General features: G+C 37.7%; 3 protein-coding genes and 1 long non-coding RNA gene across 5 annotated transcripts in view; all 4 read right to left on the minus strand.

Annotated features, from left to right (window-relative positions):
* Positions 1-17,935: 17,935 nt before the first annotated feature.
* On the minus strand, positions 17,936-37,349 carry LOC134472433 (zinc finger protein 431-like). Its single transcript, XM_063233795.1, has 4 exons — positions 37,118-37,349; positions 26,558-26,684; positions 26,297-26,357; positions 17,936-24,751 (listed from the first exon to the last, which is right to left on the minus strand). The coding sequence occupies exons 1-4, from the start codon at positions 37,118-37,120 to the stop codon at positions 23,212-23,214; spliced, it is 1,731 nt and encodes a 576-aa protein (XP_063089865.1). The 5' UTR covers positions 37,121-37,349; the 3' UTR covers positions 17,936-23,211.
* A 20,977-nt stretch (positions 37,350-58,326) lies between these two features.
* Positions 58,327-74,811, minus strand: LOC106026830 (zinc finger protein 431-like). The gene is made up of 4 exons (XM_063233796.1): positions 74,652-74,811; positions 64,853-64,979; positions 64,594-64,654; positions 58,327-63,080 (listed from the first exon to the last, which is right to left on the minus strand). Exons 1-4 carry the CDS (start codon positions 74,652-74,654, stop codon positions 61,511-61,513), a joined length of 1,761 nt encoding a protein of 586 aa, XP_063089866.1. The 5' UTR covers positions 74,655-74,811; the 3' UTR covers positions 58,327-61,510.
* A 17,825-nt stretch (positions 74,812-92,636) lies between these two features.
* On the minus strand, positions 92,637-109,157 carry LOC134472434 (zinc finger protein OZF-like). Of its 2 annotated transcripts, none has more exons than XM_063233799.1 (4): positions 108,998-109,157; positions 99,187-99,313; positions 98,931-98,991; positions 92,637-97,402 (listed from the first exon to the last, which is right to left on the minus strand). In XM_063233799.1, the coding sequence occupies exons 1-4, from the start codon at positions 108,998-109,000 to the stop codon at positions 95,914-95,916; spliced, it is 1,680 nt and encodes a 559-aa protein (XP_063089869.1). In that variant the 5' UTR covers positions 109,001-109,157; the 3' UTR covers positions 92,637-95,913. The 2 variants fall into 2 exon arrangements, with proteins under 2 accessions (XP_063089869.1, XP_063089870.1); XM_063233800.1 differs by having other exon boundaries at positions 108,936-109,144.
* Positions 109,158-137,370: 28,213 nt separating this feature from the next.
* The window catches only part of LOC134472317 (uncharacterized), a 7,366-nt gene continuing 557 nt past the window's right edge, over positions 137,371-144,179 (minus strand). The window contains exon 2 of the long non-coding RNA XR_010042154.1: positions 137,371-139,266. This is a non-coding gene — a long non-coding RNA (uncharacterized LOC134472317). The remainder of the gene's footprint in view (positions 139,267-144,179) is intronic.

Here is a 144,179-nt window from a genome sequence, read left to right on the forward strand (position 1 = left end):
GGAACCTCAAAAAGTAAATGTAAAAAACTAAATACAACAGTTGCTGCTAGAGGCACAGCTGAAGAAAGTCAGACCTGAAGGTGAAGATGCAGTGACCATGTCTACATGCTCCTGAAGAGAAAAGGAACAGATTGAAATGCACTACAGTTACCACCACCATCTCCACAAGTCCAGATAGGCATCAATTACCATACTCAATGACCAGAACAACTGGACTATTGTTCCCACAAAATGCCTTGGCTCTTTCCACATACCTTTTCTGGATAACTTGTTCCCCTGCTGAATAATATTAGTTAAGCAGCTATAAGCTTATAGGTTGATTGCAGTTTGAGACCCACACTGTACCCACAAGGTGACTTTGCTGTATAAATTACCCCTGAAAATAGGTCTGTGGCCAAAACACTGAAGACCCCTCATGAAAATCCAGGACTATTATTTTCTCTTTATTTCCAAGAAAATTTTTGAACTTCTTTTGGTTTGTGACTTCATTCCTCAATGTTGTGAGCCAACTAACTTGGTGCATTTGACATCAAACAGAGCAGGATTATATTCCTCTTGTTTCAATTTGAATATGAAATGTCTGCTAAAAACCATGTTCCAAAGCTTGGAGGTCAAGCTGCTTGTTTGATGTGAGTTTAACACTTCCATGAGCTTTTGGAGTTCCTCAGTGTCTTGTAAATTGCAGATATACCACAGGAAGGAGGTCACTGTTGTGCTGTAGCACAATAGGTGCCTTTCATAACTCTGTACTTCTTATTGCCCTCTGGATTCCACTACATGCCCAGCTTTCCTCTCCAACATCATCCCATAATTCCAATTTTAGATAAGTGCAAATTAACTCTACTCTATTATTTTGGCTTTCCTTTAACCGTCTTTCTCTATCCCTTGGTTTTTGAATTTTTTGATTTAAAAAAATTTTTAAAACATAGTCTCTCTTTGCAAATTGGCTGGGCTTGCACTCACTATGTACGTTAGGTTGTCCTTGAATATATGGCCATTCTCCTGTCTCAGCCTCTTTAATTCTGGGGAAAAGAGGTGGGCATCATAACACATGGTATTTGCCTTTTTTCTTCCATCATTTTCACTATTTCCTTCAGTGGCACTGGCATTCAATCCAAGTGCTTGGTTGTGTCAGAAAGCTCTCTGCAGCTTGAGGTGAGTTTATGAACAACAGTATAGGAATCCAAGCAGTCAAACTGAGAAATTTGGAATTTAAATAACTGATCTCAGAACGACTTGTTTACAGAAACCTTTCCTCAGTTTCAGAATCCAAACAAGTGGCGCTGAACTGGAATGTTCCAGAGGTTTTAAAAGAGAGAATCAGAAAAGACATCCTGTTGGAAACATACCTAGAATCTTACATTAATTTTTTTTTTTATTTAAGAGGAAAAAGAGAAAAACACAAAACAAACCAAAGCGGTGTAAGGGTACACGTAATACAGAACTACAAAAAAACCAAAACAAAACAAAAAAAACAAAGCAAACAAACAAACAAAAAATAACAGTAAGAAATCACCTGTTAGTATATTACATATTATCATCTTGAAAATAGTTCCTCAAATCACAGTATCAAAGAATACAAGGTGGACATTCAAACAGGTAGACTGCAAACAGCTGTGTTCAATGATCCACAAACATTGATACAGTCAGCTATTTAACACCCCTAAACACACTTGCTGTTATATCCGTTAGAGCTCTTTTTCTTTTTTTTTTTTCCCTCTCTTTTTTACAACAAAATTCACACACTTTGGATTTCATTACTCCTTAGTGCGTATTACTTTGGGGGGGGGGAAGAATACAGTCAAATATGGCAAAACAAAGCTGTCAGTCAATACCAAGGATAGACATAGTACATGGTGTAGAACAGAGTACAAGTTTATCAACAATGGTTATCAACGTTGTCCCTTGTTTCCTTAAAAAGAATTGTCTATCTCATTAGATATTATAAAGTTGGACAAAACAGTAGAGAACAAGACCAATAAAACTTAGGCATTGTAAACATTACAGGACTTCCAAAGAAGACAATAGTCAAACCAGAATGGGTATCTTAGTGAATCTTATTGTCTTCAAAGTAGTTGCCTATGTCTTCAAACTTGATACTACCATATAGAATGGAACAGAGTCTAATCAGTCAAAACAAGATCGTGGGAGTACTACAGGACTTCTAAACAAGTTAATAGGAAATCAAAAAGAGTTACTATTTATATATCCTAATTTTTTGAATTTTTTCTTTAAGACAAACATAAGAAATGACTAAATAATTTTTTTAAAACAATAAGGGGGAGATTGAGATAAAACAGGACATAACAATATAACAATAGAGGTCACAGCATGACTGTTTCAACAACCTAGTACTTCACCACCATATAACCTGACTTAATAGTAGTTACCATAATGTCTTTTTCCTTGAAATATTTGGATAAAACTTCATATACTCTAGCTTCAAATATTTTCAAATCAAGAAGCCCAGAATAAAGCCTTTCTAATTAATGAGTGAAAACTTTATAAGGCTCCAAGGCCACCTAATGGGGAATCATGATTACCACATATTTTTATATATTTGAATCATTACTTACATTAGGGAAACTATTCGGTATTCACACATGCGAGATTGATTTATTTCACTTATGAGTATGGTCTCAAGCTGCGCCCATTTATTGATAAATATCTCAATGTGATCATTCTTTATAGCTGAATAATACTCCATTGTATAGAAATACCACGACTTTTTTATCCATTCCTCAGTTGATGGACACTTGGGTTGTTTCCAAGATCTGGCGATTACAAATTGTGCGGCTATAAACATAGGTGCACATATATCACTGTGGTATGATGCTTTCAGTTCTTCTGGGAATATGCCTAGAAGTGGAATAGCTGGAATAAATGGGATTTCCAGTCCCAACTTTTTGAGAAATCTCCAGACAGATCTCCACAAAGGCTGTACCAGTCTACACTCCCACCAACAGTGCAGGAGAGTTCCTTTTTCCCCACAGCCTCTCCAGCATTTGTTGTCGGTTTTCTTGATCCTGGCCATTCCTTCAGGAGTGAGATGGTATCTCAGTGTGGTTTTAATTTGCATTTCTCTAATGACCAATGATGATGAGCATTTTTTCATGTATTTATTTGCCATTTGCATTTCTTCATCTGAGAATTGCGTATTCATCTCAGATGCCCATTTTTGGATTGGATCTTTGAATTTTGGAGGTCTGAGTTTCTTCAATTCTTTATATGTTTTAGACAAGAGGCCCTTGTCTGAGAGAGAGTTCACTAAAATCTTTTCCCAGTTTGTGGGTTTTCTTTTCACTATGCTGCAGATTTCTTTTGACATGCAGAAACTTTTTAATAAGAAGTGGTCCCAGTTATTGATTCTGGGAAGTATTTCCCGTGCGGTTTGAGTCCTGTTCATGAATTCTTTACCTACTCCTATGTCTCCAAGGTTTCTACCTAATTTGTCTTCCAATAGATTTAGTGTTTCTGTTTTAATATTCAGATCTTTGACCCATTTAGATTTTAATTTAGTACATGGTGATAGACATGGGTCTAGCTTTAGTTTTCGGCAAATGGAGAGCCAGTTTTTCCAGCACCATTTATTAAAGAGACTGTCGTTCTTCCAGTGAACCTGCTTGGCTCCTTTATCAAAGATAAGGTGGTTGAGTGTGTTCGTAGTTGTGGTTGTATCTTCTAATCTATTCCACTGATCTTCGGCTCTGTTTTGATTCCAATACCATGTTGATTTTACCACTGTTGCTTTGTAGTATAACTTCAAGTCAGGGATTGTGATGCCTCCTGCTTTGTCTTTGCTGCTTAGAATTGCCTTTGCGATTCTATGTCTCTTCTGGTTCCAGATGAAATTTAGGAGTGATTTCTCTAGATCTATAAGGTATGTTGATGGAATTTCTATTGGGATTGCATTGAATCTGTATAACAGTTTTGGGAGAATGGCCATTTTCACAATGTTTGTTCTTCCTATCCATGAGCAAGGGATGTCTTTCCATTTTCTGAGATCATCTTCAATTTCCTTTTTCAGTGTATTATAATTTTCACTGTATAAGTCTTTCACTTCTTTCGTAAGAGTAATTCCTAAATATTTCATTTATTTGCTTGCTAATGTGAATAGTCCAGTTTCTCTTATTTCCCTCTCTGTAATTTTGTTGTTCGTGTATCGGAATGCTATTGATTTCTGAGTATTGATTTTGTATCCAGCCACATTACTGAATTTATTTATTGTATCTAAGAGTCTTTCAATGGAGTTTAGGGGGTCTTCTATGTAGAGTATCATGTCATCTGCAAACAATGATAATTTAACTTCTTCTTTTCCTATCTTTACCCCTTTTATTTCTCTTTCTTGCCTAATTGCTCTGGCTAGTACTTCCAGTACTATATTAAATAGGAGTGGTGATAAAGGACATCCATGTCTTGTGCCCGATTTTAAAGTAAAGGCTTTCAATTTTTGGCCATTTAGTATGATGCTGGCTGTTGGTTTGTCATAAATGGCCTTTATTATATTGATGTAAAGACCATTTATTCCAATTTTCTGTAAAGTTCTTATCATGAATAAGTGTTGGACCTTATCGAAGGCTTTTTCTGCATCTATAGAAATGATCATGTGATTCTTATTTTTGGCTTTATTGATATGGTGGATTACATTTATTGATTTGCGTATGTTGAACCATCCTTGCATTCCTGGGATGAATCCCACTTGGTCATGGTGTATAATCTTCTTGATGATTTGCTGCATCCTATTTGCCAATATTTTATTGAGGATTTTTGCATCTGTGTTCATTAGGGAGATCGGTCTATAGTTCTCTTTTATAGTTGGGTCTTTCTCAGGTTTTGGTACTAGAGTAATATTTGCTTCCAGGAATGACTTAGGAAGGATTGCTTCCCTTTCAATTTCATTGAATAGTTTGAGGAGTGTCGGCATTAGGTGTTCTTTATATTTGTTGTAGAATTCTGCAGTGAATCCATCTGGGCCTGGGCTCTTCTTGGTGGGTAAGGCCTTAATTACATTTTCAAGTTCATTAGCAGAGATTGGGTTATTCAACAGTTTTATATCCTCTTGATCTAGCTTTGGTACTTCATATGCTTCTAAGAATCTGTCTATTTCTTCTGTGTTATCAAACTTTTGAGAGTAGAGGTTTTCAAAATAGGTGTTGATGATCCTCTGTATTTCTATTGGGTCTGTAGTGATTTCTCCTTTTTCATTTCTTATTGCATGAATTTGAGCTTTTTCCTCCCTTTTTAAAATAAGGTTGGCTAGGGGCTTATCGATTTTATTTATTCTTTCAAAGAACCAACTCTTTGATTCGTTGATTCTTTGGATTGTTTTCTTAGTCTCTATTGCATTGATTTCTGCTCTGATTTTTATAATTTCCTCTCTTCTTTTGGCTTTGGGCTTGACTTGCTCTTCTTTTTCTAGCTGTTTGAGGTGTAGCATCAAGTTATTTATTTGTATTCGTTCTGTTTTCCTGATGTGGGAACTCAGTGCAATAAATTTTCCTCTCAGAACAGCTTTCATTGCATCCCACAGATTCTGGTAAGTTGTATCTGCATTTTCATTTTCTTTTAGGTATTGTTTAATTTCTTCTTTAATTTCTTCTGTGACCCACTGATTACTCAAGAGTGTGTTATTTAGTTTCCATGTGTTTGTGGAATTTTTGCAGTATCTTTTGTCATTAATTTCTAATTTCAGAGCGCTATGATCCGATAATATGCAAGGGATGATTTCAACTTTTTTGCATTTGCTTACATATGTTCTGTGAGCTAATATATGGTCTATTTTAGAAAATGATCCATGTACTGCTGAGAAGAATGTGTATTCTGATGTTGTTGGGTGGAACATTCTGTATATGTCTATCAAACCCATTTGTTCACAGGTGTGATTCAGTTCTGTTATTTGTTTGCTCATTTTCTGTCTGGTTGATCTGTCCCTTGGTGTCAATGGCGTATTAAGGTCTCCTGTTACAATTGTGTTACTGATAATTTGAGTTTTCATTTCTGTTAATAATTGTTTTATATAACTGGGTGCTCTGGAGTTTGGTGCATATATATTTAAGATAGTTATCTCTTCCTCTTGGAGTTTTCCCCTTATGAGTAGGTAGTGACCTTCTTTGTCCTTTATGGTCATTGTTGGTTTAAAGTTCACGTTGTCTGCAAACAGAATGGCTACTCATGCCTTTTTTTGGATTCCTGCTGCATGGAGAATTGTTTTCCATCCTTTGACTTTCAGTCTGTGAGTATCCTTCTGGGTTAGATGGGTTTCCTGTAAACAGCATATGGTTGGATTTTGTTTCTTGATCCATTCTCCTAGTCTGTTTCTTTTGATTGGTGCATTGAGACCATTTACATTAATGGTTATTACTGTTAAATGCTGGTTAATTGTAGGAATGTTATCTCTCTGCTCTTGCATCTTTATCTTTCTGTTCTGTTTAATTATTTGCTTTGCTTAGTGGTTTTTTCCTTTGTGTATCTAAACTGTCTTTCAATATTTTTTGCAGGGTTGGTTTGGTGTTCATGAAGTTCTTCAGCTGTTCTTTGTCATGGAAGTATCGTATTGCACCATCTATTTTGAATGATAGTTTTGCAGGATATATCAGTCTAGGTTGGAAATCATTTTGCTTTAGGATCTGGAATACTTCACTCCATGCTCTTCTTGACTTTATCGTTTGTGCTGAGAAGTCTGCTGTGATTCTGATAGGTTTTCCTTTATAAGTGATCTGTCTTTTCTCTCTGACAGCTTTTAATAATCTATTCTTGTGTGGGATTTCTGGGATGGTGATTATTATATGTCTGGGTGTAGTTTTATTTTGGTTATGACTGTTTGGAGTTCTATATGCTTCACTGATCCTGATGTCAGTTTCTGTTCTCATGCTTGGGAAATTTTCAGCTATTACTTCTCTAAATATCCTCCTGACATCCTTCATGTTGTCTCCCTCTCTTTCATTAATCCATATCATTCTTATGTTATTCTTCTTTGCATCATCTTGCAGTTGTTGAATTGTTGTTTCCTGATTCCTTGTTATTTTCAAAAGATCTTTCCTTTCCTGTTCACTAGCTGCAATCCTGTCTTCAAGGTCTGAAATTCTATCTTCACTTTCATTAAGGCGGTTTTTACAACTTTCAGTGGAGTTTTTTATTTCCTGTATATCTCTGTGCATCTGCATTATGTATTCTGTTTGTTTCTTATATTGCTCGTCTAGGGATTCTATCTTTTTGTTTAGTTCCTCCAATTTTTTATCTGTGTTTTCTTTAGATATATTTAGAATCTCTTTCATTTCTTCTTTTATCTGGGAGATTATTTCGAGTTTGAATTTCTTTAAAGCTTCCTGGAGTTGCTTGTCAATTTCAGTGGCTATTGTGTCCGATATATGAGGTGGATGGGATATATTTTCTTCTATATACATCGCTCCTAGGGTTTCTTGAGATGGGCTGGAGGTTTCAGGTTGTAATTTAGTCTTTTGTTTTGTCATTTTCCTATATTTCTGTGTTTCAAGTGTTATTTGAAAGCTTCCTCAGGATCTGTTGAAAATCCCCTTCTATGTTTGGAGCTACTGAGACTCTGGCACTGCGCTACCCCAAGCCATTGGGCCTACAGAACCAGTGGCCCTCCTCTGCCTGCTCAGAACTCCACAGTTCCAGACAAGCTGGGCCTCAGGGACACTGTGCGCCCACCTGCCCCTTGGAAGCTCCACAGTTCTTCAATCGCAGCTGGGTTAGGGTACTCACCACAGGCCGTAGTGCTTCAGGAACCTGTGGACCCTCCCTGGTTGCAGAGATATCCAGAGTCCTCCCGGAAACATCTCTTAAAAACATCTCTTAAAAGAAGGAGCCAGGAAATAAGTTAATGGCATCATTCTTGATAGCTTAGAGTTCCTTTATTCAGGCGCGCACCAGCCTCCCCAGGTCTCCCCTTACATTAATTTTTGGTTGCCACCTGCATCCTTCTTCTTTTGTTGAACAGGTTAATTTTTTTCTTTGGATATATCTCATTTTGCTTTTATCACTGAACTTATAACCTGAGTGATTTCCATTTTCCTGGATCAAATACAGGATATTAGTTAAATGCAGGGCTCAAGATGGCATCAGTTACACCAAGCTACAACAGAGTTAAACTACAGTGCTAGACTTTAATAGTTTCTATGGTAAAAAAAAACACATGATATTTGAATATTTCACTATTTGAGATGTTCAGTCTTTTTAAAAATCTTTTTATTGACTCTAGGGATCGAACTCACGACCACCTGCTTGCAATGCAGGTGCTTATGCCGCTGAGCTAATTCCCCAGGCCCTATGTTCAGTCTTTTAATAAAGTATTATCTAGAGTCATGACAGGCTAACCTCACCAGATCTCTCATTGTCTTCCAGTGGGTTTTTTCCTCATCATCCATAAATACTCTGAGTTCATAAAATTGATGCTCAGATTTGACACATATTCCTAGCTGTGACATCTCTTGTTTCTGTAGTAGTCTACCTAGCATCCCCAGCCTATAAGAGATAGAAACACATCTTCTGATTCACTTCACTTCAATGGTATTATGTTTTAATGTGGACATACTTCCTTTAAGGAAATGCCAGTTAATGAATATATGTGTATCTCAGGACTGTTTCCTTATCTTTTAAATAACATCTGTAATCCCAGGATATGGAAGGCTGAGGTATGATAATCTGTGTGAATTTCCTGGACTAAGAAGTGAATCAACAGTCAGCCTGAACTGCATAGGGAAACCCTGTCTCAAACAAACAGAAAAAAATATCATATTATTAGTGATACCCTTGGGAAGAAGAACTCAATAGTTTGAAACTCTTAGGATCATACCTATTAGGATGCATCTGGTAAGTATAAGAAACCAGTAAGACTACATTCAAAGATATGGAGAAAACCCCCAAAAATCTTATTGCAAACTGTAACATAGATTTAATGCAATGCTCATCAAAATACTACTAGGGTAGCTTACAAATTTAGAGAAAACAATTCTAAAATTCATTTGGAAACTGAAAAGATCTAGGATACCAAAGGCATTCCTGGGCAAGAAAGGCAAGTCAGGAAGCATCAAAATTCTTGACTTGCTGTAATAGTAGAAAGCTACTCTCACAAAATCAGCAGAACACTGGCAGAAAAATAGACCTGAGAATCAATCAAAGAGACCAGAAGGTGCAGACACAACTACAAATACACTCTGCTACCTCTTCTTTGACAAAGGAGCCAAATATGTTCATTGGAAAAGAGACAGCCTCCTCCATAAATGGTGTTGAAGAAGATGACTTTCTCCATACTGAACACTTAACCTGATGCCATGACTATCTCCATGAAATAAACCAAAGTCAAACTACAACAAAGATCTAAATATTAAAACAGAAACACTAATGAGGCTTCACGAGAAAAACACATATTTTGAAATACCAGTTTCAAAAAAATCAACCAACCACTGGGACCTCATCTTATTAAAAAATATTTGTACATCAAAAGAAATCACTAAGAGTGAAAAGACAACCCACAGAATGGGCAAGGGATATTTTTCCATTTTCTGATAATCTCTTCAATATCATTTTCCAAAGTACTGTACTTTCAGTATGTAAGTCCTTTTCTTTCTTTGTTAGGTTCATTCCAAGTATTTCATTTTCTTGGAGGTTATTGTAAAGGGTGTGGTTTTTGTAACTTCTCTCTTACTGAGTTTGATGATTGTGCATAGGAATGCTACTGATTTTTAAGTGTCGACTTTGTCTTCAACTACATTATTGAATTTGGTTATTAAGTCTAGGAGTCTTTTGGTGGAGTTACTGGCATCCTTTATATAGAATATCATGTCATCTGTGAATAATAATTTAACTACTTGCTGTCATATCCTTATTCTTATTTCTCTCTTGTGTCTACTTGTTCTGCCTAATGTTTCCAGAACTATATTGAATAGAAGGGGTGATAGTAGACATCCATGTCTTGTTCTTAATTGTAGAGTGAAAGTTCTTCTCCATTTGAGATGATGCTGGATGATTGTTTGTCTTTGCTTGTTTTACCAGATTGAGGTAAAGGCCCTCTATTCTTGTTTACTGTAGGATTTTACCACAAATGAGTGCTGGACTTTATCAAAAGCTTATTGTGCATTGAGATGATCACCATGTGATTTTTGTCTTTACCTGTGTTGATGTTAAAATTTGTTGATTTGCATGCACTGTTGTCATTGTTTTTCTTTTTTTTTTTTAATGTGTTTGTGAGACAGGCTCTCCTTACATAGTTGAGTGGCCTTGAGCTCACTTTGTAGCCCTTGTTAGTTTCAAACTCATAACAATCCTCCTACCTCAGTCTCCCAAGTTCTAGCATTACAGGCATGTACCACCATGCCCAGCTGCTGACAAATTTTTAATTAGATCTTCTGCCTCATTAACTGATACTGTATTATCTAGAATTTTTGTATCTTCTTGGGTCAGCTTTGGCAGTTCATATGTATTTAGGAATCTATCCATTTCCATATTATCCGTCCTATGAAAGCATAAGTTTTTAAAGTAAATACTGGTGGTCTTCTGAATTTTCACAGGATCTTTAGTTATTTTACTGTTTTCATTCCTCAATGCATGGTTTTGGGTGTCTTTTTTCCTCTTTTGATATGGTTGGCTAAGGGTTTATCAATTTTGTTTATTATTTAAATGAACTCTTTGATTCATTAATTCTTTGTATTGTTTTCTTTCAATTGCATTCAATTGTTCCTTTCTCCATTGCATTAATTTCTTCTCTGATCTTTATAATTTTCTCCCTTGTATGGGCCTTATGTTTGTCTTGCCAATCTTCTTCTGGAAGTGTGAGGTGCAACATTCGGTTATTTGTTTGTGCTCTTCCTATTTCCTGATGTTAGATTTGACTACTATAAATTTCTCTCTTTGGACTGCTTTCACTGAATCCCATAAGGTACAGGATTTTGCATCTATATACTTGTTGGGTTGTAGATAATTTTAAGTTTCTTCCTTTATTTCAGCTGTGACACATTGGTTGTTTTGGAGAGTGTTATTTAATTTTCATATATTTATGAAATTTTTGAAACTTCTTTTACCATTATTTCAAAATTTTATCACATTATGGTCAGGCAAAATGAATGGGGTAATTTTGTTTCCTTCACATTTACTTCAGCATGTTCTGTGGGCTAGTATATATGACCTGTTTTAGAGAACTTTCCATGCACAGCTGAGAAGAATGTGTATTCTGACTATGTTGGGTCACATACTTGGTAAATATCTATTCAGTGCATTTGTGCAGGGATTTGGTTCAGCTTTCATATTACTTTGCTGATTTTTTATGTAGTTCACATACCTTTTTGTGGCAGTGGGGTACTGAAGTCTCATATATCAATTGTGTTATTGCTTATTTGATTTTTTCTAGTCTATTAATAATTGCCTTATATAGTTGGGTGCTCCTCTACTAGATGCATACGTATTTATGATTGTTATCTTATCCTATTGAAATTTTTCCCTTACCAAATATGTAGTAAGGTTTTTAAAAATATTTTTTGGTCATTCTTGGTTTGAAGTTTTGTATTGTCTGCAAAGAGAATAGATACTCAAGCCTTTTTCTCGGCCCCTGTTGCATGGAAGATAGTTTTCTGTGTTTTGAGTTTAAGTCTCTGAATTTCTTTTTGACTTAAACATGTTTTCTGTATGCAGCATATTTTTTGGAGCTTGTATCTTGATCTATTCTACCCATCTATTTCTTTTGATTGGTGAGTTGAGGCCTTTTACAATGATATGTATTGGTTTGTGTTTGTCATAATATTGTTCTGCTGTTGGTTCTCTGCTTTTCCCTTCTGTTTAATTAATTGTACTGCCTGGTGGTTTCTGTGTTGTTCTTGGAATTGTATACTATAGTATAGGTTTCATTACTTTTTCTAGAGTCAGTTTTGCAATCCTAAATTTCTTCAGTTCTTTATCATGGAAGTATCTTATGTTTCCATTAATTTTGAAAGTTTCATGGGATACATTAATCTGGATTGGAAGTTTCTTTCTTTCTGGGCTGTGCTTCTGTCAAAACTTATACACTTGGATATTTGCATTGAGAAGACTGAGATAGTCTGATGAACATAAATATAAGAATTCAACCTACCAAATTGATAAATTTAACATTTAATTTCCTGAGCTTAGAACCACTTATATATGGGCCCTGCCCATTTCAGAGTCCAAACAAGTGGTCCTGAACTGGAAACTTGCAAAGTTTTTAAATGGAGAACCACAAAATGACATCCTATTGAAATCAATTGAGCTAGAATCTTACATTAATTTTTGGTTGACACCTGTATCCTGCTTCTTTTCTTGAGCAGGTTAATTTTTGTCCTGTACTTGCAGCTCATTCTGCTTTTCTCATAGAACTTGTACTCTGAGTAATTTTCCATTCTCCTGGGTCAAATACAGGGTGGCAGTTAAATGCAGGGGCCAAGATGGTGTCAGTTATGCTGAACTACAACAAAGACTGCCGTGATTCTGATTTCAGTCATAGGTGATGTGTGACTTTTCCCTAACAGCTTTTAATATTGTGATCTTGTGCTGGAATCTGGAATCTTGAATATTATATATCTTGTTGTAGTTTTGTTTTGGTAATGTCTCTTTGGAGTTCTATATGCTTCAGGTGTAATTCAGATGTCTTCAGTTTTATTGAATTGTGAATTTATACAATGGCATGTCTCTCTATGTATAAGGACCACTGTCTGATGTTTTTGGTGTGTGCTGATTATCTTTAAACACATCCACTGAGCTATGAGTCCCAGTGGGTTTCTTGTGGTGTGTGGTTTTCACTTCCATTTTAACATTCAAGTAATTTATAAAGTGTTTAATGTAGTGTTGTTTAATACAAAATCTACTTAGGTTCCCATGGAATTATGTTAAAAACTGTGGTGTCTGAAAATACAAGTGAGCACTGCATTAAATACCCCTAATCCAGTGAAGATAGCTTGCCCTAGTCTCAATTATGCTTGGACTCATAAATTACTCACCTATTGTGAAATCCCCTCTAAAACTATGTTTATTTTGTATCTGGAGTATCTGATATACTTCACGAAGTAAAAGACACTGTAAAGTGAAAAACATGAATAAATGAAAAAAGTTTTAAGGAAGAAGAGTGTGTGGCATGTTTACCAAGATTCGTTGGAGCAGAGGTCATGAGAGTTGACAGCATCACAGGGAAAAGAGTGAGGCATGGCAGCACAATGTAAACCAGTGGAAATAAAAGCTTTAGCTTCAGAAAGTGGAATGTGAAAAAATTTATGCAAGAAACAAACATATTGATGAAAAAAACGCAGTTCTTTTTTAAATGTTATCTCAAAGAGGGTAGAATACAAAATGAGCCGAAGGCCAGCCTGAACTGCATAGAGAGAACCTGCCTCACAAAGATGCTACCCAAAAAAAAGAGGGTAGTGAATTTGCCATACTTGATCAGAAATAGCATTATCTTATAAAAAACCAGGTAGGGGTTCATGACTACATATAACTAAAAGAAAAAGAGGGGCATGCAGAGGGCAAGGAGTAGGCTGTAGATGTAAAAATGAGACACTAATTGTGAATATATTGCCATAGGAGAGATAGCAACAGAAGATTAGTGTAGGATAACACTATGTACATATAGAATCAGTAACTATGTTAAGGACTTCGGATCATAAAACTTCCAAAGCAAGAACAGGAGACAGCTCACTACATTGACAGGAGGTTGGTGGTAGTGAATACAGGTGTTTCCAAGTATTATAAACAAAATATGTCACAGATTCATGATGGGGGGTCCATCACTGAAGATAATGAGGGCACTCTTTAAAGGGTACAAATCAAAAAAACTGAAGAGAAAAGGGAAGTAGGGTAAATTGAGAGAAATAAGGATTATGGGGCATATGGAAAGAAATGGAACCAATTTACTCAGCCAAAGTGACCTGCAGAGGCTTTCCTTTTTTTTTTTTTTTGTACCAGGGTACTAACTCATGACTGAAAGCTTCAAGGCAGGCAGGTAATTATGCAGGTTAAGCTAAATATCCAACCCTGCATTTTGCAGAGGACAGTAAAAAGGAAAAGTTAGCCTTGGTAAGTGGTAAGTCAATATCAATTAAATCAATTCCAAGGAATGTAAGTGTTTGAGTGCATCCTCAAAAGATGAGAGGAAATAGCACTGACAATGGGAAATAAAGTATTTCCAGGTGAGTGGAATAAAACATAGTCATCAGCTTCAGTGTGTAGCAAACCTCAAAAGGAAAGATTGTCAATAGTTAAAGAGAGGCTTGGGCATGCATCTCCCCAGGAAATAGCAGTAGCCACCACAGTGCAGCCAAATCCTTGATTTCCAAGAGTAACATCACAAGTTTTTGAGGAGACATAATGCAAGACAATTAGTTGGGCTACAGACTCAGAAACATTTAGTTGGATGGGTAAGCGATATCACAATTGAATTGACAATATGCCAGTATAATCAGCATCAGTGACACCAGGAATCACAAAAGTGACTCTTTTTTGATGCATGTGAACAGGAAAGAACTAGGCCAGCTGTCCCAGGAGGTAAAGGATCATGAAAAGTAGCAGGAACCATCTAAAACATACCAGGGAATCCCAAAGCAGTGTCAGGATTCATAGAAACATCTTTTAAAGCATTTTTGTAGTCTTGGTTTGCATTTTCATATGTTAATTGCTTTACCAAGATAGAGGCTGCTGCCATGTTTTTCAACTGACATTCAATAGCCTAACTTAATCTTTCTATAAAGTCATTAAAAGATTCAGTGGCCTTCTGTTTAATAGTACTAAAGGAACCTTGTGTGTCCACTGCTTCAGGGAGTCTTTTTCATGGTTTTAAAGCAATTTGAGCCATTTGAGGATAATAGCCTGTGGGTGGCAATGAACTTATTGGCAAATATCTGAAAAACCTGTCTCAGCATAATTCAGTAGCTCCTATAGGAATATTGCAATCTAAATTATTTATAGCTTGTGCGTCCACAGCAGCAGTATATTCTTAGAGCCACACTTGATGGTGGGTTGGAATAACAATAGTACGCACTAAGATTATTCATGAATTTGTATACTGACAGCACTTATATTGTATCCTCTGTGACCCTGCTAGAAACAGCTGGCCAAATCAAAACAGCCTCCAGCCCTGCAGAACTGTTTAGGCAAATACAGTTGCTTATTATAAAAAGAACTTGCCCTGTTTTTATCAGACATCTACATGCTCACCCTGGGTTACCAGGATCTCTGGCCAATGGTAATCATGCAGCAGCCCTGGCCACTTGACCACAAACTCTCCTTTGTACTTTAGCGAATGTTAGCTCCAGTGATCATGGTAACAATGTTACTTCAGCACAAAAGAGTCATCAATTACACCATCTCAATGCCCAAACCCTCCGTCTTATGCACAAGATCACTAGAGAACAAGCCAGAAAGATAGTAAAAAAATTGCCCCCTCTTGTACCATGCACGTACCAGTTCACACTTTGGGGTTAATCCTAGAGGACTTATCCCCAATGCATTATGGCAAATGGATGTCACCCATATTCCCGAGTTCAGCAATCTTAAATATGTTCATGTAACTATAGATATCTTTAGTGGTTTCATTTATGCCTCTCCCCAAACTGGTGAAGCTACCAAACATGTTATTAGCCATATGTTAACTACCTTATCAGTTTTGCGATGCCCACATCAGTTAAAGACTGATAATGGTCCAGGCTATGCTAGTTCTGCCTTTGCCCATTCTGTCAACATCTTAATATTCATCATATAAAGACATACCTTATAACCCTCAAGGTCAACGCATCATTGAAAGGGCACATCTCTGCCTAAAACTCACTGTTGATAAAATAAAAAAGGGGCAATGGTACCCCACAAGGGGGACACCTAAAAATATTCTATCTCATGCCTTATTCAGCCTTAATTTTAAAATCTGGATGCTACTGGACAATCAGCAGCCACCTGTTTTTGGCATACTGAAATACAAAAGCAATTTGCTTCTGTACTATAGAGAGACCCCTTGACTAACTCATGGCATGGTCCAGACCCAGTCCTTATCTGGATATGAGGATCAGTACGCATTTACTCTAAAGAGATGAAATCTGTGAGATGGCTGCCACAACGATTGGTTAAACAAATACATCAAATAGAGGATAATGTTACAGATTACTCCAGGGGAAAAAATTATCCCTGAGAGATTTTTTTGCAGCTTTATTTTTTCAGATGATGGAACTGACAGCCTGAATCCTGTCTCTTGGGATTCTGAGAATAAGTTGATGGCTTTTGTCAAACAACAGGTGGATGCCATAAAAATGCAACCTGTTCAGGTCCATTACCACAGGTTTAGAATGGCTGATAGAGAAAATGATGTGGAGTCTGCAAAACTGTATTATGATAATGCTTTGTTAAAGTATGCTGCCCACTCCATCTATCTTGCTTGGGTGTAAAATCCTGGATAGCCAGAGACAGGTAACTGGGCCTCATGTGGGATGCCAACATTAAGCTAAGACAGGAATTGAGCCTCTCACTGCCCTGCCTTCCAATGATGGGTAAGGCTAGGTTGGCCCCCACTGTGGAAGTGACCTGACCCAAGACAGGTACAGTCTCCACAAGGATGCAGTCTCTTATATTTTAAAGGGGGACCTGGAGGAAGCCCTGTAATTGGCTGCCAGCTTATATCTGCAGGCTGCACCACCTTAACTCCCACTAGGAGTTAAGTTTGGTAGTTAAGCAGCATTTTGCCTAACTAGTTTGTTTAGCTCATTAAGGGATTATGCTAATCAGCCGACCTTATGAGACTCTGTGTGGGAAATTTGAATTGACCTATACCCCTCAGTCTTGCCACTGTTGCTAAGTTACCTGCTAACATCTCAGAACCCAAATCCTTCCCCCTCAATACCCTATATATTTGATACTCCTTCCTTGAATAAACAAGACTTGATCAGACTTCTTCATCTGGTCTCCGTCCTTGTGTCTCATGTTCCTTTTGAACCCAACTCACCCTCTAGGGTCTCCGTGGAATTACCCACAGGCCAGGACAAATATACCAAATCAAACCAGGCCTGAAGGTACATGCACGTAACCCCAGTACTTGAGAGGCTTACACAGAAGAATTTTTTGAGATCACTCAGGGTTACAAAGTGATCTGAAAGCCAGCCTGAACTTCATGGCAACATGCTGCCTCAAAAAGACAAATAGATCAAATCTAATGAATGTAATAGTACAATAGTGATGGCCTTGCTACATTACCATGATTATCATGTGTATTTTTACCTGTAGTCTACTAGGAAAACCTAACTTAGAGCCCATTTCATTAAAAAAATCACATCATGTACTAAATGGATTACACTGATGCGTATTAATTGTTCATCATTGGTATTTGGTGGCTGACAGAACAGTGCTTGCTGCTGCTCTCCACAGAAAAAGTGACTATTGCTGCAGTAAACAGGAATCTGCATGAATCAATGTAATATATCCTTAACTCTTTGGGGCAGAGACCCATGAAAGGAAGCACTGCACTGAATGGACTTACTACATTTAGTCTTTTGAATACTTTGAACACTGATTTCAGTAGTGGTTGAACTAATTACTTACATTTCCACCAAAAAGGATAAATATTTCCTTTTCTCCTGCAGTCTCAAGAACATTCTTTTGATCTTGTGGTGATTTGTTCTCTCTGCAATGAGATAGTGTCCCTATTTGCATTTCTCTATTGAGCAAAAATGTTCACTATTTCTTCAGGTATTTCTTGGCAATTTGTACCTATTCTGAAAAGTGTGTATTAATTTCACTTTCCCAGTGGTTTTACATGCTAGCTGTCAGGGAGTAACAGGCAAAATTTCTTTCATTCTGTAGGTTATTTCTTCATTCCTTTTTGTTTGACTATTTTTTCAGGCTTCTGTGTTTGTGCAAGAGTATTAAAATCTTATATAATCCTTTTTGCTTGTTTTGTCACTGTATCTTAATTTCTACACAAAACACCAGCAAAGCATTAAGAAAAAGTTTGTTTTAATCCCTCTACATTTAGAACATGGAATGCCTGGCTCATTCATCTCTCACTATGCTTTACTCTAATACAAGCATATTTGAGACTCATGCACAAATTACCATGATAAGTACATTTCCTGAGGAAAAAAATCATGATTTGCACTAATAAATTTTTTATCCTATTCTACACTCATATACTTGACCTCAACTTACTTATTTCTCAAACTTCAAATGCAGGTATAAAAACATCTGCCACACACTCTGCTAAATCATCTAGCAGTTGCCTACCACAGTCAGCTTCAAAGCCATGATCATACCATCTCATCCTCTCCTGATGCTGGGACTAAAGAAATCACATTTAGCCTGATCTTTGTAGGTAACTCCTTACCAATGCAACTATTTACATACAAGATGATCAAAAATTGCATACTTTTTGTTAGTTTTTTTTTTATTAGTACTGGGGATTGAACTCATGACTGCCTGCTTGCAAGGCAGGTGCTTATAGCACTGAGCTAAATCCTGAGCTCCACATTTTGTTAGTTTTTATAAAACAACAAAGAATATAAAAATTACAATTCTACTGTATTCAATACAAGAATGAATGGGTTAAATTGACAACTGTCCCAGTGATGCTCAGGATGGTCACTGCATAAATAAATCTGCTTCCCAAGTGATGCTCGGGGATCACTGCTAGGTGGCCAAGTGATAAAAGACAACTACTGATGTGTAATTGTGAGTATTAAAAATGTTACACCTGGGAGGAAAGGAATACTGAAGCATTAAACTATATCTGGAGAACTTGAAGATATGTTTTGAGACAGGGTCACACTAAGTTGTGTAGGCTGGACTCAACATTCTCTTCCACTAATTTAAGCCCTCTGAGGTGCTAGGATTACAAGCAGGCATCAACAGTACCACCAAGATTTATTTTCATTGTAAAATGAAAAAGTGCATGTACTCAGGATATATGTCTTATAGATTCAGCATTCTATTATTAGCTGGAATAGAAATACAAACTCCAAATTTTCTTGTTGATGATAAGCAGAAATGTGCTGCAGGGAATCTGGCCACATGCTGTAGTGCACAGAGGCGAACAATGTACTTTACAGTGCTTTTTACTTTGTGAAGTATATCAGGTAATTCAGGTACAAAATAGATATAGTTTTAGTGGTGATTACACAACAGGTGAGTAACAGTGTTTTAGGGGAAAGCAGTAATAATTACAAAATATATAATGTGTTCACAGCAACAAGTAATAAAATAAAGGTATTTCCATCATACATTAAGTAACAACCATTTTCCCAAAACAACTCCACAAGAAAAATTCCTTTCAAAGTATGGTTCCTCATAAATCCTACCACATTTTATAATTTCTTCAAATATTAATATATTTTGTGATTTGCTTTTGGAGACAAGTTATGGTTCTGTCAGTCTGGGGCAATCAGAAATTCACAGTGGTATGGTTTACTTTTGATACATGTGGGGAAAACTTAATAGCAAAATAAAGATGTAATATAAACATAACAGGTAAAATTCTGATCCTTAGGAAAACAAAGGCTTACTTAAAAGACAAATATTGGCTCCAGTGAGAAAGAAAATCAGGTAATGTAATGTACATGGTATGATATCTAGTGATGTTAGGAAATCTGCAGGTATGTCATCACAACATGAAAAACATAACATTCATTAATGTACAAGTTATGTGAAAAGAACACAGCTTTGTCAAAAAGACATGCTCTAAGGCTCTAAAATGTATATTATAATGCCAAATATTTCATCAACTTCAGAAACACCATTTATGAAAGAGAAAATGAAGCATGTGCATCAAAAGATTAAAGGAAATGCAGTGTTTAAATTACAACTCACCAAAAAAATAAGAGAATAGACTATTATCACTCTGAACAGTGAATATTGGTATTGCTCGATTTTATATCATAATGCTACAGAATTAGCATTGGGTTTCTTAGTGTCTCTTCTTCAGAGTATCTGTTCATTACATCATGTATTATATAATTTGTTCCATAAATAGTTTAGAACTTTTTCCCATGCATGAATTTTGACATGTATATCTATTTTTTTCTGTATTATGGGCAAAAACAGATCAACACAAGACAACAAAACAAATTCCTAGAAAAACATGATATGAAAAAGACATATAAGATGACAATATAAGGTGATGTACAGTAGTTACTATGTTTTTTCTTATTTTCAAAAGAATTGTCCACATCATCAGGCCTTATATTATTAAGCATAGCATTGCATTGCTATTTTTATAAAAACACAACTTTGAAGACATTGTAGGACTTGAAAGCAGTTAATAATCAAAACTGGAATGGATATCTTTACATTGTTACATCAGAGTAGTTGCCTCTACACTTAAACTTGATATATCAAATGTGAATAAAATCAGTCAAGGCAAAATAGCATTCAGACAAACCAGCTTGAAATAAGATCAGTCATAGTAAGACAATTTAAGTAATACAGGCTTTCAGTTTAAGTTAATAGGAAATTAAGGATAGTTACCATGGTATAACCTGCTATTTTGGGGTTATCTGTCTGTGCTCTCAAATCTAATATGAGTAGACAGACCAAAACAAAATATAATCAAACTAAACAGAGCAGTAAGACTACTGTAGCATTTAAATCTACACTTTTAACAATGTACCCTGCCTTCTTTTTTTAGGCAATTCCTCACCTTTCTCCTTCTCAGGAAACTATTATTCACTGTTCATAGTGATATTAGTGTAGTCTCTTATGTTCAGTTTCAGCATACATAGAGATAAAGACAGCTACTACAAAGTGAATGAAAAACAGTATGGTAGTCATTGTTGATTTCCCCAATATCAGGTCTTGAAGACCGAAAAAGCCTTCATCATCCAGTATTTACTTGATTAGTTCTATAATGTTCAGTATATATTCAAGGTGTGTGATGCTCAGAACAACTATTTGGAAGGATAGACAGTGAACATCTCCAGTGGCCTTGCTTTGAAATCTGTGTTTCCTTAACTTGTTTTATTATGAACTGTTCTGTTCTGTTTTGTCATGTTTAATCTTACCTCTTTAAGATTAAAAAAAACAAATGTGTAGGACAGATAAGCATATTACTAAGTTTTTGTTGGACCATTGAGGTGAAATGTACATAGTGTCACTATTTGAATGTCACTTGGTATGCTTTAATTTTGTAACTTGAACAACTATTTCTAAGATGACAATATGTAACTTATCATCTAGTGACTTCTTACTATTTATTTTTCTGAAATTCTGTATTATTTCTACCCATTTTTCCATTTTTTGCTTTAAATAAAAAACATTACAATTCACCAAAAAAATAAAAATTAAGTTTTAAAGACAAGCATTAAGTACATAGACACTATCCATGCTTGAAAGTGAAAAGCACATTTCAGTTCACCATATTTAATTACAAGATGCCATGTTGAAGCACAAAGACACTACAAAATCTAGAGAGGTACAAGTGATTAACTGAAAACTGTACAACATGTGTACTTGAGAGCTCCACATCATATTTGTCATTTCTAGATAATTTGTGAAGGAATATTGACATCAAAATTCTCTATTGATTATTTCTTCAGGTCTCCTTGGGATTTTTAAAGTAAACATAGATCTAAAGAGTCTGATGAGTGATGCCTTTTCTATGTATTTAAAAACAACTATGGGGGGCTGGGGATTTAGCTCAGCGGCATAAGCACCTGCCTTGCAAAAACAGTCGCGAGTTCGATCCCCAGTACTAATAAAAATGAAAAAGGAAAAAAAAAAAAAAAACACAAACAAAAAACCAACTATGGACTACTGTATTGCTAGCATTGTTAATCCACATAGGATTTCTGCCCAGTGAGCTCTTTTAGATATGTAACAATCATCCAGTGTGCTGACAGTATTCCCATAAAACATTGGATTTATCTGCAGTGTGTTTCTTCATGTATTTCACTTTCACTCAGGCTGCTGAAAGTGTCTCCACTTGCTTACATAGCCAGTGGTTCTTCCCAGTATGAATTCTTTGATGTGTTTTGCGATGACTATATGTGGTAAGAGCTATGCCAGATTATTTACATAACAGGATTTCTCACCAATGTGAAGTCATTGATGTATTCTACAATATCCATGTGTGGTGAAAGCTCTTCCACATTCCTTACATGCATAGAGTTTCTCAACCATGTGAATTTTTTCATGTATTGGACAATGAATGTTTCTGGTGAAACCTTTCCCACGTTCCTTACATATCTAAGTGTTCTGACCCGTTTGAAGTTTTTCATGCATTATGCAATATGTTAGAGTGCTGAAACCATTTTCAGAATGTTTGTATACGCTGGGTTTATCTTCAGTGTGAACTTTCATGTTGCTTACAATGTCCTGTTGGGTAAAAACTTCCCCACATTGCTTACATACAGAGGGTTTCTCTCCATTGTGAATTATTTCATGTTTCTTACACTGCCAATGTGTGGTAAAAGCTTTTGCACTTGCTTACATACCTAAGGTTTCTATCAAGTGTGAATTCTTTCATGTCTCTTACATTGTCCACATGTGGTAAAAGTTGGCCCACATTGTTTATATACATAGTTTCTCTCCAGTGTGAATTCTTTCATGCTGCTTACAATGTTCACGTTGGTAAAAGCTTTCTCACATTGCTTCCATACAAGGGGTTTCTATCCAGTGTGAATACTTTCATGTCTCTGACATTGTGCACATGTGGTAAAAGCTCTCCCACATTGTTTACATACTTAGGGTTTTTTAGTGTGAATTCTTTCATGTTACTTACGATTTCCAGATAGGGTGAAACCTTTTCAACACTGTTGACATACACAGGATCTCTCTCGTATGTGACTTATTTCATGTTGCTTACACTGTCTACATGTGGTAAAAGCTTTCCCATATTCCTTACATATAGGTTTTCTCTTCAGTGTGAATTCTTTCATGTGGCTTACAATTTCCAGGTTGGGTGAAATCTTTTCCAAATTGCTTACATACATAGGGTTTGTCTCCTGTGTGAATTTCTTCATATTATTTACAATGTCCAGATTGGGTGAAGCCTTTTCCACATTGCTAACATACATAGGGTTTCTCTCCTGTGTGACTTATTTCATGTTGCTTACAATATCCATGTGTTGTAAAACCTTTCCCACATTGCTTACATACATAGGGTTTCTCTCCAGTGTGAATTTTTTCACATTCCTTACAATCTCCATGTGTGATAAAAGCTTTCCCACATTGCTTACATACATAGAGTTTCTCTCCAGTGTGAATTCTTTAATGTTGCTTACACTTTCAAGATATGGTAAAAGCTTTCTTGCATTCCTTAAATACATAGAGTTTCTCTCCAGTGTGAATTCTTTCATGTTTCTTACAATTTCCAGGTTCAGTGAAACCTTTTCCACATTGCTTACATACATAGGGTTTCTCTCCAGTGTGAATTCTTTCATGATTCTTACAATCTCCATGTGTTGCAAAAGCTTTCCCACAATGCCTACATACATAGGGTTTCTCTCCAGTGTGAATTCTTTCATGTTTCTTACAACCTCCATGTGTAGTAAAAGGTTTCCCACAATGCCTACATACATAGGGCTTCTCTCCACTGTGAATTCTTTCATGGTTCTTACAACCTCCAGGTGTAGTAAAAGCTTTCCCACATTGCTTACATATATAGGGTTTCTCTCCAGTGTGAATTCTTTCATGTACCTTACATTCTTCATGTCTGGTAAAAACTTTCCCACATTGCTTACATACATAGGGTTTCTCTCCAGTGTGAATTCTTTCATGCTTCTTACAATATCCATGTGTTGTAAAAGCTTTCCCACATTGCTTACATACATAGGGTTTCTCTCCAGTGTGAATTCTTTCATGATCCTTACAAGATTCACATGTGGTAAAAGCTTTCCCACATAGCTTACATACATAGGGTTTCTCTCCAGTGTGAATTCTTTCATGTTTCTTACAACTTCCATGTGTGGTAAAAGCTTTCCCACATTGTTTACATACATAGGGTTTCTCTCCACTGTGAATTCTTTCATGTTTCTTACACTGTCCATGTGTGGTAAAAGCTTTCCCACATTGCTTACATACATAGGGTTTCTCTCCACTGTGAATTCTTTCATGGTTCTTACAGTCTCCATGTGTTGTAAAAGCTTTCCCACATTGCTTACATACATAGGGTTTCTCTCCAGTGTGAATTCTTTCATGTTTCTTACAACTTCCATGTGTGGTAAAACCTTTCCCACATTCCTTACATACATAGGGTTTCCCTCCAGTGTGAATTCTTTCATGTTTCTCACAATTTCCTCGTTGGGTGAAACCTTTTCCACATTGCTTACATACATAGGCTTTCATTCCAGCGTGAATATTTCCATGTATTTGACAATTAATGTTATTGCTGAAAGCATTCCCATGTTTGCTATATATATATGATTTCTGCCCAGTTTGAAGTTTTTCATGAATTACACAATAAGTATGTGTGCTGAAAGCTTTCTCACAGTGCTTACTTTTATTATGTTTTTCTCCAGAGTGAAAATTTTCATGTTCTTGACAATATGTACATGTTGTAAAAGCTTTCCCATGTTGGTTACATATGTAAGGTCTCTCTACTCTGTGAATTCTTTCATGTTTCTTACATATTCCATGTGTGGTAAAACCTTTCCCACACTGCTTACATAAATTGGGTTTCCCACCATTGCAATATTTTTCATGGATCTGAACATTGTGGTGTGTTTCTGTTTCTTTCACACCCACATTACCTTCTGCAATAAAACAGAATTCTTCTTTACAGTGATTCCAAGATGTATGTCCATAAGATTTCCCTAGCTTGTCATTTCTGTAAAGAAAAAAATCACATATATGGTTGATAACCATATTAATAACATTTTGTTGGAGAGTTGAACAAAACTGTTTGCAGTCTTGCTGTTTGAATCCCCACTTCATATGTTTCACTTTTGTAACTTGATTATCTCTTTGTATGAGCTCCATATGTAATCACCATCTTGTGATTTTTTACTGTTTATTTTCACTTTGAAAACAGTATTATTTCTACTTATTTTGTTTTGTTTAGTCTTTCCTTACATAAAATTAAAAAAAGAAAAAAATCACATTGGAATGGGTCTCTGTATAAATGACTGCATTAATGTCAAGTTCTGTTTTTAATGCCTGCTAAGAAATTCTGACAATGAAGCAACGGAATGCCTTGTAAGATATGTTAAAAACAACCATTCCCAAAACCGTGGTATACATTTGGGAATCTTAAAAGTTGGTACCTTTTGAAATGCAGAATATTTAGCTTCACTTTGGGCATGGGTACATGTGTGTAGCACATACTGATCATTCTGATATGTTTCCCCATTCTATTCTCCCTTCTGTCCTTAACCTGTAATTCCCTTCTCCAAATTGTCAGGCTTACCTTTCTCTATCAACTCTCTTTCATTTCATTCCACTATTTATATTTTGGTTTCTCATCTAAAAGAAACACTGTGACCTTTTGGGTTTTATAGCTGAGCTATTTCACTGAATTGACGGGAGAAATACTCACATATTTCTTATGGCAAATGACATTATATTATTTGTTTTTTGATATTATATAACACATTTTTTTCTTTTCCATGCTGGTAATGAACAACAGGTATTAGAATAAAATCTCTAGCTTTTTTATTTATTTTAAGACATTTTCACTGATCATTAAGGTGTTAAGTTGAACTTGAATTTGGCATTCTGAAAAATCTGATTCCTAGGGTGCTGTGTTTACAAGAATGCACAATCACACAGAGTCTATTAAAATTTTCCTTCTCCACAAATCCAGTGATACATAACTAAGTTTCTTCAAGGCCTGATCTGTTATTACTTGATCTGCTTTGTATATGAGTAAGCATGTAACTGTATTTTATGCAGATTTTGCATTTTAAAATTATATCAAGGAGAAGTATGAGGGATCAACTTCTAGAGACAACTGCATACTGATGTTCAGAATGAATGCACTTAACATTCCACCAGCCTACTAAGAATTTTAATCAGAGTGGCTGATTCCCTGCAGCATTGCTTGGAAACATGAGCACTCAGTTTTACTTCAAATTCTACAGCAATCTTAGCAATGTTTAGATAATGAATGTGTTGTATTCACATGTATATATGGGTAGGTAAACTGAAGGCAGGATATCATCATAACTCAAAGTGTATGCCTTTCATTCACATCTATATGCAATATCATATATTTTCATGACTTAGTTGCCTCATTATACATGCCCCAGCTTATACATCTTTTGAGAATATTACTGACATTAAATTGAATGGTGCCTCATTTCTTTGGCAGTCATTTTTCTGCTTACTCACTAATTACTCAGGAACATTCCTTTTCCTTGTGAGTGTGAATTACCTTAAGTATCTCCAGTAAATTTTGCATTCATTTTCAGCTTCCTGGACATCCCCAAGTCCTCCTGAATTGTAGACATAGAAAGACCAGGACTCATTAGAGTAATACATACAAATTAATAGATTTTGATTAGATTTATGATATAATGTGACCAGATATGATCTATTTTTCAAAAATATTTTCACATTCTTTTTAATGAAACAGCACTGATGAGGAACAAACAATATTCTGATAGTATGAGTGACAAAAAGATGTCATCCTTACCTATAGCCGCCATGTTCCTAAACGTTTCACCCATCACATCTCTGTAGAGCTTCTTTTGGGATGGACTCAGCAAAGTCCACTCCTCATTGCTGAAGTTCACAGCCACATCTTCAAAGGTCACCACCTCCTAAAGGTTCATACATGTATTTCTCAAAGGAAGGTTGAGACCCCAGGTCTGGGATATCTTAAATTCCCTCAAAAAACTTAATCAAAGCAAAGTGTGATGGTGCATAGCTATAATCCCAGCACTCAAAAGGCTAAGATAGGATGGGTTCAGTGAAGTCAGGTCAATTCTAGGCTCTATAGGGTGTTCAAATCCAGCTGATATACATACAGAAAGCTTGTCTCAATAAAACAAAACAAAACTAAACAAATAAAACCAAACAAAACAGCTGAATGGAGACTGATTTCTTCAAATCTTAAATCCATATCTTGGTCATTAATTTTGTGTATATACACATTTTTGGAGACAGCAAATTTGATGCTAGATTGCAACTCAATCTTAATTTTAAAAGCCAAATAGGAGCACTGATTCTTGTGCTGAGTCACTGCAAGATTCACTGTGTACTGTCTCTAAAGCAGAGCTCACAGTGAGAAGCCTGCAGGACCAGCATCTACAAAGCACAGCGGCAGATAAATATCTCATCAATAGACTAGGAAGCCAAGGAAGCACATCCCTCCCTGGTAAGCAGTGGCAGTGTGACACATGCAGCCCTTCCAGGGGGAGAACCAGCAGCAGCTCCTGAGATCTGCACCATGTTGGAACTTAGGACATTGTGAAACCAAACAACCGGCCTGCCTCCCTGATAAGCAATAGTGAACCTACTGATGCACGGCCTAGAATCAAACATCCCACTTCCCCTAGCCCTCTTCTCTGATACCCCCATTTGCAAATGGTATCCAGAAATCTGAGTGTCTCCTGGGAAGTTGACCATAGCAAAAGGGGAACTTCCTTCTACTATCTCTGTGAAGGCAAATACTTTTATTACTGTTTTGCTCTATTCTTATTAATGGTACTGCTCTATTCAATATTCTGTTTTGATAAGTTCTATAATGTTCTGTATTTCATCTCACTTTGATATATGTGGTAAAAAGAACCACTATTATAAACATAATAAAATATACTGTGATACCTATTACATTTATCCTAGTAACCTGCTGTGAAGTTCTGTACCAATTTCACTGTACGATCTTAGTTGGCCTTATTCTGTCTTGTTCTGTTGTATTTTACCACTTTCAAAATTAAAAAACAAGAAAAAATATCTCATCAACCCTTTCAATAGACTACAGATGATGTCTCTTGAAATCTGATTTAGGCCACTGAGTTCTTTGTTCTGAATATACTTAAGCAGCACTTTGATATTTGAATTTGGTTTCATAGGACAAAACATAAATAACATCAAATATGGTACATAAATAATAACTCAAATGTTAGTGGAAAACAGCTGTATTTAAAAAAAATGTGTATAAAATGAAACGAGGACCAAGCTGTAAATTATACCTTAGTGTGAAAAAGTGATCAATTTCCATTCAGATATAAGAAATATATCTTGGGAGGCTGGTGAAGGAGTTCTTCCTTAAATTTGGGCTATCCTAAGTTATAGGGCTTTCTAAAATAGAGAAAACCTGACTGATACACCCTACAGAAAAAGTGAAACTTGAAAAGAGATTGCATAATTCAACTTTGGTTTGTTTTAAAAAATTATAGCCATACAATAGAGAAAAATTCCAACAATATTCAACACTTTCTAAGGAACAATGTGGATATTTTCCATACTATACAGAAAACACTTTCAGAGCTGGGTATTTATCTCAGTGGCATGAAAGACTGCCTGGCAAGCCTAGGTCATGAGTTCGATGCATGTTTAAAAAAAATTCAAATTTCACCTTCATGACAATGGGGCATAATTAGAGATAATCAAAATTAGATCTCAAGTATGGAACACAAAATTCATGGGTTCACAGGGATGTGGAATACTGATTTTTGCCAGAGCTGGTGTTATTTACCCCAAGAAAGAAATCATAAGCCAACTTTAACCTCATACCTGCTCTAAGAACTCCCTGACTTTTAGTGAAGACCCTCTTGGTTGTATGGAATGTTGCTGACACCCTGCAGCATACCAATCACTTCCACATCCTTTCTACACTCCTCTTTTCCATCCTAAGCAGAAAACCCTTCATGCCTAACTATTGATATCCCTGCAAATTTTCTATTTAGGTCTTCTCCTTTACACAACTTAGTAAAGTCTGTTGCAGAGCATTTCCATATTTAAGCTGTCTATGATCAAACAAGCTATTAAATCAGCTGTTAATTCAGAGATGACACCCATATTCCTTTCCATTCAGAAGGATATCACGTGTATATGTCCATGCAAATGCCTAAATTTAGGCATTTTTCAATGAAGATTTAACAGGTAGCCATTTCTAGAATTTGTCCTTCGCAAATTTTTACCCTGTGCTTGATAACACATTCGTATTTGCTTCATTTTTCTCAGACTTCAAAACTCTATAGCTGTTCTCACAAACTTGGTCTCTGTGCAGGTGTGCCACGTAAATAATTATGTTCAGAAATTATTTTGCACTGTTCTGTATAATACACAGGATTTCACCAGGTATTTGGGAAGCCTTTCTCCATTGAGGCACATTATTACACATCTCTCAATTCTCAGGACTTTGCCACTACCTGTCATGAGGATGGGAATATGAGGACATACTACAAATTAAGGTGATCACTATAAATACTAAAAAGCCTAAGTTTAAGTTGAGCCATTGGGGCTATGAGGCCCTTCATTATAGACATTAATAAACTTTGGACCTTAGAGATCTGCTGCTCACATGAATGAGAGCAGAGACCTAGCTCATTAGTGCTCTACAAGCTATAAAAAGCATCAGAGTCAGGGTCTTCCCAAGCTCCTTCCAATGCCTAAGATGCTGGAGTTTCCAGGCCAGCAGTGAATTTCAAAGATGATACTTGAGTTTGCTGCTGTCATAGTAAAGCCAGGGTTCTGGGGACAACAAATCACCCTTGCTAACAGCAAGAGGCCAAAGGGACAGTAAATGACCACGAACAATGTTGGAGAATGTCAGGAGCTGAAGCTAACTAAATACCTGAGTCTCCAGACACTGGAACTACTCCTAAACACTTGTAACTGGATTCGCCCAATCCACATTATTTCTGGGCTCCCATCCAAAACCTCACCATTCCATGGCTCCAGGGTCTCTCAGGTTCTTTGCTAATCAGGCCATAGGACTTTGAAAGTACTAAATGACATCCAGCAAGCATTTTGCTACCAGTATTGTACTCAGAACAGGTAAATCATGCTGAAACATCAGAAGAGACAGAAGTCACAGCCAGCAATGGCCCGCCTGATTGGACAGTTCATATAACCTACCCCTTCATCACTGATTAATTACTGCTTTACTGCCCTCCTTCTGACTCAAGAATAAACAGGGAAAGGATCCCCTCCCTGCAAGAGAGGATCCCAAATGATAGACTGCAGTGCAGAGACTTCTAGAGCTGCCATTCTTCTATAGTAGTGAACTCAGCTCAACAGAGGAGTGTTGTACTGAAGATCTTTACCTCATGCTTTTAATTTCCAAATCCATTGTATTTCAAGGAAAAAAGGACAAATCAACTAAAAATAAATTTCAAAACATGTCAATCAGGGGGCAACACTGGTATATACATTGCATATTGTCATCCCCAGATCATTCACCTGGAGAATAAAACATCTGTAATCAATTTTCCAAACAATACTGTTACAGGCAGCCGAGTTATTTAAATATTATTGGCAATGAGACAGGGCTAGGTTCTCCAAGGAGCCCATGCAGGTGGCCAGTTAAATTGCAACTATGGGGAAGTTAGATATATCATGCTATAGTCCTAGGCTCAAGACAAATGATAGGCAAATTCATCCATATTCTAAGGATTGACAGTCTAAATAGTTCCATAGCACTCTGAGGAAGTCAGAAGTCATCATTGAAAGAAATGTATCCTTATCCTAAAGCCTGATATTCTAAATAATTCTATCATCCTGATGAACTCAGGACTCACCCTCCCAAACCCCTAAGGGCACATTCACAGCTGCCTAAGAATACCAGCTTTCTATGTGACTCCCTTGCCCTTTGTTCCCAATTTAATCAACTTTACCTGAACTTATAATCTTATTGGCTACCATAGCTCTGTCCCATCTTATGCCCCTCTGTATTGTGAGTTCCTAGTTTTCCTCACCTTAAACTCATATCACCACATGATTTTAGCCTATTAAGGTCCCTAGAAATGACAGTGTTTGGCAACCTGTTCAGGGCCCCTTCTCTCTCTCTCAGGCTGCTTTCTTTTTCTCAATAAGTATGTTCTTTTCTTAATCTCTGTTGTTCCTAAAATTCATTCTTTGACTTTAGAGAACACAAACTCATATCAGACATGGTAGACTGGAAGATTCATTCCCCTATAGCAATATCAGTATAAAATTTTCTCTTTCTTGAAGTCAGAGAAATCAGTAGTAGTTTGTATTCTATAATATTGATCTCACCTTTCCAGGGATACTTGCATTGAAGGGCTTTATCCCTGCCTTTAAGTGATGCTTCTGTTTTCTGGAAGTGAACTGATCTGTAATTTTGGTTATGGTATCTAAAATGCATTAATGAAATGACAAAATATTTCTTATGATTGGTTTACCACCAGCCATGGAGGAAGACTGATAGCAAAAATTCTTTGTTTTGATTTCTTCATTCAAACCAAATGGTGTACTTGAGTTTTGCCCTAGAAACAATTACAAGACCTCATGGTGGTAGTTCAAGGTGCAAGAAGGTGAAATCAGGGATTCTTACCCATATGCCAATTCCAGGTTTTTCCTTGATTACAACTTCCTCTTTCTTTCCCAGGGCATAAAGAAAATTCCCATCACCCTCTTGCATTACATCAATGTCCCCTCCAAGCACTACAATCCAGTCAAAATTCACATATACCCCATAACCCCACAGTCAGTCAGAAAAAAAAAAAAGCCAAAGCCTTGGTGGCTATGGGCTCCTCTCCACATTCTTTAAATAAAAGGCCACTGTTACATTTCTTATCTTATGCTTCTCTATTGTGCTAATTTACCTCCTCAGTAACTTCAGTAATATAACCCACTTTAAACATATCTCACATGATTTTACTCTATAGAGTCCTTAGAAAATACAGAGTCCTTTGCTACTGGCTCAGAATCCCTCCTGTTTGTTTCAGACAGAACCTTTCTGATAGGATTTTTGATAGAGTAAAGAAGAGAATATAAAATAAAAATTACCATTATTCTAAGACCTTGGAGAGAATCCCATTACCACTGGGAGTCTGGCATTTTCCTCTGGAAATGTGTGGGGGGCATACATATAGTTTTTGAGTTGGGTTGTGCTTAAAGGTGGCATTCCTGATATGCAAGTAGCTGATTGAGACTCTTTTCCGGCCACAGGTAAGTTGCATAGGGGAGGGAAAGAGACCTCAAGATAAAAGGCCCCTGGTTCCACATCCCACTGCCAAAATATCCTATTTAGGGCAAAATACTTTCACTTTCTTTGTCTCAATATCTCAATAAATATATTCTGCTCTTCACTTCTGTTGTTCCTAAAATTTATTCTTCCATTTTAGAGAACACAAACTCATACCAGACATAGAAGTTCAGGAATTTCATTCCACTATATCACAGTATGGCTTCCTGTATTTCAAACTAACTCAGCTGCCTGTAACTTTAAGAATTGTTTATCAATTTCACTTGGAATAATTGCAGCAAATACAATGTTCTTAATGGATATAGAGAAATATATCATTAAATTGAAAAAATGATTATCACAGATTTTCTACTGAGCATCAGTCAACATTTTCAATTTTTTTTTTTTTTACCGGTACCGGGGATCAAATTCATGACCGCCTGCTTGCAAGGCAGGTGCTCATGCCACTGAGCTAAATCCCCAGCCCCTCATCTTTCAAGTATGTGGGAAAACAAAAAATAAACACAACTCTGAAAATAGCAATCCTATAGGGGACAATATATCATTCACTGTAATTGCCATGTTATCTGTAGATATTTTGTAGACCACAAAAGAAACATTGAGTCTAATAATTAACAAGTATCTATTTCAATAAATGTCCTCATAGTACTGCGTCACTGACAACTGTGAATTTTTTTTTTTTTTTGTATAAGGGATTGATCTCATGACCTTGTGTTTTCAGGGAGCTGCTTTTACCACTGAGCTAAATCCCAGCCCCCAAAACTTCAGATACTAAGTATGACTATTAACAATGTTTAATTTGCCAATGACATATTTAGTTATAAATTTTGTAAATCTACACTTTCACAAATGAAATTATTTTCTTTACTTGAAGTTTAAGTTACTTTTTTTTAGGTACCAGGGATCAAAGTTACAACCTAGCACTTTCCAAGCAGGCATTTCTGCCTGATAAGCTAAATCCCTGGCCTCTATTAATGAATATTTTTGATTGTATAAACACCACTTTATCCATTCAAATAGTATTGTGATTTCAGTAAAGGATGTCAACGTAGACAGAAATTGATATACAATCAAGAGGAACTGGAACCTCAAAGAGTCAATGCAAAAAACTAAATACAGCAATCACTTCTACAGGCACAGCTGAAGAAAGCCAGACCTGAAGGTGAAGATGCAGTGACAATGTCTACATGCTCCTGAAGACAAAAGAAACAGCTTGAAATGTACTACAGTTACCACCTCCTCCAGGAAGGCCTGATAGGCATCAATTACCATACTCAATGACCAGAGCAACTAGACTATTGTTCCCACAAAATGCCTTGGCTCTTTCCACATACCTTTTAGGGGTGACTTGTTCCCCTGCTGAATATTATTAGTTAAGCAGTGATAAGCTTATAGGTTGATTGTAGTTTGAGACCCACACTGTACCCACATTGTGACTTTGCTGTATAAATGACCCCTGACAATAGGTCTGTGGCCAAAACACTGAAGACCCCTCATGAAAATTCAGGGCTATTCTCTTTTTCTATGAAAAATTTTGAACTTCTTTTGGTTTGTGACTTCATTCCTCAACGTGAGGCAAGCAAAAACATAAAACAGGGCAGGATTATATTTCTCCTATTTCAATTTGAATATGAAATGTCTGCTAAAGGCCAAGTTTCAAAGCCTGGATTTCAAGCAGCTTGTTTGCCATGAGTTTAACATTTCCATGAGCTTTTAGAAGTCCTCAGTCTAGTGAATTGCAGATGTCTTGGAGGAAGGAGGTCACTGTTGTGCTTTAGCACAAAAGGTGCCATTCCTAAGTCTGTTTTTGTCACTGCCTCCTGGATGCCACTACACGGCCTTCTTTCCTCTGCAGCATCATTCAATAAATCCCATTTCAGATAAGTCAAAACTTTCACTCAGCTCTATTATTGTTTTTGTTTTTTAATAGTCTTTCTCTCTCATTGGTGGTTTATTTATTTATTTTTTTCATTTTATTTTTATGATTCAAAGACTTAGGCTCACTTTGGAGTTCTGGCCAGCCTTGCACTCACTGTGTAGTTTAGGCTGTCCTTGAGTATATGGCCATTCTCCTGTTTCAGCTTCTTCATTGCTGGGGAAAGAGGTGGGCATTATAACACATGGTGTTTTGTCTTTTTTCTCCTCTCCTTTTCACTATTATTCTTTCATTTCAGTGGCACTGGCATTTTATCCTGGTGTTTGCTTGTGTCAGTAAAGGTTTCTACAGCTTGAGTTGAGTTTGTGAACAACAATATAGGAATCCAAGCAACCCTATGGAGAAATGTGGAAATTCATTAGCTGGTCTCAGGACCACTTGTATACAGAACCCCAACCCCCATTTCAGGATCTAAACGAGAGGCTCTGAACTGAAAAGTTACAGATGTTTTATAAGATACAATCACAAAAACATCCTGTTGGAAATCATTTAGTTAGATTCTTATAATTTTTGAATGACAGCTGTATTCTGCTCATTTTGTTGAGCAGGTTAATTTTTTTCTTTGGGTACAGCTCATTTTGCTTTTCTCCTGGGACTTCAACCCAGAGTGATTTTCCATTTTTCTGGGTGAAATACAGGGCACTAGTTAAATGCAAAGCTCAAAATGGCATCTATTATGCCAAGCTACAGTACAGCTAAGTTACAGTGCCAAGCCTCAATATTTTGTAGGCTTAAAAAACACATATCTATAATCCCAGCACTCAAGAGGCTGAGACAGGAGGGATGCTGTGAAGTCAGGGCAATTGTAGGCTCCATAGGGGTTCAAAACCAGCTGATATACATAAAGAAAGGCTGTCTCAATAAAACTAAACTAAATGAATTCAAAACAGATGAATGGAGACTGAATTCTTCAAATTTTAAATCCATGTCTTAGTCATTAATTTTGTGTATATACACATTTTTGGAGACAGCAATTTTGATGCTATATTGCAACTCACTGCTAATGTAACAGACAAACAGGAGCACTGATTCTTGTACTGAGTCACTGCAAGAATCCATGTGCACTGTCTCTAAAGCAGCACTCACAGTGGGAGCCTGCAGGACCAGCATCCACAAAGCACAGAGGCAGACAAATATCTCATCAATCACTCTGATAGACTACAGATAATATCCCTTCAAATCTCATTTAGGCCATTGAGTCCTTTGTTCTTAATATACTTAAGCAGCATTTTGATATTTGAATTTGGTCTCATGGAACAAAACATAAATAACATCAAATATGGTATATAAATAATGACTCAAATGTTAATGAAAAACAATTTTATGTAAAAATGTATAAACAATGAAACCAGGCCCAAGCTGCAAATTATAGCTCAGGGCCACGAAGTGATCATTTTCCATTCAGATATAAGAAATATATCTTGGGAGGCTGATGCAGGCGAACTGCCTCGAGTTTGGGGCTAGCTTAAGTTACAGAGCTGTCTGAAATACTGAAACCCTGACTGAGACACCCCTCAGACAAAGTGAAATTGAAAAGTGACTGCATAAGACACCTTTGGTTTGTTTTAAAAAATTATAGGCATACAATATAGAAAAATTCCAACAATATTCAACACTTTCCAAGGAACAATGTTACTATCTTCCATAGTATACAGAAAACACTTTCAGTGCTGGGTATTTAGCTCAGCGGCATGAATGCCTGCCTGGCAAGCACGAGGTCATGAGTTTGATCCCAGGTACAAATAAAATTCCAATTTCACCTTAATGACACTGGGACATAATTAGAGATAATCAAAATTAGTATAGAACACAGAATTCATGGTTGGACAACGATGAGGAACACAGACTGTTGCCAGAGCTAGCATTCATCTCATGGAACTAATCAGAGTACAACTTTATCTTTATACCTACTCTAAGAACTGCCTGACTTTCAGTGAAGACCCTCTCTGTTCTATGTCCAGCTACTGGCACCCTGCATCACACCAATCACTTCCACATCTTTTCCATGCTCCTCTGATCAATGCTAAGCAGAAAACCCTTCGTGCCTAACTATTGATATCCCTGCACAATTTCTAATTAGTTCTTCTCATTTACACAATTTAGTAAAGTTCACTGCAGAGAATTTCCATATTTAAACAATGTCTATGATCAAACAAGCTATTAAAGCATGTCTATTCAGAGATGACACCCACATTCCTTGCAATTCAGGATGATATCAGATGTATATTTCCATGCAAATGCCTAAGTTTAGACGTTTTTCAATGAGGATGTAACAGTCAGGCATTTCTTGAGTTTGTCCTTAGCAAGCACACTTTACCCTGCCCTTGCTAGCACTTTCACATCTGCTTCATTTTTCTCAGAATTCAAAACTCTCTGGCTGTTCTCATAAACACAGTCTATGAGCAGGAGTGTCTCCTAAATAATTAAGTGTGTTCAGAAAGTTTTTTGAATGGTTTTGTATGATAAAAGGAGTTCACCATGTGTTTGGAAACCTCCCTCCACTGAGGCACATCACTACACATCTTTGAATTTGCCACCACCTGTCATGAGGATGTAAATCCGAGAACATACTATACATTTAGAGATCAGTATAAATACAAAAAAGCACAAGTTTAAGGAGAGCAGATCAGATAGATCAGATACATCTTTGATCTACTCTGATCTTAGTTTAATACACGTTGAAAGATACGGGTCCAGTTTTAATGTTGTGGCTATGAGGTCCTGCATCACAGACATTTATAACCTTCTGCCTTCCAGATCTGTTGCTGAGAGAAATGAGAGCAGAGACCCAGCTTAATAAGCTGTAATACAGCTGCACCCAGCTCGAAACCACAATGGAGTCAGGGTCTCCCCACGCCCCTCCCTGAGCCCAGACTGTTGGAGGGGTAAGGGCAGCAGGCGATTTCAAAAATGGCACTGTGGCCTGGTGGTGTCACAGTGGCGACAGCGTTCTAGGGATCCAGAGCTGTTCTGGCTCCAAGGAGAGGTAAAAGTGACAGAGGATTCACTGTTAGCCTTAGAGGACCTCAGGGTCTGAAGCTAAGCAAGCAGGCTCTAGACAGCACAGCTCCTTCTCACCACTTCTAACTGGTCTCAACCTGCTTCCACCCCATTTCACTGCTGCCATCCCATAACGTCACCATTGCAGAGCTCGGAGGTCTCCCAGGTTCTTTCTAAGCAGTACACAGCAAATTAAAGCCACGAAACGCAGTCTAGCAAGAATCTAGCTCTCCGCGTTTTGCTCAGGACAAGCAACAGATGCCATGACACCGGAAGAGACCGCGTACCTTGGCCTGCCTGATTGGACAGTTCATACAGCCCGCCTCTTCAGCACTGATTGGCTCTTGCTCTCCTGCCCGCCTTCCCCACCAAGAATAATTACAGGAAAAAAAAAAAAAAAAAAACCCAGCCTGTAACTGTGGTTCCCCAATGAAAGATTGTGGAACTTCTGAATCTGGCTATCTTCTGCAGTGTTGATGTCAGCTCCTCCGATGGGTATTTGCACTAAAGGACTTTACCTCAGCCCTTGTTTTTTTCCCCCAAAAAGATTTTATTTCAAAGATAAAAAGTAAAAAATGTGATCCAGGGTTTTAGCTCAGCAGCATAACCCCCTGCCTGGGAAGCTAGAAGTCATGCATTCCATCCAAGATCTGGCTACTGCAAACTGTGCTGCTATAAACATGGGTGCACATATATCACTGTGATATGATGTTTTTAAATCTTTGCGCCGATACCCAGAGGGGAATAGCTGATTTGAGTGGGACCTGTAGACCTAGTTTGTGTGGAATCTCCACAATGATTTCCACAGTGGTTGCATTACCACCAACAAAGGGGAAGGGATCCTTTTCCTTCCACTAACCCTCCAGAATTCGTTATTGATTGATTTCTTGACAGTAGGAATTTTTTTTGGGGGGGAAGGTGAAATCTCAGTGTTGTTTTAATTTGCATGTGTTGAATGACCAGTGAAGTAGAACATTTTATCACATATTTATTTGCTGTTTCTATTTCTTCATCTGAGAACTGTGTATTTCTTCTCAGATGCACATTTTTAGATTGGGTCTTTAAATCTGAGAAGACTGAATTTTTTGAGTTTTCCTATGCTCTCAATAGTAGTCCTTTGTCTGAGGAACAGCTGACAAACATTTTCTCCCCCGTTGTAGATTGTCTCTTCACTCTGCCAGTGGTTTCTCTTGCTGTTAAAAAGCTTTTCAGTAGGGTGAGATCTCAGTTAATTCTGGATGATTGTTCCTGTTTAATCCATGTTTTCTTCATACAGTCTTTACTTACATCAATGTCTTCTAGAGTTTTACTTACTCTATCTTCCAGCAGACTTAATGTTTCTGTTGTACTATAAAATCTTTAACCTATTCTGATATTACTTAATACACGTTGAAAAATATGGGTCCAGTATTAATGTTCAGCATGTGTAAATCCAGTTTTTCCAGCAACATTTATTAAACAGTCTGTCTTTTTTCCAGTGAAAGTGTTTGGTACCTTTGTCAAAGATAAGATGGTTTAGTGTGTCTGGGGTTGTTTCTCCATCTTCTAATCTATTCTTTGATCTTTGTGTCTGGTTTTGTTTTGTTTTGTTTATTGTCAGTACCACAGCTTTTTTAAAAATCACAGTAGCTTTATAGTATAACTCCAAGTCTGGGATTGTGATGAACCCTGTCTTTTCTTTGTTGCCTATGAGCACTTTTGCTATTCTAGGTCTCTTCTGTTTCCAGATGATTTTTAGGATTTATTTTGTGTATTTCTGTGAGATATGCTATTGGGGTTTTGACTGGAATTGCACTGAACCTGTACCATAGTTTTGGAAGTATGGTCATTTTCACTATATTGAATTTTCCTACCCAAGTGTATGAGATATCTCTCCATTTTATAATATCTTCTTCAATCTCCATTTTGAGAGTACTGTAGTTTTCATTGTACAAGATTGATTCCTAAATATTTCATTTTTTTTTGCATGTCATTGTTTAAGGTATTGTTTCCTTGATTTCTCTTTCCGGGAGTTTGCTATTTCTGTACAAGAAGACTATTGATTGTTGAGTGTTGACTTTGTAAAAAGCTATATTATTGAATTTGCTAATTAAACTAGAAGTCTTTGGTTGGAATTTTTAGGTTCTTCTAAGTAGAGTATGGTGTCTTGGGCAAATAATGACAGTTTAATATTTTCCTTTCTTAGCTTTATTTCTTTTATTTCTTTCTCTTGTCTAATTGCTCCAGCTAGTTTCCAGGACTATATTAAATAAGAGTGGAGACAGTGGATATTCTTGTTTTATTCCTGATTTTAGAATGAAAGCTTTCAGTTTTTGTTCATTAGTATGAGGCTGACTGTTGGTTTGTCATAAAAGGCTTTTGTCAGATTGAGATAAATATCATCTCTCCAAATTTTTGTATGGTTTTTATTATGAATAGGTGCTGGACATTGTCAAAACCTTTTTTCTGCATCTATTGAAATGATCAAATGATTTTTGACTTTGGATTTGTCAATACGGTGTATTATATGTATGGATTTATGTATATTGAACCACCCCTGCATTCCAGGGAAGAATTCCACTTAATCATGGAGTTTAATCTTCTTGATATTGTGCAGTCTGTTTGCCAGTATCTTATTGAGCATTTTTGCTTCAATGTTCATTAGGCAGATTGGCTTGAAATTCTCTTTCTTATTTGGATACTTCTCCGGTTTTGGAATAAGGGTAATTCTTGCTTCCCGGAATGAATTTTGAAGTAGCACTTCCCATTCAATTTCATTAAAATTTTGAGAAGTAGTGGTGTTAGGTTTTCTCTAAATGTTATGTTTATTCTTGCCTTTTCATGGCTACATCTGCTTTCATTCAGGACTTAGTGCACTATTTCCATAATGAGCTGCAAATGTTTTCAGGATTCAGGTTCTACCCTTCAGGGATGAATAAATGCCCTGATGTCAGAAAACATTCTGTGCCCAGGCCACAGTGGCACACAACAGAATAGAGAGTGGGAAGGTTGTATGAGATGCAACAGACTACATTTTCAAGATTTTCAATATTATCTGTATTTATTTTCCACCTAGAATCCCAGTATGTGAACACAAAATGAGCAGTTACTGTGTAAAGACATTATATTTAAATGATACTAATAGTTCACAAGAGAGTAAACATGAAAGAAATGCAAACATCAATTCTCCAAGACAAGCTTGCTACTCATTCAGACTCATAAAAATTCTGAATTCTGAAATTGATCATATTGCCAAGCATGGGGGGCACAATTATTGCTGAAATGGAACCAAGTTCCTAATCCAATTAAACATTTCCTTCTGATGGGGCAGGGAAACCTGAGAACGTCAAACACTGAGTTCCCCTTGCCCTATAGTTCTCTTGTCACACATTATCACTCTGCGCTTCAGGATTTTAATATTCCTAGAGGGCATATATTACCTAAAGCCATGTGATCCATTTGTTAACAACTTGTTTGGCATCAGAGATGTGTAGGAGATTTGTATAATCACTCCTATATGTATATATTGCAGCCACGTCATTTGGAACCCATGAATCAAATCTGGTCCCTGGATCCTTCCTCTCTGGCTCCTTCACTCTTCTCTGGCTCCTTGACCTTGTTAAAAAAAGTTACCTTTTTCTTTTCACTCCTATTTTCAAAGATATTTCTGTATTGGAAACAGTCAAAACCAAACTTCCCTCAAAACAATGACATAAACGAATATATTGTTATTAAATTTTGTAGGTCAGATATTTTGTACCTGAGTAAAAGTAAAGAAATAATTATCTAATCTAATTCAGCTCGGTGTATGTCCTAAATAATCTTCCAAATAGATCAACTCATTCAAGTAATTATGTAAATGAGTTTTTAATCTATGAATACCCTGACAGGTTTTTAGCATGTACCTATTTCAGTTTGACTCCAGCAATTCTTTGCAGATGAAAACCACTAATTTCCTGTGCAACCCATTCTCTGCCTGCTAAGCAGGCAGAACAGGCCTCTGATGATGCACTCATGGTTGAAACAAATCAGCTGCTAGAAACACCTACACTCATGTTACATAGTACTTAAAAAATTGAAGGTTGCCTACTTTATCATCTACCAATTTCACTTGTAATTACTGACTTAGAAAAATTCATGAAGAATACTCACAATGATGTGAACAGTTCTATGATCATGAATACTCCTCAATATGTTAATAAGAGAATATATGTTGATACGGTAGCAATATGTGGATAAGGTAGCAATATATTTTGTTGATAGGTAGCAAAACACTTCCATCTACAGGTACAGAAAATTTTACATGAAGTAATCTTTTCAGGAAACTTACAGCTATCCTATCTGAAAGTTAATTTTCTGTTGGGGCCTATGCCTAAATCTTGAGTACCCAAAAAAGTGCACAGCAAAGGACCAAAGGAATAAGACAAGTGGCATTCTCTTGAGGGTAGCAGGAAGAGTGAAATCCTCTTCAGAGCTCATAACGCTGCTAGCTGGCCAGCCAACTATCACTAGGTAGCATGTATTTAATCAGAACTAGCAAGGAATTGAGTGGACAATGGAGGAAACCTGAACGGGCTCCTGGGAGATGATCCAGGAACCCTCAGAACAACAGATGATGCTAATTAAGGAAAACTATGTAGGAAGTCTCCAGGTAGTGTCAGCAGTGGCCTATCTTATTCCTTGAGATGTCTCCTCATTCTCAATTCAAGCAGGCCCAGGCCACACCACAGCTCTGCACATGTATTCAGCTTCAACCCTTTCCAACATCTCTCTCTTTATTTGTTTTGTTGTCTCCCAGGATGGGTGGCCAGCTCAAGGTGGGGAAGCTTTGAGGAAAACTCCAATTTAAACTGATCTTCGTTGATCAGTTCATAATAGTGTTTTTACCAACATAGACAGCAATTGTCAGAGGATGTTAGTGATCTGAGATTCTCCCACAGCCAACATTTTACATTGCACTGTATCTCCAAAGGCCAGCCTTTTCTGCAAGAGGTTCAAGACCAAGCTAACATGAGACCTGCATTAACTACAATCAGTTTCTTAGTTCCTATAAAGGTCACGTAGTTCTTCTCAGGAGTTATCTTAGAACTGTGGATAGCATCTCATGGCTCTTCTGTCAGTGTCAGCCACCCAAAAGTGTCACAGCCATTGCTTGACCAAGTTGCTCTCTGTGAAAGCTTGGAAGATTTTTCTCCTGGTCACTCTCCATAGGCACACCTTGCACTTAAGATGACTTTCCTCTGTGGTCTCATCATCTTCTTAATGATACAACCAGGGACACAGGGAGTATCCTAGGCTGATCCAATCAGAGGTTATTTTATATCCTGGGTCTACAGCAACCTTGAAGTGCTAGGGCCAAAATATTGGCTATCCATTTAGGCCATCTTTCTCTCTAAGGTTTGGCTTCTAAACCCTAGCTGTTGAACATCCAGAAGTTTTTGGTAACAATAGAGTATATTAGAGGCAGTAAGCTTAACATTACTCTTTTATTTAAACATGAAACAACTTCAAACATTAAATGAACCCTATTTCCTTCTATCCATGGACATTTTAGGATTTGAATACTTACAGTGTTAAAGTTGCATATTTTACATAGTATATCAGGAATCAGAACCATACATAGTATTGCATCATGACAAGCATGAGATTCTTGCAATAATCTAAATTCCTGTTTTGACATAAAATATTTCTTTAGTCAATCACCCTTATCTAATACACAAGAATTTTTTGTGTATTATTGACCAACTTATTAATCTTTAGCTGAATGTGAACCTCACAAGTCTTTGGTATCAGCAGAGGTGTGCACGTAACACAAAAATGTGTTACCACAAGTAATCCCCATTTTACAATCATGGAGTCTTATGCATAGAGAAATATAAACATATGGAATTCATCATCAAGTTGATTACAGTCAACTGACATAACCATGAGAAACTACAGGCATCTTCAAAACAAAAATATGTATTACTTCTTTTCATAATGACCAATGTGAACATTTAGGAATACACATCATAAATTTATTTGAGGTGTCTCCTATAATGCTCTGGAGATCATTGAGGTCTCTAATCAATAAAGAAGTACTGGTTAAAAATGTTACCAGGCAGCTCTTTTCTTATTTATCAATCAGAGCTTGGTCCAACAATCTCATTGCCAAGGGAGTTTGTTTATTTATTTATCTTTTTAATTTATTTTTATTTAAAGAAAGACAAAACAAAACAGAAAACAGATAGAAATAGTACATACTTTCAAAGAAAATATTAAACAGTAATAAATCACTCATTTGTGTTTACATATTGTCCTCTTACAAGTAATTGTTCAAGATACAAAAGTGGAACATATAAATTGGAATTCAAACAGGGAGAGTGCACATACTTCTGTTCAACTATCTAATAAAAACTAAGTAATGTGGCTATCAATCCTACATACTTAAACATGTCCGCATTTATCCATATCTTCATTTATGTTGAGTTTAACAAACCAAGCAGATTAAAATCACTCTGATTGAAGATTAACAGTATTGCTGGATTTCACATCATGACACTATGGAATCTGCACTGGATACTGTAGTGCCTTTTTTCCCTTCAAAGTATTTGTTCATTTCGTCATGTGTCATAAGGTCAGTTCTTGTAAACTGTTGATAGGTTTTATATAACCATGTGTCTTAATATGTATTTCTATCTTTTCTATATTAGAGGGAGAAACAGAACAAAGCAGGACAGAGCAAACATAATCCTAGAAATACATAAAACTAAAAAGACATATAAAAGTGCTGTACAAGGAGTTGTACCATGGTTACTGTGTTGTCTCTTGTTATCATCAATAGAAACGGCTATATCATCAGATAAAATATAATTTATACCAGTGCATAACAATATTAATAGAAATACAACTTTGTAAATAGTGTAGAGCTACAAACATAGCTATTAATCAAATCAAAATGGGTATTGTAGTGAATCCCTGTTATTTTCAGTATACTTGTCTATACTCTGACGATACAATCAACCTAACAGTTTTGAATAAAATCTATCAATAACAAGAAGCAATCAAACAAATCAGAGTTAAGTAATATCAGTCATAATATAACAGTATAAGTTTTAGAGGGATCTGGTTTAAGTTAACAGGAAATTAAAGATGATTACTGTGCTATCTCATGATATTTTTGGGATATCTCTCTGTGCCCTCAGATCTAATGCTTATATAAAAACTGGATGGAATAACTTCTATCTAACCAGATTGGTGCAAATAATATGCATTTTAATTCTTGATAAACTAATAGCAATATCTTCTCTTGTCTTTTTAAAGACTATTCTTCCGCTTTCAATGCCCCACAAGTACTGTGTATTTTTGGGTCTCCCCAACACCCTTGGTTTTATATTGCGGGGTCAGCCTGCTATTTATCTAATTGTTTCTCAACTTTCTCACTCCTGGACTTGATCTCTAGTTGTATTTCTTTAAAGCCTGTCTTTTGAACCTATCCATAAATACTGGTCCAAATGTCCCTATTACTCTCTCATCTGCTATCACATTGAGTTCTATTTTTTCATATTTGATTTTGGTCCAAATAACTTCTTTAGGTCTATTATAGTTCCTATAAAGAACATCTCGGTGGGCCCTACTCTTTGATCGACACTGCATGTGATTATCTCTTTTTTTTTCTTAATTTAGTGTATATAGGCCATCTATATTAGAAATTATATCTAACCCTCTCTGCCTCATTTCTGTTGTGCTCTTTTTCTGTCATTAGTTGTCTGCTTGTGTTCTTCATTTCACTTTTTGCTCCATTCATTGTGGCCTCTCTTGCAGTGTTCCTGTAATCTTGGTGCTTTTCTCTCTCTTTAGAATGTCCTGTAGTACTCTCTATAGGGTTGGATTGGTGAATGTGAGTTCCCCCAGTTCCTCTTTATCTTGGAAGCATCTTGTTTCTCCATTAATTTCTAGGGAAATTTTTCAGTGTACATCAATCTGGGTTGGACATGATTTTCTTTCAGGACTTGGAATGATTTGCTCCATTCTCTTCTTGATCTGATGGTTTGTGCTGAGAAGTCTGATATACTTCTGATGGAATTTCCCTTTCAAACAATCTGTTTCTTGTCTCTGACAGCTACTAATATTCTGTTCTTATATTGGGTTTCTGGGATCTTGATTATTATATGCCTATATGTAGTTCTGTTCTGGTTTAGGCAGTTGTAGTTCTGTGTGCCTCATACACCTGAGAATCTTTTCCTTTTCCTATGCTTGGGAAGTTTTCCTTAATTATTTTTGTGAATAGCCTTTGCAGTTCCTTTGTTTGTAGACCTTCTTCTTCATTCATTTTTGTTATTCTTAAGTTATACATTCTATTGTCATCTTCTGGCCTTTGTATTTTTACTGCTTGTTATGTTCTTATTTTAAAGAAATTTTTCCTTTCATGACCCCACAGTGCAAACCAGTCCTCTGGTTTGGATACCCTATCCTTAGGTCCTTTCAAGCAGTTTTGCCAACTTTCAATGGAATTTTAAAATTCCTTTTTGAACCAGCTTCCTTTATTCTATCTTTTCTCTATTTTCCTCATGAAAAAATTCTCCCCTTTGTTGTGTTGTTCTCTTCTTCCATGTTTTTTCTTGAGGTGCTTAGCATTTTTTAAATATTCTTTTTATATCTTGCTTTACTTTAATACTTCAGCTTTGAAATTTTCTATGAGTTCCTGAAGATATTGCTTTATATCTACTGGTGCCATGTCTGATATTGCACATTTGCTGTCCTCATTGTCCTTTGTTACCTTTCCTGGTTCAATGTTCTCAGGATTGGGGCATGGGAACCGTTTCTTTTTGCTTCCTCTTTTCATATTTTTGTTCCTTCCATACAGGTGTATATAGGAGTCCCATTCTTTCTTTGTTGGTTACAGTTTGTCTGAAGTGCTGACTACATGTTCTTGCCCAGTGCAGTGCACTATGGAGATACAGAGCAGGGCAGCCTACGCTGGGCCTGTCCCTCTGGGTTAGTCAAACTGTTGAAGGCTTCACTGCATTAGGGTGCACTTACAGGCATCGGGACTGGTATGGGGTAGCCTATTGGTCTCAGTCTGAGGTGTCAGGTCAGTTGCTCTCCACCAATCCCACTTGAGAAGGGAGAAACTGACAGAAGTCACTGCAGCCCCTTGTTCTGGTCAATTTGCCTGGTCCCAGAATGTCATCTGTTGGAGCTCCTTTTTCTCTATGGAAGGGTTTGAATTCCCGTCACTCACTGCAGGACGATGCAGGGTTCCCTGCCAGCTTAGCTCTCAGTTCAGATCACCGACTCCCATCCTCAGTGCGAATGCATCTCCAGTGAGTTGAAAGTGGTGAGCTTTGGTGTAGTTCCATAAATACTGGTGCATGAGATCAAGTGTAGCAGTGGCAGCACGTTCTTATGGCAGCACTGAGACTGTAGCTTTTCCAATTGTAGCACTGAGCCTGTTTTTTTAATGGTTTTTCTCAGCGTAGGTTGTTCCAGGGTTGGGAGGGTCTATCTCCCTTTGTTCGGGACTCATTATGCTATATTATTTTTGGAATTTAAGTTCACTGTCTCAGAGAGACCCTGTAGCCTGTTGTTATCTATCCACCACCATCTTTTCTCCCCTGGGACTTTGTTATTCATCCTAATAATATAATTTCTAAATAATGAGACTGTAAACTCAATGATGAGTAACAACATATTACATTTATATACCCAGTCTTTGTGACATTTTGAGCAGCTGTCAACCAATGTGAAACCATGAATTGTAAATTCACAACCCAAACACATCTTTGTTCAAACAATGCAAACATGGAAATAGAGAAAAGTTACTAAGCTTAAAATGAAAGGAACAGCTGCTCCCAGAGTGGACAAATGGACAGACAGATGATCTGTGTGGATTCAAACAAACACAGAAATCATCACACAACTTGTCACGGGTCTGTGAAAACATTTAAGTTCCCCAAGGTCATTGATGTAGTTGTACCATGACCCTTTGTTAAACTAGCTGCCCTTTTATACCCCTAGCTCACAGTGCTGGGACACCTCTTCATTTCAAGCCCTCCATACCTTAGGGTGTTTCCCAGATGTTCTGTGCCACTTGATCACTCCTGTGTGGCCATTTTTGCTTTCTGCTTTACAGGTATGAACAATCTCTAGCCCAGCAACTCCCAGCAACTGCTTAAAAACAGACCGGACAAAGAGGTAACTGATATATGAATAGACTGACACACATCTTACAAAATCAGAGTGCATATCAAGCATATTCTTAATCAAGCCAAATTACAGTACCTTCTTACAAATTTAGAATCTATAACTATAAATCAAACAGTTGGGTTTGTTTTAGACCAACTAGCAGAGATCTTGCATAAAAGGATCCAAGACTTGATTCTGGGATAGGTGAAATGTTGGAATTACTTTGTTTAGCCAGTGATACCAACTCATTCCATGCAGGGCAAACACAATGAGCAGGAATCCACTCAAGGCCTTAGCAAAAACACAGAGGATCCCCCTTCCACAGATGAGCAGAGGCATCAGTCCCAGCCCACATGCGTCTTGGGCAGTTTTGTATAATAGAAAAGGGTTTGTCAGAGGTATATACTAGTGAGAATGTATTTGTATCAGGGAAAAAGACAGCCTCATTGGGACAGACAACTGACTTAAAGTACATAGTACCATAAAGAGAATAGTAAAAACCTGTGCAGGAAGCACATTTTTCTTTAATTGTTTAAAGAGAAGAGATATTATTTTCTTATTTTTAAATTAAAATGGACTAAACAAAACAGAAAACAGGTAGAAAAGATATATGCTTTCAAAGAAAAACTAAACTGTTAGAAATCACTGGTTGATGTTTACATATTGTCCTCTTACAAATAAGTGTTCAAGATAGAAGAATGGATTTTATGAAGTGGGGATTCAAAGAGCAATGGATCAAAATTATGACTATGCATTTATAACGCAGGCATTCATGCCACTGAGCTAAGTCCACAGCACTATGTTTGCAGAGGGAACAGCAAAGGACACCAAAAAGGAAAAATCAGCCTTGGTAAGTGGTAAGACAGTAATGATTCAATCAATTCTAAGGAGTATAGGTGTTCCAGTACATCTCAAGAGATGAGAGGGCTTAGCATTGACAATGGCAAATAAAGTATCGCCATGTGAGTGAAGTAAAAGAGAAACTTCACCTCGAGTGTGTAGCAAACCTGAAAAGGAAAGGTTGTCAATAGTAAAAGAGAGGCTTTGGCATGCATCTCCTAGGGGAATAGCAGTAGACACCACAGTGCAGCCAAATCGTTGATTTCCACAATAACATGACAAGTTTTAGAGGAGACATAAGGCAAGACAATTAGTAGAGCTACAGATTCAGAAACATTTAGTTGAATGGGTAAGAGAGATCACAACTGAATCAACAATATGCCTGTTTATTCAGGATCAATGACACCAGGAATCCCAAAAGTGCCTGTTTTTGATGCATGTGAACAGGAAAGTACTAGGCCAGCTGTCCCAGGACGTAAAGAATCATCAAAAGTAGTAGGGACCTTATAAAACTTACCAGGGATTTCCAAGGTAATTTCAGGTTTCATAGAAACATCTTTTAAAGCATTTTTGTAGTCTACAGTACTGTAGCATGGTTTGCATTTTTGTATATTAATTGCTTTAACAAGATAGACACTGCTGCCCTGTTGTCCACATGGCATTCACTAGCTTAATTTATCATTCTATATCGGTAAGGCATGGTTCAGTGGCTTCCTTTTTATTTTATTTTATTTTTTTGTCTTTTTCTTTTTTAACGATACCGGGGATCGAAGTAACGACTGCCTGTTTCCAAGGCAGGTGCTTATGCCGCTGAGCTAAATCCCCAGCCCCGTGGCTTCCCTTTTAATAGTGCTAAAGGAACCCTGTGTGTGCACTGCTTCATGGATTCTTTTTCAAGCTTTTAAAGCAATTTAATCCATTTGAGGGTAATAGCCTGAGGGTGGCAATGAATTTGTTGGCAGATTTCTGAAAAAGGTCTCTCTCCTCATAATTCAGTAGCTCCTGTAACAGTATTGCAATCTAACTTATTTATAGCTTTCTTGTCCACAGCATCAGTATATTCTTAGAGCCACTCTTGATGTTGGGTTTCAGTGACAATAGTATGCACTAAGGCTTTCCAATCCAAAGGGGTCATTTCATAACATTGACTCACACCCTCTACAATGCCAATTAGAAAAGTACTTCTAAGTCCATATTCATGGACAGCCTTTTTATTTTATTTATTTGTTTCTTTGACATCCTTTTTAAAATGATATATCTTTTTTTTTGTTTTTGGAATCCCCTCTTTTGGAAGAGGGGATTGAATTTATAATCTTGTAGTTGACAAGCAGGTGTTTATGCCACTGGTCTTAATCCCCATCCCCTTTTAAGTCTATAAACAGTTACTGGAAACCTTCAAAGTGTGGCTCTTTTCACTGTTGCAAAATAAGACAAGCAGTTAATTCCCCATGTTGTTTAGCTTCTTGAGCCACATTTTGCATGGGAGTTATAACAGGTAAAGGTTTGCCCAGAGGTTTTTCAAGGTTTGCATTTTGTGGAGACACTGGCAAGAGGAGGTGGTGAAGCACCAGAAGTGGTCAACCCATGAAAACTGGAAATCCAACCATGGAATGTTCCATGTGCCTGCCTGCCAAATGTCACCTCAGCAAAGATATCATTTGCGCAAGACACAGACTGTAGTTCGAGGCTCCTCAATGCAGCAGTTTACCTACTTTTTCCCAGTCTCTCGCAGTGACCACATCCAACTCAAGGGCAATGATCATGAGTTTCCCGCAAGAGCTGCCCCAAAATATCATTGGAGGTAACAGGGCTCACCTTCCTAAAGAAAATAAATTCTGTGTTATTTTTCTGTTGCATTTGAGATATAGGATTCATCATGACTTTACTGATGATGGGATTTTTTTTTCTTTTTTCTTTTTTTCTTTTTACCAGTACCGGGATCTAACTCATGACCCCCTGCTTACAAGCCAGGTCCTTATGCCGCCGAGCTTAATCCCCAGCCCCGAGGGATTTTTTTTTTAATAAACTGAAGAGATTTTCCAAACAAAATGAAATAGACGTGCTTTAGGGGCTATTTTCTATCCCAGGAACACAGCAAAGGAAAGTCAGTATTCACAGCAGCCATCTTCACTTTAGATTTTCTGTATAGGTATTAAGCTGTTGGGATGCATGCCTAGATCTCCAACACCTCAAGTAGGTGCAAGGTGAAGCCCCAAAAGAATGAAACATGTGACACAATCTTTAGGGATGCAGGAGGATTAAATCCTTGGCAGAGGTTATAACTCTTCTAGCCAAATGCCTGAATGATGCTGAGCAGCCCATACTTAATCAGAACAAGCAAAGAGTTGAGTGGACAATGGAGTAAACCTGAGCAGGCTCTTGGGGGGATTTCAAGGAACCTGCAGAGCAACAAACGACTCAAATTAAGGAAAATTATCCAGAAAGTCTCCGGGTGGCCTCAGCTATGACCTATCATGCACACTGAGTGTCTCCTCATTCTCAGATCAGTCGTGCTCAGCCTATGCCAGAGCCCTGCATGTGTACTCAGCTTGAATGGCTCCAACAAGTTTCCAAATAACAGTAATGAATCACAAGTGCACACCACTCAAGTCTCATTCAAACACTGTCACTTTGTCTCAATCCCAGAAACAGCCTTTCTATTTTACTGAGTAGTTATAGACATTTGCCCTGTCTCATCATATTCATGCTTAGTTACCATGCTCAATGGTAGAGAATATATCAGTGTCAGCCATGAAATGCTGAAGCCACAGTAAAACTTTGTTTTTGGCCAGTAATCTTTCTCAGCATGCATAATATTTTGACACCAAATGAGTATGAAACTCACCATGGTGATAACAACTAAAAATTAAAAGTACAAGATGATGTAAGACAATGAGAAAAGGCAATGTGAAACTCTTTAGCTTAACTGAAGAGATGACATTTTACCTAGAGTTGTTTGAATAACATAAGGCGGTTATTCCCACAATGCTAAAATTGCACTGATGGAAGAAGTAGTAGTTTGAAGCAAAGACATGGGGCTCTGCTGAGCACAGAGACAGGACATTGTCATGCATTGTCTAAATATGAACCCAAAAGGAGGATTGAGGCTTTGAGAAACTTATCCCTCTTGTGCTTGTAGAACTCTAGTAAAGTGTGGCAAAACCACTTAGGTTCAAGGCAAATTCTCGATGGAATAAGGGCAGCCAATAGCTGCATTTTCTTTTTTGTTTTTTTTTTAATTTAAGGAGAAAAGAAAAGAAAGAAAAAAAAACAGTGAAGGGGTACAAGTTATACAGATTTACAGAAGAAAAAATGCGCAGTAGGAAATCACTAGTTAATGGATTACATATTGCCATCTTAGAAATAATTGTTCAAGTCACAAAATTAAAGCTTGTAGAGTGGACATTCCAACAATGATACTGCAAACAGTTCTGTTCAATGATCCAATAAAACTCTGTGATATCATTTTCTATCTTATACATTTAAATATACATGCAGTTATATAGTTTAGAGCACTTTCTTTTCCTCTCTTTTGTACAGTGACTATTACACATTTTGGGTTTCATTGCTCCCACGGTTCTTATTACTTTTTTGGAAGAGAGTAAAACCAAATGTGACATAACAGAACAGAATCAGTCAAGTCAAAAGGGTGGATATAATAGATAATATAAAAACATAATACAAGGTGATCAACAATGGTTACCATAATGCCTCCCGCTATTTCTAATAGAATTGCCTATATCATTAGTTGTAATACAATTGGACAAAACTGTAAAGAATAAAACCGACAAAACCAAAACATTGGAGATATTGTAGGTCTTCAAAAGTAGATAATAGTCAACGAGAATGGGAATTATAATGAATCTCATTATCTTCTCAGCTGATGCCTAAACTTTCGAACCTGATACTATCCAGCAAAACAGAATAGAGGAACCTCAGTCAAAAACAAGATGGTGAGAGTAATACAGGGCTTCAAATCGAGATAATAGAAAGTCAAAGTGGGTTACTATATTATATCCTGCTATATTTTTCCCTTTAATTAAATGGATAAAAATAAAAAAGTAAATAATGGAGTGGAGATTGAGAAAAAAGAGGGCATAACAGCGAAACAGGGCAGATCAAAACATAACCATTTAAGCAGAATAGTGTTTCACCACCAGATATTTCCAACCCAAAAATAGTTACCATATTGACTCCCTCCCTGAAGTCCTTGAGTACAACTTCATATACTGTAGCATTAAGTATATCAAAACAATGTAAAACCATTTAAGAGAATGACAGCATTATAGAGTATTTAGAATCGACTAACAGAAAATGAACAATGGTCTCTGTATAATCTCCTTGTCTTTAAAAGGTTTTTGCTTATACTATCATACATAACAAAATCCAATAAGATACAACCTGTTTAGACCATTGGAGACAGAAGAACAAAAGCTAGATGAGACTTCAAAACAAGATGGTACTAAATCAGCATTACCTATTAAGGTGTCATTTTCTCCAAAATAGCTGTTCCTATCATCCAATCTTCTCTGGCTCATTTCTGTTGAGCTCTTTTTCTGTCAGTAGCTGTCAGTTTCTCTTCTTCATTTTGTTCTCTGCTCCATTCATTGTGGCCTCCCCGCCACTATTTCTGGATTCTTTGTATTTTTCTTTTTTTAGAATATCCTGCAATACTTTCTGTAGGGTTGAATTGGTGGTTGCAAATTCCCCCAGTTCCTCTTTATCCTGGAAGCACCTTGTTTTTCCATCAATTTCCAGGGACAGTTGTGCAGGATATCTCAATCTTGGCTGGAGATTATTATCTTTCAAAGCTTGAATTATTTCCCCCCATGCTCTTCATGATTTGATGGTTTTTGAAGAGAAATCTGCTGTAATTCTGATGGGTGTTCCCTTGTAAGTGATCTGTTTCTTGTCTCTTACAGCTTTTAATATTCTGTTCTTGTATTGAATTTCTGGAATATTTATTATTATATGCCTGGGTGTTTCTCTGTTAGGGTTGTAGGTAGCTGGGGTCCTGTATGCCTCATACATCTGAGTATCTTTACCTTTTGCTAAATTAGGAAAATTCTCCTGGATTATTTCTGTGAGTAGCTTTTGTAGTTCACTTGTTTGTGTCCCTACTTCTTCTTTTATGTTCTTAATCCTTAAGTTATGGCTCCTCTTATCATCTTCTTGTCTTTGTATTATTGCTGTTTGTTTCTTTGTTATTTTTAAGAAGTTTTTCATTTCATTCTCCCATATTTAAAGTCTGCCCTCCAGTTCAGATAGTCTGTCCTTAGTTTCTTTCAAGCTGTTATGCCAGTCTTCGATAGACTTCTTAGTATCTTGGTAGTCCCTTTGAACCTGCTTCACGTATTCTATGCTTTCTCTGTTTTCTCCATCAAGCAATTCTCCCCTCTTTTTCTGTTCTTCCATTCCACCATCTGTTTTTTCCTGGGTGGTGCTTAGCATTTCTCTAACTATTCTGCATACTTCTAGCTTCAGGTCATTGATAACTTCATTCCTGAATTGGTCTATGAGGCTCTGTATATGGCGCTTAATGTATATTGGTGCGGTGTCCACTATTGCCTGTTTCTCAGGATTGGGGGCCGAGGAGCCTTTTTTGTTGCTTCCCTTCCCCATATTTTCTGTTCCTTATAAAATGCAAGCTTACATAGGAGGCCCGGCTTCCCTGCCTGTCAGCCACAGCCTGATCAAATTGCGCTGGCTAGTTGTTCCCTTCCACCACTGCGCACAAGGGAGTCGCGGAGGAGGCAGCTTACGCGGGAGTCAGTCGCTCCTCTGGGCCACCGTCAGGCTCTGGGGTCTGGGTTAGGCCAGCCTAGGGAGTCCACCAGCAGCATCACTCAGGCCAGGCACTTTTCACCAATCCCATCCGACAGGGGAATGTGTGGCTGGAGTTGCCACTGCGCGCTGCTCTTACAGGACTGCCTGAGCCCAGAAAGACCTCCGCTGGAGTCAAACTCTGGTAGGGGGTCAGTTTCTCACTCACCTCGCCACGAGTCAGTTTTCGTGTATGCCTCCTTGTCCGTCCTGTTTTCGACTCCGTTCGCAGACTCCTGTTCCCAGAGCTCGGCGCATCTCTCCTTGCTGAGCCGCTGTGGAGGCAGCCAGCCGCCGGGTGGCGGGAAACCCAAATCGCGGTTTCCAATGGTGCGGGGTCCAGCCTCTACACCGAGTCTTTTCTGTTCCTATTTTAGCACCAGGACTGTATTCTAAGTTGGTTTCTCTAGCCCAGTTCGTTCCTGAGTCAGCAGAGCATATCTCTACTGGTTCGTGTCTCCTTAGTCCGTATCATTCCTGGCCTCTGAGCCGAGCCTTTCAGAGAGCCTTCGGTAGTTGCTGTTGTCTGTCCGCCATGTTCTCCCGGAGTCCAATAGCTGCATTTTCATGAGATTGGATAGGTCTATACTGCTATCCTAATTATTTTTGGGAATTCAGGTTGTGCATCCTACATTTTTCTTCACATCAGAACATCAGTAAAAGACCTGAGAGACTTGCAAATTATTTGTCAATATAAAATGCCTGCATCTGTGTGTGCATCATTTAGTGACAATTTAAGTAGACAGAGGCCAGACAACATAGGCTGCAAAGGCTCATGTTCAGGTGACTGGCAGCACCATGCAGGTTCCTAACACACCTATTCTTGCCCATGCAACACACAATGTAATGGCGTGATTGTGGTTGAGAATCTATCAACAGTCTTCTAAACCAAGCTATTGATATAGCTGGGCTTCGCTCCAAGAGAAAAATGACACATTACATTTCATAACTAAAGAACTTTATCATGTCTCAAAAATGTCACATCTTATCCTTTCCCATCTGTTGTAGTCAGAGTTTGCAAAGAGACTTAATATGGAACTTATAATTGATAAGATAATTTTAAAATATTTACCCCAAAAAGTCAGATTTAGAGAGATGTAGAGCTATTCAGATACTAAAGACCAAAAAATCTAGCTGAGTACTTGAACGCTATGACAATATACAGCACAAGTACAGCTGAAGAATTAGGGTCCATGGCAAGGACCATCAAAAGTTTACCTGTAGACCTAGAGTCACTTACAATGGCTCATGAAAGTCTCTGTTAAAGTTGTACACTAAGAAGGCTCAAAGTTCAGTGTTGGAAGCTAGAAACTCTGTTCCCTTGGTCATAGGATCTGTGCCACCAGGTTGAGTGATCAGTACTGGAGCCAAGACGTAAAGCTCAAGCCAGAAATCTGCAAAATAAAACAGTTGCCCATGCGAACATGCACAGCAGTAATGAGGACATGAGTTCCTCTGATGATGATGATGGCTGAGTTCATATCTGGAAAACCAGTGCTACCAACTTCTCCGTGAGAATCAACAACCCAGCTCCCTTCCCTACAGTTCTGCTTTAATGCTGTTTTAAACAGTGCTTCAATGGGTGTTCTGCCCCAAAACCATGATGACTTCATTCACTGGGTGATCCAAGTTGACTCTTACTAATAGGGCCACACCATCAGAGCAGTTCTTTAGATACTTAAAATCCAAACCAGACTTTGTATCACCTCATATATTAAAGTTGTCATCTGGTCTGCTTCACATAAACAACAGTGACAAAATCTGAGGCTCATTTTAATAAGGCAGGAACATAAAACTTCACAAAGTAGTCTTTACATCTGCTTTGACAAACCTCTCACAGGAACAATGTGATAGGTTTCTATGTGTGTGTCCTACCTAACTGTGGGCATTTGAATGAAACTACAGACAGGGTTATTGACCCTCTGATTATCCCAGGAAATTTTAAAAATCTTTTCTAAGGAAAGTAGAAAAAGAAACAGTTATGTACACCTGTGTTTCACTGCACTACACTGACAGCACTGAACCCAGGAGTGAATGTCACGAGCCTGGTGTCATACACATTTCAACCTCAGCAAGGCCAAGGTTTATACAGATGCTGGAGGTAAAAAGTAGAAATACTTTAGCAACTAAAACAGTTGAAATAAAATATATTGAATATGCCCTTATTACACCAAATCTAAACTAGGCCTAGGGGCTCTTGCATGGAGCCTGGTACTTGAGACACTGAGGAAGAATTGTTTTGAGACCATTCTGGGTTATAAAGCAATCTGAAAGCCAGGCTGAACTTCATAGCAACATGATTCCTCATAAAAATAAATATATCAAATCTAATGAAACTAATAGTGTACTAGTGATGGCCTTATGACATTACCATGACTATCATGCTTATACTGACCTGTAGTCTACTAGGAAAACCTAACTTACAGCCCATTTCACAATAAAATATCACACCATTTGACAAATGGAGTACACTGGTGAGTATTTATTGTTCATCATTAACATTTGGTGGTGATGGAGCAGTGCTTGCTGCTGCTCTCCACAGAAAAATGACTATTGCTGCAGTAACAGGCATCTGCATGAATCACTGCACTATGTCGTTAACTCTGTGGAAGAGACACCCTAAAGGAAGCACTGCACTAATGAGAATTACTAATTTTACTCTTTTGAATACTTTACAAACTGACTTCAGTAGTAGTTGAACTACTTACCTACATTTCCACCAACAGGTTAAATAGTTGCTTTTCTCCTGTAGTCTCATGAACGTTCCTTAGATCTTGTGGTGATTTGTTCTCTCTGCAATGAAATGATGTCCCTATTGGCATTTCTCTATTGTGCAAAAATGCTCAATAATTCTTCAGGTATTTCTTGGCAAGTTGTACATATTCTGAAAAATGTGTTTTCCTTTCACGTTCCTATTGGTTTTACATGTTAGCTATCAGGGAGTAACAGGCAAAATTTCTCATTCTGTAGTTTATTTCTTCATCCTTTTGGTTTGACTTTTTTGTGGCTTCTATGTTTATGCACATGGATTAAAATCTTACAAAGCCCTTTTTGCTTGTGTTGTCACTCTGTCTTATTTTCTACACAAAACAGCAGCAATGTCATTAAAAAATGTTTTTCAATACCTCTACATTCAGAACATGGAATGCCTGGCTCTTTCATGTTTCACTATGTTTTACTCTAATAGAGTCACATTGAAAGTGCTGCACAAATTACCATAAAAAGTACATTTTCTGAGTGAAAATAACATCACAATTTGCAGTACTGATTCTCTTGTTCTATCGTACATTTGTATTCTTAATAATTTACCTGTTTCCTTTAACTTCAAACTCAGGGGTAAATACAACTGCTTCACATTCTGCTAACTCATCTAGCAGTTGCCTCCTAAAGTCAGCTTCAACGCCATGATCCTACCGTGTCATTCTCTCCTCATGCTGGGACTAAAGAAATCACCTTTATCCTAATCTTTACAGGTAACTCCTTACCAATGCAATTATTTAAATACAAAAAATGAACAAAAATTGCATACTTTTTGTTAGTTTTTATAAAATAAAAAGGAACATAAAAGTGACAATTCTACTGTATTCAATACAAGAATGAATGGATTAAATTGACAATGGCCCAAAGATGCTCAGGATGGTCACTGCATAAGCAAATCTGCTTCGCAAGTGATGCTCGGGGATAGCTGTTCGTGGCCAAGTGATAAAAGGACAACTACAGATGTGTGATTGTGAGTATTAAAAAATGTTAATGCTGGGAAGGAAAGGGAGGAGTACTAAACCATTAAGCTACATTTGCAGAACTTGAAGATATATTTGAGACAGGGTCACCCTAATTGTGTAGATTGGACTCAACTTCCTCTTCCATCATTTTAAGCCCACTGAGGTGCTAGGATTACAAGCATACATCAACAAGACCAGCAATGTTTACTTTTATGGTAAAATGAGAAAGTGCATGTACTCAGGATATATGTCTTATAGATTCCGTATTGTATTATTACCTCTAACACAAATTCAAAATTTTCCTGTTGATGATAAGCAGAAATGTGCTGCAGGGAATCTGGCCACATGGTACAGTGCATAGAGCATGCCAATGTACTTCACAGCGTTTTTCACTTTGTGAAGTATATCAGGTACTTCAGGTACAAAATAGATATAGTTTGATTGGTGATTACACAACAGGTAAGTAATTTGTTTTTCCAAGGATAATTGAGACTTGGGCAAGCTATCTTCAGTGGATTAGGGGTATTTAATGCGATGCTCACTTGTGTTTTCATGACACCACAGTTTATAATAACAGAATTCCATTGGAACCTAAGCAGATTTTGTATTCAACAACACTGCATTAAACACTTTACAAATTTAATCAATGTTAAAATGGAAGTGTCAACCATAGGCCACAGGAAACCAACTGGCACTCATGGCCCAGTGTATGTATTTAAAGATAATCATCACACACCACATACATCAGCCACAAGTTTTTATAAACGAAGAGATATGATATTGTATAAACTCACAATTCAGTAAAACAGAGCACAATCTGAATCTTAATTTAGCAAATTTATTTTTTACTGTGTTGACAGCTTAAAATTTAGGTTTCCCTTCATGCCATTACTTCAGTGTCTGAGGAAAAAGCAGTAATAATTACAAAATATATAGTTCATTCACAGCATGAAGGAATAAAATAAAGGCATTTGCATGATATATCCAATAACAATCTTTTTTCTCCAAACAACACCACATTTACGGAAAATTCATTTCAAAGTGGTTACCCATAAATCATGCCAAATTTTATAATTTCTGGAGACATTAACATATTTTGTGATGTGCTATTGGAAACATGTTATGGTGCTGCCAGAATGGGGCAACCAGAAATTCACAGTACTATGGTTTACTATTGGTACATGTGGGGAAACCCTACTAGCAAAGTAAAGATGCAATATAAACATGACAGGTCAAATTGTGATTAGAAAAACAAAGGTTTACATAAATGACAAATATTGGTACCACTGAGAAAGAAAATCAGGCAACATAATGTACATGGTGTGATATCCAGTGATGTTAGCAGATCAGCAGGTTTTGTATCTCTTCACAACGTGGAAAACATAACATTCATTAATGTACAAGTTATGTGAAAAGAACACAGCTTTGTCAAAAACACATGCTCCAAGCCTCTATAAATGTATATCTTAATGCCAAATATTGCATCAACTTCAGAAACATGAATTATGACACAGAAAATGAAGCATGTGTATCAAAAGACTAAAGCAGATGCTGTGTTAAAATTACAATTCACTAAAAAATAAGAGACTAGACTAATATCACTCTAAACAGTGAATAATAGTATTGCTAGAGTTTATATCATAATGCTACAGAATTAGCATTGGGTTTCTTAGTGTCTCTTCTTCTTCAGAATATCTGTTCATTACCTCATGTATTATATAATTTGTTCCTATAAATATGTTAGAAAGTCTTCTCCTGTGTCAATCTCTATGTGTATATCTATCCTTTATGTATTATGGGGAAAAACAAAACAAAACAAGGCAACAAAACGAATTCCTAGAAAACCATGATATGAAAAAGACAGATAAGAACACAATATTAGGTGATGTGCAGTACTTACTATGCTTTCTCTTATTATTTTCAACAGAATTGTCTGCATCATCAGGCATTTTATAGTTAAGCATAACATTACATAGCCATTTTTATAAAAACACAACATTGAAACATTATAGGACGTGAAAGCAGTTAATAATCAAACCTGGAATGGATACCTATTATTTATTTATTTTTTTGGTACTGGGGATCAAACTCAGCACCTCACACTTGTCAGGCAGGTTCTTAAGCCACTGAGCTAAATCCCCAGCCCTCCAATGGATATCTTTTACATCTTGTCATCTTCAGAGTTGTTGTCTCTACTCTTAGACTTGATACCAGCAAGCATGTGAATGCGAATAAAATCAGTCAAGGCCAAATAGCATTCAAACAAACCAGCTTCAAATAAGATCAGTCATAGTAAGACAATGTAAGTAATATAGTCTTTTGTTTTAATAGGAAATTAAGGATAGTTGCCATGGTATAACCTGCTATTTTTGGGTTATCGGTCTATGTTCTCAAATCTAATATGAGTAGACAGACTGGAACAAAATGTAATCAAACTAAACAGAGCAACAAGGCAACTGTAGCTTTTAAATTTGGATACACTTTTAGCAATGTCCTCTGCCTTCATTTTTTAGGCAATTCTTCACCTTTCTCCTTCTCAGGATACTATTATTCACTGTTCAGAGTGATATTAGTCTGGTCTCTTATGTTCAATTTCAGCATATGTAAAGATAAAGACAGCTACTACAAAGAGATTGAGAGAAATTATGGTAGTCATTATTGACTTCCCTAACGTAAGGTCTTGAAGATCTAAAAAGCCTTCATCATCATGAAATTATTTGATTAGTTCTATAATGTTCAGTATATATTCAATGCACGTGAAGATGGGAACAACTATTTGGAAGGATAGGCAGTGAACATCTCCAGTGGACTTGCTTTGAAATGTGTGTTTCTTAACTTGTTTTCTTATGAACTGTTCTGTTCTGTTTTGTCATATTTAATCTTACCCTCTTTAAGATAAAAAACAAGTGTATAGGATAAGCATATTACTTTTTGTTGGATCATTGAGGTTCGCAGTGTCATTATTTGAATGTCACTTTGTACGCTTTAATTTTGTAACTTGAACAACTACTACGATGCCAATATGTAACTTATGAACTAGTGATTTCTTATTGTTTATTTTTCTGAAATTGTACATTATTTCTACACATTTTAGTTTTCTCTTTAGTAAGCATTACAATTAACTAAAAATAAAGTTTTAAAGACAAAACAATGAGTACATAGACACTATCCATACTTCAAAGTGAAAAGCACATTTCCATTTACCATGTTTAATTACAAGATGCCATGTTGAAGAACAAAGACACTATTAAAAATCTAGAGAGGTACAAGTGATTAACTGAAAACCATACAACATGTGCATTTGAGGAGATCTCAACCTCAGATCTGTCAGTTCTGGAAAATTTGTGAAGAAATACTGACATCAAATTTCTGTACTGATGATTTCTTCAGGTATCCTTGGAATTTTAAAGTAGACTTAGGTCTAAACAGTCTGACCAGTGAGGCTTTTTCTGTGTTTTTAACAACAAATATGAACTGCCGTATTTTTCACATTGCAAAGCCACATAAGATTTCGGCCCAGTGAGCTCTTTCAGATATGTAACAATCATCATGTGTGCTGAGAGTATTCCCATAACACATAGGATTTATTGACAGTGTGAGTTTTTTCATGTATTTCACTTTCACTCTGGCTGCCGAAAGTTTGTATATTGCTTACATAGCCAGTGGTTCTTCCCAGTGTGAATTATTTCATGTGTTTTGCAATGACTGTATGCAGTAAAAGCTTTGCCACATTGCTATATACATAGGGTTTCTCACCAGTGTGAAGTCATTAATGTATTTTACAATATCCATGTGTGGTGAAAGCTTTCCCACATTCTTCACATACATTAGGGTTTCTTAACAGTGTGAATTATTTCATGTATTGGACAATGAGCATTTCTGTTGAAACCTTTCTCACATTCCTTACATATATAAGTTTTCTGCTCAGTGTGAAGGTTTTCATGCATTATGCAAAATGTACATGTGCTCAAACCATTCTCATGATGCTTATATATACTGGTTTTATCTTGAGTGTGAACTTTCATGTTTCTTACAATTTCCATGTTGGGTAAAACCTTTCCCACATTGCATACATACATAGGGTTTCTCCCCAGTGTGAATTATTTCATGTCGCTTACAACCTCCATGTGTGTTAAAAGCTTTCCCACATTGCTTGCATACATAGGGTTTCTCTCCAGTGTGAATTCTTTCATGTTGCTTGAAATGAGCATGTTGGCTAAAAGCTTTCCCACATTGCTTACATATATAGGGTTTCTCTCCAGTGTGAATTCTTTCATGTTCCTTACAATATGCATATCTGTTAAAAGCTTTCCCACATTGCTTACATACATAGGGTTTCTCTCCAGTGTGAATTATTTCATGTTGCTTGCAATGAGAATGTTGGCTAAAAGCTTTCCCACATTGTTTACATACATATGGTTTTTCTCCATTGTGAATTCTTTCATGATTCTTACAACTTCCAGGTTGGTTGAATCCTTTTCCACAGTGCTTACATACATAGGGTTTCTCTCCAGTGTGAATTCTTTCATGTTTTTTACACCCTCCACCTGTGGTAAATGATTTCCCACAGTCCTTACATACATAGGGCTTCTCTCCAGTGTGAATTCTTTCATGTCGGTAACAATTTCCAGGTTTGGTGAAACCTTTTCCACATTGCTTACATACGTATGGTTTTTCTCCAATGTGAATTCTTTCATGATACTTACAATTTAGTGAATGGGTGAAACATTTTCCACAGTGCTTACATACATAGGGTTTCTCTCCAGTGTGAATTCTTTCATGTTTTTTACAATCAGCACGTGTGGTAAAAGATTTCCCACAGTCCTTACATACATAGGGTTTCTCTCCAGTGTGAATTCTTTCATGTTGCTTATAACCTCCACGAGTGGTAAAAGCTTTCCCACATTGCTTACATACATAGGGTTTCTCTCTAGTGTGAATTCTTTCATGATTCTTACAATTTACACGTTGGGCGAAACCTCTTCCACAGTGCTTACATACATAGGGTTTCTCTCCAGTGTGAATTCTTTCATGTTTTTTACACTCTCCACTTGTCCTAAAGGATTTCCCACAGGCCTTACATACATAGGGTTTCTCTCCAGTGTGAAAATTTTTATGTATTTGACAATGAATGTTATTGCTAAAATCTTTCCCACATTTCTTACATATATTCAATTTCTTCCCAGTGTGAATCTTTTCATGGATTACACAATAAGTACCTGTGCTGAATGCTTTCTCATAGTGCTTACATATATAATGTTTTTCTCCAGAGTGAAGGCTTTCATATACTGGACAATATGTATGTGTTGTAAAAGCTTTCCCACATTGCTTACATGTGTAGGGTTGCTCTCCTCTGTGAATTCTTTCATGTTTCTTACAAATTCCATGTGTGATAAAACCTTTCCCGCAGTGGTTATTGTGTTGCCCTCCATTGCAATATTTTTCATGGATCTGAACATCATGTTGTATTTCTATTTCTTTCACACCCACATTACCTTCTCCATTAAAAACAAATACTTCTTTATACTGATTCCAAGATGTATGTCCATAGAATTTTCCTAGCTTGTCATTTCTGTAAAGAAAAAAATCACATTTAGGATTGATAACCCTATTACTAACTTTTTGTTGGAGAGTTAAACAAAACTTTTTGCAATCTCACTGTTTGAATCCCCACTTCAAATGTTTCACTTTTGTATCTTGATTAACTGTTTCTATGAGTAAACATCGACTTGTGATTACTTACTGTGTATTTTCACTTTGTAAGTAGTAATTTTTCAACTTATTTTGTTTTGTTTCATCTTCCTTTAAATAAAATTCAGAAAAAGAAAAAAATCACAGTGAAAAGGGTCTCTGTGCTAATGACTGCACTGATGTCAAGTTCTGTTTTTAATGCCTGCTAGGAAATTCTGCCAGTCAAGCAATAGAATGCCTTGTAAGATATCTTAAAAACAACCATTCCAAAAAGACTGCTACACATTTGGGAATCTTAAAAGTTGGTACCTTTTGAAATGCAGAATATTTAGCTTCATGTTGGGCATGCATACATATGTGTATGACATGCAGATCATTCTGATATGTTTCCCTGTCACATTCTCCCTTCTGTCCTTAATCTGCCATTCCCTTCTCCTAATTGTGAGACTTACCTTTCTCTGTCAACTCTCTTTCATTTCATTCCACAATTTATATTTTGGTTTCTCATCTAAACAAACCTTGTGACCTTTTAGGTTTTATAGCTGAGCTATTTCAATGAATTGATGGGAAAAAGACTCACCTATTTCTTATGGCAAATGACATTATATTATTTATTTTTTGACATTATATGACACATTTTTTTTCCATGCTGGGAATCAGCAACAGGTATTAGCACAAAATCTTTAGCTTTTTTATTTTAAGAGATATTAACTGATCATTAAGATTTGAAGTTTGAACTTGAATTTGGCATTCTGCAAAATCTGATTCCTAGGGTGCTGGGTTTATAAGAATGCAGAATCACACAGAGTGTATTAAAATTTTACTTCATAAATCCAGTGATAGATAGCTAAGCTGCTTCAAGGCCTGATCTATTATAACATGATCTGCTTTGTATATGAGAAATTATCTATCTGCATTTAATGTGGATTTTGAGTTTTTAAAAATATATCAAGGAGAAGTATGAGGGAATCACCGTCTAGAGACAACTGCATACTGATATTTAGAATGAGTGCACTTACGATTTCACAAGCCTACTAAGAATTATAATCAGAACAGCTGATTCTCTAGAGCATGGCTTGGAAACCCGAGCACTCAGTTTTATTTCATATTCTACTGCAACCTTAGCAATTTTTAGATAATGAATGAGTTTCATTAACATGTATGTATAGGTATGTATACTGAAGGCAGGATGTCATCATAACTCAAAGTGTATCCCTTTCATACACATCTATATGCAATGTCATCATTTTCCCTCATTATACATGCCCAGCTTATACATCTTTCAAGAATATTACTGACATTAAATTGAATGGTGCCTCAATTCTTTGGCAGTAATTTTTCTGCTGACTCACTAATTACTCAGAAGAATCCTTCTCCTTGTGAGTGTGAATTACCTTAAGTGTCTCCAGTAAATTTTGTATTCTTTTTCAGCTTGCTGTTTATCCCCAAGTCCTCCTGAATTATAGAAATAGAAATACCAGGCTCATTAGAGTAATACATACAAATTAATAGATTTTGATTAGATTTATAATATAATGTGACCAGGTCTGAGCTATTTTTCAAAATATTTTCACATTCCTATTAATGAAACAGCACTGATGAGAAACAAACAATATTCTGATAGCATGAGTGACAATAAGAAGTCATCCTTACCTATTTCAGCCACGTTCCTAAAGGTTTCCCCCATCACATCTCTGTAGAGGTTCTTTTGGGATGGACTCAGCAAAGTCCACTCCTCATTGCTGAAATTCACAGCCACATCCTCAAAGGTCACCGCCTCCTAAAGGATCATACATATATTTCTCAAAGAAGGTTGAGACCCCAGGTCTGGGATATCATGAAATCTCTCACACAAATCTGAATGAAAAGCAAAGTGTGGTGGTGCATAGCTATAATCCCAGCACTCAAAAGGCTGAGACAGGCGGGTTTCTGTGAGGTCAGGGTAATTCTAGCCTCCATAGGGCATTCAAATCCGGCTGATATACAGACAGAAAACTTGTCTCAATAAAACAAAACTAAATTAAACGAACAAAACCAAACAAAACAGCTGAATGGAGACTGATTTCTTCAAATCTTAAATCCATGTCTTGGTCATTAATTTTGTGTATATACACATTTTTGGAGACAGCAGATTTGATGCTATATCACAACTCACTGCTAATGTAACAGCCAAATAGGAGCACTGATTTTTGTGCTGAATCATGGTAGGAGTCCCTGTGTACTGTCCTTAAAGCAGAGCTCACAGTGAGAAGCCTGCAGGACTAGCATCCATAAAGCACAAAGGCAGATAGATATATCATCAATCCCTTTGATAGACTACAGATGATGTCTCTTCAAATCTCATTTAGGCCACTGAGTCCTTTGTTCTCAATATACTTAAGCAGCATTTTGAAATATGAATGTGGTTTCATAGAACAAAACATAAATAACATCAAATATGGTACATAAATAATAACTGTAATGTTAGTGGAAAACAGATTTTTAAAAAAATGTATATAAAATGAAACCAGGCCCAAGCTGCAAATTATAGTTCAGTGTCACCAAGAGACCACTTTCCATTCAGATATAAGAAATATATCTTGGGAGGCTGGTGCAGTTGTACTTCCTTGTATTTGCGGCCATCCTAAGTTACAGAGCTGTTTAAAATAGAGAAACCCTGACTGAGACAAACCACAGAGAAAGTCAAACTTGAAAAGGACTGCAAGAGACATCTTTTGTTTGTTTTAAAAAATTGTACCCATACTATATAGAAAAATTCCAACAATATTAAACACTTTCTGAGGAACGATGTTGATATCTTCCATACTATACACAAAACATTTTCACATTTGGGCATTAAGCTCAGCGGCATGAATGCCTGCGTGGCAAGCATAGGTCATGAGTTCGATCTCTAGTACAAAAAAATTTTCAAATTTTAACTTCATGATACTGGGGCATAATTAGAGATAATCAAAATTACATCTCAAGTATGGAACATTAAATTTGGGGGTTGACCAGGATGTGGAATACTGACTGTTGCCAAAGCTGGTGTTATTCACCTCAAGGAAGCAATCAGAACCCAATTTTAACTTCATACCTACTGTAAGAACTACCTGAATTTTAGTGAAGAACCTCTGATTTACAAATGCTGCTATTGGCACCCTGCATCATGCCAATCACTTCTACATCCTTTCCACACTCCTCTGATCCACCCTAAGCACCAAACCCTTCATGCCTAACTATTGATATCCCAGCACAATTTCTATTTAGGTCTTTTCCTTTACACCACTTAGTAAAGTCCATTGCAGAACATTTCCTTATTTAAACTGTCTATGAAAAATCAAGCTATTAAATTAGCTCTTAATTCTGAGAAGTCACCTCTATTTCTTTCCATTCTGCAGGATGTCACATGTATATTTCCATGTAAAGGCCTAAATTTAGGCATTTTCCAATGAGGATTTAACAGGTAGCCCTTACAGGAATTTGTCCTTAGAAAAGTTTTACCCTGTTCTTGCTAACACTTTTATATTTGCTTCATTTTTCTCAGAATTCAAAACTCTATGGATGTTCTCACAAACATAGTCTGTGAGCAGGGGTGCCACCTAAATAATTAAATATGTTCAGAAATTATTTTGCATTGTTCTGTATAATACACAGGAGTTCCCCAGGTGTTTGGGAAGCCTTTCTCCACTGAGGCACATCACTACACATCTCTGAATTCTCAGGACCTTTGCCAAAACCTGTCATGAGGATGGAAATATGAGCACATACTACAAATCTAGGTGATCACTATAAATACAAAAAAGCCCAAGTTTAAAGAGAGCTGTTGTGGCTATGAGGCCCTGCATTACAGACATTCATAAACTTAGACATACCCAATCTGCCACTGTGAGGAATGAGAGCAGAGACCTAGCTCATTAGTGCTCTACCAGCTATAAAAAGCATCAGAGTAAGTGTCTACCCAATCTCCTTCCATGCCTAAGATGGTGGAGTTACCAGGGCAGCAGTGAATTTCAAAGATGATACTCAAAGGTGATACTGCTGCTGTCATAGTGAAGCCAGGGTTCTGAGGGATGCAAAATCACCCTTGCCAACAGCGAGAGGCAAAAGGGACAGTGTGTGACCCACGGCCAATGTTGGAGGACCTCAGGAGATGAAGCTAACTACATACCTGAGGCTCCAGACACTGGAACTCCTCCTAAACACCTGTAACTGGTTTTACCCAATCCACCTTATTTCTGGGCTGCCATCCACAACCTCACCATTCCATGGCTCCAGTGTCTCTCAGGTTCTTTGCTAATCAGGCCATAGGACTTCGAAACCACTAAATGAGATCCAGTAAGTGTTTTGCTACCAGTATTGTACTCAGAACGGGTAAATCATGCTGAGACACTGGAAGAGACAGAAGTCACAGGCAGCAATGGCCTGCCTGATTGGACAGTTCATATAACCTGCCTCTTCCTCACTGATTGACTCCTGCTCTACTGCCCTACTTCTGAGTCAAGAATAAAGAAGCAAAGGAACCCCCCCCTGCAAGAGAGGATCCCAAATGGTAGACTGCAGTGCAGAGACTTCTGGAGCTGCCATTCTTCCACAGTGGTGAACTCACCTCGACAGAGGAGTGTTTGTACTGAAGAGCTCTACCTCAGACTTGTTATTTCCAAATCCATTTTATTTCAAAGAAAAAACATCAAATCAACTAAAATTAAATTTCAAAACATGTAAATCATGGTTCAACAGTGGTCTACATGGCACACTGTTATTCAAGATCATTCACCCAGAGCACAAGACATCTGTAATCAATTTTCCAAACAATACTGTTACTGACAGCTGACTTATTTAAATACCATTGGAATGAGACAAGGCTAGCTCCTCCAAGCAGCCTATGCAGAAGCCCAGATACCTTGTAACTATGGGGAAGACAGACACCTCATGCTATGGGCCAAGGCTCAAGACAAATGATGTTCAAATTTATATAAGGATTCATATTCTAAATAGTTCCCTAGCACTCTGAGGAAGGAGTCACCATTCAAACAAATGCATCCTTATTGTAAACAGGGACATCTTAAATAGTTCCTATCATCCTGAAGAACTCAGCAGGCACCCACCCAAACCCAAAGGAAAGAGTTACAGCTGCCTAAGAATGCCTACTTTCTATGAAACTCCCTTCCCCATTTGTTCCCAATTTAATCCACTATTCTTGAACTTTTAATCTTATTGGCTACCATAGCTTTGTTCCATCTTAGGCCCATTTGCATTGTCAGTTTCTAGTTTTCCCCACCTTAAACTCATCTCACCACATGATTTTCAATATAAATCATTGTCCCTAGAAAGGACAGTGTTTGGCAACCCGCTCAGGACCCTTTCTCTCTCTCAGGCAGGTTTCTTTCTCCCAATAAGTATATTCTTCTGTTAATCTCTATTGTTCCTAAAATTCATTCTTTGAGTTTAGAGAACACAAACTCGTATCAGACATAGTAGACCAAGAGTTTCATTCCCCTCTAGCAATATCAGTATAAACTTTTCTCTTTCTTGAAGTCAGCGAAATTGGTAGTAGGTTGTACTCAACAATGTTGATCTCATCTCTTAAGGGACACTTCCATTGAAGGGCTTTGTCCCTGCATTTAAATGCTGCTTCTGTTTTCTGAAGGTGAACTGATCTGTAATTTTGGTAATGGTATCTACAATGCATTAATGAATTGATAAAAAATATTTCTTGTGAATGGTTTACCACCAGCCACAGAGGAAGACAAATAGCAAAAATTCTTTATTTTCATTTCTTCAATGAAACTGAAGGATATACTTAGAAGAATTTTGCCCTAGAAACAATTACAGGAACTCATGGTGGTAGTTCAAGGTGGTGGAAGGCCAAATCAGTGATGCTTATTGATATGGCCACTTCCTATGTTTTCCTTGATTACACCTTCCTCTTTCTTACTGAAGGGCCTAAAGAAAATTCCCATCTGCTCCTTGCATGACATCACTGTCTGCTCCCAGCACCACATCCAGTCAAAAGTCACATATACCCCATAATCCCATAGTCAGTCAGAAAAGAAAAAAGCCAAACCCTTGGTGGCTGTGGGTTCCTCTCCATATTCTTTAAATAAAAAGATCACCTTTACATTTCTTATATTCTGGTTCTGTATTATTCCAGAAAATGCTAATAGAACTAATTCTTGTGTGCCTATGAATCTAATTTACCTCCTCAGTAACCTCAGTAAGCTAACTCACCTTAAACCCATCTCACACCATGATTTTATTCTATAAAGTCCCTAGAAAAGACAGAGTCCTTTGCCACAGGCTCAGAACCCCTCCGGTTTCTCTCAGACAGAAACTTTTTGATAGACTTTTTGGTATAGTAAAGAAGAGAATATAAAGTCAAAATAGCCTTTATTATAAGACCATGAAGAGAAGCCCACGACCACTGGGAGTCTGACTGTTTCTGGTGGAAATGTGTGGGGGCATACATATAGATTTTGACTTGAGTGGTGCTTAAATGTGGCAGTGATGATATGCAACTAGCTGGTTGAGACTCTTTTCTGGACACAGGTAAGTTGCATAGGGGAAGGGAAAGTGACCTGCAGGTAAAAGTTCCCTGGTTCTACTTCCCACTGCAAATGTATCCTATTTAGGGCAAAATAGATTGATTTACTTTCTTTCTCTGAATATATATATTCTGCTCTTCACCTCTGTTGTGCCTAAAATTCATTCTTCCATTTTAGAAAACACAAACTCATACTAGACATAGAAGGTCAGGAGTTTCATTCCACTATATCACTGTATGGTTGCCTGTATTTCTAACTAAACTCACCTGCCTGTAACATTATGAATTTTTTATAATTTCACCTGGCATAATTGTAGCCAATAATGTGTTCTTAATGGATATAGGGAAATATACAATTAAATTGAAAAAATGATTATCACGGTATTCTACCTAGCATCAGCCAACATTTTCACCTTTCAAGTATGTGGGAAAAGAAAAAATAAAAACAACTCAGAAAATAGCAACCATATAGGGGAGAGTATATCATTCACTGGAATTGCCATGTTATCTGTAGGTATTTCACAGACTACAAAAGAAACATTGAGCCTCTTAACTAACAAGTATCAGTTTCAATAATTGTGCCCATAGCACTACATCACTGACACCTGTGGAGTTTTTTTCTATGAGGGATTGAACTCATGACCTGGTGTTTCACAGGCAGCTCCCTGTACCACTGAGCTCAATCGCCAGCCCCAACAACTTTAGATAATAAATATGACTATTACAAATGTTTAATTTGCCATTGACATATTTAGTTATAAATCTTGTCAACCTACATTTTCACAAATGAAACTACTTTCTTTCCTTGCAGTTGAAATTACTTTTGTTTTTATGTACTGGGGATAAAAGTTACAACCTGGCACTTGCCAGGTAGGTGATTCTGCCTGCTGAGCTACATCCCTGTCCTCTATTAAAGAATATTTTAAAATGTATAAATATCACTTTATCCATTCAAATAGTATTGTGATTTTAGCAAAGGAGGTCAATGTAGACAGAAATAGATATACAATCAGCAGGGAACTGGAACCTCAAAGAGACAATGCAAAAAACTAAATACAACAATCACCACTAGAGGCACAGCTGAAGAAAGCCAGGCCTGAAGGAGAAGATGCAGTGACCATGTCTACATGCTCCTGAAGAGAAAAATGATAGCTTGAAATGTACTACAGTTAACACCACCTCCTCCAGGAAGTCCAGATAGGTATCAATTACCATACTCAATGACCAGAACTGGACTATTGTTCCCATAAAGTGCCTTGGCTCTTTCCCCATACCTTTTCTGGCTGACTTGTTCCCCTGCTGAATATTATTAGTTAAGCAACTATAACCTTATAGGTTGATTGTAGTTTGAGACCCACACTGTACCCACATTGTGACTTTGCTGTATAAATGACCCCTGACAATAGGTCTGTGGCCAAAACACTGAAGACCACTTCTGAAAATTGAATTTTCAGGGCTATTCTTCACTTTTTTCTAAGAAAATTTTTGAACATTTTTTGTTTTGTGACTTAATTCCTCAATGTCCTGAGGCAACAAACAACATCAAACAGGGCAGGATTATATTTCTCCTATTTCAAATTCAATATGAAATGTCTGCTAAAGGCCAAGTTTCAAAGCCTGGATTTCAAGCTGCTTGTTTGCCATGAGATTAACATTTCCATGAGCTTTTACAAGTCCTCAGTCTAGTGAATTGCAGATATCTTGGAGGAAGGAGGTCACTGTTGTGCTTTAGCACAAAAGGTGCCATTCCTAAGTCTGTGTTTGTCACTGCCTCCTGGACTCCACTACATGGCCTTCTTTCCTCTGCAGCATCATTCAATAATTCCCATTTTAGATAAGTCAACTTTCACTCAGCTCTATTATAGTTTTTTTTAAAATAGTCTTTCTCTCTCATTGGTTGTTTATTTTTTTCATTTCAGGTTTTTGATTTAAAGACATAGTCTCACTTTGGAGTTCTGGCCAGCTTTGCACTCATTGTGTATGTTAGGCTGTCCTTGAGTATATGGCCATTCTCCTGTTTCAGCCTCTTCATTGATGGGGAAAAGAGGTGGGTGTTACAACACATGGTTTTTTGTCTTTTTTCTCCTCTCCTTTTCACTATTATTCTTTCATTTCAGTGGCACTGACATTTTATCCTGGTGTTTGCTTGTGTCAGTAAAGGTTTCTACAGCTTGAGTTGAGTTTGTGAACAACAATATAGGAATCCAAGCAACCCAATTGAGAAATGTGGAATTTCATTAGCTGGTCTCAGGACCACTTGTATACAGAACCCTGACCCCCATTTCAGGATCTAAATGAGAGGCTCTGAACTGGAAAGTTCCAGATGTTTTATAAGACACAATCACAAAAACATCCTGTTGGAAATCATTTAGCTAGACTCTCGTAATAATTTTTGGATGACAACTGTATTCTGCTCCTTTTGTTGAGCAGGTTAATTTTTTTCTTTGGGTACAGCTCATTTTGCTTTTCTCCTGGGACTTCAACCCAGAGTGATTTTCCATTTTTCTGGGTGAAATACAGGGCACTAGTTAAATGCAAAGCTCAACATGGCATCTATTATGCCAAGCTATAGTACAGCTAAGTTACAGTGCCAAGCCTCAATATTTTGTAGGGTTAAAAAACACATATTTATAATCCCAGCACTCAAGAGGCTGAGACAGGAGGGAGCTGTGAAGTCAGGGCAATTTTAGGCTCCATAATGGATTCAAAACCAGCTGATATACATAAAGAAAGGCTGTCTCAATAAAACTAAACTAAATGAATTCAAAACAGATGAATGGAGACTGAATTCTTCAAATTTTAAATCCATGTCTTGGTCATTAATTTTGTGTATATACACATTTTTGGAGACAGCAATTTTGATGCTATATTGCAACTCACTGCTAATGTAACAGACAAACAGGAGCACTAATTCTTGTACTGAGTCACTGCAAGAGTCCATGTGCACTGTCTCTAAAGCAGCACTCACAGTGGGAGCCTGCAGGACCAGCATCCACACAGCACAGAGGCAGACAAATATCTCATCAATCACTCTGATAGACTACAGATGATATCTCTTCAAATGTCATTTAGGACACTGAGTCCTTTGTTCTTAATATAATATTCTTAAGCAGCATTTTGATATTTGAATTTGGTCTCATGCAACAAAACATAAATAACATCAAATATGGTACATAAATAATGACTCAAATATTAATGAGAAACAGTTTTATGTAAAAATGTATAAACAATGAAACCAGGCCCAACCTGCAAATTATAGCTCAGGGTCACGAAGTGATCATTTTCCATTCAGATATAAGAAACATATCTTGGGAGGCTGATGCAGGAGAACTGCCTCGAGTTTGGGGCTAGCTTAAGTTACAGAGAAATCTGAAATACTGAAACCCTGACTGAGACACCCCTCAGACAAAGTGAAACTTGAAAAGTCACTGCATAAGACACCTTTGGTTTGTTTTAAAAAATTATAGGCGTACAATATAGAAAAATGCCAACAGTATTCAACACTTTCTAAGAAACAATGTTACTATCTTCCATGGTATACAGAAAACACTTTCAGTGCTGGGTATTTAGCTCAGCGGCATGAATGCCTGCCTGGCAAGCATGAGGTCATGAGTTTGATCCCTGGTACAAATAAAATTCCAGTTTCACCTTAATGACACTGGGACATAATTAGAGATAATCACAATTAGTATAGAACACAGAATTCATGGTTGGATAAGGATGAGGAATACAGACTGTTGCCAGAGCTAATGTTATTCATCTCATGGAACTAATCAGAACACAACTTTATCTTCATACCTACTCTTAGAACTGCCTGACTTTCAGTGAAGACCCTCTCTGTTGTATGTCCCACTACTGCCACCCTGCATCACACCAATCCCTTCCACATCTTTTCCACGCTCCTCTGATCAATGCTAAGCAGAAAACCCTTCATGCCTAACTATTGATATCCCTGCACAATTTCTAATTAGGTCTTCTCATTTACACCATTTAGTAAAGTTCGTTGCAGAGAATTTCCATATTTAAACAATGTCTACGATCAAACAAGCTATTAAATCATCTGTCTATTCAGAGATCACACCCACATTCCTTTCAATTCAGAATGATATCACGTGTATATGTCCATGCAAATGCCTCAGTTCAGACCTTTTTCAATGAGCATGAAGTCAGGCCTTTCTTGAGTTTGTCCTTATCAAGCACACTTTACCCTGCCCTTGCTACCACTCTCACATCTGCTTCATTTTTCTCAGAAGTCAAAACTCTATGGCTGTTCTCATAGTCTATGAGCAGGGGTGTCTCCTAAATATTTGTGTTCAGAAATTCTTTTGTATAGTTTTGTATGATAAAAGGAGTTCACCATGTGTTTGGGAACCTTCCTCCACTGAGGCACATCACTACACATCTTTGAATTTGCCACCACCTGTCATCAGGATGTAAACCTGAGAACATACTATAAATTGAGGTGATCAGTATAAATATAAAAAAGCACAAGTTTAAGGAGAGCAGTTGTTGCTATGAGGTTCTGCATCAGACATTTATAAACTTCTGCCTTCCAGATCTGTTGCTGACAGGAATGAGAACAGAGACCTAGCTTATTACAGCTGCACCCCGCTCGAAACCACATCGGAGTCAGGGTCTCCCCTAGCCCCTTCCTTAGCCCAGACTGTTGGAGGAGCAAGCACAGCAAGCGATTTCAAAAATGGCACTGTGGCCTGGTGGTGTCACAGTGGCAAAAGCGTTCTAGGGATCCAGAACTGTCCTGGCTCCAGCGAGAGGTTAAAGGGACAGAGGACTCGCTGTTAGCCTTAGAGGACCTCAGGGTCTGAAGCTAAGCAAGCAGGCTCTAGACAGCACAGCTCCTTCTCACCACTTCTAACTGGTCTCAACCTGCTTCCACCCCATTTCACTGCTGCCATCCCATAACGTCACCATTTCAGAGCTCGGAGGTCTCCCAGGTTCTTTCTAAGCAGTACACAGCAAATTAAAGCCACCAATCGCAGTCTAGCAAGAATCTAGCTCTCCGCGTTTTGCTCCGGACACGCAACAGATGCCATGACACCGGAAGAGACCGCCTACCTTGGCCCGCCTGATTGGACAGTTCATACAGCCCGCCTCTTCAGCACTGATTGGCTCTTGCTCTCCTGCCCGCCTTCCCCACCCAGAATAATTACAGGAAAAAAAAAAAAACCCAGCCTGTAACTGTGATTCCCCAATGAAAGATTGTGGAACTTTTGAATCTGGCTGTCTTCTGCAGTGTTGATGTCAGCTCCTCCGATGGGTATTTGCACTAAAGGACTTTACCTCAGTCCTTGTTTTTTCCCCCCAAAAGGATTTTATTTCAAAGATAAAAAGTAAAAAATGTGGATAAGGGTTTTAGCTCAGCAGCATAAGCCCCTGACTGGGAAGCTAGAAGTCATGCATTCCATCCAAGATCTGGCTACCGCAAACTGTGCTGCTATAAACATGGGTGCACATACATCACTGAGTTATGATGTTTTTAAATCTTTGTGGCAGATACCCATAAGGGGAAAAGCTGATTTGGTGGGACCTGTAGACCTAGTTTGTGTGGAATCTCCACACTGATTTCCACAGTGGTTGCATTACCACCAACAATGGAGAAGGGATCCTCTCCCCCGCCCCCAGGCTTCCAGCATTCCTTATTGATTGATTTCTTGACAGTAGGCATTTTTTCTGAGGCAAGGTGAAATCTCAGTGTTGTTTTATTTGCATCTGTTGAATGACCAGAGAAGTAGAGCATTTTGTCACATACTTACTTGCTGTTTCTCTTTCTTCATCTGAGAACTGTGTATTTCTTGTCAGATGCACATTTTTGGGTTGGGTCTTTAAATCTGGGAAGACTGAATTTTTTGAGTTTTCCTATGCTCTCAATAGTAATCCTTTGTCTGAGGAACAGCTGACAAACATTTTCTCCCCCTTGTGGGTTGTCTCTTCACTCTGCCAGTGGTTTCTCTTGCTGTTAAAAAGCTTTTCAGTAGGGTGACATCTCAGTTGTTTCTGGGTGATTGTTCCTGTATAATCCATGTTTTCTTCATACAGTCTTTACTTACATCAATGTCTTCTAGAGTTTTACTTACTGTATCTTCCAGCAGACTTAATGTTTCTGTTGTAATATAAGATCTTTGATCTATTCTGATCTTAGCTTAATACACGTTGAAAGAAATGGGTCCAGTTTTAATGTTCAGCATGTGTAGAGCCAGTCTTTCCAGCACCATTTATTAAACACGCTGTCTTTCCTCCAGTGAATGTGTTTGGCATCTTTGTCAAAGATAAGATGGTTTAGTGTTTCTGGGATTGTTTGTCCGTCTTCTAATCTATTCTTTGATCTTTGTGTCTGGTTTTGTTTTGTTTTGTTTATTGTCAGTACCACAGCTTTTTAAAAATCACAGTAGCTTTATAGTATAATTCAAGTCTGGGATTGTGATGAACCCTGTCTTTTCTTTGTTGCCTATGAGCACCTTTGGTATTCTAGGTCTCTTCTGGTTCCAGATGAATTTTAGGATTTATTTTGTGTAATTCTGTGAGATATGCTATTGGGGTTTTGACTGGGATTGCACTGAATCTGTACCATAGTTTTGGAAGTATGGCCATTTTCACTATATTAAATTTTCCTATGCAAGTGTACGAGATATCTCTCCATTTTATAATATCTTCTTCAATCTCCTTTTTGAGAGTACTGTAGTTTTCATTGTAGAGGTTGTTTACATCATTTGTTAGATTGATTCCAAAATATTTCAGTTTTTAGCTGTCAGTATAAAAGGTATTGTTTCCTTGATTTCTCTTTCCAGGAGTTTGCTATTTGTGTATAAGAAGACTGTTGATTTTTGAGTGTTGACCTTGTAAAAAGCTATGTTATTGAATTTGCTAATTAAACTAGAAGTCTTTGGTTGGAATATTTAGGGTTTTCTAAGTAGCGTGTTCTGTCTTCTGCAAATAATGATAGTTTAACATTTTCCTTTCATATCTTTATTTCTTTCTCTTGTCTAATGGCTCCAGCTAGTTTCCAGGACTACATTAAATGAGTGGAGACAGTGGAAATCCTTGTTTTATTCCTGATTTTAGAGTGAAAGCTTTCAGTTTTTGTCCACTTAGTATGAGTTTTACTGTGGGTTTGTCATAAAAGGCTTTTGTCAGATTGAGATAAAGATCATCTCTCCCAATTTTTGTATGGTTTTTATTATGAATAGGTGCTGGAGATTGTCAAAATCTTTTTTCTGCATCTATTGAAGTGATCAAATGATTTTTGCCTTTGGATTTGTCAATACGGTGTATTATATTATGGATTTATGCATATTGAACCACCTCTGCATCCCAGGGAAGAATTCCACTTTATCATGGAGTGCAATCTTCTTGATGATATTCTGCAGTCTGTTTGCCAGTATCTTATTGAGCAATTTTGCTTCAATGTTCATTAGGCAGATTGGCATGTAATTCTCTTTCTTATTTGGATTCTTGTTTGGTTTTGATATCAGGGTAATACTTGCTTCCAGCAGTGAACATGGAAGTACCACTTCCCATTCAATTTCATTAAAAAGTTTGAGAAGTAGTGGTGTTAGGTTTTCTACAAATGTCATGTTTAACCTCGCCATTTCATGGCTACATTTGATTTCTTTCAGTACTTAGTGCAGCCTTTCCATAATTGGCTGCAAATGTTTTCAGGATTCAGGTTCAATCCTCCAGGGATGAATAAATCCCCTGATGTCAGAAAATATTCTGTGCCCAGGCCAAGGTGCCACACAACAGGATAGAGAGTGGGAGGGTTGTTTGAGACACAGCAGACTTCATTTTCAACTATTGTCTGTATTAATTTTCCACCTAGAAACCCAGTATGTGAACACAAAATGAGCAGTTACTGTGTAAAGTGAAGACATTTTATTTAAATGATAGTAATAGTCTGCAAGAGAGTAAACATGAAAGAAATGCAAACATCAATTCTCCAGGACAAGCTTGCTACTCATTCAGACTCATAAAAATCCTGAATTCTAAAAGCGATCATATTGCCAAGCACTGGGGGCACAATTGTTGCTGAAATGGAATGAAATTCCTAATCCAGTTAAACGTTTACTTCTGATGCAGCAGGGACACTTAAGAACTTCAAACTCTAAGTTCCTCTTGCCCTATAGTTTCCTTGTCACAAATTGTCACACTGGTCTTCAGGATTTTAATATCCCTAGAGGCCATATATTCCCTAAAGCCATGTGATCCATTTGTTAATAACTTGTTTGGCATCAGAGATTTGTAGGAGATTAATATAATCACTTCTTTATGTATACATTGCAGCCATGTGACTTGGAACCCATGAACCAAATCTGGTCCCTGGATTCTTCCTCTCAGGCTCCCTCACTCTTCTCTGACTCCTTCACCTCATAAAAAAAGTTATCTTTTTCTTTTCACTCCTATTTTCCAAGATATTTCTATATTGGAAACAGTCAAAACCAAACTTCCCTCACAGAAACAATGACATGAAAGAATATATTTTTAAAAATTTTTTAGGTCAGATATTTTGTACCTGTACAAAAGTAAAGAAATAAATATCTAATATAATTCAGGTAGGTGTATGTCCTAAATACATCTTCAAAATATATCAACTCATTCAACTAATTATGCAAATGAGCTTTTAATCTATGAATACCCTGAAAGATTTTTAGCATGTACCTATTTCAGTTTGACTACAGCAATTCTTTGCAGATGAAAACCACTAATTTCCTGTACAACCCATTCTCTGCCAAGCAGGCAGAACAGGCCTTTGGTGATGCATTCATTGTTGAAACAAATGAACTGCTAGAAACACCTAGACTCATGTTACATAGTACTTAACAAATCAATGGATGCCTACTTAATCATCTACCAGTTTCACTTGTAAGTACTGACTTACAAAAATTTATGCAGAATACTCAAAATGATGTGAACAGTTGTATGATCATGCCCTCTGAGAAATCAATACAATACCCCTCAATATGTTAATAAGAGAATATATGTTGATATGGTAGCAATATATTGATAAGGTAGCAATATATTTTGTTGATAGGTAGCATAACACTTCCATGTACAGGTGCAGAAAATTTTACATGCAGTAACCTTTTCAGGAAACTTACAGTTATCTTTTCTGAAAGTTAATTTTCTGTTGGGGCCTATGCTAAATCTTGAAAAAATTGCACAGCAAAGGACCAAAAGAATGAGACAAGTGGAATTCTCTTGAGCACAGTGGAAGAGTGAAATCCTCTTCATAGCTCATAATGCTGCTAACAAGCCAGCCAACTATCACAAGGTCAGCATGTACTTAATCAGAACAAGCAAGGAATTGAGTGGACAATGGTGGAAACCTGAGCAGGCTCCTGTGAGAGGATCAAGGAACTCTCACAATAACAGAGTATGCTGATTAAGAAAAACTATGTAGGAAGTCTCCAGGTGGCCTCAGGAGTGACCTATCTTGTTCCGTGAAGTGTCTCCTCATTTTTAATTCAACCATGCCCAGGTCAGACCACAGCCCTGCACATGTATTCAGCTTTAACGCTTTCCGACATCTCTCTCTTCATTTCTTTTTTTGGCTCCCAGGATAGGTGGACAGCTCAAGGTGGGGAAGCTTTGAGGAGAACTCCAATTTAAACTCATCTTAGTTGATCAGTTCATAACAGTAGTCAGTTACCAGCATAGACAGCAATTGTCAGAGGATGTTAGTGATCCAAGATTCTCCGGCAGCCAACATTTTATATTGCACAGTATCTCCAGAGGCCAGACTTTTCTGCAGGAGGTTCAAACCAAGCTAACATGAGACCTACATTAACTACAATCAGTTCCTTAGTTCATATAAACGTCACTTAGGTCTTCTCAGGAGTTATCCTAGATGCATGCAGAGCAACCTCATGGCTCTTCTGTCAGTGTCAGCACCCAAAAGTGTCACAGCCATTGCTTGACCACGTTGCTCTCTGTGAAAACTTGGGAGATTTTTCTCCTGGTCACTCTCCTTAGGCACACCTTGCATTGATGATGACTTTCCTCTGTGATCTCATCATCTTCTTAATGATACAACCAGGGACACACATAGTATCCTAGGATGATGCAACCAGTGGTTATTTTATATCCTGGGTCTACACCAACCTTGAAGGGCTAGGGCCAAAATATTGGCTATCGGTTTAGTCCATCTGTTCCTCTAAGTTTTGGCTTCTAAACCTTAGCTGTTGAACATCCAGAAGTTTTTGGTAACGATACAGTATATAAGAGGCAGTAAGCTTAACATTACCATTTTATCTAAACATGAAGCAACTTAGAACATTAAATGAAACGTATTTTCTTCTATCCATGGACCTTTTAGGATTTGAATACCTACAGTGTTAACAGTTGCATATTTTACATAGCATATCAGGAATCAGAACCATACATAGTATTGCATCATGACAATAATGAGACTCTCGCAATAATCTAAATTCCTGTTTTGACATAAAATATTGCTTTAGTCAATCACCCTTATTTAATATACAAGAAGTCTTTTGTGTATTAGTGACCAACTTATTGATCTTTAGTTGAATGTGAATCTCACAATTCTTTGGTATCAGCAGAGGTGTGCACATGACACAAAATTCTGTTACCACAAGTAATTCCCATTTTACAATCACGGAGTCTTATGCATCCAGAAATATGAATATATGCAATACATCATTAAGTTGATTACAATCAACTGTCATAACCATGTGAAACTTTATACAGGCATCTTCAAATCAAAAATATGTATTACTTTTTTCATAATGACCAATGTGAACATTTAGGAATACAGTTCATAAATTTATTTGAGGTGTCTCCTATAATGCTCTGGAGATCATTGAGGTCTCTAATCAATGACCAACAACAGGTTAAAAATGTTACCAGGCAGCTGCTTTCTTATTTATCAATCAGAGCTAAGTTGTGCAATCTCATTGCTAAGGAAGTTTATTTATTTATCTTTTAAAATTTATTTTTATTTAAAGAAAGACAAAGCAAAAGAGAAAACAGGTAGAAATAGTACATACTTTAAAAAAAAGAGTAATAAATCACTAGTTTGTGTTTACATATTCTCCTCTTACAAATAATCGTTCAAGATACAAAAGTGGAACATATAAATGGGAATTCAAACAGGGAGACTGCACATAGTTCTGTTCAACCCTCTAATAAAACCTAAGTAATGGGTATCAATCCTATACACTTAAACATGTATGCATTTATCCATAGCTTCATTTATGTTGAGTTTAAGCAAACCAAAGCAGATTAAAATCACTCTGATTGAAGATTAATAGTATTGCTGGATTTCACATCATGACACTATGGAATCAGCACTGGGTACTGTAGTGCCTTTTTTTCCCCTTCAAAGTATTTGTTCATTTCATCATGTGTCATAAGATCAGTTCTCATAAACTGTTAATAGATTTTATGGAGCATGCATCTTAACATGTATTTCTATACTTTCTATATTAGAGGGAGAAACAGAACAAAGCAGGACAGAGCGAAACATAGTCCTAGTGATACATAAAACTAAAAAGATATATAATTGCTGTACAAGGAGTTCTACCATGGTTATTGTGTTGTCTCTTGTTATCATCAATAGAAATGGTTATATCATCAGATAAAATACAGTTGAATATATCAGTGCATAACAGTATTAATAGACATACAAATTTTTAGATAGTGTAGAGCTATTGAAACAGGTATTAATCAAATCAGAATGGGTATTGTAGCGAAACATTGTTATGTTCTGTAAACTTGTCTATATTCTCTGATGATACTATCAACCTAACAGATTTGAGTAAAATCTATCAATAACAAGAACCTATCCATCAAATCAGATTTAAGTAATATCAGTCATGATGTAACAGTATAAGTTATAGAGGGATCTGGTTTAAGTTAACAGGAAATTAAAGATGATTATTGCACTATATCCTGATATTTTTGGGATAGCTGTCTGTGCTCTCAGACCTAGTTCTTGTATAAAAACTGGGATGGAATAACTTCTATTTAAGCAGAGTGGTGCAAATAATATATGTTTTAATTCCTGATACACTAATAGCAATATCTTCTTCTGTCTTTTTAAAGACTATTCTTCCCCTTTCACTCCCCCAGGGTGTACTGTGTATTTTTGGATCTCCCCAACACCTTTGGTTTTATATGGTGGGGTTCAAACTGCTATATACCTGTTTCTGAACTTTCTCACTCCTGGACTTGATCTCTAGTTGCATTTCTTTAAAGCCTGTCTTTCCAATATATCCATAAATACTGGTCCAGTTGCCCCTATTACTCTCTGGTTCCCATCACATCGAGTTGTATATTCTCATATTCAATTTTGGTCCAAATACCCTTCTTCAGGTTAATTATACTTCCTAGAAAGAGCATCTTGGTGGGCTCTACTTTTTGATCAACTCTGCCTGTGATTATCTCTTTTTTGACTTAATTTAGTGTATATAGGCCATATATATTAGAAATTATATCCAACCTTCTCTGTCTCCTTTCTGTTGTTCTCATTTTCTGTCATTAGTTGTCTATTTGTCTGCTTCATTTCACTCTTCGCTCCATTCATTGTGGCCTCTGTACCATTGTTCTTGAAATCCTGGTGCTTTTCTCTCTCTTTAGAATGTCCTGTAGTATTCTCTGTAGGGTTGGATTGCTGATTGTTAATTCCCCCAATTCCTCTTTATTTGGAAGCATCTTGTTCTCCATTAATTTCTAGGGAAAGTTTTCAGTATACATCAATCTGGGTTGAAGGTTATTTTCTTTCAGGACTTGGAATGATTTGCTCCATTCTCTTCTGGATCTGATGGTTTGTGCTGAGAAGTATGATGTAATTCTGATGGGCTTTCCCTTATAAACGATCTGTTTCTTGTCTCTGAGAGCTTTTAATATTGTATTCTTACATTGAATTTCTAGGATCTTGATTATTATATGCCTATGTATAGTTATGTTCTGGTTTAGGCAGTTGTAGTTCTGTGTGCCTCATACACCTGAGAATCTTTTCCTTTTCCTATGCTTGGGAAGTTTTCCTTAATTATTTTTGTGAATAGCCTTTGCAGTTCCTTTGTTTGTAGACCTGCTTCTACATTCACATTTGTTATTCTTAAGTTATACATCCTATTGTCATTGTCTAGCATTTGTGTTGTGACTGTTGTTTTCTTGTTGTTTTAAAGAAATTTTTCCTTTCATGACCCCACGGTGCAAACCAGTCCTCTAGTTTGGATAACCTATCCTTAGGTCCTGTCCAGCATTTTTACCAACTTTCAATGGAATTTTAAAATTCCTCTTTGAACCAGCTCCCTTTATTCTATCTTTTCTCTATTTTCCTCATGAAACAATTCTCCCCTTTTTGTGTTCTTCTCTTCTTCCATATTTTTTCTTGAGAGGTGCTTAGCATTTTTTAAATATTCTATTTATATCTTGCTTTACTTTGTTAAATACTTCACCTTTGAAATTTTCTATGAGTTCCTGAAGATATTGCTTTATGTCTACTGGTGCCATGTCTGATATTGCACATTTGCTGTCCTCATTGTCCTTTGTATTTACCTTTCCTGGTTCAATTTTCTCAGGATTGGGGCATGGGAACCATTTCTTTTTGCTTCCTCTTTTCATATTTTTGTTCCTTCCATACAGGTGTATATAGGAGGCCCATTCTTTCTTTGTTGGTTACAGTTTGTCTGAAGTGCTGACTACATGTTCTTGCCCAGTGCAGTGTACTATGGAGATACAGACCAGGGCAGTCTATGCTGGGCCTGTCCGTCTGGGTTAGTCAACCTGCTGAAGGCTTCACTGCATTAGGGTGTACTTACAGGCATCAGAACTGGTATGGGCTAGCCTATTGCTCTCAGTCTGAGGTGTGACCCAGGTCAGGTGCTCTCCACCAATCCCACTTGAGAAGGGAGAAACTGACAGAAGTCACTGCAGCCCCTTTTTCTGGTCAATTTGCCTTGTCCCAGAATGTCATCTGTTGGAGCTCCTTTTTCTCTATGGAAGGGTTTGAATTCCCATCACTCACTGCAGGACGATGCAGGCTTCCCTTCCAGCTCAGCTCTCGGTTCAGATCACTGACTCCCATCCTCAGTGCGAATGCATCTCCAGTGAGTTGAAAGTGGTGAGTTTTGGTGTAGTTCCATAAATACTGGTGCATGAGATGAACTGTAGCAGTGGCAGCACGTTCTTATGGCAGCACTGAGACTGTAGCTTTTCCAATTGTAGCACTGAGCCTGTTTTTTTATTGGTTTTTCTCAGCATAGTTTGTGCCAGGGTTGGGAGGGTCTATCTCCCATTGTTCGGGACTCATTATGCTATATTATTTTTTGGAATTTAAGTTCACTATCTCAGAGAGTCTCTGTAGCCTGTTGTTATCTATCCACCACCATCTTTTCTCCCCTGGGACTTTGTTTATTCATTCTAATAATATAATTTCTAAATAATGAGACTGTAAACTCAGTGATGAGTAACAACATATTACATTTATATACCCAGTCTTTGTGACATTTTGAGCAGCTGTCAACCAATGTGAAACCATACATTGTAAATTCACAACCAAAACACATCTTTGATCAAACAATACAAACATGGAAAAAGAGAAAAGTTACTGAGCTTAAAATGAAAGGAACAGCTGTTCACAGAGTGGACAAATGGACAGACAGATGATCTATGTGGATTCAAACAAACACAGAAATCATCACACAACTTGTCTGGGGTCTGTGAAAACATTTAAGTTCCCCAAGGTCATTGATGTAGTTGTACCATGCCCCTTTGTTAAACTAGCTGCCCTTTTATACCCCTAGCTCACAGTGCTGGGACACCTCTTCATTTCAAGCCCTCCATACCTTAGGGTGTGTCCCAGATGTTCTGTGCCACTTGATCACTCCTGTGTGGCCATTTTTGCTTTCTGCTTTACAGGTATGAACAATCTCTAGTCCAGCAACTCCCAGAAACTGCTTAACAACAGACTGGACAAAGAGGTAACTGATATATGGATAGACTGACAAACATCTTACAAAATCAGAGTGCATATCAAGCATATTCTTAATCAAGCCAAATTACAGTACCTTCTTACAAATTTAAAATCTACAACTATAAATCAAACAGTTGGATTTGTTTTAGACCAGCTAGCAGAGATCTTGTATAAAAGGATCCAAGGCTTGATTCAGGGATAGGTGAAATGTTGGAATTACTTTGTTTAGCCAGTGATACCAACTCATTCCATGCAGGGCAAACACAATGAGCAGGAATCCACACAAGGCCTTAGCAAAAACACAGAGGATCCCCCTTCCCCAGATGAGCAGAGGCATCAGCCCCAGGCCACATGGGTCTTGGGGAGTTTTCAATAATAGAAAAGGGTTTGCCAGAGGTATATATTAGTAAGAATGTGTTTGAATCACGAAAAAGACAGCCTCATTGGGACAGACAACTGACTTAAAGTACATAGCACCATAAAGAGAATAGTAAAAACCTGTGCAGGAAGCACATTTTTCTTTAATTGTTTAAAGAGAAGAGATATTCTTTTCTTTTTTTTAAATTAAAACGGACTACACAAAACAAAAAACAGGTAGAAAAGATATATGCTTTCAAAAAAAACCTAAACTGTTAGAAATCACTGGTTGATGTTTACATATTGTCCTCTTACAAATAAGTGTTCAAGATAGAAGAATGGATTTTATGAAGTGGAGATTCAAAGAGCAATGGATCAAAATTATGACTATGCAATCATAATGCAGGCATTCATGCCACTGAGCTAAATCCACAGCACTATGTTTGCAGAGGAACACCAGAGGACGGTCAAAAAGGAAAAATGAGCCTTGGTAAGTGGTAAGATAGTATTGATTAAATAAATTCTAAGGATTACAGGTGTTCCAGTACATCTCAAGAGATTAGAGGGATTAGCATTGACAATGGCAAATAAAGTATCATCATGTGAGTGAAGTAAAAGAGAAACTTCAGCTCCAGTGTGTAGCAAACCTGAAAAGGAAAGGTTGTCAACAGTAAAAGAGAGGCTTTGGCATGCATCTCCTAGGAGAATAGCAGTAGACGCCACAGTGCAGCCAAAGCCTTGATTTTCACAAATAACATGACAAGCTTTAGACAACACATAAGGCAAGACACTTAATTGAGCTACAGTTTCAAAAACATTTAGTTGAATGGGTAAGAGATCACAAGTGAATCAACAATATGCCCATTTAATCAGCATCAATGACACCAGGAATCACAAAAGTGCCTGTTTTTGATGCATGTGAACAGGAAAGTACCAGGCCAGCTGTCCCAGGATGTAAAGAATCATGAAAAGTATTAGGGACCTTATAAAACTTACCAGGGATTTCCAAGGTAGTTTCAGGTTTCATAGATACATCTTTTAAAGCATTGTACTAGTCTACAATACTGTAGCATGGTTTGCATTTTTGTATATTAATTGCTTTAACAAGATAGACGCTGCTGCCATGTTGTCCACATGGCATTCACTAGCTTAATTTATCATTCTATATCGGTAAGGCATGCTTCAGTGGCTTCCTTTTTATTTTATTTTTATTTTTTTGTCTGTTTCTTTTTTAATGATACCAGGGATCGAACTAACGACTGCCTGTTTGCAAGGCAGGTGCTTATGATGCTGAGCCAAATCCCCAGCCCCATGGCTTCCTTTTTAATAGTGCTAAAGGTACCCTGGGTTTGCACAGCTTCATGGATTCTTTTTCAAGCTTTTAAAGCAATATAATCCATTTGAGGGTAATAGCCTGAGGGTAGCAATGAATTTGTTGGCAAATTTCTGTAAAAGCTCTCTCTCCCCATAATTCAGTAGCTCCTATACCAGTATTACAATCTAACTTATTTATAGCTTGCTTGTCCACAGCATCAGTATATTCTTAGAGCCACTCTTGATGTTGGGTTTGAGTGACAATAGTATGCACTAAGGCTTTCCAATCCAAAGGGGTCATTTCATAACCATGACTGACACCCTCTATAATGCCAATTAGAAAAGTACTTCTAAGTCCATATTCATGGACATCCTTTTTATTTTATTTATTTGTTTCTTTGACATCCTTTTTAAAATTATATATATATATATATATATATTTTTATCTTTTGGAAGAAGGGATTGAATTTATAATCTTGCAATTGACAGGCAGGTGTTTATGCCACTGGTCTTAATCCCTATCCCCTTTAAAGTCTATAAACAGTTACTGGAAACATTCAAAGTGTGGCTCTTGTCACTAATGCAAAATAAGACAAGCAGTTAATTCCCCATATTGTTTAGCTTCTTGAGCCACATTTTGCATGGGAGTTATAACAGGTAAAGTTTTGCCCAGAGGTTTTTCAAGGTTTGCATCTTGTGGAGACACTGGCAAGAGGAGGTGGTGAAGCACCAGAAGTGGTCAACCCATGAAAACTGGAAATCCAACCATGGAATGTTCCATGTGCCTGCCTGCCAAATGTCACCTCAGCAAAGATATAATTTGCACAAGACACAGATTGTAGTTCGAGGCTCCTCAATGCAGCAGTTTACCTACTTTTTCCCAGTCTCTCACAATGACCACACCCAACTGAAGGGCAATGATCATGAATTTCCCACAAGAGCTGCCCCAAAATATCGTTGGAGGTAACAGGGCTCACCTTCCTAAAGAAAATAAATTCTGTGTTATTTTTCTGTTGCATTTCAGATATAGGATTCATCATGACTTTACTGATGATGGGATTTTTTTTTCTTTTTTCTTTTTTTCTTTTTACCAGTACCGGGATCTAACTCATGACCCCCTGCTTACAAGCCAGGTCCTTATGCCGCCGAGCTTAATCCCCAGCCCCAAGGGATTTTTTTTTTAATAAACTGAAGAGATTTTCCAAACAAAATGAAATAGACATGCTTTTGGGGCCATTTTCTATCCCAGGAACACAACAAAGGAAAGTCACCATCCACAGCAGCCATCTTCACTTTAGATTTTCTGTTTAGGTATGAAGCTGTTGGGATGCATGCCTAGATCTTCAACCCCTCAAGTAGGTGAAAGGTGAAGCCCCAAATGAATGAAACAAGTGACACAATCTTTAGGGATGCAGGAGGATTAAATCCTTGGCAGAGGTCATAACTTTTCTAGCCCACTGGCTGACTAATGCTGAGCAGCACATATTTAATCAGAACATACAAAGAGTTGAGTGCACAATGCAGGAAACCTGAGCAGGCTCTTGGGGGGATTTCAAGGAACTTTCAGAGCAACAAGTGACTCAAATTAAGGAACATAATCCAGAAAGTCTCCAGGTGGCCTCAGCTATGACCTATCATGCACACTGAGTGTCTCCTCATTCTCAGATCAATCGTGCCCAGGCTATGCCAGAACCCTGCACGTGTACTCAGCTTGAATGGCTCCAACAAGTTTCCAAATAACTGTAATGAATCACAAGTGCACACCACTCAAGTCTCATTCAAAAACTGTCACTTTGTCTCAATCCCAGACACAGCCTTTCTATTTTACTGAATAGTGATAGACATTTGCCTTGTCTCATCATATTCATGCTTAGTCACCATGCTCAATGGTAGAGAATATATCAGTCTCAGCCATGAAATGCTGAAGCCACAGGAAAACTTTGTTTTTGGTCAATAATCTTTCTCAGCATGCATAATATTTTGACACCAAATGAGTATGAAACTCACCATGGTGATAACAACTAAAAATTAAAAGTACAAGATGATGTAAGACAATGAGAAAAGGCAATGTGAAACTCTTTAGCTTAATTGAAGAGATGATATTTTACCTAGAGTTGTTTGAATAACATAAGGCAGTTATTCCCACAATGCTAAAATTGCACTGATGGAAGAAGTAGTAGTTTCAAGCAAAGACATGAGGCTCTACTGAGCACAGAGACTGGCCATTGTTATGCATTGTCTAAATATGAACCCAAAAGGAGGATTGAGGCCTTGAGAAACTTGTCCCTCTTGTGCTTGTAGAACTCTAGTAAAGTGTGGCAAAACCACTTAGGTTCAAGGCAAATTCTCGATGGAATAAGGGCAGCCAATAGCTGCATTTTCATGAGTTTGGATAGGTGTATACTGCTATCCTAATTATTTTTGGGAATTCAGGTTGTGCATCCTACATTTTTCTTCACATCAGAACATCAGTAAAAGACCTGAGAGACTTGCAAATTATTTGTCAATATAAAATGCCTGCATCTGTGTGTGCATCATTTAGTGACAATTTAGGTAGACAGAGGCCAGACAACATAGGCTGCAAAGGCTCATGTTCAGGTGACTGGCAGCACCACGCAGGTTCCTAACACACCTACTCCTTGCCCATGTGACACACAATGTAATGACTTGATTGTGGTCGAGAATCTATCAACAGTCTTCTAAACCAAGCTATTGATATAGCTGGGCTTTGCTCCAAGAGAAAAATGACATATAACATTATGTAACTAAAGAACTTTATCATGTCTCAAAAATGTCACATCTTATCCTTTCCAATCTGTTGTAGTCAGGGTTTGCAAAGAAAGAGACTTAATATGGAACTTATAATTGATAAGATAATTTTAAAATATTTACCCCAAAAAGTTAGATTTAGAGAGATGTAGAGCTATTCAGATTCTAAAGACCAAAAAATCTAGCTGAGTACTTGAACGCTATGACAATATACAGCACAAGTACAGCTGAAGAATCAGAGTCCATGGCAAGGGCCATCAAAAGTTTACCTGGAGACCTAGAGTCACTTACAATGGCTCATGCAAATCTCTTAAAGTTGTACACTAGGAAGGCTCCAAGTTCAGTGTTGGAAGCTAGAAACTCTGTTCCCTTGGTCATAGGATCTGTGCCACCAGGTTGAGTGATCAGTACTGGAGCCAAGACATAAAGCTCATGCTAAGGGCCAGAGATCTGCAAATGAGAACAGTAGCCATGCACAGCAATAATGAGGACCTGAGTTCCTCTAATGATGATGATGGCTGAGTTCATATCTGGAAAACCAGTGCTACCGACTTCTCCTTGAGAATCAACAACCCAGCTCCCTTCCCTACAGTTCTGCTTTAATGCTGTTTTAAAAAATGCTTCAATGGGTGTTCTGCCCCAAAACCATGATGACTTCATTCACTGGGTGATCCAAGTTGACCATTACTAATAGGGCCACACCACCAGAGCAGTTCTTTAGATACTTAAAATCAAAACCAGACTTTATATCACTTCATGTATTAAAGTTGTCATCTGGTCTGCTTCACATAAACAACAGTGACAAAACCTGAGGCTCATTTTAATGAAATAATCAGGTACATAAAACCTCACAAAGTAGTCTTCACATCTGCTTTAAGAAATCTCTCACAGGAACAATGTGATAGGTTTCTATGTGTGTGTCCTACCTAACTGTGGGCACTTGAATGAAACTACAGAAAGTGTTATTGACCCTCTGATTATCCCAGGAAATTTAAAAAATCTTTTCTAAGAAAAGTAGAAAAAGAAACAGTTATGTACACCTGTGTTTCACTGCACTACTCTGACAGCACTGAACCCAGGAGAGAATGTCACGAGCCTGGTGTTATGCACATTACCACCTCAACAAGGCCAAGGTTTCTACAGATGCTGGAGGTAAAAAGTGGAAATACTTTAGCAACTAAAATAGTTTAAATAAAATATACTGAATATGCACTTAATATACCAAATGTAAACTAGGCCTGGGGGCTCTTGCATGGAGCCTGGTATTTTAGACACTAAGGAAGGAGAATTGTTTGAGACCACTCTGGGTTTTAAAGCGATCTGAAAGCCAGGCTGAACTTCATAGCAACATGCTTCCTCATAAAAATAAATATATCAAATCTAATGAACCTAATAGTGTACTAGTGATGGCCTTATGACATTACCATGACTATCATGCTTATACTGACCTGTAGTCTACTAGGAAAACCTAACTTACAGCCCATTTCACAATAAAATATCACACCATTTGACAAATGGAGTACACTGGTGAGTTTTTATTGTTCATCATTGACATTTGGTGGTGATGGAGCAGTGCTTGCTACTGCTCTCCACAGAAAAATGACTATTGCTGCAGTAACAGGAATCTGCATGAATCACGGCAATATGTCCTTAACTCTTTGTGGAAGAGACACCCTAAAGGAAGCACTGCACTAATGAGAATTACTAATTTTACTCTTTTGAATACTTTACAAATTGATGTCCGTAGTAGTTGAACTACTTACTTACATTTCCACCAACAAGGTTAAATAGTTGCTTTTCTCCTGTAGTCTCATGAACGTTCCTTAGATCTTGTGGTGATTTGTTCTCTCTGCAATGAAATGATGTCCCTACTGGCATTTCTCTATTGTGCAAAAATGCTCAATAATTCTTCAGGTATTTCTTGGCAAGTTGTACATATTCTGAAAAATGTGTTTTCCTTTCATGTTCCTATTGGTTTTCCATGTTAGCTGTCAGGTAGTAACATGCAAAATTTCTCATTCTGTAGTTTATTTCTTCATCCTTTTGGTTTGACTTTTTTGTGGCTTCTATGTTTATGCACATGGATTAAAATCTTACAAAGCCCTTTTTGCTTGTGTTGTCACTCTGTCTTATTTTCTACACAAAACAGCAGCAATGCCATTAAAAATGTTTTTTAATACCTCTACTTTCAGAACATGGAATGCCTGGCTCTTTCATGTTTCACTATGTTTTACTCTAATAGAGTCACATTTGAAAGTGCTGCACAAATTACCATAAAAAGTACATTTCCTGAGTGAAAGTAAAATCAGAATTTGCAGTACTGATTCTTTTGTCCTATCGTACATTTGTATTCTTGACCTCAATTTACCTGTTTCTTTTAACTTTAAACTCAGGGGTAAATACAACTGCTTCACATTCTGCTAACTCATCTAGCAGTTGCCTCCTAAAGTCAGCTTCAAAACCATTTTCCTCTCATCTCATTTTCTCCTCATGCTGGGACTAAAGAAATCACCTTTATCCTAATCTTTACAGGTAACTCCTTACCAATGCAATTATTTAAATACATAAAATGAACAAAAATTGCATACTTTTTGTTAGGTTTTATAAAATAAAAAGGAACATAAAAGTGACAATTCTACTGTATTCAATACAAGAATGAATGGGTTAAATTGACAATGGCCCAAAGATGCTCAGGATGGTCACTGCATAAACAAATCTGTTTCCCAACTGATGCTCGGGGATAACTGTTGGTGGCCAAGTGATAAAAGGACAACTACAGATGTGTAATTGTGAGTATTAAAAAATGTTGACGCGGGGAACGAAAGGGAGGAGTACTAAACCATTAAGCTACATTTGCAGAACTTGAAGATATATTTGAGACAGGGTCACCCTAATTGTGTAGATTGGACTCAACTTCCTCTTCCATCATTTTAAGCCCACTGATGTGCTAGGATTATAAGCATGCATCAACAGGACCAGCAATATTTACTTTTATGGTAAAATGAGAAAGTGCATGTACTCAGGATATATGTCTTGTAGATTCAGTATTGTATTATTAGCTCTAACACAAATTCAAAATTTTCCTGTTGATGGTAAGCAGAAATGTGCTGCAGGGAATCTGGCCACATGCTATAGTGCATAGAGCCTGCCAATGTACTTCACAGCATCTTTTACTTTGTGAAGTATATCAGGTACTTAAGGTACAAAATAGATATAGTTTGATTGGTGATTACACAACAGGTAAGTAATTTGTTTTTCCAAGGATAATTGAGACTTGGGCAAGCTATCTTCAGTGGATTAGGGGTATTTAATGCGATGCTCACTTGTGTTTTCATGACACCACAGTTTATAATAACAGAATTCCATTGGAACCTAAGCAGATTTTGTATTCAACAACACTGCATTAAACACTTTACAAATTTAATCAATGTTAAAATGGAAGTGTCAACCATAGGCCACAGGAAACCAACTGGCACTCATGGCCCAGTGTATGTATTTAAAGATAATCATCACACACCACATACATCAGCCACAAGTTTTTATAAACGAAGAGATATGATATTGTATAAACTCACAATTCAGTAAAACAGAACACAATCTGAATCTTAATTTAGCAAATTTACTTCTTATTGTGTTGACAGCTCAAAATTTAGGTTTCCCTTCATGCCATTACTTCAGTGTCTGAGGAAAAAGCAGTAATAATTACAAAATATATAGTTCATTCACAGCATGAAGGAATAAGATAAAGGCATTTGCATGATATATCCAATAACAATCTTTTCCCCCCAAACAACTCCACATTTACGGAAAATTCATTTCAAAGTGGTTACCCATAAATCATGCCAAATTTTATAATTTCTGGAGACATTAACATATTTTGTGATGTGCTATTGGAAACATGTTATGGTGCTGCCAGAATGGGGCAACCAGAAATTCACAGTACTATGGTTTACTATTGGTACATGTGGGGAAACCCTACTAGCAAAGTAAAGATGCAATATAAACATGACAGGTCAAATTGTGATGATTAGAAAAACAAAGGTTTACATAAATGACAAATATTGGTACCCCTGAGAAAGAAAATCAGGCAACATAATGAACATGGTGTGATATCCAGTGATGTTAGCAGATCAGCAGGTTTTGTATCTCTTCACAACGTAGAAAACATAACATTCATTAATGTACAAGTTATGTGAAAAGAACACATCTTTGTCAAAAACACATGCTCCAAGCCTCTATAAATGTATATCTTAATGCCAAATATTGCATCAACTTCAGAAACATGAATTATGACACAGAAAATGAAGCATGTGTATCAAAAGACTAAAGCAGATGCTGTGTTAACATTACAATTCACTAAAAATTAAGAGACTAGACTAATATCACTCTGAAGAGTGAATAATAGTATTGCTAGAGTTTATATCATAATGCTACAGAATTAGCATTGGGTTTCTTAGTGTCTCTTCTTCTTCAGAATATCTGTTCATTACCTCATGTATTATATAATTTGTTCCTATAAATATGTTAGAAAGTCTTCTCCTGTGTCAATCTCTATGTAAATATCTATCCTTTATGTATTATGGGGATAAACAAATCAAAACAAGACAACGAAACAAATTCCGAGAAAACCATGATATGAAAAAGACAGATAGGTGATGTGCAGTACTTACTATGCTTTCTCTTATTATTTTCAACAGAATTGTCTGCATCATCAGGCATTTTATAGTTAAGCATAACATTACATAGCCATTTTTATAAAAACACAACATTGAAACATTATAGGACGTGAAAGCAGTTAATAATCAAACCTGGAATGGATACCTATTATTTATTTATTTTTTTGGTACTGGGGATCAACCTCACGATCTCACACTTGTCAGGCAGGTTCTTAAGCCACTGATCTAAATCCCCAGCCCCCCAATGGATATCTTTTACATCTTGTCATCTTCAGAGTTGTTGCCTCTACTCTTAGACTTGATACCAGCAAGCATGTGGATGCGAATAAAATCAGTCAAGGCCAAATAGCATTCAAACAAACCAGCTTCAAATAAGATTTCATAGTAAGACAATGTAAGTAATATAGTCTTTTGTTTTAAGTTAATAGGAAATTAAGAATAGTTGCCATGGTATAACCTGCTATTTTTGGGTTATCAGTCTATGCTCTCAAATCTAATATGAGTAGACAGACTGGAACAAAATGTTATCAAACTAAACAGAGCAATAAGGCAACTGTAGATTTTAAATCCTGATACACTTTTAACAATGTCCTCTGCCTTCTTTTTAGGCAATTCCTCACCTTTCTCCTTCTCAGGATACTATTATTCACTGTTCAGAGTGATATTTGTCTGGTCTCTTATGTTCAATTTCAGCATATGTAAAGATAAAGACAGCTACCACAATTAGAATGAGAGACATTATTGTAGTCATTATTGACTTCCCCAAAATCAGGTTTTGAAGACATAAAAAGCCTTCATCATCCTGTAATTATTTGATTAGTTCTATAATGTTCAGTATATATTCAATGCACGAGAAGATGAGAACAACTATTTGGAAGGATAGGCAGTGAACATCTCCAGTGGACTTGCTTTGAAATGTGTGTTTCCTTATCTTGTTTTCTTATGAACTGTTCTGTTCTGTTTTGTCATATTTAATCTTACCCTCTTTAAGATAAAAAATAAGTGTGTAGGACAGATAAGCATATTATTAACTTTTTATTGGATCATTTAGGTGAACTGTTCACAGTGTCATTATTTGAATGTCACTTTGTGCGCTTTAATTTTGTAACTTGAACAACTACTACGATAACAATATGTAACTTATGAACTAGTGATTTCTTATTATTTTTCTGAAATTTTGCATTATTTCTACAAATTTTAGTTTTTTTCTCTTTAAATAAACATTACAATTCACCAAAAAATATAAAAATAAATTTTTAAAGACAAAACATTGAGTACATAGACACTATCCATACTTCAAAGTGAAAAGCACATTTCCATTTACCATGTTTAATTACAGGATTGCATGTTGAAGAACAAAGACACTATTAAAAATCTAGAGAGGTACAAGTGATTAACTGAAAACCATACAACATGTGCATTTGAGGAAATCTCCACCTCAGATTTGTCATTTCTGGAAAATTTGTGAAGAAATATAGACATCAAATTTCTGTACTGATGATTTCTTCAGGTCTCCTTGGAATTTTAAAGTAGACTTAGGTCTAAACAGTCTGACCAGTAGGGCTTTTTCTGTGTTTTTAACAACAAATATGGAATGCCATATTTCTCACATTGCAAAACCACATAGGATGTCTGCCCAGTGAGCTCTTTCAGATATGTAACAATCATCATGTGTGCTGAGAATAATCCCGTAACACATAGGTTTTATTGAAAGTGTGAGTTTCTTCATGTATTTCACTTTCACTCTGGCTGCTGAAAGTTTCTATATTGCTTACATAGCCAATGGTTCTTCCCAGTGGGAGTTCATTCATGTGTTTTGCAATGAATGTACGCAGTAAATGCTTTGCCACATTGTTATATACATAGGGTTTCTCACCAGTGTGAAGTCATTAATGTATTTTACAATATCCATGTGTGGTGAAAGCTTTCCCACATCCTTCACATACATTAGGGTTTCTTAACAGTGTGAATTATTTCATGTATTGGACAATGAGCATTTCTGCTGAAACCTTTCCCACATTCCTTACATATATAAGTTTTCTGCTCAGTGTGAAGGTTTTCATGCATTATGCAAAATGTACATGTGCTCAAACCATTCTCATGATGCTTATATATACTGGTTTTATCTTGAGTGTGAACTTTCATGTTTCTTACAATTTCCATGTTGGGTAAAACCTTTCCCACACTGCATACATACATAGGGTTTCTCTCCAGTGTGAATTATTTCATGTCGCTTACAATCTCCATGTGTGTTAAAAGCTTTCCCACATTGTTTGCATACATAGGGTTTCTCTCCAGTGTGAATTCTTTCATGTTGCTTGAAATGAGCATGTTGGCTAAAAGCTTTCCCACATTGCTTACATATATAGGGTTTCTCTCCAGTGTGAATTCTTTCATGTTGCTTACAATATCCATATCTGTTAAAAGCTTTCCCACATTGCTTACATACATAGCGTTTCTCTCCAGTGTGAATTATTTCATGTTGCTTGCAAAGAGAATGTTGGCTAAAAGCTTTCCCACATTGCTTACATACATATGGTTTTTCTCCATTGTGAATTCTTTCATGATTCTTACAATTTAGTGACTGGGTGAAACATTTTCCACAGTGCTTACATACATAGGGTTTCACTCCAGTGTGAATTCTTTCATGTTTTTTACAATCTGCACGTGTGGTAAAAGATTTTCCACAGTCCTTACATACATAGGGTTTCTCTCCAGTGTGAATTCTTTCATGTCGATTAGAACCTCCACGAGTGGCAAAACCTTTCCCACATTGCTTACACACATAGGGTTTCTCTCTAGTGTGAATTCTTTCATGATTCTTACAGTTTACACTTTGGGTGAAACCTTTTCCACAGTGCTTACATACATAGGGTTTCTCTCCAGTGTGAATTCTTTCATGTTTTTTACAATCTCCACTTTTCCTAAAGGATTTCCCACAGGCCTTACATACATAGGGTTTCTCTCCAGTGTGAATTCTTTCATGTTGCTTACACTGTCCAGATGTGGTAAAAGCTTTCTCACATTCCTTACATACATAGGGTTTCCCTCCAGTGTGAATTCTTTCATGTTTCTTACAATTTCCTCGTTGGGTGAAACCTTTTCCACATTGCTTACATACATAGGGTTTCTCTCCAGTGTGAAGATTTTTATGTATTTGACAATGAATGTTATTGCTAAAAGCTTTCCCACATTTCTTACATATATACAATTTCTTCCCAGTGTGAATCTTTTCATGGATTACACAATAAGTACCTGTACTGAATGCTTTCTCATAGTGCTTACATAAATAATGTTTTTCTCCAGAGTGAAGACTTTCATATACTGGACAATATGTAAGTGTTGTAAAAGCTTTCCCACATTGCTTACATGTGTAGGGTTGCTCTTCTCTGTGAATTCTTTCATGTTTCTTACAAATTCCAAGTGTGATAAAACCTTTCCCGCATTGGTTAAATAAATTGTGTTGCCCTCCATTGCAATATTTTTCATGGATCTGAACATCGTGTTGTGTTTCTGTTTCTTTCACACCCACATTACCTTCTGAAGTAAAAAGAAATTCTTTACACTGATTCCAAGATGTTTGTCCATAGAATTTTCCTAGCTTGTCATTTCTGTAAGGAAAAAAATCACATTTAGGATTGATAACCCTACTACTAACTTTTTGTTGGAGAGTTAAACAAAACTGTTTGTAATCTCGCCGTTCGAATCCCCACTTCATATGTTTCACTTTTGTATCTTGATTATCTCTTTCTATGAGCACTATATGTAATCATCAACTTGTGATTACTCACTGTTTATTTTCACTTTGAAAGTAGTATTATTTCAACTGATTTTGTTTTCTTTCATCTTCCTTTAAATAAAATTTAGAAAAACAAAAAAATCACAGTGAATTGGGTCTGTGTTAATGACTACATTGATGTCAAGTTCTGTTTTTAATGCCTGCTAGGAAATTCTGACAATCAAGCAACAGAATGCCTTGTAAGATATCTTGAAAACAACCATTCCAAAAAGACTGGTACACATTTGGGAATCTTAAAAGTTGGTACCTTTTGAAATGCAGAATATTTAGCTTCACTTTGGGCATGGGTACATATGTGTATGACATGCAGATCATTCTGATATGTTTCCCCATCACATTCTCCCTTCTGTCCTTAATCTGCCATTCCCTTCTCCTAATTGTGAAACTTACCTTTCTTTATCGACTCTCTGTTTTTTCATTGTATGATTTATATTTTGGTTTCACATCTAAAACAAACCCTCTGACCTTTTAGGTTTTATAGCTGAGCTATTTCAATGAATTGATGGGATAAAGGCCCACCTAATTCTTGTGGCAAATGACAGTATGTTATTTATTTTTTTGACATTATATAACACATTTTTTTTTCTTTTCCATGCTGGGAATCAACAACAGGTATTGGCACAAAATCTTTAGCTTTTTTATTTTAAGAGATATGCACTCATCATTAAGCTTTGAAGTTTGAACTTGAATTTGGCATTCTGCAAAATCTGATTCCTAGGGTGCTGGGTTTATAAGAATGCAGAATCACACAGAGTCTATTAAAATTTTACTTCACAAATCCAGTGATAGATAGCTAAGCAGTTTCAAGCCCTGATCTATTATAACATGATCTGCTTTGTATATGAGAAATTATCTATCTGCATTTAATGTGGATTTTGAGTTTTTAAAAATATATCAAGGAGAAGTATGAGGGAATCACCATCTAGAGACAACTGCATACTGATATTTAGAATGAGTGCACTTACGATTTCACAAGCCTACTAAGAATTATAATCAGAACAGCTGATTCTCTAGAGCATGGCTTGGAAACCCGAGCACTCAGTTTTATTTCATATTCTACTGCAACCTTAGCAATTTTTAGATAATGAATGAGTTTCATTAACATGTATGTATAGGTATGTATACTGAAGGCAGGATGTCATCATAACTCAAAGTGTATCCCTTTCATACACATCTATATGCAATGTCATCATTTTCCCTCATTATACATGCCCAGCTTATACATCTTTCAAGAATATTACTGACATTAAATTGAATGGTGCCTCATTTCTTTGGCAGTAATTTTTCTGCTGACTCACTAATTACTCAGAAGAATCCTTCTCCTTGTGAGTGTGAATTACCTTAAGTATCTCCAGTAAATTTTGTATTCTTTTTCAGCTTGCTGTTTATCCCCAAGTCCTCCTGAATTATAGAAATAGAAATACCAGGCTCATTAGAGTAATATATACAAATTAATAGATTTTGATTAGATTTATAATATAATATGACCAGGTCTGAGCTATTTTTCAATCTTTCACATTCCTATTAATGAAACAGCACTGATGAGAAACAAACAATATTCTGATAGCATGAGTGACAATAAGAAGTCATCCTTACCTATTTCAGCCACGTTCCTAAAGGTTTCCCCCATCACATCTCTGTAGAGGTTCTTTTGGGATGGACTCAGCAAAGTCCACTCCTCATTGCTGAAATTCACAGCCACATCCTCAAAGGTTACCGCCTCCTAAAGGATCATACATATATTTCTCAAAGAAGGTTGAGACCCCAGGTCTGGGATATCATGAAATCTCTCACACAAATCTGAATGAAAAGCAAAGTGTGGTGGTGCATAGCTATAATCCCAGCACTCAAAAGGCTGAGACAGGCGGGTTTCTGTGAGGTCAGGGTAATTCTAGCCTCCATAGGGCATTCAAATCTGGCTGATATACAGACAGAAAACTTGTCTCAATAAAACAAAACTAAACTAAATGAACAAAACCAAACAAAACAGCTGAATGGAGACTGATTTCTTCAAATCTTAAATCCATGTCTTGGTCATTAATTTTATGTATATACACATTTTTGGATACAGCAAATTTGATGCTGTATTCCAACTCACTGCTAATGTAACAGCCAAACTGGAGCACTGATTCTTGTGTTGAATGATGGCAAGAGTCCCTGTGTACTGTTTCTAAAGCAGTGCTCACAGTGAGAAGCCTGCAGGACCTGCATCCATAAAGCACAAAGGCAGATAGATATATCATCAATCCCTTTGATAGACTACAGATGATGTCTCTTCAAATCTCATTTAGGCCACTGAGTCCTTTGTTCTCAATATACTTAAGCAGCATTTTGAAATATGAATGTGATTTCATAGAACAAAACATAAATAACATCAAATATGGTACATAAATAATAACTGTAATGTTGGTGGAAAACAGATTTATTTTTAAAAAAATGTATATAAAATGAAACCAGGCCCAAGCTGCAAATTATAGTTCAGTGTCACCAAGAGATCACTTTCCATTCAGATATAAGAAATATATCTTGGGAGGCTGGTGCAGGACTACTTCCTTGTATTTGGGGCCATCCTAAGTTACAGAGCTGTTTAAAATAGAGAAACCCTGACTGAGACAAACCACAGAGAAAGTCAAACTTGAAAAGGACTGCAAGAGACATCTTTTGTTTGTTTTAAAAAATTGTACCCATACTATATAGAAAAATTCCAACAATATTAAACACTTTCTGAGGAACAATGTTGATATCTTCCATACTATACACAAAACATTTTCACATTTGGGCATTAAGCTCAGCGGCATGAATGCCTGCGTGGCAAGCATAGGTCATGAGTTCGACCTCTAGTACAAAAAAATTTTCAAATTTTACCTTCATGATACTGGGGCATAATTAGAGATAATCAAAATTACATCTCAAGTATGGAACATTAAATTTGGGGGTTGACCGGGATGTGGAATACTGACTGTTACCAAAGCTGGTGTTATTCACCTCAAGGAAGCAATCAGAACCCAATTTTAACTTCATACCTACTGTAAGAACTACCTGACTTTCAGTGAAGAACCTCTGATTTACAAATGCTGCTATTGGCACCCTGCATCATGCCAATCACTTCCACATCCTTTCCACACTCCTCTGATCCACCCTAAGCACCAAACCCTTCATGCCTAACTATTGATATCCCAGCACAATTTCTATTTAGGTCTTTTCCTTTACACCACTTAGTAAAGTCCACTGCAGAACATTTCCTTATTTAAACTGTCTATGATAAACCAAGCTATTAAATTAGCTCTTAATTCTGAGAAGTCAGCTCTATTTCTTTCCATTCTGCAGGATGTCACATGTATATTTCCATGTAAAGGCCTAAATTTAGGCATTTTCCAATGAGGATTTAACAGGTAGCCCTTACAGGAATTTGTCCTTAGCAAATGTTTACCCTGTTCTTGCTAACACTTTCATACTTGCTTCATTTTTCTCAGAATTCAAAACTCTATGGATGTTCTCACAAACATAGTCTGTGAGCAGGGGTGCCACCTAAATAATTAAATATGTTCAGAAATTATTTTGCATTGTTCTGTATAATTACAGGAGTTCACCAGGTGTTTGGGAAGCCTTTCTCCACTGAGGCACATCACTACACATCTCTGAATTCTCAGGACCTTTGCCAAAACCTGTCATGAGGATGGAAATATGAGCACATACTACAAATCTAGGTGATCACTATAAATACAAAAAAGCCCAAGTTTAAAGAGAGCTGTTGTGGCTATGAGGCCCTGCATTACAGACATTCATAAACTTAGACATACCCAATCTGCCACTGTGAGGAATGAGAGCAGAGACCTAGCTCATTAGTGCTCTACCAGCTATAAAAAGCATCAGAGTAAGTGTCTACCCAATCTCCTTCCATGCCTAAGATGGTGGAGTTACCAGGGCAGCAGTGAATTTCAAAGATGATACTCAAAGGTGATACTGCTGCTGTCATAGTGAAGCCAGGGTTCTGAGGGATGCAAAATCACCCTTGCCAACAGCGAGAGGCAAAAGGGACAGTGTGTGACCCACGGCCAATGTTGGAGGACCTCAGGAGATGAAGCTAACTACATACCTGAGGCTCCAGACACTGGAACTCCTCCTAAACACCTGTAACTGGTTTTACCCAATCCACCTTATTTCTGGGCTGCCATCCACAACCTCACCATTCCATGGCTCCAGTGTCTCTCAGGTTCTTTGCTAATCAGGCCATAGGACTTCGAAACCACTAAATGAGATCCAGTAAGTGTTTTGCTACCAGTATTGTACTCAGAACGGGTAAATCATGCTGAGACACTGGAAGAGACAGAAGTCACAGGCAGCAATGGCCTGCCTGATTGGACAGTTCATATAACCTGCCTCTTCCTCACTGATTGACTCCTGCTCTACTGCCCTACTTCTGAGTCAAGAATAAAGAAGCAAAGGAACCCCCCCCTGCAAGAGAGGATCCCAAATGGTAGACTGCAGTGCAGAGACTTCTGGAGCTGCCATTCTTCCACAGTGGTGAACTCACCTCGACAGAGGAGTGTTTGTACTGAAGAGCTCTACCTCAGACTTGTTATTTCCAAATCCATTTTATTTCAAAGAAAAAATATCAAATCAACTAAAATTAAATTTCAAAACATGTAAATCATGGTTCAACAGTGGTCTACATGGCACACTGTTATTCAAGATCATTCACCCAGAGCACAAGACATCTGTAATCAATTTTCCAAACAATACTGTTACTGACAGCTGACTTATTTAAATACCATTGGAATGAGACAAGGCTAGCTCCTCCAAGCAGCCCATGCAGAAGCCCAGATACCTTGTAACTATGGGGAAGACAGACACCTCATGCTATGGGCCAAGGCTCAAGACAAATGATGTTCAAATTTATATAAGGATTCATATTCTAAATAGTTCCCTAGCACTCTGAGGAAGGAGTCACCATTCAAACAAATGCATCCTTATTGTAAACAGGGACATCTTAAATAGTTCCTATCATCCTGAAGAACTCAGCAGGCACCCACCCAAACCCAAAGGAAAGAGTTACAGCTGCCTAAGAATGCCTACTTTCTATGAAACTCCCTTCCCCATTTGTTCCCAATTTAATCCACTATTCTTGAACTTTTAATCTTATTGGCTACCATAGCTTTGTTCCATCTTAGGCCCATTTGCATTGTCAGTTTCTAGTTTTCCCCACCTTAAACTCATCTCACCACATGATTTTCAATATAAATCATTGTCCCTAGAAAGGACAGTGTTTGGCAACCCGCTCAGGACCCTTTCTCTCTCTCAGGCAGGTTTCTTTCTCCCAATAAGTATATTCTTCTGTTAATCTCTATTGTTCCTAAAATTCATTCTTTGAGTTTAGAGAACACAAACTCGTATCAGACATAGTAGACCAAGAGTTTCATTCCCCTCTAGCAATATCAGTATAAACTTTTCTCTTTCTTGAAGTCAGCGAAATTGGTAGTAGGTTGTACTCAACAATGTTGATCTCATCTCTTAAGGGACACTTCCATTGAAGGGCTTTGTCCCTGCATTTAAATGCTGCTTCTGTTTTCTGAAGGTGAACTGATCTGTAATTTTGGTAATGGTATCTACAATGCATTAATGAATTGATAAAAAATATTTCTTGTGAATGGTTTACCACCAGCCACAGAGGAAGACAAATAGCAAAAATTCTTTATTTTCATTTCTTCAATGAAACTGAAGGATATACTTAGAAGAATTTTGCCCTAGAAACAATTACAGGAACTCATGGTGGTAGTTCAAGGTGGTGGAAGGCCAAATCAGTGATGCTTATTGATATGGCCACTTCCTATGTTTTCCTTGATTACACCTTCCTCTTTCTTACTGAAGGGCCTAAAGAAAATTCCCATCTGCTCCTTGCATGACATCACTGTCCGCTCCCAGCACCACATCCAGTCAAAAGTCACATATACCCCATAATCCCATAGTCAGTCAGAAAAGAAAAAAGCCAAACCCTTGGTGGCTGTGGGTTCCTCTCCATATTCTTTAAATAAAAAGATCACCTTTACATTTCTTATATTCTGGTTCTGTATTATTCCAGAAAATGCTAATAGAACTAATTCTTGTGTGCCTATGAATCTAATTTACCTCCTCAGTAACCTCAGTAAGCTAACTCACCTTAAACCCATCTCACACCATGATTTTATTCTATAAAGTCCCTAGAAAAGACAGAGTCCTTTGCCACAGGCTCAGAACCCCTCCGGTTTCTCTCAGACAGAAACTTTTTGATAGACTTTTTGGTATAGTAAAGAAGAGAATATAAAGTCAAAATAGCCTTTATTATAAGACCATGAAGAGAAGCCCACGACCACTGGGAGTCTGACTGTTTCTGGTGGAAATGTGTGGGGGCATACATATAGATTTTGACTTGAGTGGTGCTTAAATGTGGCAGTGATGATATGCAACTAGCTGGTTGAGACTCTTTTCTGGACACAGGTAAGTTGCATAGGGGAAGGGAAAGTGACCTGCAGGTAAAAGTTCCCTGGTTCTACTTCCCACTGCAAATGTATCCTATTTAGGGCAAAATAGATTGATTTACTTTCTTTCTCTGAATATATATATTCTGCTCTTCACCTCTGTTGTGCCTAAAATTCATTCTTCCATTTTAGAAAACACAAACTCATACTAGACATAGAAGGTCAGGAGTTTCATTCCACTATATCACTGTATGGTTGCCTGTATTTCTAACTAAACTCACCTGCCTGTAACATTATGAATTTTTTATAATTTCACCTGGCATAATTGTAGCCAATAATGTGTTCTTAATGGATATAGGGAAATATACAATTAAATTGAAAAAATGATTATCACGGTATTCTACCTAGCATCAGCCAACATTTTCACCTTTCAAGTATGTGGGAAAAGAAAAAATAAAAACAACTCAGAAAATAGCAACCATATAGGGGAGAGTATATCATTCACTGGAATTGCCATGTTATCTGTAGGTATTTCACAGACTACAAAAGAAACATTGAGCCTCTTAACTAACAAGTATCAGTTTCAATAATTGTGCCCATAGCACTACATCACTGACACCTGTGGAGTTTTTTTCTATGAGGGATTGAACTCATGACCTGGTGTTTCACAGGCAGCTCCCTGTACCACTGAGCTCAATCGCCAGCCCCAACAACTTTAGATAATAAATATGACTATTACAAATGTTTAATTTGCCATTGACATATTTAGTTATAAATCTTGTCAACCTACATTTTCACAAATGAAACTACTTTCTTTCCTTGCAGTTGAAATTACTTTTGTTTTTATGTACTGGGGATAAAAGTTACAACCTGGCACTTGCCAGGTAGGTGATTCTGCCTGCTGAGCTACATCCCTGTCCTCTATTAAAGAATATTTTAAAATGTATAAATATCACTTTATCCATTCAAATAGTATTGTGATTTTAGCAAAGGAGGTCAATGTAGACAGAAATAGATATACAATCAGCAGGGAACTGGAACCTCAAAGAGACAATGCAAAAAACTAAATACAACAATCACCACTAGAGGCACAGCTGAAGAAAGCCAGGCCTGAAGGAGAAGATGCAGTGACCATGTCTACATGCTCCTGAAGAGAAAAATGATAGCTTGAAATGTACTACAGTTAACACCACCTCCTCCAGGAAGTCCAGATAGGTATCAATTACCATACTCAATGACCAGAACTGGACTATTGTTCCCATAAAGTGCCTTGGCTCTTTCCCCATACCTTTTCTGGCTGACTTGTTCCCCTGCTGAATATTATTAGTTAAGCAACTATAACCTTATAGGTTGATTGTAGTTTGAGACCCACACTGTACCCACATTGTGACTTTGCTGTATAAATGACCCCTGACAATAGGTCTGTGGCCAAAACACTGAAGACCACTTCTGAAAATTGAATTTTCAGGGCTATTCTTCACTTTTTTCTAAGAAAATTTTTGAACATTTTTTGTTTTGTGACTTAATTCCTCAATGTCCTGAGGCAACAAACAACATCAAACAGGGCAGGATTATATTTCTCCTATTTCAAATTCAATATGAAATGTCTGCTAAAGGCCAAGTTTCAAAGCCTGGATTTCAAGCTGCTTGTTTGCCATGAGATTAACATTTCCATGAGCTTTTACAAGTCCTCAGTCTAGTGAATTGCAGATGTCTTGGAGGAAGGAGGTCACTGTTGTGCTTTAGCACAAATGGTGCCATTCCTAAGTCTGTTTTGGTCACTGCCTCCTGGACTCCACTACATGGCCTTCTTTCCTCTGCAGCATCATTCAATAATTCCCATTTTAGATAAGTCAACTTTCACTCAGCTCTATTATTGTTTTTTTTTTTAAATAGTCTTACTCTCTCATTTGTTGTTTATTTTTTTCATTTTAGGTTTTTGATTTAAAGACATAGTCTCACTTTGGAGTTCTGGCCAGCTTTGCACTCATTGTGTATGTTAGGCTGTCCTTGAGTATATGGCCATTCTCCTGTTTCAGCCTCTTCATTGATGGGGAAAAGAGGTGGGTGTTACAACACATGGTGTTTTGTCTTTTTTCTCCTCTCCTTTTCACTATTATTCTTTCATTTCAGTGGCACTGACATTTTATCCTGGTGTTTGCTTGTGTCAGTAAAGGTTTCTACAGCTTGAGTTGAGTTTGTGAACAACAATATAGGAATCCAAGCAACCCAATGGAGAAATGAGGAATTTCATTAGCTGGTCTCAGGACCACTTGTATACAGAACCCTGACCCCCATTTCAGGATCTAAATGAGAGGCTTTGAACTGGAAAGTTACAGATGTTTTATAAGACACAATCACAAAAACATCCTGTTGGAAATCATTTAGCTAGACTCTCATAATAATTTTTGGATGACAACTGTATTCTGCTCCTTTTGTTGAGCAGGTTAATTTTTTTCTTTGGGTACAGATCATTTTACTTTTCTCCTGGGACTTCAACCCAGAGTGATTTTCCATTTTTCTGGGTGAAATACAGGGCACTACTTAAATGCAAAGCTCAAGATGGCATCTTTTTTGCCAAGCTACAGTACAGCTAAGTTACAGTGCCAAGCCTCAATATTTTGTAGGGTTAAAAAACACATATTTATAATCCCAGCACTCAAGAGGCTGAGACAACAGGGATGCTGTGAAGTCAGGGCAATTTTAGGCTCCATAACGGATTCAAAACCAGCTGATATACATAAAGAAAGGCTGTCTCAATAAAACTAAACTAAATGAATTCAAAACAGATGAATGGAGACTGAATTCTTCAAATTTTAAATCCATGTCTTGGTCATTAATTTTGTGTATATACACATTTTTGGAGACAGCAATTTTGATGCTATATTGCAACTCACTGCTAATGTAACAGACAAACAGGAGCACTGATTCTTGTACTGAGTCACTGCAAGAATCCCTGTGCACTGTCTCTAAAGCAGCACTCACAGTGGGAGCCTGCAAGACCAGCATCCACAAAGCACAGAGGCAGACAAATATCTCATCAATCACTCTGATAGACTACAGATGATATCTCTTCAAATGTCATTTAGGACACTGAGTCCTTTGTTCTTAATATAATATTCTTACGCAGCATTTTGATATTTTAATTTGGTCTCATGCAACAAAACATAAATAACATCAAATATGGTACATAAATAATGACTCAAATTTTAATGAAAAACCGTTTAATGTAAAAATGTATAAACAATGAAACCAGGCCCAACCTGCAAATTATAGCTCAGGGTCACAAAGTGATCACTTTTCATTCAGATATAAGAAACATATCTTGGGAGGCTGATGCAGGAGAACTGCCTCGAGTTTGGGGCTAGCTTAAGTTACAGAGTGATCTGAAATACTGAAACCCTGACTGAGACACCCCTCAGACAAAGTGAAACTTGAAAAGTCACTGCATAAGACACCTTTGGTTTGTTTTAAAAAATTATAGGCGTACAATATAGAAAAATGCCAACAGTATTCAACACTTTCTAAGAAACATTGTTACTATCTTCCATGGTATACAGAAAACACTTTCAGTGCTGGGTATTTAGCTCAGCGGCATGAATGCCTGCCTGGCAAGCATGAGGTCATGAGTTTGATCCCTGGTACAAATAAAATTCCAGTTTCACCTTAATGACACTGGGACATAATTAGAGATAATCACAATTAGTATAGAACACAGAATTCATGGCTGGATAAGGATGAGGAATACAGATTGTTGCCAGAGCTAATGTTATTCATCTCATTCATCTCATCTCATCTCAGAGCACAACTTTATCTTCATACCTACTCTTAGAACTGCCTGACTTTCAGTGAAGACCCTCTCTGTTGTATGTCCCACTACTGCCACCCTGCATCACACCAATCCCTTCCACATCTTTTCCACGCTCCTCTGATCAATGCTAAGCAGAAAACCCTTCATGCCTAACTATTGATATCCCTGCACAATTTCTAATTAGGTCTTCTCATTTACACCATTTAGTAAAGTTCGTTGCAGAGAATTTCCATATTTAAACAATGTCTACGATCAAACAAGCTATTAAATCATCTGTCTATTCAGAGATCACACCCACATTCCTTTCAATTCAGAATGATATCACGTGTATATGTCCATGCAAATGCCTCAGTTCAGACGTTTTTCAATGAGGATGAAGTCAGGCCTTTCTTGAGTTTGTCCTTATCAAGCACACTTTACCCTGCCCTTGCTACCACTCTCACATCTGCTTCATTTTTCTCAGAAGTCAAAACTCTATGGCTGTTCTCATAGTCTATGAGCAGGGGTGTCTCCTAAATATTTGTGTTCAGAAATCTTTTGTATAGTTTTGTATGATAATAGGAGTTCACCATGTGTTTAGGAACCTTCCTCCACTGAGGCACATCACTACACATCTTTGAATTTGCCACCACCTGTCATCAGGATGTAAACCCGAGAACATACTATAAATTGAGGTGATCAGTATAAATACAAAAAAGCACAAGTTTAAGGAGAGCAGTTGTGGCTATGAGGTTCTGCATCAGACATTTATAAACTTCTGCCTTCCAGATCTGTTGCTGACAGGAATGAGAACAGAGACCTAGCTTATTACAGCTGCACCCCGCTCGAAACCACATCGGAGTCAGGGTCTCCCCTAGCATCTTCCTTAGCCCAGACTGTTGGAGGAGCCAGGACAACAAGCGATTTCAAAAATGGCACTGTGGCCTGGTGGTGTCACAGTGGCAAAAGCGTTCTAGGGATCCAGAACTGTCCTGGCTCCAGCGACAGGTTAAAGGGACAGAGGACTCGCTGTTAGCCTTAGAGGACCTCAGGGTCTGAAGCTAAGCAAGCAGGCTCTAGACAGCACGGCTCCTTCTCACCACTTCTAACTGGTCTCAACCTGCTTCCACCCCATTTCACTGCTGCCATCCCATAACGTCACCATTGCAGAGCTCGGAGGTCTCCCAGGTTCTTTCTAAGCAGTACACAGCAAATTAAAGCCACGAAACGCAGTCTAGCAAGAATCTAGGTCTCCGCGTTTTGCTCAGGACAAGCAACAGATGCCATGACACCGGAAGAGACCGCCTACCTTGGCCCGCCTGATTGGACAGTTCATATAGCCCGCCTCTTCAGCACTGATTGGCTCCTGCTCTCCTGCCCGCCTTCCCCACCCAGAATAATTACAGGAAAAAAAAAAAACCCAGCCTGTAACTGTGATTCCCCAATGAAAGATTGTGGAACTTTTGAATCTGGCTGTCTTCTGCAGTGTTGATGTCAGCTCCTCCGATGGGTATTTGCACTAAAGGACTTTACCTCAGTCCTTGTTTTTTCCCCCCAAAAGGATTTTATTTCAAAGATAAAAAGTAAAAAATGTGGATAAGGGTTTTAGCTCAGCAGCATAAGCCCCTGACTGGGAAGCTAGAAGTCATGCATTCCATCCAAGATCTGGCTACCGCAAACTGTGCTGCTATAAACATGGGTGCACATACATCACTGAGTTATGATGTTTTTAAATCTTTGTGGCAGATACCCATAAGGGGAAAAGCTGATTTGGTGGGACCTGTAGACCTAGTTTGTGTGGAATCTCCACACTGATTTCCACAGTGGTTGCATTACCACCAACAATGGAGAAGGGATCCTCTCCCCCGCCCCCAGGCTTCCAGCATTCCTTATTGATTGATTTCTTGACAGTAGGCATTTTTTCTGAGGCAAGGTGAAATCTCAGTGTTGTTTTATTTGCATCTGTTGAATGACCAGAGAAGTAGAGCATTTTGTCACATACTTACTTGCTGTTTCTCTTTCTTCATCTGAGAACTGTGTATTTCTTGTCAGATGCACATTTTTGGGTTGGGTCTTTAAATCTGGGAAGACTGAATTTTTTGAGTTTTCCTATGCTCTCAATAGTAATCCTTTGTCTGAGGAACAGCTGACAAACATTTTCTCCCCCTTGTGGGTTGTCTCTTCACTCTGCCAGTGGTTTCTCTTGCTGTTAAAAAGCTTTTCAGTAGGGTGACATCTCAGTTGTTTCTGGGTGATTGTTCCTGTATAATCCATGTTTTCTTCATACAGTCTTTACTTACATCAATGTCTTCTAGAGTTTTACTTACTGTATCTTCCAGCAGACTTAATGTTTCTGTTGTAATATAAGATCTTTGATCTATTCTGATCTTAGCTTAATACACGTTGAAAGAAATGGGTCCAGTTTTAATGTTCAGCATGTGTAGAGCCAGTCTTTCCAGCACCATTTATTAAACACGCTGTCTTTCCTCCAGTGAATGTGTTTGGCATCTTTGTCAAAGATAAGATGGTTTAGTGTTTCTGGGATTGTTTGTCCGTCTTCTAATCTATTCTTTGATCTTTGTGTCTGGTTTTGTTTTGTTTTGTTTATTGTCAGTACCACAGCTTTTTAAAAATCACAGTAGCTTTATAGTATAATTCAAGTCTGGGATTGTGATGAACCCTGTCTTTTCTTTGTTGCCTATGAGCACCTTTGGTATTCTAGGTCTCTTCTGGTTCCAGATGAATTTTAGGATTTATTTTGTGTAATTCTGTGAGATATGCTATTGGGGTTTTGACTGGGATTGCACTGAATCTGTACCATAGTTTTGGAAGTATGGCCATTTTCACTATATTAAATTTTCCTATGCAAGTGTACGAGATATCTCTCCATTTTATAATATCTTCTTCAATCTCCTTTTTGAGAGTACTGTAGTTTTCATTGTAGAGGTTGTTTACATCATTTGTTAGATTGATTCCAAAATATTTCAGTTTTTAGCTGTCAGTATAAAAGGTATTGTTTCCTTGATTTCTCTTTCCAGGAGTTTGCTATTTGTGTATAAGAAGACTGTTGATTTTTGAGTGTTGACCTTGTAAAAAGCTATGTTATTGAATTTGCTAATTAAACTAGAAGTCTTTGGTTGGAATATTTAGGGTTTTCTAAGTAGCGTGTTCTGTCTTCTGCAAATAATGATAGTTTAACATTTTCCTTTCATATCTTTATTTCTTTCTCTTGTCTAATGGCTCCAGCTAGTTTCCAGGACTACATTAAATGAGTGGAGACAGTGGAAATCCTTGTTTTATTCCTGATTTTAGAGTGAAAGCTTTCAGTTTTTGTCCACTTAGTATGAGTTTTACTGTGGGTTTGTCATAAAAGGCTTTTGTCAGATTGAGATAAAGATCATCTCTCCCAATTTTTGTATGGTTTTTATTATGAATAGGTGCTGGAGATTGTCAAAATCTTTTTTCTGCATCTATTGAAGTGATCAAATGATTTTTGCCTTTGGATTTGTCAATACGGTGTATTATATTATGGATTTATGCATATTGAACCACCTCTGCATCCCAGGGAAGAATTCCACTTTATCATGGAGTGCAATCTTCTTGATGATATTCTGCAGTCTGTTTGCCAGTATCTTATTGAGCAATTTTGCTTCAATGTTCATTAGGCAGATTGGCATGTAATTCTCTTTCTTATTTGGATTCTTGTTTGGTTTTGATATCAGGGTAATACTTGCTTCCAGCAGTGAACATGGAAGTACCACTTCCCATTCAATTTCATTAAAAAGTTTGAGAAGTAGTGGTGTTAGGTTTTCTACAAATGTCATGTTTAACCTCGCCATTTCATGGCTACATTTGATTTCTTTCAGTACTTAGTGCAGCCTTTCCATAATTGGCTGCAAATGTTTTCAGGATTCAGGTTCAATCCTCCAGGGATGAATAAATCCCCTGATGTCAGAAAATATTCTGTGCCCAGGCCAAGGTGCCACACAACAGGATAGAGAGTGGGAAGGTTGTTTGAGACATAGCAGACTTCATTTTCAACTATTGTCTGTATTAATTTTCCACCTAGAAACCCAGTATGTGAACACAAAATGAGCAGTTACTGTGTAAAGTGAAGACATTTTATTTAAATGATAGTAATAGTCTGCAAGAGAGTAAACATGAAAGAAATGCAAACATCAATTCTCCAGGACAAGCTTGCTACTCATTCAGACTCATAAAAATCCTGAATTCTAAAAGCGATCATATTGCCAAGCATTGGGGGCACAATTATTGCTGAAATGGAATGAAATTCCTAATCCAATTAAACGTTTACTTCTGATGCAGCAGGGACACTTAAGAACTTCAAACTCTAAGTTCCTCTTGCCCTATAGTTTCCTTGTCACAAATTGTCACACTGGTCTTCAGGATTTTAATATCCCTAGAGGCCATATATTCCCTAAAGTCATGTGATCCATTTGTTAATAACTTGTTTGGCATCAGAGATTTGTAGGAGATTAATATAATCACTTCTTTATGTATACATTGCAGCCATGTGACTTGGAACCCATGAACCAAATCTGGTCCCTGGATTCTTCCTCTCAGGCTCCCTCACTCTTCTCTGACTCCTTCATCTCATAAAAAAAGTTATCTTTTTCTTTTCACTCCTATTTTCCAAGATATTTCTGTATTGGAAACAGTCAAAACCAAACTTCCCTCACAGAAACAATGACATGAAAGAATATATTTTAAAAATTTTTTTAGGTCAGATATTTTGTACCTGTATAAAAGTAAAGAAATAAATATCTAATATAATTCAGGTAGGTGTATGTCCTAAATACATCTTCAAAATATATCAACTCATTCAACTAATTATGCAAATGAGCTTTTAATCTATGAATACCCTGAAAGATTTTTAGCATGTACCTATTTCAGTTTGACTACAGCAATTCTTTGCAGATGAAAACCACTAATTTCCTGTACAACCCATTCTCTGCCAAGCAGGCAGAACAGGCCTTTGGTGATGCATTCATTGTTGAAACAAATGAACTGCTAGAAACACCTAGACTCATGTTACATAGTACTTAACAAATCAATGGATGCCTACTTAATCATCTACCAGTTTCACTTGTAAGTACTGACTTACAAAAATTTATGCAGAATACTCAAAATGATGTGAACAGTTGTATGATCATGCCCTCCGAGAAATCAATACAACACCCCTCAATATGTTAATAAGAGAATATATGTTGATATGGTAGCAATATATTGATAAGGTAGCAATATATTTTGTTGATAGGTAGCATAACACTTCCATGTACAGGTGCAGAAAATTTTACATGCAGTAACCTTTTCAGGAAACTTACAGTTATCTTTTCTGAAAGTTAATTTTCTGTTGGGGCCTATGCTAAATCTTGAAAAAATTGCACAGCAAAGGACCAAAAGAATGAGACAAGTGGAATTCTCTTGAGCACAGTGGAAGAGTGAAATCCTCTTCATAGCTCATAATGCTGCTAACCAGCCAGCCAACTATCACAAGGTCAGCATGTACTTAATCAGAACAAGCAAGGAATTGAGTGGACAATGGTGGAAACCTGAGCAGGCTCCTGTGAGAGGATCAAGGAACTCTCACAACAACAGAGCATGCTGATTAAGAAAAACTATGTAGGAAGTCTCCAGGTGGCCTCAGGAGTGACCTATCTTGTTCCCTGAAGTGTCTCCTCATTTTTAATTCAACCATGCCCAGGTCAGACCACAGCCCTGCACATGTATTCAGCTTTAACGCTTTCCGACATCTCTCTCTTTATTTCTTTTGTTGGCTCCAGGATAGGTGGCCAGCTCAAGGTGGGGAAACTTTGAGGAGAACTCCAATTTAAACTCATCTTAGTTGATCAGTTCATAACAGTAGTCAGTTACCAGCATAGACAGCAATTGTCAGAGGATATTAGTGATCCAAGATTCTCCGGCAGCCAACATTTTATATTGCACAGTATCTCCAGAGGCCAGACTTTTCTGCAGGAGGTTCAAACCAAGCTAACATGAGACCTACATTAACTACAATCAGTTCCTTAGTTCATATAAACGTCACTTAGGTCTTCTCAGGAGTTATCCTAGATGCATGCAGAGCAACCTCATGGCTCTTCTGTCAGTGTCAGCACCCAAAAGTTTCACAGCCATTGCTTGACCACGTTGCTCTCTGTGAAAACTTGGGAGATTTTTCTCCTGGTCACTCTCCTTAGGCACACCTTGCATTGATGATGACTTTCCTCTGTGATCTCATCATCTTCTTAGTGATACAACCAGGGACACACATAGTATCCTAGGATGATGCAACCAGTGGTTATTTTATATCCTGGGTCTACACCAACGTTGAAGGGCTAGGGCCAAAATATTGGCTATCGGTTTAGTCCATCTGTTCCTCTAAGTTTTGGCTTCTAAACCTTAGCTGTTGAACATCCAGAAGTTTTTGTTAATGATACAGTATATAAGAGGCAGTAAGCTTAACATTACCATTTTATCTAAACATGAAGCAACTTAGAACATTAAATGAAACGTATTTTCTTCTATCCATGGACCTTTTAGGATTTGAATACCTACAGTGTTAACAGTTGCATATTTTACATAGCATATCAGGAATCAGAACCATACATAGTATTGCATCATGACAATAATGAGACTCTCACAATAATCTAAATTCCTGTTTTGACATAAAATATTGCTTTAGTCAATCACCCTTATTCAATATACAAGAAGTTTTTTGTGTATTAGTGACCAACTTATTGATCTTTAGTTGAATGTGAATCTCACAATTCTTTGGTATCAGCAGAGGTTTGCACATGACACAAAATTCTGTTACCACAAGTAATTCCCATTTTACAATCACGGAGTCTTATGCATCCAGAAATATGAATATATGCAATACATCATTAAGTTTTTACAATCAACTGTCATAACCATGTGAAACTTTATACAGGCATCTTCAAATCAAAAATATGTATTACTTTTTTTCATAATGACCAATGTGAACATTTAGGAATACATTTCATAAATTTATTTGAGGTGTCTCCTATAATGCTCTGGAGATCATTGAGGTCTCTAATCAATGACCAACAACAGGTTAAAAATGTTACCAGGCAGGTGCTTTCTTATTTATGTATCTTTTTATCATCTTCCAGTTTTAGAATTGCTTCTTTCTGGTTCCTTGTTATTTTTAAGAGGCTTTTTCTTTCAAGTTCATAAGCCCTAAATCTCTCTTCAAGTTTCAGAAGGTTGTCTTTAGTTTCTGTCAAGGCATTTTGCCAATATTCAATGGAGTTCTGAGTTTCCTGATATTCTCTTTGGATCTGTTTCATGTATTCTAAGTTATGCTTAAATTCTTCTTCAGATGCTTCTCTTTCTTTTCTGATTTCCTCAGTTCTTCCATCTGTATTCTCTTGGGCGGGGCTTGTCATTTCTTTAATTAATCTCTTTATATCTTGCCTCACTTGGATCAGGAGTACATCTTTAAATTCCTCTATGAGATCATGTAAGTACTTTTTAATTTCGGCTGATGCTGTGTCGAGTAGAGGATGGTTACTGTGCTTGTTCTCTTCAGTGTTTAGTTCTCTTGGGTTTAATTTCTCCTGTTGAACAGCTGGAGGTTTTTTTTTATTTTTATCTCTTGTCATGTTTCTGGTTTCTTTCAGACTGTCCTGGAGTTCTCTGGCCCTCTCCGAATTGCTTAGGGCCTTTCAGAAGCGTGTTGGCTTGAGTTTTTGCTGTCCTCCCCAATTTGCTGTTATCTGGGGAAGGCTGGGATGTAGGGGCGGTACAGTCTAGACTCTAGCCTCTGTGTCAGTTAGTTCATAAATTAGGCTGTACTTTCTGGTTGTCACTAAGTTGTGACTATTTTGTATCTGCTTATTGGGCCCCAAGCAGAGGCTTGGTTTAGCCCCAGTAGCTCCTGCCAGTTCTCTTTGAATCAGAAGCAGCTGGGTAATGGCACAGGATTCTGCCCAGGTCCCAGCCGTTTTCTTCCAAACCTCTCTGTGATAGGTGCACCAGAAAAGCAGATCTGCCCAAAACAAAGATGGCTCCCACTAAGTTCTCTGTGTGGAGCTGAAGCCAACAAGTAATCAGGCTCTGCCAGGACTTAAGATGTCTTCCACCAGCCCTCCCTACAGGGCGACCTGGTGATGTCACTAAGCTGCGATATCTGCCGCCAGGCTAATATGTCTGCACCAGATTCTGTGTTATTGATTTCCCCGTGGTGGCGGGCCAGCTGTTCTCTGGTCAAACCCAGCAGCGGCGGGGTTTTCTGTACTCACCAGGGTCCGGTGCAAGTCCTCGTTCCGGGACCGCCGCACACCAAGCTGTCCACTTTTCCCCCACTCGCGGCTCAGCGCTGACCGGTCAGATTTCTGTGCACCGTTTAGATTTGAATCGCCAGAGCTTTGTACATCCGCTCTGGTGCAGCAGTGCAGAACTGGCTGCTACTTGGAGTCTCGATCTGGGTCTCAGTTTCCCGCGGTCTCCAAAAGCAACTCAGCTTTTCGTGCTGGGTCCACGAGTCTGTTTGTTGATTTAAGGGCGCGGGATTTTTAGCCTCCGGTCTCAGCACCACTTTAAATCCTCCAGTTGTACTGTCTTGGTTAATAAGAATCGCTATGGATTTGTCTGGTCCTCTCCATGCTGTCTTTTTTTATCTTTGAGTTTGAATTCTCTGGAGAGATTCTTCGCTCGATCTCCTAGCTCGCCGCCATTTTACAATCCACGGTGCTTTCTTATTTATCAATCAGAGCTCAGTTGTGCAATCTCATTGCTAAGGAAGTTTATTTATTTATCTTTTAAAATTTATTTTTATTTAAAGAAAGACAAAGCAAAAGAGAAAACAGGTAGAAATAGTACATACTTTAAAAAAAAGAATAATAAATCACTAGTTTGTGTTTACATATTCTCCTCTTACAAATAATTGTTCAAGATACAAAAGTGGAACATATAAATGGGAATTCAAACAGGGAGACTGCACATAGTTCTGTTCAACCCTCTAATAAAACCTAAGTAATGGGTATCAATCCTATACACTTAAACATGTATGCATTATCCATAGCTTCATTTATGTTGAGTTTAAGCAAGCCAAAGCAGATTAAAATCACTCTGATTGAAGATTAATAGTATTGCTGGATTTCACATCATGACACTACGGAATCAGCACTGGGTACTGTAGTGCCTTTTTTTCCCCTTCAAAGTATTTGTTCATTTCATCATGTGTCATAAGATCAGTTCTCATAAACTGTTAATAGATTTTATGGAGCATGCATCTTAACATGTATTTCTATACTTTCTATATTAGAGGGAGAAACAGAACAAAGCAGGACAGAGTGAAACATAGTCCTAGAGATACATAAAACTAAAAAGATATATAATTGCTGTACAAGGAGTTCTACCATGGTTATTGTGTTGTCTCTTGTTATCATCAATAGAAATGGCTATATCATCAGATAAAATACAGTTGAATATATCAGTGCATAACAGTATTAATAGACATACAAATTTTTAGATAGTGTAGAGCTATTGAAACAGGTATTAATCAAATCCAGAATGGGTATTGTAGCGAAACATTGTTATATTCTGTAAACTTGTCTATATTCTCTGATGATACTATCAACCTAACAGATTTGAGTAAAATCTATCAATAACAAGAACCTATCCATCAAATCAGATTTAAGTAATATCAGTCATGATGTAACAGTATAAGTTATAGAGGGATCTGGTTTAAGTTAACAGGAAATTAAAGATGATTACTGCACTATATCCTGATATTTTTGGGATAGCTGTCTGTGCTCTCAGACCTAGTTCTTGTATAAAAACTGGGATGGAATAACTTCTATTTAAGCAGAGTGGTGCAAATAATGTATGTTTTAATTCCTGATACACTAATAGCAATATCTTCTTCTGTCTTTTTAAAGACTATTCTTCCCCTTTCACTCCCCCAGGGTGTACTGTGTATTTTTGGATCTCCCCAACACCTTTGGTTTTATATGGTGGGGTTCAAACTGCTATATACCTAACTGTTTCTGAACTTTCTCACTCCTGGACTTGATCTCTAGTTGCATTTCTTTAAAGCCTGTCTTTCCAATATATCCATAAATACTGGTCCACTTGCCCCTATTACTCTCTGGTTCCCATCACATCGAGTTGTATATTCTCATATTCAATTTTGGTCCAAATACCCTTATTCAGGTTAATTATACTTCCTAGAAAGAGCATCTTGGTGGGCTCTACTTTTTGATCAACTCTGCCTGTGATTATCTCTTTTTTGACTTAATTTAGTGTATATAGGCCATATATATTAGAAATTATATCCAACCATCTCTGTCTCCTTTCTGTTGTTCTCATTTTCTGTCATTAGTTGTCTATTTGTCTTCTTCATTTCACTCTTTGCTCCATTCATTGCGGCCTCTGTACCATTGTTCCTGAAATCCTGGTTCTTTTCTCTCTCTTTAGAATGTCCTGTAGTATTCTCTGTAGGGTTGGATTGCTGATTGTTAATTCCCCCAATTCCTCTTTATTTGGAAGCATCTTGTTCTCCATTAATTTCTAGGGAAAGTTTTCAGTATACATCAATCTGGGTTGAAGGTTATTTTCTTTCAGGACTTGGAATGATTGGCTCCATTTCCTTTTTGATTTGATGGCTTGTCCTGAGAAATCTGATGCAATTCTGATGGGCTTTCCCTTATAAACGATGTTTCTTGTCTCCGAGAGCTTTTAATATTGTATTCTTATATTGAATTTCTGGGATCTTGATTATTATATGCCTATGTATAGTTATGTTTTGGTTTAGGTAGCTGAAGGTCTGTATGCCTCATACACCTGAGTATCTTTTCCTTTTCTTATGCTTGGGAAGTTTTCCTTAATTATTTTTGTGAATAGCCTATGTAGTTCCTTTGTTTGTACCCCTGCTTCTTCATTCACATTTGTTATTCTTAAGTTATACATCCTATTGTCATTGTCTAGCATTTGTGTTGTGACTGTTGTTTTCTTGTTGTTTTTAAGAAATTTTTCCTTTCATGAACCCACGGTGCCAACCTGCCCTCTAGTTTGGATAACCTATCCTTAGGTTCTTTCCAGCAGTTTTGCCAACTTTCAATGGGGTTTTTAAATTCCTGGTAGTCTCTTTGAACCAGCTTCCTTTATTCTAACTTTTCTCTATTTTCCTCATGAAACAATTCTCCCATTTTTTTGTGTTCTTCCCTTCTTCCATGTTTTTTCTTGAAAGGTACTTAGCATTTTTTAATTACTCTATTTATATCTTGCTTTACTTTGTTAAATACTTCACCTTTGAAATTGTCTATGAGTTCCTGAAGATATTGCTTTATGTCTACTGTTGCCATGTCTGATACTGCATGTTTGCTGTCCTCATTCTCCTTTGTATTTACCTTTCTTGGATCAATATTCTGAGGATTGGGGAGTGGCAACCCTTTCTTGTTGCTTCCTCTTTTCATATTTTTTGTTCCTTCCATACAGGTATATATAGTATACTCATCTTCATTCTTTGTTTTTTACACTTTGTCTGAAGTGCTGACCTCATGTTCTTGCCCAGTGCAGCGTACTATGCAGATACAGACCACAGCAGCCAATGCTGGGCCTGCCCTTCTGGGTTAGTCAACTTGCTGAAGGCTTCACTGCATTAGGGTGCACCTACTGGCACCAGGACAGGTATGGGCTAGCCTATTGGTCTCAGTCTGAGATGTGACCCACATCATGTGCTCTCCACAAATCCCACTTGAGAAGGAAGAAAGTGACTGAAGTCACTGCAGCCCCTTGTTCTGGCCAGTTTGCCTGGTCCCAGAATGTCATCTGTTGGAGCTCCTTTTCCTCTATGGAAGCATTTTGATTCCCATCATTCACTGCAGGTGAATGCAGGTTTCCCTGCCAGCTCAGCTCTCAGCTCAGATCCCTGACTCCCATCCTAAGTGCAAATGCATCTCCAGTGAGTTGAAACTGGTGAGCTTTGGTGTAGTTCCCTAAATCTTGGCTCCATGAGATCAACTGCAGCAGTGGCAGCAAGTTCAAATGGCAACATTGAGACTGTAGCTTTTCCAGTTGTAGCACTGGGACTGTATTTTTCATTGGTTTTTCTCAGCTTAGTTGGTTCCAGGATTGGGAGGGTCTGTCTCCCTCTGTTTTGGACTCACTAAGCTGTGCTATTATTGGAATCTAAGTTCACTATCTCAGAAAGTCTCTGTAGCCTGCTGTTATCTATCCACCACCATCTTTTCTCCCCTGGGACTTTTATTCATCCTAATCATATAATTTCTAAGTAATGACACTATAAAATCAGTGATGAATAACATCATATTGCATTTCTATACCCAGTCTTTGTGATATTTCGAGCAGCTGTCAACCAGTGTGAAACCATGCATTGTAAATTTACAACCCGAACAAATCTTTGATCAAACAATGCAAACATTGAAATAGAGAAAAGTCACTGAGCTTAAAATGAAAGGAACAGCTGTTCACAGAGTGGACAAATGGACAGGCAGATGATCTGTGTGGATTCAAACAAACACAGGATTCAGCACACAAGTTGTCCGGGGTCTGTGAGAACATTTAAGTTCTCCAGAGGCCATTCATGTACTTGTACCATACCCCTTTGTTAAACTAGCTGCTCTTACACACCCTGTGCACCCAGGGCTGGAACACCTGGTCACTTCAAGTACTGCATACCCTTAGTGTGTTTCCCATATGTTCTGTGCCAGTTGCGAACTCCTGTTTGGCCATGTATGCTTTCTGCTTTACAGGTATGAACAATCACTAGCTCAGGAACTCCCAGCAACTGCATACAAACAGACTGAACAAACAGGCAACTGATATATGGACAGACTGACAAACATCTTACAAAATGAGAGTGCAATCAAGTATATTCTTAATCAAGCCAAACTAAATTACCTTCTTACAAATTTAGAGTCTACAACTATAAATCAAACAGTTGGATTTGTTTTAGACCAACTAGCAGAGATCTTGTATAAAAGGATCCAAGGCCTGATTCAGAGAGAGGTGAAATGTTGGAATTACATTGTGTAGCCAGTGATGCCAACTCCTTCCATGCAGGGCAAACACAATGAGCAGGAATCCACACAAGGCCTTAGAAAAAACACAGAGGATCCCCTTTCCCCAGATGAGCCTAGGCATCAGCCCCAGCCCACATGGGTCTTGGGGAGTTTTGAATAATAGAAAAGGGTTTATCAGAGGTATAATATACTAAGAATGTATTTGTATCAGGGGAGAAGACAGCCTCAGTGGGACAGACAACTGACTTAAAGTAAATGATACCATGATGAGAATAGGAAAACCTGTGCTGGAAGTGCATTTTTCTTCTTTAATTGTTTAAAGAGAAGAGATATTCTTTTCTTATTTTTAAATTAAAACAGACTAAACAAAACAGAAAACAGGTAGAAAAGATATATGCTTTTAAAGAAAAACTATAAGAAATTCACTGGTTGATGTTTACATATTAAACTCTTACAAACAAGTGTTCAAGATACAAGAGTGGATTATATAAAGCGGGGATTCAAAGAGCAATGGATCAAAATCATGACTGTGCACTTGCAAGACAGGCATTCATGCCACTGAGGTAAATTCACAGCCCTGTGTTTGCAGAGGGAACAGTGGAGGACACAGCAAAAAGGGAAAGTCAGCCTTGGTAAGTGGTAAGATAGTATTGATTAAATAAATTCTAAGGACTACAGGTGTTCTAGTACATCTCAAGAGATTAGAGGGATTAGCATTGACAATGGCAAATAAAGTATCATCATGTGAGTGAAGTAAAAGAGAAACTTCAGCTCCAGTGTGTAGCAAACCTGAAGAGAAAAGGTTGTCAATAGTAAAAGAGAGGCTTTGGCATGCATCTCCTAGGAGAATAGCAGTAGACGCCACAGTGCAGCCAAAGCCTTGATTTTCACAAATAACATGACAAGCTTTAGACAACACATAAGGCAAGACACTTAATTGAGCTACAGTTTCAAAAACATTTAGTTGAATGGGTAAGAGATCACAAGTGAATCAACAATATGCCCATTTAATCAGCATCAATGACACCAGGAATCACAAAAGTGCCTGTTTTTGATGCATGTGAACAGGAAAGTACCAGGCCAGCTGTCCCAGGATGTAAAGTATCATGAAAAGTAGTAGGGACCTTATAAAACTTACCAGGGATTTCCAAGGTAGTGTCCAGTTTCATGGAAACATCTTTCAAAGCATTTTTGTAGTCTTGGTTTGCATTTTTGTATGTTAATTGCTTTAACAAGATAGATGCTGCTGCCGTGTTGTCCACATGGCATTCACTAGTTTAATTTTTCATTCTATAAAGGTAAGGCAAGGTTCAGTGGCCTCCGTTTTAATAATGCTAAAGGAACTCTGTGTGTGCACTGCTTCATGGATTCTTTTTCAAGCTTTTAAAGCAATTTAAGCCATTTGAGGGTAATAGCCTGAGGGTGGCAATGAATTTGTTGGCAAATTTCTGAAAAAGCTCTCTCTCTCATAATTCAGTAGCTCCTATATCAGTATTGCAATCTAAATTATTTATAGCTTCCTTGTCCACAGCATCAGTATATTCTTAGAGCCACACCAGATGGTTAATTTGAGTGACAATAGTATACACTAAGGCTTTCCACTCCAAAGGGGTCATTTGATAACTATGATTGATACCCTCAATAATGCCAATTACAAAAGTACTTTTAAATCCATATTCCTTGTCACTGATGAAAAACAAGACAAGCAGTTAATTCCCCATGTTGTTTAGCTTCTTGAGCCACCTTTTGCATGTTTAGAACCTGTAAAGTATTGCCCAGAGGTTTTTCAGGAATTGCATCTTGTGGAGGCAGTGGCAAGAGGAGGTGGTAAAGCACCAGAAGTGGTGAACCCATGAAAACTGGAATCCAACCACGGAATGTTCCATGTGCCTGCCTACCAAATGTCACCTCAGCAAAGATATCAGGTATGCAAGACACAGATTCGAGCTCGAGGCTCCTCAATGCAGCAGTTTACCTATTTTTTCCCAATCTCTCACAGTGACTACACCCACCTCAAGGGCAGTGATCATAAATTTCCCACAAGAGCTGCACCAAAATATCTTTGGAAGTAACAGGGCTCACCCTCCTAAAGAAAAGAAGTTCTGTGTTATGTTTATGTTGCATTTCAGATATAGGATTCATCATGACTTCACTAATGAAGGGATTTTTTAATAAAATGAAGTGATTTTGCAAACAAAATGAAATAGACATGCTATTGGGGCCATTTTCTACCCAGGAACACAGCAAAGGTAAGTCACCATACACAGCAGCCATCTTCACTTTAGATTCTTTGTTTAGGTATCAAGTTGTTGGGGTGCATGCCTAGATCTCCAACCCCTCAAGTAGGTGCATGGTGAAGGCCCAAAAGAATGAAACAACTGACACAATCTGTAGGGATGCAGGAGGATTAAATCCTTGGCATAGGTTATAACTCTTTTAGCGGGCTGGGTGACTGATGCTGAGCAGCCCATATTTAATCAGAACAAGCAAAGAGTGGAGTGGACAGTGGAGGAAACCTGAGCATGCTTTTAGGAGGATTTCAAGGAACCTTCAGTGCAACAAATGATGCAAATTGAGGAAAACTATTGAGAAAGTCTCCAGGTGGCCTCAGCTATAACCTATCATGCCCACTGAGTGTCTCCTCATTCTCAGATCAATCGTGCTCAGGCTATGCCAGAGCCCTGCACCTGTACTCAGCTTCAATGGCTCCAACAAGTTTCCAAATAACTGTATGAATCACAAGTGCACACCACTCAAGTCTCATTCAAACACTGTCACCTTCTCTCACTCCCAGACATAGCCTTTCTATTTTTCTGAATACAGATAGACATTGGCCCTGTCTCATCATATTCATGCTAAGACCATGCTCAACAGAAGAGAATATGTCAGTCTCAGCCATGAAATGCTGAAGCCACAATAAAACTTTGTTTTTTTTCAATACTGTTTCTCAGCATGCATAATATTTTTATACCAAATGAGTATGAAACTCACCGTGGTGATATTAATTAAAAATTAGAAGTATGCTGGGCGTGGTGGCTCACACATGTATTCCCAGAACTCGAGAGGCTGAGGTGGGAGGATCGTTGTGAGTTTGAGACCAGCCTGGGCTACAAAGTGAGCTCAAGGCCAGCCTGAACTGCATTGTGAGACCCTGTCTCAAAAAAGACAAAAAAAAAAAAAATTAAAAGTACAAGGTGCTGTAAGAAAATGAGAAAAGTCAAGGTGAAACTCATTAGCTTAATTGAAGAGATGACATTTCACCTAGAGTTGTTTGAGTAACATAAGGAGGTTACCCCTACAATGTTAAAATTGCATTGATGGAAGAAGGAGTAGTTTGAAGCAAAAACATGAGGCTCTGCTGAGCACAGAGACAGGGCATTGTTATGCATTGTCTAAATGTGAACCCAAAAGGAGGATTGAGGCTTTGAGAAACTTATCACTCTTATGCTTGTAGAAGTCTAGTAAAGTGTTGCAGAAGCACTTACATTCAAGGCAAATTCTCGATGGAATAAGTGCAGCCTGTACCTGAATTTTCTAGATATGTCTATATTGCTATCATAATTATTTTTGGGAACTCAGGTTGTGCCTCCTACATTTTTCTTCATATCAGAACATCAGTAAAAGACCTGAGAGATTTGCAAATTATTTGTCAGTATAAAATGACTGCCTCTGTGAGTGCATCCTTTAGTGACCATTTAGGGACCCAGAGGCTAGACAACATAGGCTTCAAAGGCTCGTGTTCAGGTGACTGGCAACACCATGCAGGTTCCTAACACACTTACTTCTTGCCCATGCAACACACAATGTAATGGCTTGATAGTGGTGGAGAATCTATCAACAGTCTTCTAAACCAAGCTATTGATATAGCTGGGCTTCTCTCCAAGAGAAAAATTATATATAGCGGTAGGTAACTAAAGAACTTTCTCATGTCTCAAAAATGTCACATCTTATCCTTTCCTATCTGTTGTAGTCAGGATTTGCAAGGGAAGAGACTTAATATGGATCTTGTAATTGATAAGATGATTTTAAAATATTTACCCCGAAAAAGTCAGATTTAGAGAGATGTAGAACGTTTAATATACTAGAGACCAAAAAATCCAGCTGAGTACTTGAATGTTATGACAATATACAGCATAAGTACAGCTGAAGAATTAGAGCCCACGGCAAGGACCATCAAAAGTTTACCCGCAGACCTAGAGGCACTTACAATGTGTCATGCAAGTCTCTGTTAAAGTTGTACACTAGGAAAGCACAAAGTTCAGTGTTGGAAGCTAGAAATCCTGTTCCCTTGGTCATAGGATCTGTGCCACCAGGTTGAGTGATCAGTACTGGAGCCAAGACATAGAGCTCAAGCTAAGGGACAGAGATCTGCAAAAGAGAACAGTCACCATGCACAGCAATAATGAGGACCTGAGTTCCTCTGATGATGATGATGGCTGAGTTCATATCTGGAAAACCAGTGCTATCAGCTTCTCCGTGAGAATCTACAGCCCAGCTCCTTTCCCTCCAGTTCTCATTTAATGCTGTTTTAAAGAATCCTTCAGTGGATGTTCTGCCCACAAACCATGAAGTCTTCATTCACTGGGTGATCCAAGTTGACCATTACTAAGCGGGTCACACCACCAAAGCAGTTCATTGATTACTTAAAATCCAAACCAGACTTTATATCATTTCATATATTAAAGTTGTCATCTGGTCTGCTTCACATAAACAACAGTGACAAAACCTGAGGCTCATTCTAATGAAATAATCAGGAACATAAAACTTCACAAAGTAGTCTTCACATCTGCTTTGATATACTTCTCACAGGAAATATATGATATGTTTCTATCTGTGTGTCCTGCACACTACCTAACTGTGGACATTTGAATGAAACTACCGACAGGGTTATTGACCTTCTGATTATCCCAGGAAATCTTTAAAATATTTTCTAAGGAAAGTAGAAAAAGAAACAGTTATGTACATTTATGTTTCACTGCAGCACACTGACAGCCCTGAACACAGAAGAGAATGTCATGAGGCTGGTGGTATGCACATCACCACTTCAACAAAGCTGAGGTTTCCAAAGATGCTGGAGGTAAAAAGTGGAAATACTTTAAGAGCAAAAACAGTTGAAATAAAATGTACTGAACACGCATTTAATATACCAAATCTAAACTAGGCCTGGTGGCTCTTGCATGGAGCCCAGTACTTGAGACACTGAGGAAGGAGAATAGTTGGAGACCACTCCGGGTTATAAAGTGATCTCAAGGCCAGCCTGAACTTCATAGCAACATGTTTCCTCAAAAAGATAAATATATCAAATCTAATGAACATAATACTGTACTAGTGATTGCCTGTGATATTAGCATGACTCTTATGCTTATAGTGACCTGTAGTCAACTAGGAAAACGTAACTTACAGCCCATTTCACAATAAAATATCACACCATTTACCAAATAGAGTACACTGGTGAGTTTTTTTGTTCATCACTGATATTTGGTGGTGATGGAGCAGTGCTTGCTGCTGCTCTCCACAGAAAAATGACTATTGCTGCAGTAACAGGAATCTGCATGAATTACTGCAATATGTCCTTAACTCTTTGTGGTAGAGACCCACTAAAGGAAACACTGCACTAATGAGAATTACTAATTTTAGTCTTTTGAATACTTTAAAAACTGACTTCAGTAGTGGTTGAACTACTTACCTACATTTCCACCAACAAGGTTAAATAGTTCCTTTTCTCCTCTAATCTCATGAACGTTTTTTAGATCTTGTGGTGATTTGTTCTCTTTGCAATTAGATTATGTCCCCATTTGCATTTCTCTATTGTGCAAAAATGCTCAATAGTTCTTCAGGTATTTCTTAGCAAGTTGTACATATCCTGAAAAATGTGTGTTCCTTTCACATTCCTACTGGTTTTGCATGTTAGCTGTGAGGGAGTAACAGGCAAAATTTCTCTCATTCTGTAGTTTTTTTCTTCATCCTTTTAGTTTGATTTTTTTTGTGGCTTCTATGTTTATGCAGGAGGATTAATATTATACAAAGTCCTTTTTGCATGTTTTGTGACCCTATCTTATTTTCTACACAAAACAGCAGCAATACCATTAAGAAAAAAATATTTTTTAATACCTCTACATTCAGAACATGGAATGTTCTGGCTCTTTTATGTTCCAGTATGTTTTACTCTAATAGAGTGATATTTGAAAGTTCTGCACAAATTACCATAAAAGTACATTTCCTGAGTGAAAGAAAAATCACAATGTATAGTAGTGATTATTTCATCCCATCGTACATTTATATTCTTGAACTTAACTTACTTTTTTCCTTAAACTTCAAATGCTGGTATAAAAACAACTGCTACACAGTCTACTAAATAATCCAACTGTTGTCTTTCAAAGTCAGCTTAAAGCCATGATTGTCCCATCTCATCCTCTCCTGATGCTGGGGCTAAAGAAATCACATTCACCCTAATCTTTATAAGTAGCTCCTTACCAATGCAGTTATTTAAATACCAGATGATCAAGATTGCATGCTTTTTGTTAGTTTTTATACAATAACAAGGAATATAAAAGTGAAAATACTACTGTATTCAATACAAGAATGAATGGGTTAAAATGACACCTGCTCCAATGATGCTCAGGATGGTCCCCTCATAAACAAATATGCTCCCCAAGTGATGCTTGGGGATAACTGCTAGGTGGCCAATTGATAAAGGACAACTACTGATGTATAATTGTGAGTATTCAGAAATGTTGACACTGGGGAGGAAAGGGAGGAGTACTAAAGCATTAAGCTACATCTGCAGAACTTAAAGATACATTTTGATACAGCATCACACTAATTGTGTAGGTTGGACTCAACTTCCTCTTCCACTACTTTAAGTCCACTGAGGTGCTAGGATTACAAGCATGCATCAACACAACCATTGAGATTTACTTTCATAGTAAAAGGAGAATGTGCATGTACTCAGGATATGTGTCTTATAGATTCAGTATTCTATTATTAGCTGTAATACAAACTCCAAATTTTCCCACTGATGGTAAGCAGAAATGTGCTGCAGGGAATCTGGCCGCATGCTGTAGTGCACTCAGGCTGACAATGTACTTCACAGTGTCTTTTACTTTGTGAAGTATATCAGGTACTTGAAGTACAAAATAGATATAGTTTTAGTGGTGATTACACAACAGGTGAGTAATTTATTTTGCCAAGGAAAATTGAGACATGGGCAAGCTATCTTCACTGGCTTAGGGGTATTTAATGCAATGCTCACTTTTGTTTTCATGACACCACAGGTTTTAACAACATAATTCCATTGGAACCTAAGCAGATTTTGTATTCAACAACACTGCATTAAACACTTTCCAAATTACAGGAACATTAATATGGAAGTGAAAACCACAGGCCACAGGAAACCAACTGGGATTCATGGCCCAGTGTATATGTTTAAATATATCGGCACACACCACAAACACCAGGCACTGGTCCTTATAAATAAAGAGATATGCCATTGTATAAATTCACAATTCAGTAAAACAGAACACAATCTGAATCTCAGTTTAGCAAATTTACTTTTTACTGTGCTGACAGCCCAAAATTTAGGTTTACCTTCATGCCAAAATTTCAGTGTTTTATGAAAAATATATAATGTGTTTGAAGCATCAAGGAATAAAATAAAGGTGGTTGCATGATACATTCAATAACAACATTTTCCACCAAACCAACTACACATTTAAGAAAAATGCCTTTCAAAGTATGGTTACTCATAAATAATATGACATTTTATAATTTCTGGAGATATTAATATATTTTGTGATATGCTTTTGGAGACAAGTTATGGTCCTGTCAGTATGGGGCCATCAGAAATTCACAGTGGCATGGTTTACGTTTGGTACATGTGGGGAAAATTTAATAGCAAAGTAAAGGCATAATATAAACATAACATGTAAAATTCTGCTGGTTAGAAAAACAAAGGTTTACTTAAATGACAAATGTTGGCTGCATTGAAAAAGAAAATCAGACAAATGTAATGTACATGGTATAATAGCCAGTGATATTAGGAAATCAGCAGGTATCTCATCACAACATGCAAAACAAACATTCATTAATGTACTAGTTATGTGAAAAGAACACAACTTTGTCAAAAACACATGCTCCAAGCCTCTATAAATGTATATCTTAATGCCAAATATTGCATCAACTTCAGAAACATCATATATGAAAGAGAAAATAAAGCATGTGCATCAAAATATTAAAGCAAATGCAGTGGCAAAATTACAATGCACCATAAAATAAGAGACTAGATTAATATCACTCTGAATAGTGCACAATATCATTGCTAGATTTTACATTATCATGCTACAGAATAACCATTGGATTTCTAAGTGTCTCTTCTTCAGAGTATCTGTTCATTGCATTGTGTATTATATAATTTGGTCCCATAAATAGGTAGAAATTCTTCCCATGTGTGAATCTCTATGTGTATATCTATCCTTTTGGTATTATGGGGAAAAACAGATCAAAACAAGACAACAAAACAAATTCCTAGAAAATTATGATATGAAAAAGTAATATAAGACCACAATATTAGGTGATGTTAAGTACTTAGTATGCTTTCTCTTGTTATTTTCAATAGAATTTTTCACATTATCAGGTGTTATATAGTTAAGCAAAACATTACATAGCTATTTTTATAAAAACACAACTTTGAAGACATTGTAGGATGTGAAAGCAGTTAATAATCAAACCTGGAATGGATATCTTTTATTTATTCACTTTTATTTATTTACTTGTTGGTACTTGGGATCACACTCATGACCTCACACTTGCCATGCAGGTGCTTAAGCGACTGAGCTAAATCCCCAGTCCCCCAATGGATATATTTTACATCTTGCCATCTTCAGAGTAGTTGCCTCTACTCTTAGACTTGATACCAGCAAGCATACCAAATGTGAATAACATCAGTCAAGGCAAAATAGCATTCAAACAAAACAGCTTCAAATAAGATCAGACATAGTAAGACAATGTAAATAATAAAGCGTTTCAGTTTAAGTTAATAGGAAATTAAGGATAGTTAACATGGTATAACCTGCTATTTTTGGGTTATATGTATGTGCCCTCAAAGTTGAGCAGCCAGAAGGGAACAAAATATAATCAAACTAAACAGAGCAATAAGACTATTGTAGCTTTTAAATATGGATACACTTTTAACAATGTCCTCTGCCTTCTTTTTTTAGGCAATTCCTCACCTTTTTCTGTCTCAGGATACTATTATTCACAGTGATATTAGTCTAGTCTCTTATGTTCAGTTTCAGCATACATAAAGATAAAGACAGCTACTACAAAGAGAATGAGAGACATTATGGTAGTCATTATTGACTTCCCCAAAATCAGGTCTTGAAGACCGAAAAAGCCTTTACCATCCTGTAATTATCTGATTAGTTCTATAATGTTCAGTATATATATTCAATGTGTGTGAAGATGGGAACAGCACTTTGGAAGAAAACTAGACAGTGAACATCTCCAGTGGACTTGCTTTGAAATCTGTGTTTCCTTATCTTGTTTTCTTATGAACTGTTCTGTTCTGTTTTCTCATGTTAATCTTACCCACTTTAGGATAAAAAATAAGTGTGTAGGCAGCATATTAGTAGTTTTTTGTTGGATCATTGAGCAGAAATTTTCACAGTGTCATTATTTGAATGTCACTTTGTATGCTTTAATTTTGTAACTAGAACAACTACTTCTAAGATGACAATATGTAACTTATCAACTAGTGATTTCTTGTTGTTTATTTTTCTGAAATTCTGTATTATCTATACCCTTTTTTCTGTTTTTTTTTTTTTACTGTTAAATAAACAACATTACAATTCCCCAAAAAATGACAAAAAAATTGATTTGGGCTGGGGATTTAGCTGAGCGGCATAAGCGCCTTTTTTGCAAGCAGGCAGTCGTGAGTTATATCCCAGGTACCGATAAAAAGGAAAAAAAAAGACAAAAACAAAAACAAAAAAATTCCCCCCAAAATATAAAAATTAAGTTTTAAAGACAAAACATTAAGTACGTAGACATTATCCATACTTTAAAGTGAAAAGCACATTTCAGTTTACCATGTTTAATTACAAGATGTCATGTTGAAGCACAAAGGCACTTTAAAAAATCTAGAGAGGTACAAGTGATTAACTGAAAACATACAACATGCGCACTTGAAGAGAGCTCCACCTCAGATTTTTCGTTTCTGGAAAATTTGTGAAGAAATATTGACATCAAACTTCGGTATTGATTATTTCTTCAGGTCTCCTTGGGATTTTTAAAGTAAACTTAGATCTAAACTGTCTGAACAGTTATGCTTTTTCTATGTATTTAACAACAAACATGGATTGCCATATTTCTCACATTGTTAATTCACATAGCATCTCTGTCTGGTGAGCTCTTTCATAATGTAACCATCATCATGTGTGCTGAGAGTATTGCCATAACACATAGGATTTATCTCTAGTGTGAGTTTCTTCATGTATTTCACTTACACTCTGGCTGCTGAAAGTGTCTCCACTTGCTTACATAGCCAGTGATTTTTCCCAGTGTCAATTATTTCATGTGTTTTGCAATGACTTTGTGCAGTAAAAGGTTGGCCACATTGTTATATACACAAAGTTTCGCACCAGTGTAAAGTCATTGATGTATTTTACAATATCCATGTGTGGTGGAAGCTTTCCCACATTCTTCACATACATTAGGATTTCTTACAGTGTGAATTATTTCATGTATTGGACAATGAGCATTTCTGCTGAAACCTTTCCCACATTCCTTACATATATAAGTTTTATCCTCAGTGTGAAGTTTTTCATGCATTATGCAATATGTACATGTGGTCAAACCATTCTCATGATGCAAATATACACTGGTTTTATCTTGAGTGTGAACTTTCATATTTCTTACAATGTCCATGTTGGGTAAAAACTTTTCCACATTGCTTACATACCTAGGGTTTCTCTCCAGTGTGAATTCTTTCATGTCTCTTACAATCTCTCTGTGTGGTAAAAGCTTTCCCACATTGCTTACATACATAGGGTTTCTATCCTTTGTGAACATTTTCATGTATTTTCGATAAATGTTACTGCTAAAAGCTTTCCCACATTTCTTACATATATATAATTTCTGCCCAGTGTGAAGTTTTTCATGGACTACAAAATAAGCACATCTGCTGAAAGCTTTCTCACAGTGCTTACATTTATAACGTTTTTCTCCAGAGTAAAGACTTTCATGTACTTGACAATATGTATGTGTTGTAAAAGCTTTCCCACATTGCTTACCTATGTAGGGTCTCTGTCCTCTGTGAATTCTTTCATGTATCTTACAAATTCCATGTGTGGTAAAACCTTTCCCGCATTGCTTACATAAATAGTGTTTCCCTCCACTGCAATATTTTTCATGGATCTGAACATTGTGGTGTGTTTCTTTCATTCACATTCACATTACCTTCTGCAGTACAAAGGAATACTTCATTACACTCATTCCAAGATGTATGTCCATAGGATTTCCCTACCTTGTCATTTCTCTAAGAAAAAAAATCACATATAGGATTAATAACCATATTACTAAGTTTTTGTAGGAGAGCTGAAAAAACTGTTTGCAGTGTCATTGTTTGAATCCCCACTTCATATGTTTTACTTTTGTATCTTGATTAACTATTTCTATGAGCACCATATGTAGTCACTGACTTGTGATTTCTTACTGTTTATTTTCACATTGAAAGTAGTATTATTTCTACTTATTTTGTTTTTAGTCTTTACTTAAATTTAAAACAGAGAAAAAATTCACAGTGAAATAGCTCTCTGTGTTAAAGACTGCATTAATGTCAAGCTCTTTTTTTAATGCCTGCTAAGATAGTCTGACAATGAAGCAACAGAATGCCTTGTATGATATGTTGAAAACAACCATTCGCTAAAGACTGGTACATATTTCCAAATCTTAAAAGTTGGTTTGTTTTGAAATGCAGAATATTAACTTCACTTTGGGTATGGGTACATATGTTTATCACAGACAGATCGTTCTGATATGTTTCCCCATCACATTCTGCCTTCTGTCCTTAACCTGTAGTTCTCTTTTCCAAATGGTCAGTCTTACCTTACTCTATCAACTCTCTTTCATTTCATTGCACAATTTGTATTTTGCTTTCCCATCTAGAAGAAACCTTGTGACTTTTTAGGTTATATAGCTGAGCTACTTCACTGAATTGATGGGAAAAAGACACACCTATTTCTTATTGCATATGACATTATATTATTTATTTTTTGACATTATATAACATGTTTTTATCTTATCCATGCTGGGAATGAACAACAGGTACTAGCGTAAAATCTCTATCTTTTTAATTTATTTTAAGAGATTTTCACTGAGCATTAAACTGTGAAGTTTGAACTTGAATTTGGCATTCTGCAAAATCTGATTCCTAGGGTGCTGGGTTTGCAAGAATGTACAATCACAGAGAGTCTATTAATATTTTCCTTATCCACAAATTCAGTAATAAGTAGCTAAGCTGCTTTAAGGCCTGATCTCTTTTATCTTGTTCTGCTTTGTATATGAGTAAGCATGTATCTGTATTTTATGCAGATTTTGAGTTTTTAAAAATATATCCTGGACAAGTATGAGGGGATGAACTTCTAGAGAACACTGCATACTGATACTCAGAATGAGTGCACTTAACATTCCACCAGCCTACTAAGAATTTTTATCAAAATGGCTGATTCTCTAGACCATGGCTTGGAAACATAGCACTCAGATTTATTTCAAATTCTATTGCAATCTTAGCAATTTTTAGATAATGAATGTGTGGTATACACATGTATATATGGGTAGAAAAACTGAAGGCAGAATGCCATAACTCAAAGTGTATGCCTTTTGTAACATGTATATTCAATGTGATACATTTTCATGATTTAATTCCCTCTTTGTACATACCCTAGCTTATACATCTTCGGAGAATATTAGTGACATTAGATTGAACGGTGACTCAATTTTTTGGCGGTCATTTTTCTGCTGACTCTCTAATTACTCAGGAACATTCCTTCTCCTTGTGAGTGTGAATTACCTTAAGTATCTCCAGTAAATTTTGCATTCTGTTACAGCTTCCTGGATATTCCCAAGTCCTCCTGAATAGCAGACATAGAAATACCAGGACTCATTAGAGTATTACATACAAATTAATAGATTTTGATTAGATTTATGACATAATGTGACCATGTCTCAGCTATTTTTCAAACTATTTTCACATTCTTTTTAATGAAACAGCACTGATGAGCAACAAACAACATTCTGATAGCATGAGTGATAAAAAGATGTCAGCCTTACCTATCATACCCATTTTCCCAAAGGTTTCCCCCATCACATCTCTGCAGAGGTTCTTTTGGGATGGACTCAGCAAAGTCCACTCTGCATTGCTGAAGTTCACAGCCATATTTTCAAAGGTCACCACCTCCTAAGGGATCATATATATATTTCTCAAAGTAAGTTTGAGACCCCAGGTCTGGGATATCTTAAATTGTTTCCTACAAATGTGAATCAAAAGCAAAGTGTGGTAGTGTATATCTATAATTCCAGCATGCAAAAGGCTGAGAAAGGACAGGTTTGGTGAGGTCAGGGCAATTCTAGGCTCCATAGGGTGTTCAAATCCAGCTCATATACCTACAGAAAGCTTGTCTCAATAAAACAAAACTAAACAAATAAATCCAAACAAAACATCTGAATGGAGAGTGATTTCTTCAAATCTTAAATCCATGTCTTGGTCATCAATTTTGTGTATATACACATTTTTGGAGACCTCAAATTTGATGCTATATTTCAACTCACTGCTAATGTAACAGCCAAATAGGTGCACTGATTCTTCTGGTGAGCCACTGCAAGATTCCCTGTGTACTGTCTGTAAAGCAGAGCTCACATTGAGAAGCCTGCAGCATCCACAAATCACAGAGGCAGATAAATATCCCATATTCGACTGGGAAGCCAAGAAGCAAATCCCTCTCCCACCCACGTGATAAGCAGTGGCAGTCTGGCAGACTGTGTCCCTTCCAGAGGGAGAACGAGCAGTAGCTCCTGAGATCCACACTAAGTTTGAACTTAGGACACTTTGAAGCCAAGCAAGCACCTCCCCTCTGCTAAGCCTTGGAGGTTTGGCAGAATGTTGCCCTCCCAGGTGGAGAAGCAGCAGCAGCTCCTGAGATGTGCACCATGTTGGAACTTAGCACACTGGGAAGCCAAGCAAACACCTCCCCTGCCTGGTAAGTGGTGGCAGTTTGGCAGACTGTGGCCCTTCCAGGGGGAGAACTAGCAGCAGTTCCTGAGATCCACACCATGTTGGAACTTAGGATGCTGGGAATCCAAGCAAGCACTTCCCCTCCCTGGTAAGCCCTGGCATTGTGGCTGACTGTGGCCCTTCCAGGGGAGAACCAACATCAGCTCCTGAGTTGTACACCATATTGTAACTTAGGACGCTGTGAAACCAAACAACAAGGCTGCCTCATTGCTAAGCAATAGTGAACTTACTGATGCACGGCCTAGAATCAAACATCCTATTTCCCCTACCCCTCTTCTCCCATCCCACTCATTAGCAAATGTGAACCAGAAATCTGAGCATCTCCTGGGAAGCTGACCATAGCAATTAAGGGGAACTTCCTTCGACCAGGTCTTTGAAGGCAAATATTTTTACTACTGTTTTGCTCTATTTTGATTAATGGTACTGCTCTATTCAATATTCTGTTTTGATAAGTTCTATGATGTTCTGTATTTCATCTCATTTTGATATATGTGATTGAAAGAACAACTATTATAAAGATAACAAAATATACTGTGATACCTATTACTGTTATCACATTAACCTACTGTGAAGTTCTGTACCAATTTCACTGGATGATCATAGTTGGCTTTATTCTGTCTTGTTCTGTAGTATTTTACCACTTTCAAAATTAAAATAAAAGAAAAACAAGTCTCATCAATCACTTTGATAGATGACAGATGATGTCTCTTCAAATCTCATTTAGGACACTGAGTTCTTTGTTCTTAATATACTTAAGCAGTATTTTGAAATATGAATTTGATTTCATAGCACAAAACATACATAACGTCAAATATGGTACATAAATCATAACTCAAATGTTAGTTGAAAAAGATGTATTTAAAAAAATGTATATAAAATGAAACAAGGCCCAAGCTGTAAATTATAGCTCAATGTCACCAAGTGATCACTTTCCATTCCGATGTAAGAAATATATCTTGGGAGGCTGGTGAAGGAGTTCTTCTTTGAATTGGGGTTATCCTAAGTTACAGAGCTGTCTAAAATAGAGAAACTTTGACTGAGATACCCCACAGACAATGTGAAACTTGAAAAGAGACTGCATAAGACACCTTTGGTTTGTTTTAAAAATTATAGCCATACAATACAGCAAAATTCCAACAATATTCAAAGCTTTCTGGGCAACAAGTTGGATATCTTCATACTATATAGAAAACACTTTCATAGCTGGCTATTTAGCTCAGTGGCATGAACACCTCCGTGGCAAGCATAGGTCATGAGTTCGATCCTTGGTACAAAAAAATTCAAATTTCACCTTCAAGACAGTGGGGCATAATTAGAGATAATCAAAATTAGATCTCAAGTATGGAACAAAAAGTTCCTGCATTGACAGGGATGTGGAATACTGATTGTTGCCAGAGCTGGTGTTATTCTCCTCAAGGAAGCAATCAGAACCCAACTTGAACTTCATACCTACTCTAAGATCTACCTGACTTTCAGCAAAAGACCCTCTATGTTGTATGTCCTGCTATTGGCACCCTGCATCCTGCTAGTCACTTCCACATCCTTTCCATGCTCCTCTGATCCACCCTGAGTATCAAACCCTTCATGTCTAACTATTTATATCCCAGCACAATTTCATTTTAGGGCTTCTCCTTTACACCACTTACTAAAGTCCATTGCAGAGCATTTCCATATTTAAACTCTCTATGATCAACCAAGCTACTAAATCAACTCTTAATTCAGAGATAACACACCTATTCCTTTCCATTCAGAAGGATATCACATGTATATGTCCAGGCAAAAGCCTAAATTTTGGCATTTTTCAATGAGGATTTAACAGGTAACCCTTTCTGGAATTTGTCCTTTGTAAATTTTTACCCTGTCCTTGATAACACTTTCATATTGGCTTCATTTTTCTCAGACTTCAAAAGTCTATGGCTGTTCTCACAAACCTATTCTGTGAGCAGGGGTGCCAATAGCAGGATATACAACATAGAGGGTCTTTTAAATAATGAAGTATATTCAGAAATTATTTTGCACTGTTCTTTACAATACACAGGAATTTACCAGGTGTTTGGAAAGCCTTTCTCCAATGAGGCACATCACTACACATCTCTGAATTCTCAGGGCCTTTGCCACCATTATTCAGCCCGCGGATCAAGGCTGTGGTCCTTGCCTGGAGAGGGCACGGGGATGGGTGGCTGGGCAAGAGAAAAGAGAGATGGACACAAGGCGGGATTCCATTCAAGGCTTATTTATTCTTAAAATGGCTACAACTTATATAGGGTGGAGGCGGGCCAATGGGGCAGGAAGAGGGCACAGAGTGTTACCTGATAGGTCATTGTCACATCTGGATATATGATGTAAGCAGGAGAGGATTATGGGCAATGTAGGCAGACATGAGGATCATGGGAAATGTAGGCAGACACAGCAGAGGCCCACAGGGGGGCGAGATAAGGTGGCAGCAGTGAGATATCCTGCTCCCTACATCTCCTCCCTTTTTATTATATTTTTTAGGAGTATGGCAGGCCCTGTGAGAACAGTGCCTATCTTGGGTCAAGGACTCTTCATATGTACCAAATTGAGCCTTATCTGTCATGGGCCTGCAGGATAGCAGTTGGTCCTGTGCCTGTCTTAGGTGTTCGATGGCATAACATATGTGTCCTAGTTGCCGGTCTCTGGCTGCCTGTCCAGTACCTCAGCGCATTGGGGCCACATCATTATGTGGACCATCAGTGGATGTTCTTTCCTGATAAGTTTGTTGTTCTACTATCTCCAATTGATGGTAATGTACCTGAATGGGCTTTGCCATAAACGTGTCAATCCTGTTATTAAGGAGTGTCACAATCCTCTGGAAAATACAAGGGCCTACAGTAAGGAGTAGCAATAAAGCAGCCAGGGGCCCCAAGAGGGGGGCAATGTAAGGGAAGAGACCCCCCCCCCACATGGAAGAGAAGGTCATTTCTCTGAGGCGTTCCTTTTCTCTCTCTTTGAGGCGCTCTCTTAGTTAAGTCATGGACTCTCTGATGACTCCTGAGTGGTCGGCATAAAAACAGCATTCTTCTTTGAGAGCAGCACATAAGCCACCCTCCTTCATAAATAGGAGGTCTAGTCCTCTTCTATTTTGTAGGACTACCTAAGATAAAGACATCAGAGATGCTTGTAAAGCCACTACAGATGTTTCTATTTCTTTTAAATCTTGATCTACTGCTGTCTGTAATTGAGCTAGATGCTGATTTCCCAACACTAGAGCTGTAGTCCCTGTTCCTATTCCCATTGCGACTCCTAACCCTAGTAATACAGCTAAGGTGAGTGTCACCAAGAATAGCCAACAGGATTGGGTGAAATCAGGTTGGGTATGATTTACAGCCGTGTATGCCCCTTTAATCAAACTGAATAGGTTAGAATGTGAATATTGAGGGTCAGGTATATGATCTGCCTGGTGTGGGGGGGCTAGAGAAATGCTTATGGTTGGGTGACTTCTGTGGTTGTTTGAATAGCAGTACCAGGATCTGTATTACACTGCTTGTATTTTGGATTTGGATTGTAATTTGGCTATAGAACAGGATTTGGGCCTATGGACGTGGATGCAACCTGTAGGGAAACCTTTTTTATGAAAATAAGATTTCCCCTATCTTTGCCTGACTTATAGACTCAAAGTCCCCAGGTGCATCCTGTCAGCCAGCCAGGGTCCTCCGGAGTGGTGACAGTGATGTTTAGAACCTGACAGGGTCTTTGATTTGCTGGTGGGTAGTCATCTAGGCTGCACCCCAGCAGCCCCCATGTCAGTTTAAGGTGTTTATCTGGGAAGGCAGTTTGCCATCCTGTTGCAACTGTTTCACAGCCCCAACGAGCACAAAAATATTCTCCCGGGGAATTCCAATATGATCTGCCCCCTGTTGCTGCTGGATAAAGGTAGAATTGACTTTGTCTGGGACATTGGAGCCCCGGAAAGAACCAACAGGATGTGGGCACAAACCATGGACTTCCTGATCCTACCCAAGTCCAAACCATCTCTTGGTCATTCCAGCGGCTAAGCTCCTATTTCCAGGGTTGATGGGGGTTGCTATCCATTAGATGTAGTTGTGTCAAAAGTCCAACAACGGTCCATAAGGTTTTGAGAGGTTGCACCATCTGTAAGAGAACACAGGGGATTGTGCCTCAGAAGAGGATGTTATTCCTGGGCGTCACATAGGGTCCTCGATAAAGGGATGTCTACTTGTTTTATCAGCTGTCTGGGGAGCCATCTAGCTCCTTTTTCCTGTTTGGAGTAATGCACACAGAGCCTCGTCCCCAGATGAGGACTGGGTCAGGGCCATTCCATGTGTTGGTTAGGGGATCTCTCCACAGCACAGATGCAAATTGTGTTGCTGACTATGTGTGCAAGAAAGGAGATGCCGCTGAGCAGCCTGAGGCATCCAGGGATAGAAAATTCAAAATAAAGAGAGCATGTGAGAGAATATTTCTAGGAGACCCTCGGGTTGGGTACCAGGTTTCCCCTTTTATTTTATCTATAGTGGATTTGAGGGAGCGATGTGCACGTTCAACAATACCTTGTCCTTGAAGATTGTAAGGTATACCTGTGGTGTGGAGAATATTAAGGCACTTACAAAATTTGGCAAAGGAGGTACTAGTACAGCCTGGGTCATTGTCAGTCTTGAGCTGTTGGGGACATCCCAGAACCGAGAGAGCTGATAGCATATGGGCTATATGTTTAGTAGCCTCTCCAGTCTGGAGTGTGGCAAAGATGAAACCACTGTATGTATCAACAATTACATGTATATATTTTAAGTTGCCAAATTCATTAAAATGAGTGACATCCATCTGCCACAAGGCATTGGGGATTAAACCTCTTGGGTTGACTCCCAGGTGTTGAACAGGCAAATGAATAGCACAAGAGGGGCAATTTTTTAGAATTTGTCTGGCTTGTTTCCAAGTAACGTTGTGGAGGAGACAAAGGGTTTGAGCATTGAGGTGGTGTAACTGATGAGTTAGTTGGGCCTCAGATACCTTAGAGTCTTCTGTGGGCTCAAAATGGGTCATGAATACCTGTGTCCGTGTGGCAATATCAGCCAAATGATTTCCCTGAGCATGGGGACCTGGGAGGCCAGAATGAGCTCGCAAGTGGCCAAAGAAAAACTTATGATTGTGAAGCCGAATCATGTCCTGTAATTGCCTGAATAGGTTTGCAGCTGGGGAGGCATGGCTTATGGTTGGAACAGTTTCTAATAATGGAACAGACTGAGTGACATAGGCACTATCAGTAAACAATTTGAAGGGTTGATTGGGGTAAGCAGTAAAAACTGCAAGAATAGCCTGTAGTTCTGGCAACTGCATGGATGATGTATCTGTCTGGAGGGTAAAAACACTGTTTTGTGCTACGTAAGCAGCCCTGCTGGAGGAGGAACCATCAGTGAATAACACTGGAGCATCGGGAAGAGGCTGTAATCTTGGGGAATACGAACGGGTGACGGTTAGCAAAATCAATCAACTTATTTGGAGGGTAATGGTTATCAATGTCCCTGAGAAGGAGGCTATAACAATAGGCCATGGCTCAGTGGTCTGGAGTAGCCAGTCTACTTGATCTTTGGTGAAGGGTTGAATGATGACATACGGTTCCATTCCAAAATAATATTTTCCTAGCCTTCTGCCTTGAATTATCAGGTCAGAGACTGCTTGGTAGTAAGGCAATAATACTCTCTTTGGGGAGACTGGCAGATGAAGCCACATAAGAGGAGCTTGTTGCCAAAATACTGCCATGGGACACAGTTTTGTATTAAAAATGAGATATTGTAGTGGCTTATTATAATCTATGAAGTAGACAGTTTGTTGATCGATAGCCTCTTCTACTGTATGGAGTGTTTTTCTAGCATTGGGTGTGAGCTCTTGGGGGGAAGTTGGGTCAATGTCTCCTTGGAGGACCTCATAAAGGGGTTGTAGATCATGTTTGGTCAATTTTAAATGGGATAAAAGCCAACTAATATCACCCAGAAGCTTTTGAAAATCATTAAGTTTTATCTTAAGGCCATCAAGCCTTAGTTGAGGCTTTGGAGAAAACACCTGAGTGCCTTGTAACTGAAAACCCAAATATGTATATACATATGGGTCAGTAAGCTGGACCTTGTCAGGGGCTATTTGAAGCCCAGCCTTTTGTGAGGCAGTTTGTAGTGCTTGGTAACACTGTAAAGTCTGGCCTTGACTCTCTCCTGCCAAGAGGATGTCATCCATATAATGGGAGATATGTATATTTGGCCAATGATCTCTAACTAGCTGTATTACGGCATCAACAAAAGACTGGCATAGCATGGGGGGAGTTAACCATCCCTTGTACTCGCCATTGAAATCTTTGCATAGAGGCTCTAAAATTAATTGATGGGAGAGTGAAGGCAAAATGCTTTTGGTCATTTGGATGTAAGGGAATAGAAAAAAAGCAACCTTTAAGATCTATGACAATTTTAAAAAATCCCAAGGGAATGGCACTGGGTGAAGGGAGGCCTGGCTGTAGGGGTCCCATTAAGACCATGGTCTTATTTATTGCCCTAAGGTCTTGTAGCAGCCTCCATTTCCCCGACTATTTTCAAATAACAAAGATAGGTGTGTTCCAAGGGGAATCACTAGGGACAATGTGGCCAGCTGCTATGGTGCTGTAAGCTTTTCAGAGGTAAGGGGCCATTGATAGACCCAAACAGGTTTGTCTGACAACCAGGTAATCTCTTTTGCATGGGCCTCAGGAGTGTCAATGACCCCTATTGAAAATGGCCTAGGCCTGTTTTAGAGGGGTTTGGGGTTGGGGAGATAGGAACTTTAATGCCTGAGCCCTGTTTACCTAAATCTTGATTAGGAAGGAATCCCTGAGTGAGCATTTGTTTGGTGACTATTATATTAGGGCTGCCCATCATCATTCCCATTTGAGTTAGCAAATCTCAGCCCCACAAGTTAAGGGGTAGCCCTTCCACAATATAGGGCTGTATGTGTCCTTGATTGTTTTCTTTATCTTTCCAGGTAAGTAGACTGACACTACATTGTGGATTTTTATATTGTCCAATCCCTTGCAAATGTGTCATAGTGGTTTCTAAGGGCCATGTGGGAGGGCAGTCCTCCTTTCTAATGACTGTTACATCAGCACCTGTATCTATGAGCCCTGAGAAACTTTTCCCTTTGAGCAATAAAGCCATAAGAGGTTTATCTTTGGTAATGAACTGAGCCCAATAGATATCTGGAGACCCAAGGGAAGAATTTCCCCTATAGGAAGCCACAGCTGCATTAGGAGTTTGGACTAAAGGCAATAGCACCAATTGAGCAATACGTTGTCCTTGACTAATGGAAATTAGGCCAGAGATAGAGGATGCCATGACAACAATTTCACCAGTATAGTCATTATCTATGACTCCTGGGACAATTTGTAACCCTTTTAAGATTGTGCTGCCGCATCCAAGAACTAATACACAAGGGTCCTTGGGAAGGGGGCCAAAAATCCCAGTAGGAATGGCTTGCATTCCCATGTCAGGAGCTAAAACAGTGTTGGAGGCAGAACAGAGGTCCAATCCTGCGCTTCCTGGTGTGGCACAGCGGAGGTTTGAAATGTATTGTTTTGTGCTGGGTTGTTTTGTCATGGGACAGACATTATAGCCCTGGAGGTCTGTCTGGGGTTGGGGGGTCTGGGGCTGATCCCCGTGTCCCATTTCCCTGCTGAGGGAGGGGATTGCCATCTATGTCTGTTTTTGATCTGCATTCATTAACCCAGTGGTATCCCTTTCTTCATTTTGGGCACAAACTTGTGGTTTTGGCCTTGGGTTACTGTGTTGGGACTTTTGGGCGGTAGGGCAGACTCTGGCAAAATGGCCTGTCTGATCACATTTAAAGCATTTGCCATTATTTGTTTTCCCTCCTTGCTTGCGTGCAAGGAAGATCTCATTTACAGCTGAAGCCAAGGCTAAGCCTTGATGGTAGGCGGGGCCTATATCAGCACACAGGCGAATATAACCTGAAAGATCCTCCTTTTTTCTATGTGGTTTAATAGCAGCCTGGCAGGCAGAATTAGCGTTCTCATAAGCCAATTGTTTAACAAGGTCACAGTTATCCCCGGAGGTGCCAAAGAGATGCTCAGTTGCCTATAAGAGGCGATCAACGAAATCAGGGAAGGGTTCCTGGGGTTTTTGTTTTATTTTTGTAAGAGAAGAAGCGACTCCACCAGAGGGAACTCTTTTCCATGCTTTGCTTGCTGCCAGAGTGATCTGAGCAAAAAGGCTTGCCTCATATCCCATTTGGGCTTGTTGTGTAGCATATTGACCCATTCCTGTTAGCATGGGAAGAGTATAATGATTTTTCCTGATAGCACTGTCTTTAGCTTAAAGTTCACATTAGTCTTGGAATTCCACCTTCCAGAGCAGATAGTCGCCCTCGAAAGTGTAGCTCTGGCTAAATCCTTCCAATCATTAGGCGTAATCCAGCCTTGGGTTAAGGAATCTAAGACCACAAGGGTGAAGGCTGCTGTGGGACCATATTGGGATACTGCGTTTTTAATTCTTTTAGGGCAGTTACTGGGAACAGTGTATGGGCCCTATTGGCCCTTGGCGCTAGGGGTAGTGGGTCTCTGTCTGTATCACTACCATGTGAGTCAGACTCATTCTCTTCCTCACTATTATCAGTTTCTATATCTTGTCTCTGTAAACGCGGTGGCTGTCTGTTTTGTTTCCCCTTGTTGTTGTAGTGGCCTGTGGTGCATCCCTTCCATGTTCCTGGCTTGGGGATCGATCCCCACATCTAGTTCGTCTCTTTTGTCTCCCCCTTTTTCTAATTGTTTCACTGTAACCCTCTTGTGGACTGGTGCCAACTTGGGTGGGTCGAGTTGTCTCCCCACCAGTTTGTGAGTCATCGCCACCCATGCCAATTTGAGCAGTTTCTGTTACTGGAAACAGTAAGGGATGCGCATTTTTAAGGCATCTGACTTTGGAGGGTAGGTTGTCTCTGTAACTGGGAACATCATCGTGGCCAGACCACGTGGCAGACTGAGATGGGTGCCACCTTAGGGAGTGGCAGACCAGAAA

The sequence above is a fragment of the Cavia porcellus genome, unplaced genomic scaffold (genome assembly GCF_034190915.1).
Source record: "Cavia porcellus strain 051 isolate PalLab524CR breed Dunkin Hartley unplaced genomic scaffold, mCavPor4.1 scaffold_23, whole genome shotgun sequence".
In the NCBI taxonomy this organism is placed as follows: Eukaryota; Metazoa; Chordata; class Mammalia; order Rodentia; family Caviidae; genus Cavia; species Cavia porcellus.

Excerpts from the sequence above, each read along its gene's own strand:
- LOC106026830 (XM_063233796.1), bottom strand. Across the intron at positions 64,655-64,852 it reads TAGGAACGTGGCTGAAATAG|GAGGACTTGGGGATAAACAG; the intron begins GTAAGGATGACT and ends TCTATAATTCAG. Across the intron at positions 63,081-64,593 it reads ATTTACTGGAGACACTTAAG|AAATGACAAGCTAGGAAAAT; the intron begins GTAATTCACACT and ends TTTTCTTTACAG.
- LOC134472434 (XM_063233799.1), bottom strand. Across the intron at positions 98,992-99,186 it reads TAGGAACGTGGCTGAAATAG|GAGGACTTGGGGATAAACAG; the intron begins GTAAGGATGACT and ends TCTATAATTCAG. Across the intron at positions 97,403-98,930 it reads ATTTACTGGAGATACTTAAG|AAATGACAAGCTAGGAAAAT; the intron begins GTAATTCACACT and ends TTTTCCTTACAG.
- LOC134472433 (XM_063233795.1), bottom strand. Across the intron at positions 26,358-26,557 it reads TAGGAACATGGCGGCTATAG|GAGGACTTGGGGATGTCCAG; the intron begins GTAAGGATGACA and ends TCTACAATTCAG. Across the intron at positions 24,752-26,296 it reads ATTTACTGGAGATACTTAAG|AAATGACAAGCTAGGGAAAT; the intron begins GTAATTCACACT and ends TTTTCTTTACAG.